This window comes from Oncorhynchus gorbuscha, linkage group LG23, assembly GCF_021184085.1.
Source record: "Oncorhynchus gorbuscha isolate QuinsamMale2020 ecotype Even-year linkage group LG23, OgorEven_v1.0, whole genome shotgun sequence".
Classification (NCBI taxonomy): domain Eukaryota; kingdom Metazoa; phylum Chordata; class Actinopteri; order Salmoniformes; family Salmonidae; genus Oncorhynchus; species Oncorhynchus gorbuscha.
This window is the reverse complement of record NC_060195.1, coordinates 34878089-34985588: the sequence shown is the minus strand read 5'-3', so window position 1 is coordinate 34985588 and position 107500 is coordinate 34878089. Positions and strand designations below refer to the sequence as shown.

Genomic DNA, 107500 nt, shown 5'->3' with positions numbered 1-107500 from the left:
TTGGTTCTTTGGGTGTAAAAATAAACACCGGTGTAAAGAAAGACCTATGTTCTCTGGGTGTAAAAATAAACACCAGTGTAAAGAAAGACCTTGGTTCTCTGGGTGTAAAAATAAACACCAGTGTAAAGAAAGATCTTGGTTCTCTGGGTGTAAAGATAAACACCAGTGTAAAGAAAGATCTTGGTTCTCTGGGTGTAAAAATAAACACCAGTGTAAAGAAAGACCTTGGTTCTCTGGGTGTAAAAATAAACACCAGTGTAAAGAAAGATCTTGGTTCTCTGTGTGTAAAAATAAACACCAGTGTAAAGAAAGATCTTGGTTCTCTGGGTGTAAAGATAAACACCAGTGTAAAGAAAGATCTTGGTTCTCTGGGTGTAAAAATAAACACCAGTGTAAAGAAAGATCTTGGTTCTCTTGGTGTAAAGATAAACACCATTGTAAAGAAAGATCTTGATTCTCTGGGTGTAAAAATAAACACCAGTGTAAAGAAAGATCTTGATTCTCTGGGTGTAAAAATAAACACCAGTGTAAAGAAAGATCTTGGTTCTCTGGGTGTAAAGATAAACACCAGTTTAAAGAAAGATCTTGATTCTTTTAAAAATAAAACCAGTGTAAAGAAAGAGAGTCTTGTCTTCACTTCTCAAAAACGAACATTTATTTCCCCAGATTTGTTTTTCTACAACCCTCTTGTCTTTTTCCTCAGAATTACTCTCCTTTCCCGGAGAGGGTGAGACCTAATGCATATATCATTTCAATTTGGAAAAATGATAAATGTCTATCTCCACCTCTATCTCTATAGATATATCTATTCCAGTAACAATCATCTGTGCCAGTAACAATCACAGACGTCCTAAAAACTATTGTTATACAACAGAAACTCTTACCAAGAAAGAACACTTCTCCCAGGTATCATGTTTATATAAGAAATACTTAGTAAGGTGAGCTACAAACTGTTCCCTTAAGTCAGATGGCCAGAGAGATTACAGTAGAATAGCCTACATACGGTTTGCTTTCCATCTGATGAGCAACCCATTCTCTCTGCTTTACTTACACTGTAGAAACTGCTGAGAGACACCTGTTGCCATGGGTGATGCCGAACCATTTGGCCCTTCATGGACATGATACATTTCAGTGTATGACTGCAGTTAATGTAACCAGCACGTAGGCTACAACTTGCTCTTTATCTACACGTTATGTGTTTGTTATGTAGGTGTGCATTATGCATGTCTTAGGGTGTTAATTAAGTGATAATGACCGAGAAGCTGGTGTTTGGATAGCACGGCAAACCATGCCAATATATCCTCCAAACACTGGCTTCGATGGCGTTATGACTTTTATACAATGGGTTTTTTATTACATTTTTTAAAACCTTCATTTAACTAGGCAAGTCAGGCAAGAACAAATTCTTATCTGCAAATATGGCTTACACCGGCCAAACCCGGACGACGCTGGGCTAATTGTGTGCCGCACTATGGGACTCCCAATCACGGCTGGTTGTGATACAGCCTGGAATCGAACCAGGGTGTCTGTAGTGACACCTTAAGCACTGAGATGCAGTGCCTTAGACCACTGCGCCACTCAGGTTACCAACATATTCAAATAATGATTGACATATTTTCATTAAAGACATTATTTTGATTCATTTATTCATACTATTTCATCCTTCCACAAGATATAGTCTCGACACAAATCTAGGGTTGCTACCCAAGCCGGCTGGTCTTTTCGTTCTATCCGTTCGGTTGCCAGAGATGCGACCAAGTCGTTCAGTCTTTTTTTTCTGTATCTATGTACACAACCCAGTCGTTCATTCTAAATGCTCCATTGCCATATTGGCTTGGCAACGTTCTTATCCCTTGCTTGCTAGCTAGCCAACTACGGCTAACTTACGGTCACGTCAAAAAAGTGCAGCCAGAATAACTGCAAAGTAGCTGCATTTGCATTTGTCTAAGCTGTTTTCTAGAGACATTTATTTGGATACATTCATAACAATGAGCTAATGAGGTGCGATTTCACCTGGTATAGAAAATGTGCTCTTTCGTCAGGACAATGTTGTTCAGAGGAGCTAGACAACAACACAGCTAACAAACGGAAGGTGGAAAGACTGCAAACTAGCTGCACTTGGTTTCGTTTGACCTTTTTTTAAATGTACATTTATTTGTATATATCCGTAAAGATGATGCCAGCTGATTCATGATTTCGACAGGCTGAGAAACGCTGCCTGCCTGTCTGTCTCGTCCAGACTCCCGACACTTTCATTACTATTGGACAGCTGGAGATCCGAATTTGATTATTGAAATGTCGGAGAGACAGACAGCAACACAACAAATATTGCTTTGTGCTTGTCTCCACCCCCCTCCAGGTGTCACCCATCTTCCCCTGTGCATTTATACCTGCGTTCTCTGTTTGTCTGTTGCCAGTTTGTCTTGTCTCATCAAGCCTCTACCTGCGTGTTTTTTGTACTCCTGTTTTCTTCAGCCCCTGTTTTCTAGTTATCCCGATTTTGATAATTCTGCCTGCCCTGACCCCGAACCTGCCGTTCTGTACCTGTTGACACTGCCCTGGATTACTGACCTCTGCCTGCCCTGACCCTGAACCTGCCGTTCTGTACCTGTTGACACTGCCCTGGATTTACTGACCTCTGCCTGCCTTGACCCTGAGCCTGCCTGCCACTCTGTACATTACGGACTCTGCCTTGGATTAACGACCTCTGCCTGCCTTGACCAGTCGTTTGCCTGCCCCTGTTTTATAAATAAATGTCTGTTATTTGAACTGTCTGCGTTTGGGTCTTACCCTAAGTCGTGATTATGTCTAGATGCTTTTCAGTGGCGATTTTAGAATGTAAATCATGGTGGGGCACAACACTAAACAATACATGAATTGCACTGTAATGGTGACAAACGGTGCCCACAAATTGTTAAGGCCTATGTAAAGTCCCAACAGCAGTCCCAACACCTTACCACTGCAACACCTGGCTTTCAGTGAGCCTTGTCTGGCAGCAAAAAAGTTAATTCAGCCATTTACTACCATTTTTAAAAAACAAAGCTGATATGGCTGACTTGCTTAAACACATGTGGTTTCTACTAACAATTGAGATGTACAAACTATGGTATAAGGGGAAGGCAAGCAGATAAGAGGTAATCCGTAATTTTGGTTAAGAATGAATGAGCGAGCGACGACAGACGTTGTCAATATAACTATTTGTTCAGCACTTCTGAAATGTACAGTGACAGAATTCAGAACATGGGCCGTTCTTACAGTGTACTCCCTGTACAACAAGTTGGAACCATAGGATAAATAAAGGGGGCATTAAAACAGACAATGAAAGCTCTTACAATATTTGATGATTACATGTCTCTAAAACAGGATATAGCCTACATGTGCACCACCAAGTTAGAACAGTAGGCGCATTTAAGAGGTGAAAATAGACCACATTATTAGGGTGAGGCACATTGAACGCCGATTGGGTCTTTACGTCATATAATACTATTTGACTCGTTAAATTAGCTTACAATTTGACACATCAAATAACACAATTATATTATCGAATGTTGTGTGTGCTGAATTTGCACGTGCTAGCCAAACGCGCTACTATCAGTAGCACAGTCAAAGCTGTACAAACAAAGTTTGCAAACAAGCACACACCGACCACAAACAATGTGTTTACAAAACCATGTTGGTGAAAATAGAAGGAATTATTTGGGTGAGGTGTAACCGATGTGAAATGGCTAGCTAGTTAGCGGTGGTGCGCACTAATAGCGTTTCAATCGGTGACGTCACTCGCTTTGAGACCTTGAAGTAGTGGTTCCCCTTGTTCTGCAAGGGCAGTGGCTTTTGTGGAGCGATAGTGTTTTGTGTGTGTCAGTTGTTGATGTGTGCAGAGGGTCCCTGGTTCGAGCCCGGGTATGGGCGAGGGGATGGACTAAAGTTATACTGTTACAGAGGCACATGGGTTACTAATAGCTTACTACTCAACATACACTTAGTATTACTTTCTTAGCTACAGTATACATATCTCCCTGGCGTATTACATCACTTATGCAGCATCATACAATACATTTTTGGACTCACCTTGTAAAGGTGGCGTGGCGGTCCTTTGTGGGCAAATTTTGTCATCAAAGTCTGGCATTCTCTGGATTTATGGTGGGAACACACAGCCACTCCATGAATAGCAGGCTAACATTAGTGGTTGCTTTGCAATGCTTGCAGTTAGCCACTGATTCCTTACAAACCACTCATTTTTGAATTTGCGATTTCCAACTTCTTTAATCTTTATGTCCAATGAGCAGACACTTCTCAAGTCCTCATCTAGCAGCTTCATGAAATAGTACCCGCAAAACAACATTCTCAATGTCAACAGTGAAGAGGCGAGTCCGGGATGCTGGCCTTCTGGGCAGAGTTGCAAAGATTTAAAAAAAAAGATATATATGAGTAATATATATATATATATACATAGAGAGAGAGAGAGAGAGAAAGAGAGAGAGAGAGAGCGGGTGAACAGGCCCAACCCCCACTCTTACACTCGCCCAAGCCAATGGCATGTACAAGATGCTCAGCAGGCTCTGCTCACACTTACTGGCCTGAGGCCATACCACGACCAACAACATTGGACACTTTATGGAACAAAAAGCCTTCACTATATCATCCTGGAATATCCAAAGCCTGAGGTCATCTGCCTTTGGCCTAAAGAGCAGGAACCCGGACTTCACCAAAGAAATCGGTAATACAGACATTGTCATCATGCAAGAAACCTGGTATAGAGGAGACGGACCCACTGGTTGCCCTCTAGGTTACAGAGAGCTGGTAGTCCCATCCACCAAACTACCAGGTGTTAAACAGGGAAGGGACTCAGGGGGTATGCTAATTTGGTATAGAGCAGACCTAACTTACTCCATTAAATTAATCAAAACAGGAACATTTTACATTTGGCTAGAAATTCAAAAGGAAATGATCTTAACAGAGAAAAATGTTCTCCTGTGTGCTACCTATATCCCCCCACTAGAATCCCCATACTTTAATGAAGACAGCTTATCCATCCTGGAGGGGGAAATCAATCAGTTCCAGGCCCAGGGACATGTACTAGTCTGTGGCGACCTAAATGCCAGAACCGGACAAGAACCTGACACCCTCATCACACAGGGGGACAAACACCTGCCTGCAGGTGACAGCATTCCCTCCCACATATGCCCCCCTAGGCACAACTATGACAACACAACCAACAAAAACGGGTCACAACTCCTGCAGGTCTGTCGCTGGGTATGTACATAGTCAATGGTAGGCTTCGAGGGGACTCCTATGGTAGGTACACCTATAGCTCATCTCTTGGCAGTAGTACTGTAGACTACTTTATCACTGACCTCAACCCAGAGTCTCTCAGAGCGTTCTCAGTCAGCCCACTGACACCCCTATCAGACCACAGCAAAATCACAGTCTACTTGAACAGAGCAATACCCAATCACAAGGCATCAAAGCCAAAGGAACTGAGAAACATTAAGAAATGCTATAGATGGAAGGAATGCAGTTTGGAAACCTACCAAAAAACAATTAGGCAACAACAAATTCAATCCCTTCTAGACAATTTCCTGGGTAAAATGTATCACTACAATCTTAATAGTATATTTGACCTTTCAGCTTCCCTATCAAATCTAAAAATCTCAAATAGAAAACCGAAGAAAATGAACAACAATGACAAAGGGTTTGATGAAGAATGCAAAAATCGAAGAAAGAAATTGAGAAACCTGTCCAACAAAAACATAAAGACCCGGAAAACCTGAGCCTACGCCTTCACTATGGTGAATCACTAAAACAATACAGAAATACACTATGGAAAAAGAAGGAACAGCACGTCAGAAATCAGCTCAATTTAATTGAAGAATCCATACACTCTAACCACTTCTGGGAAAATTGGAAAACACTAAACAAACAACAACACGAAGAATTATCTATCCAAAATGGAGATGTATGGGTAAACCACTTCTCCAATCCTTTTGGCTCTATAACAAAGAATAAAGAGCAAACACATATACATGATCAAATACAAATATTAGAATCAACTATTAAAGACTACAAGAACCCACTGGATTCTCCAATTAACTTGAACGAGTTACAGGACAAAATAAAAACCCTCCAACCCAAAAAGGCCTGTGGTGTTGATGGTATCCTTAATGAAATGATCAAATATACAGACAACAAATTCCAATTGGCTATACTAAAACTCTTTAACATCATCCTTAGCTCTGGCATCTTCCCCAATATTTGAAACCAAGGACTGATCACCCCAATCCACAAAAGTGGAGACAAATTTGACCCCAATAACTACCGTGGAATATGCGTCAACAGTAACCTTGGGAAAATCCTCTGCATTATCATTAACAGCAGACTCGTACATTTCCTCCATGAACAATGTACTGAGCAAATGTCAAATTGGCTTTTTACCAAATTACCGTACAACAGACCATGTATTCACCCTGCACACCCTAATTGACAACCAAACATAAGCCTTCAACTCAATTTGGCATGAGGGTCTGCTATACAAATTGATGGAAAGTGGTGTTGGGGGTAAAACATACAACATTATAAAATCCATGTACACAAACAACAAGTGTGCGGTTAAAATTGGCAAAAAACACACACATTTCTTCACACAGAGTCGTGGGGTGAGACAGGGATGCAGCTTAAGCCCCACCCTCTTCAACAAATATATCAACGAATTGGCGCGGGCACTAGAAAAGTCTGCAGCACCCGGCCTCACCCTGCTAGAATCTGAAGTCAAATGTCTACTGTTTGCTGATGATCTGGTGCTTCTGTCACCAACCAAGGAGGGCCTACAGCAGCACCTAGATGTTCTGCACAGATTCTGTCAGACCTGGGCCCTCACAGTAAATCTCAGTAAGACCAAAATAATGGTGTTCTATGCCATCAGAAGGAACATAAATTTCAACATACCAATTAGGATCTGGCAAAAATAGTTGATTCAGTCATAGAGCCCATTGCCCTTTGCGGTTGTGAGGTCTGGGCCAAGACTTCACAAAATGGGACAAACACCAAATTGAGACTCTGCACACAGAATTCTGCAAAAATATCCTCTGTGTACAACGAAGAACACCAAATAATGCATGCAGAGCAGAATTAGGCCAATACCCACTAATTATCAAAATCCAGAAAAGAGCTGTTAAATTCTACAACCACCTAAAAGGAAGCGATTCCCAAACCTTCCATAACAAAGCCATCACCTACAGAGAGATGAACCTGGAGAAGAGTCCCCTATGCAAGCTGGTCCTGGGGTTCTGTTCACAAACACAAACACACCCCACAGAGCCCCAGGACAGCAGCACAATTAGACCCGAACAAATCATTAGAAAACAAAAAGATAATTACTTGACACATTGAAAAGAATTAACAAAAAAAACAGAGCAAACTAGAATGCTATTTGGCCCTAAACAGAGAGTACACAGTGGCAGAATACCTGTCCACTGTGACTGACCCAAACTTAAGGAAAGCTTTGACTATATACAGACTTAGTGAGCATAGCCTTGCTATTGAGAAAGGCCGCCGTAGACAGACCTGGCTCTCAAGAGAAGACAGGCTATGTGCACACTGCCCACAAAATGAGGTGGGAACTGAGCTGCACTTCCTAACCTCCTGTCCAACGTATGACCATATTAGAGATACATATTTCCCTCAGATTACACAGATCCACAAAGAATTCAAAAACAAATCCAATTTTGATAAACTCATATCTACTGGGGGAAATTCCACAGTGTGCCATCACAGCAGCAAGATTCGTGACCTGTTGCCACAAGAAAAGGGCAACCAGTGAAGAACAAACACCATTGTAAATACAACCCATATTTATGCTCATTTATTTTCCCTTGTGTTCTTTAACCATTTGTACATTGTTACAACACTATCTATATGTATAATATGACATTTGTAATGTCTTTATTGTTTAGAAATTTCTGTATGTGTAATGTTTACTGTTAATATGTATTGTTTATTTCACTTTTGTATATTATCTACCTCACTTGCTTTGGCAATGTTAATACGTTTCCCATGCCAATAAAGCCCCTTGAATTGAATTGAATTGAGAGAGAGATTTTTTTTGCTCAAAATGTGGAGCTCAAAACAGGTGGGTACTGATTCTTTTTATAGTGGATATTAAGTTTATAAAGCGCTTGGCTGGGCTGATCAGACAGTGGATTGCGCAGTCTGATGGAACAGAGTAAATAGGCATTTTAACATCATAGATTTAGCCGGTGGTAACTTGTGAAATAGACACCAGCTGGAATGCGGTTTTAACCAATCAGTATTCACGATTAGACCCACCCGTTGTATAATGTCATTGAGCCATTAGACAGCCTTATTGGATTCATTGAAGTCCTCTCAATTAGACAGGCTACTCATCCCTGCGACCCTCTTACCATTTCACATGCCTGCCCATAATGACTTCCATTATCATGACAAGCACAACAAAGGAAGTGATGGCAATTTGTCCAGGCCACTGCTGCGTCGACACAGTGTGTAGGACACGATGTGCTTCTGAAACTGCCAGGCGAAAAAATAAAGATGCATACTATTTTTGGTGAAATATGGGATAGAAATAGCTATGAAGTGTTTTGAATAATCGTGATCCGAAAATGATCTGATATTGGAGTAAAAACACACAGTAACCTACCAACAAGCATCAGACCAGAGCATAGATTCCTTAAACATCTCTGGATGCCAGACATCTGGCAATAGGCCTACACTGTAACAAATTGCTGTAGTTTTTACAGTAAAAACGCACAGTAATGCCATGGTTTATCCGTTAACAATATAATGATGTAGACTGCAATGCTGTACATTTCGGTGTTCCTCAAGGTTCTGTTTTAGGACCACTATTGTTTTCACTATATATTTTACCTCTTGGGGATGTTATTCGAAAACATAATGTAAACTTTCACTGCTATGCGGATGACACACAGCTGTACATTTCAATGAAACATGGTGAAGCACCAAAATTGCCCTCGCTAGAAGCATCTGTTTCAGACATAAGGAAGTGGATGGCTGCAAACTTTCTACTATTAAACTCGGACAAAACAGAGATGCTTGTTCTAGGTCCCAAGAAACAAAGAGATCTTCTGTTGAATCTGACAATTAATCTTAATGGTTGTACAGTCGTCTCAAATAAAACTGTGAAGGACCTCGGCGTTACTCTGGACCCTGATCTCTCTTTTGAAGAACATATCAAGACCATTTCGAGGACAGCTTTTTTCCATCTACGTAACATTGCAAAAATCAGAAACTTTCTGTCCAAAAATGATGCAGAAAAATTAATCCATGCTTTTGTCACTTCTAGGTTAGACTACTGCAATGCTCTATTTTCCGGCTACCCGGATAAAGCACTAAATAAACTTCAGTTAGTGCTAAATACGGCTGCTAGAATCCTGACTAGAACCAAAAAATTTGATCATATTACTCCAGTGCTAGCCTCTCTACACTGGCTTCCTGTCAAAGCAAGGGCTGATTTCAAGGTTTTACTGCTAACCTACAAAGCATTACATGGGCTTGCTCCTACCTACCTCTCTGATTTGGTCCTGCCGTACATACCTACACGTACGCTACGGTCACAAGACGCAGGCCTCCTAATTGTCCCTAGAATTTCTAAGCAAACAGCTGGAGGCAGGGCTTTCTCCTATAGAGCTCCATTTTTATGGAACGGTCTGCCTACCCATGTCAGAGACGCAAACTCGGTCTCAACCTTTAAGTCTTTACTGAAGACTCATCTCTTCAGTGGGTCATATGATTGAGTGTAGTCTGGCCCAGGAGTGGGAAGGTGAACGGAAAGGCTCTGGAGCAACGAACCGCCCTTGCTGTCTCTGCCTGGCCGGTTCCCCTTTTTCCACTGGGATTCTCTGCCTCTAACCCTGTTACGGGGCTGAGTCACTGGCTTGCTGGGGCTCTCTCGTGCCGTCCCTGGGGGGTGCGTCACCTGGGTGGGTTGATTCACTGTTGTGGTCGGCCTGTCTGGGTTTCCTCCCCCCCCTTGGGTTGTACCGTGTCGGAGATCTTTGTGGGCTATACTCGGCCTTGTCTCAGGGTGGTAAGTTGGTGGTTGAAGATTTCCCTCTAGTGGTGTGGGGGCTGTGCTTTGGCAAAGTGGGTGGGGTTATATCCTTCCTGTTTGGCCCTGTCCGGGGTGTCCTCGGATGGGGCCACAGTGTCTCCTGACCCCTCCTGTCTCAGCCTCCAGTATTTATGCTGCAGTAGTTTATGTGTCGGGGGCTAGGGTCAGTTTGTTTATCTGGAGTACTTCTCCTGTCCTACTCGGTGTCCTGTGTAAATCTAAGTGTGCGTTCTCTAATTCTCTCCTTCTCTCTTTCTTTCTCTCTCTCGGAGGACCTGAGCCCTAGGACCATGCCCCAGGACTACCTGACATGATGACTCCTTGCTGTCCCCAGTCCACCTGGCCATGCTGCTGCTCCAGTTTCAACTGGCCTGGGCCCTAGGACCATGTCCCAGGACTACCTGACATGAGGACTCCTTGCTGTCCCCAGTCCACCTGGCCATGCTCCTGCTCCAGTTTCAACTGTTCTGCCTTACTATTATTCAACCATGCTGGTCATTTATGAACATTTGAACATCTTGGCCACGTTCTGTTATAATCTCCACCCGGCACAGCCAGAAGAGGACTGGCCACCCCACATATGCTCTCTCTAATTCTCTCTTTCTTTCTCTCTCTCGGAGGACCTGAGCCCTAGGACCGTGCCCCAGGACTACCTGACATGATGGCTCCTTGCTGTCCCCAGTCCACCTGACTGTGCTGCTGCTCCAGTTTCAACTGTTCTGCCTTATTATTATTTGACCATGCTGGTCATTTATGAACATTTGAACATCTTGGTCATGTTCTGTTATAATCTCTACCCGGCACAGCCAGAAGAGGACTGGCCACCCCACATAGCCCGGTTCCTCTCTAGGTTTCTTCCTAGGTTCTGGCCTTTCTAGGGAGTTTTTCCTAGCCACCGTGCTTTTACACCTGCATTGTTTGCTGTTTGGGGTTTTAGGCTGGGTTTCTGTACAGCACTTTGAGATATCAGCTGATGTACGAAGGGCTATATAAATAAATTTGATTTGATTTGATTTGAATGCATCTTGGGTTGCCATACAGGCATGAAGATGAACAGCAATAACGGTTAGTTCTAGGCCCATCGGATTATGGCATTGCGCGGTCTTTTCTGGTGAATTATTGTACAGACCTGTAGACTGAAGCAGCCATCAAGTAGGTTAAATCATATTTACATTAATCAGCCATACAATGACAAGACCATTTCTCACTAGGTTACGGCTCCCAATGTAAAATAGCCAATATAATCACATAGTCTATGGTAAATAATTGGCCATTTGGGCAAGTAGGCTACATTAAATTTGTTGAATTTTCAAATAACATTTAGCATCGGGAGCTCATGAATCGGTTTGAAAACGCCAAGTGCGAGCCTTCAGTCTAAAACTATTATTATTAATAGCATATTCCAAGTTCTGTTTCCCCCAAATATTTGTGTACGTGAGATAACAGGTAGGTGTACCCTCCCTTAGCTAAATATTGGAACATTGCTTGAATCAAGATGCAATAGATTCCAGATGTATTTTCGTTATGTCCGTTATGGCTTGATGGTTCGAATGTGTAATCAATCGGTCTATTTGTTGGCGAGCTAGCTGCATTACAGCTGTCATTTCAGGTGAATTTAGGTAAACAACTCTCAGCCACAAACGTTAGTTTGCTATTCTGAATTGAACTGTTTATATAACTTCTAATTTTGGGATTTGGATTATAGAAATAAATACAGGCTACTGCAGCTTGAACTGAGACAGTTTATTTGTTTCATTTTTTAAAATTATTATCCAGAATAAACCTTACACAGTTCAAATGTTTCAGTGCAAATCGTGTATGTATGAATCTAATACAGTAGTGTCATAAGTACAGCACATGAAACTTCATAGAAATGGACTAAATTGCTCTTTTAATTGTGGCATGCCCAAATGTTCAGGCAATTTACTGCCTTTAAATCTCACTTACACAGAGACCACAAGGGATATCAAAGGTCTGTGAAAAGCGCTCAATTTCAAACAGCAGACAAAATGGTGATTTGCCCAATAGACATTTGTCCGTTCATATGTTAACATTTGACAGATTTTTTTTTTCATTTGAAGGATCATTTGCAAGAGGGCAGAGAAATGAGTTGCCCTTTTATGGGATGTGAAAAAACATGCTGTTAAATCTACATGCGTCTCATACAGTACCAATTCAAAAGTTTGGACACACATACTCATTCAAGGGTTTTTCTTAATTTTTTAAAACCATTTTCTACATTGTAGAATAATAGTGATGACATCAGCACTGTGAAATAACACATGGAATCATGTAGTAACCAAAAAAGTGTAAAACAAATCAAAATATATTTAATATTTTATATTCTTCTTTTTATATTCTTCTTTGCCTTGATGACAGCTTTGCACACTCTTGGCATTCTCTCAACCAGCTTCACCTGGAATGCTTTTCCAACAGTTTTGAAGAAGTTCCCACATATGCTGAGCACTTGTTGGCTGCTTTTCCTTCACTCTGTGGTCCAACTCACCCCAAACCATCTCATTACACAGCCTGGAGGTGTGAAAAACAAATGATAGTCCCACTAAGCGCAAACCAGATGGGATGGCGTTTCGCTGCAGAATGCTGTGGCAGTCATGCTGGTTAAGTGTGCCTTGAATTCTAAATAAATCACTGACAGTGTCACCAGCAAAGCACCCCAACAACATCACAGCTCCTCCTCCATGTTTCACGGTGGGAACCACACATGCAGAGATCATCCGTTCCCCTACTGTGCGTCTCACAAAGACATGGCGGTTGGAACCAAAAATCTCAAATTTGGACTCATCAGACCAAAGGACAGATTACCACTGGTCTAATCTCCATTGCTCGTATTTGTTGACCCAAGCAAGTCTCTTCTTATTATTGGTGTCCTTTAGTAGTGGTTTCTTTGCAGCAATTTGACCATGAAGGCCTGATTCATACAGTCTCCTCTGAACTTGATGTTGAAATGTGTCTGTTATTTGAACTATGTGAAGCATTTATTTAGGCTGCAATCTGAGGTGCAAATTGGTGAAGTGAAATGAAAAAAAAACTTATTTCAACATTTTTAATTTAAATAAAAAAACAGAAAAGTGGTGTGTGCATATGTATTCACCTTCTTTGCTATGAAGCCCCTAAATAAGATCTGGTGCAACCAATCACCTTCAGAAGTCACATAATTAGTTAGATTGCACACAGGTGGATTTTATTTAAGTGTCACATGATCTCAGTATATATACACCTGTTCTGAAAGGCCCCAGAATCTGCAACACCACTAAGCAAAGGGCGCCACTGTCACGGTCTTCCTCCTCTTCATCTGAAGAGGAGAGGCGAGAAAGATCAGAGGACCAAAATGCGGTCTTCATAGTGAATTTTAATAAAGAGAACACTGAACACTGCAACACTATATAAAAGAGTAACAAAAACAATGACAACCGTGACGCTACAAATTAGACCTGTGCTGACACAAGCCACTAACATAGACAATCACCCACAAACAAACAGTGCAACCCAGGCTACCTAAGTATGATTCTCAATCAGAGACAACTATTGACACCTGCCTCTGATTGAGAACCATACTAGGCCGAAACATAGAAATCCCAAATCATAGAAAATCAAACATAGACTGCCAACTCACGCCCTGACCATACTAAATAAATACAAAACAAAGGAAATAAAGGTCAGAACGTGACAGCCACCAAGCAAGCAGCACCATGAAGACCATGGAGCTCTCCAAACAGGTCAGGGACAAAGTTGTGGAGTACAGATCAGGGTTGGGTTATGTCTGGCGCAAACTTAACACCTCTCATCAACCCAAGAACACCATCCCCACAGTGAAGCATGGTGGTGGCAGCATCATGCTGTGGGGATGTTTTTCATCGGCAGGGACTGGGAAACCAGTTTCAGTCAGAATTGAAGGAATGATGGATGGCGCTAAATACAGGGAAATTCTTGAGGGAAACCTGTGTCAGTCGTCCAGAGATTTGAGACTGGGATGGAGGTTCACCTTCCAGCAGGACAATGACCCTAAGCATACTGCTAAAGCAACACTCGGGAGGTTTAAGGGGAAACATTTAACATTTGGAATGGCCTAGTCAAAGCCCAGACCTCAATCCAATTGAGAATCTGCGGTATGACTTAAAGATTGCCGTGCACCAGTGGAACCCATCCAAATTGAAGGAGCTGGAGCAGTTTTGCCTTGAAGAATGGGCAAAAGTCCCAGTGGCTAGATGTGCCAAGCTTATAGAGACATACCCCCAGAGACTTGCAGCTGTAATTGCTGCAAAATGTGGCTCTACAAAGTATTGACTTTGGGTGGCTGAATAGTAATGCACACTCAAGTTTTCAGTTTTTTTCCTTATTTCTTTATGATTCACAAAAACCTATATTTAGCATTTTCAAGGTGGTAGGCATGTTGTGTTGGGGGGGGGGGGGTGACTACTTCCACAAGCCACTGTATGAGTCAGTGTTGGAAAGACAAAGTGAAAATGTTACTGAGACCCCTGGTGTGTCTACAGAGAATGACTTTAAAGAGGACCTAGAGGCAGGCGGCCCCTTGGGCAGTGTTGATGAAGCTCTCTTTATTTAAAAAAACTTACACTGTTTTATTATTAACAGCTTCAGTCAAAGTTATTGTTTTCTGTCTCTGTCATTCAGTCTGCTGTTGAAGAATTTCAAGATTTTCATTTCCTTGGTCAATCACATTTTCTTTCAAAGCTCAAGGAGAAGGTGGGTGTACTTGGCATTCTTGAGAATGATTTAAAACAATGTAATTGAAGAGCTGAAAAAGGAGGATCTTCTTAAGGCCTGTAATGGTTCTTTACGAACAAATCAGCATCAAAGACTATCTTTAAAAACACTTTCAATTATGTTGAACCTGTGCCCTTGTATTTATGCACTAATGAATCTGGGAAAGAGTGCTTTGCCCAGTATGTCCCTATGAATAAAACACTTGGTGCCCTTTTTGAGTCAGACATTCAAGACACAGTATGAGAAAGCACTGATAAGGAAATCTTTGGGATGGACAGAATATTGCAGACAATGCTTTATTTAAAACAGAAGCATCATTTTTAGCCTTAATATTTATCGAGATGCATCTGAGGTTGCAAATCCTTTGGGATCAGGGAAAAAGAAACACAAGGTGCTTGCTTTCTATGTTACTCTAGGTGACATGTTGCCTTAGAACAGGTCAAATATTGATCACATGCAACTAGTCCTTCTGTGCAGAGAGCAATATTTTAAGCATTTTGGACAGGAATTAGTTCTTAACCCATTGCAAAGAGATCTTTAAGGAGCTAGAGGATGGTGGTATTGTTTTAGCAGATGGATGTGTTTTGAGAGGTGCTTTAGGTGCCATCCTGGAGATAATCTGGGATCTTACAGTATTGGGGGCTCTGTGGAAAATTTCAGCCAGGGGAACATATTTTTGGCGATATTGTGACATTGACAGAGCAACATTTGAGTCTAATCCACTGTCAACTGGAACTGCCCAGTCCTATAAACAAGGTACTGTACTGCACATAGAAGATACTGTATATACATGTACTGTACATAGAAGCTAATGACAGTGGATGGGGTGTCACATTTGATTCTCTATTTATGAGCTTAGGTACTTCCATGTTTGCCAGCCTGGACTGCCTCCTTGCCTTGGTCGTGACCTCTTCAAGGGCATTGTCTCTTTTGACCTTGCACTGTTCATTAATCATTTGGTCAATCAAGAGAAACTTTTTACATATTTAGAATTGAGCAGATGCATCAGCCAATTGAAATACCTTGTGAGTGATGATAGTGACAGACCTCCTGAGATAAGCCCTGACAGTGAGAAGCTAAGTGGTGTCTGTTGAGAGTGCTCCCCCTCTCAGTTGGAGATTGGATCAAAAAATCAACCAGATATTGGTGTATGGTAGTTGATTTTGCTCCTAAGACATATATATGTGCATCAGCCATGACTGCTGACCAGGTGGCATATCTTGAAGTCCTTATTGATAAATATATCAATTTCAGAACTGAGAATTTTCCTGACAAACCCCTCAAGCCAAAGCACCATTACCCCGAGCTTGTCATTAGGTTCAAGCCACTTATTCGTCTCTGGACGTTGAGGTTCGGAAGTAAGCATACTTACTTCAACCAGTGTGCACGGAAATGGCACAACTTTAAGAATCTATGTGGGACTCTAGCAGAGAGACACCAACTGTTCCAAGCCTATTGAAGTGCTGGCAGTTTATTTCTGCCTCTCATTCAGGTAGAAAAGGGAACTGACTTTTATCCCAGTGATTACAACAAGAAGATTTGAGCATTCAGTCGCTGCATTTCACTTCAAATCTGACAACACAGTTATTTTAAATTATATCACTGTCAAAGGCACAAAGTACATCAGACTAGGATTGCACATTTTGGGGAATACCCAGAGGTGGAAAATGTCAGTGGGAATTAACAGGAGTATATGGGAATTAACGGGAATATATGGGAATTAACGGAAATATATGCACATTGATATTAATACCATTTAAATGTAGATGTTTTTTGCATTGGATATATTTACCATATGGAGACAGAAAGAGACAGACTCCTTCCCCTCCAGGAGACTGTTGCTGGGCAGCTTCCATGTGGTGCTCTTATTCTTCTCACTTTGCTTAGTGAGGTAAATTGCTGTTATAACTTGATGACCCTTCACATACCTAACCATTTCCTTGGCTCTCTTGTAGAGTGTATCCATTGTTTTCAGTGCCATGATGTCCTTGAGAAGCATATTCAATGCATGAGCAGCACAGCCAATGGGTGTGAAGTGAGGGTAGGACTCCTCCACTTTAGACCAAGCAGCCTTCATGTTCGCACTATTGTCTGTCACCAGTGCAAATACTTTCTGTGGTCCAAGGTCATTGATGACTGCCTTCAGCTCATCTGCAATGTAGAGACCGGTGTGTCTGTTGTCCCTTGTGTCTGTGCTCTTGTAGAATACTGGTTGAAGGGGAGAATGTAGTTAATTATTCCTTGCCCACGAACATTTGACCACCCACCAGAGATGATTGCAACACAGTCTGCTTTCTCTGTGATTTGCTTGACCTTGACTTGAACTCTGTTGAACTCTCCATCCAGCAAATGAGTAGATAAAGCATGTCCGGTTTGAGGGGTGTATGTTGGGTGAAGAACATTCAGAAATCTCTTCTAATACACATTGCCTGTGAGCCTCAGCGGTTAACCAGTTGTGTACAAAGCTCGAGCAAGACATTCATTAGAATTTCTCTGACTACGTTCCTCCATTGAGTCAAACAAACTTCTGATTCCAGGAGGACCATGAGCTGGTGCTATCGATAAGGTGTCTGATTCATCATTTTTACCTCGAATAGAAGTAGAGGGACTTTTGTCAGAGGTTGCTTGTTGTGAGCGCTGTGGGAACTTTATGCACTTGGCCAGATGATTCTGCATCTTTGTTGCATTCTTCACATATGATTTGGCACAGTATTTGTTAATGTACACAGCTTTTCCTTTTACATTAGCTGCAGTGAAATGCCTCCACACATCAGATAGTGCCTGTGGCATTTTCCTGTAAAGATTAGAAAATAATGAGTAAAAAAACAACAAATACAATTCCCTGTACAGATAAATAGTTAAGGATTTAGATTAAACAACTCCTTTGTAAGATATATATTTTTTAAATGAAACATGTATGGAAACAGGTGAATTAACACTCCTAAGGTAGCAGGCTCAAGCGAGCTAAAACCCACATGGTAGCATAAACTAACTAGCAGAAATTGTTAACAAGTTAGAAATGATTTGAACACAGTTTGCTGTAGGCTACTATTTACTAGTTAACAAAACATATTGTATGTCATATAAAATATACTCACCCCACCCAGTATTGTAATCAAAACTTACCAGAAAGCATGTACATGTAGTCCTTGGCTCAGACAGTGTAGTAGTGTGGGCTCAATAGTATTTTATTAATGTGCAAGATCTTGAGAATCATCTGTACATGTGATGGGAGAATGCACTGTGCATGCAGAGGGTTGCAATTCCATTGAATAGTTTTGGGGATAGTTTAACCAAAATATACCACAAGAGCTAGAATTGCTTTATTTTTATCCCACAAAAAAAGGTTCACTGTTAAAAGCTAACTTTTTGATGAATTTATGCAATATTACCCAAATTCCAGGGCCTAACTTACCATGGAAAATTTCCGGAAGAATTCCAGATATTTACCAGAAAGTTTCCAACCCTTGGCAACAAATACAATGGTGTAAGCTGCTAAATGCATGGAGATTTGAAGGTATTACATTTTGCTAAAAGATTTACAAGTAATTTACAGTTGAGAGGGAATTATTGGAATTTTATTAGTTGAGCAACTAAACTCATAAAAAATAAACATCCTTTCACTGTCAACTGCGTTTATTTTCAGCAAACTTAAGATGTGTAAATGTTTGTATGAACATAACAAGACTCAACAACTGAGACATAAACTGAACAAGTTCCACAGACATGTGACTAACAGAAATGGAATAATGTGTCCCTGAACAAGGGGGGGGGGGGTCAAAATCAAAAGTAACAGTCAGTATCTGGTGTGGCCACCAGCTGCATTAACATGATATTTATTCGGGACGTTGATCTATTTTGAAGATTGATACATTTGAAAACATTTTGTTGTCTTGTTACAAACTATCATTATTTGTTATGTCACATACAAGCTAGAATGTAAGTAAACATACATTTGTAAAGGAAGATGCTTCTCAGTTGTGTAGATGGGGTGGTTGCATCCATCCTAACTAATGCTATTATGGAAACCCTTGATTTGGTGAAGTTAAGTCAAACCAGGACTGTTACGATTAACAATTGTATTCTGTTCTGATTAATCATTTTCAGATGTACACTGTTTGATAGGTGCTAGGGGGAAAGGTTTGTAATTTAAGTGTTTGTGATGAAGCCCATTTGGCTACAGTTTATTGGCATTTCCTACCGAGCAACGGCGAAGTTGTACTATTGGAGCTTATAGAATGTGTTGTCACTTTTCTTTCTTTACATTAAACCATGCTTAATAACATTTGGTTTACTTGTTTTGGTAATGAAAATGTTTTAGAAGTTTACAGTACTGTTGGCATATTTTATCTGTAAATGTCATATGTTACTGTAAAAGCACATACAACAGATACATTACAGTAATTTAACAGCAATTCAAGTTGCCAAGTAAATCCTGTACATTTCGTCGATGCAAGTAATTATTGTAAAATAGAAGTACAATAATATATCGTAATTAGAACGGTGTACCGGTACTGTAATAATACAGAAAATTGCTGTTATTTATAAACAGTAAGACATCTACAGCAACATGTTGTAATTATAATTTACAGTAAATCACTGTTGTTTTACAGTACTTTTACTGGCAACTTTTTTTTGCCATTCGTTTCATGTCATTTCTACAGTCAATTTTTACAGTGTACCTCCCTGACAACTTATGTGGGAGAAAATGCCCTTTTCACTCTACCCAGTGCTGAACATAGTGGTTGTAGCTCTCTTCATTCAAAAACTGTCTGTAATTTTATCCACAAAACGAGAACACAGGTCAACAGTCAGTAAAGTATGAATATAGAAGAAAGACCAATGATGCAGGCTAATGCAGATCCATTTGATCGTTCATGTACAGTATGCCATGTGGGAAGCTGTTCATATGCATTTGCGAAAAGGGCAAACTTCTTTAAGTTGATTCCAATTGTGGGAAGCTGTTTATACTGCTCTGTCTCAACACGTTATCCATTGTTACTGTACCTTTCTGCATATGCGGAAAGCAACATTTGATGAACGCCATCACCCTATGTGACAATTATTGTGTAGGTATACATAAAGAGGAACATGCAGGTGTTTTGTTTGATGTTGAGGCGTAATAAACGCTCCTAGAGAGCGATGCAGCGCTACCGAGAGCTGAAACGTCTATGTAGCTGTCCATGGTGCTGAAATATATTGCGGCCGCTCTAAAATAAAGCATTTGCGGGGAAAGGGAAGGTCCGTGAAATCGAAGTTTGTGAACATGCAACATATATTTTGAGCCTTAAAAAAACCCATCTGTCTAAAAATAGGGACAATTGGAGATAGAAGCGGGGGTGCGGCACTGAATGAATGTGTCAGTTACGGGTGAGAGCTATTTATAGAAACCAGGAGATTCATCTCTGTGCTCGTGCTCTGTTTGCAACAGGTGGTGTGTGTGTGTGTGTGTGTGTGTGTGTGTGTGTGTGTGTGTGTGTGTGTGTGTGTGTGTGTGTGTGTGTGTGTGTGTGTGTGTGTGTGTGTGTGTGTGTGTGTGTGTGTGTGTGTGTGTGTGTGTGTGTGTGTGTGTGTGTGTGTGTGTGTGTGTGTGTGTGTGTGTGTGTTTAGGCCAATATACTTTGAGTATCCTATAAAATATATACAATTCTACAAAACTGTTTGTATGCTTCAAATATCACTTGGACTATTTACTACACTTTAAGACGCAGTAAGAACACCATGACAACATTGTTGCAACATACTTTCATACAGTTCCTTTCAAATAATTTCACAAAACATCACATTTCATCTCAAATTGAGCTTCCACAATTCACTGGATCCGACTGTCTTCTCACAGGTTTTTACACATCAGTGGTAGATGTAGATACGAATGACTGCTGCAAAGCCTCCATCCCCAAGCCTTCAAAGAATTTAGGCAACGTTTTATATGATAGTTTGATTGAAGAGAATGTATTTCGGGCAAGAACAAACTCTGGTCTTATCTGTTCAGCCCATAGAGAAAGGGTTGGGCTATGATCATGTTGTTTGGAACAATGTTTTTCGACAAAGCGAAAAAAACACAATTTGCAAATATTAACACCGGTGCTTATAAAAAAGATGCAACTGTAACCTGTGAAAATGGTTACAAGGCTTTCCCAAATAATTCCCCGTTTGGATGCAATCCACGCCTAAGGTTTTCAACCAGAAGAACCAGCCAGGTTTCAATGCATAGACTAAACATAGCTCAGCATCACCCTTAGCTACATTCCGTTCAAATGACCTTATAAGGAAGGATGTTGCAGTTTATGTAACATATAGGCTATACAGCGCGATTAGGCTGTCTCTCCTCTTCCTTTGCGCGTTAGCCCCGAAGGCACTGCGCTGCCTGACAACTGAATTTCAGTCAGAATGGTGGATTCCATTCACAAAAAGCGACTGAATTTGGTGATGTAACACTGCCCCACTGTCCCGCGTTTCTCCCTGAAGCAGACTTCCACCAATGCTAGAATAACTTTTTGCTGGAATATTGTTAATATATAACCTTGGCATGCATCTGCATGCGTTACCCTAGAGGTCGACGGTGGACGGTTTTAAAGAAGGCATCGCATCGTTCATAATCATAACATTAAACATGTTATGAGCTCGCCTGGCGAGGCATAGATTCATTTGCATAATTTAGGCTACTAATATAACCTAGCCTGATAACCTAGCCTACACTATATTAGGAATGATACATTTTCAGAGAGGATTAATCGTTCCTCGGGTGTCAGACATAAAAACAAATCTTCTCAGTTTCACTGCCCCCCCCTCTCTCTCTCTCTCTCCCTCTCCCTTTCCCCTCCCTTACACCGGAGTCCGGTGACTCCGTCTACGTTTTACGTTTGTCTCCGCCCATTCCTCGGTTTTGTCCAAATCGGGCTTTTTGCGTCGCCGGAGCTCCCGATATCAAGCCAACGTCATCATTGGGTAGATGGAAGAGCTGACGTCAGAAAAGAGTCACCAAAAGGAGAGGGTAGGAGCAGTAGGGGGAGCGGGCAGAGGGAGAGAATTTCACCATTGCTAACATTGAATCCCCCTCGGCCCCCCTTCTCTCTAGCCCCCCTCTTCCTACAACGTCGATGTTGGCGCGTTGGGAGCCCCCCTTCGTCACCGGAATCCCAGCCTATATAACTTACTCGAGAGCAGAGTCCCTCCACCAGATTTACGGGATCCGGATATCTGGGCGAGAGACGGCTACTACAGCCGCCGAATCACTCACACTCTGAACCGGTGGAAAGCCATCCAGCGGCTAGCCAGCAACCTTACTGGACGCTGTGGCGGAACCGAAGAGGAAAAAAGAACGGATAGGAGAAGGTCTGAAGCCTTACTCTGGAACAAGCTGAGATGACATTCCAATAGTAAAACGACAAGGTTATTACTACTAGCCTTTCTCTGACACCTCATCTTGGGAGAAAGAGACTCAGACCTCATCTGACGCAACGGTCAATATTCAGTTGAGTTTCCCCTTCAAGTCCAGGGAATTTAGTCAACCACTATAACAGGCTACAATGTATCGATCAACGAAGGGCGCGTCGAAGGCTCGAAGGGACCAAATCAACGCGGAGATTCGGAACCTGAAGGACTTGCTTCCCATCTCCGATGCGGAAAAGGCACGGCTCTCATACTTACATATCATGTCCCTTGCCAGCATGTACACCAGAAAATCGGTCTTCTTCTCTCAAGGTAAGCGCGACTTAGCTTATAACAGACAAGTTCAAATACACCCAGTGTATAACCCATAGCCTGTTGATTCATAACTAAGAAATGCTTGTGAATGAAACATACACTGACAAACTGTTGCTTCCATCCGTCTGAGCTAGTTGCATGCTACCTTTGGCTTTCCGCTTGAATCAACAGGTGCCATATTTCTTGTCGAAAGAAACAGTTGATGAATTTAATGTCTACATGTGAATTGTGTTGTTTAGGAATATATATAAGGAAATATTATAGTGCTTTGTTTGAGTTTATGGCGTGAAAAACTATTTTAGAGCCGAGTGTCGCTATCTAGTGCTGAAACGCTTCTATCGCTGTCCATGGCACTGAAATCTAATGCGGCCGTTCTATAGCTACTGCAGGGAGCATAAACGTCATCTTTGTGGTATAACGACATCCATTAGCTAGACGAAAACATCATTTAAAAAACATTTAAAATCATATTTTCTTTTTAGAATCGGGATCCGCTGGCAGTCTCGAGGAAAGCGCGAGGTTCCTGTCTTTCCACGAGCTGTCAGAGCTGGTGCAGGAGCTACCAGGGTTCCTGCTCCTGCTGACTGGGGAAGGCAAGCTGCTCTACCTGTCAGACAGCGTCTCCGAGCACCTCGGCCACTCCATGGTGAGTTCACGGGAGACCGTATCATGTCTAAATAGCAAACTAGTAAATTAGCTGAAATTTAGATTTTGCCTCAGGGATTTCATGAATATGCTAAATAAAAACGACTCTTTCTCGATGTTTCAGGTGGATCTGGTTGCCCAGGGTGACAGCGTATATGATATCATTGACCCTACTGACCACTTCATCATGAGGACCAACCTAGCCCCTCCTACATCACCTAACACAGGTAAGATGCGCCTTCCTATTTCCAATGGTACAGAAACGTGTTACAAATGGCTCGCATTTATATCACTCAGATCATTTCTGATATTCACAATTTCTCCTTTCCTCTTCTTCCTCTCAGATCGTCTATTCCGTTGTCATTTCAACACTTCCAAGTCGGTGCGCAGGCAGAGTGCTGGGAACAAGCTGGTTCTGGTCCGGGCACGCTGCCCTTTCCCACCCTCCTCTTCTACCACCCCTAGCTCCTACTGGACATCCAATCCCGTCTGGATGTGCTTCTGTTCGCCTCTGGAGGCCGTCCCCACCCGCTCTGGTCCTGGGGGGGACCAAGTTCCAGCTCTGATCCCTCCTGCTGCTGAGAACAACTTCTTCCTAGCCTCGTTCCAATCTCAACACAGCCGAGACATGAGGCTCCAGAATGCACAGGACAGGTGAGGTCACACCCATTGACCAGGCAACGCCACCTGTTGCTTTAGATCGTCTGAGTGATGGCATGACGTGTACGCTTTATAGTTAGAAGTATGTTGAAGACATAGACTTACCATGTCTTCTCTCCATCTTCCCTGTAGTGTCAGTGTTTACCTTGGCCTTGATGTGTCAGCCCTGAGGTCTCGCTCCTGGTACAGCCTCCTCCACCCACAGGACCTGTCACACGCCTCCACTCAGCACTGCAGCCTGTGTAAGTACCAATTCAGTTCACCACACAAGAATCACACACAGACGCACCAACACAAATGTGAACTCAATTATACTGCATCCACCATTATATGGAGCAAACTTCACTACAAACCCACCATTAAAGTTCTGTGATGTGATCAGTTGTAGAACACTGTCTGATGTCGATGTTCTCTATTTGTTCCCCCACAGTGAGAGAGGGAGGAGAGGGTAGATCTGAGATGGTGGTACGGGTGGAGTCTGCAGACCACTCCTGGGTCTGGCTCTACATGGTACTGCAGCTGGAGGCAGGAGACAGCCCTATCAGCAGCAACAACTACATCATCAGGTACTACCTCTACCCTATGACAGATCATCATAACACATTTTCAATAGTTATAAAGGAGATTGCAAAGAGCACAAGAGAATCTTACTAACCATTTCCATCTTTTTATCTTCCTGTTTCTCTCTCAGTGAGGCGGAGGCGTGGTCAGTGAGACAGCAGCTGAGCACAGAGCAGACCCAGCTGACCCTGGTACTGAGTACCAGTACCTCCCGCCAGGACAGCCTGAGCCTGTCCAGCCCAGACCAAGTTTTCACCCCAGGCAGCAGTGGCCTCTCAGCTCAGTCCTTCGACTTCAGCATGACTGTGTCCAGCAGTGTGGGCTCCTCAGACGAGACAGGGGGCGCCACCACTGAGCCCATGCAGGTGGAGGGCGACCCTCGCTCTAGTATTTCCTCTATTGAGGAGGAGAGCTTCTTCCAGCAGCAGCAGATGCCTGCCCCTGTCCAAACCCGCTCTGCTGCCTCCTCCCCCACCCCAGTTACCGTTGCCACGGTAGCAGACCTGGACTTCCTCACTCAGAACATTCTCCTGCCCCCCCTCCTTCCAGCTCGAGCCCCCGCTGCCCGCCCTCCCCCTTCCACTCCCCCCAGTGCCCACCTCTCAGGAGCAGCAGACCAAAGAGTTTGTGTGTACGCCCCCCTACACACCCCAGCTGGGCGGGGGCAGCTTCCTGTTCGGCGAGCCCCTCTTTAGCTTCGACCCAACAGGCACCACCACACCCCCTCCCTCCACCACCACAGCTACAGCCACCACCTCCATCGCCCCCTCCCTCTCCCCCTCTGCCCCACCCACCACAGCCTCCAGCCCTGCTCCCCCCTCCTCCCTGTGCCTCACTGGCCCCTCCACCGACCTGTTCTTCCCTGCCGATCCCTGCAGTGGCTCTATTTATGAGAAGCTACCCCCCACCCCTGACAGCCCTCGGGATGGGGACTGCACAGTGATGACCTTGCCTGAGGTTCGGGGACCCCTGTATGTAGATGTCCCTTTAGGGCCCTTTCACTACCCCCTCGAGGGCCTCCTCACCCCAGAGGCCTCCCCCGGTAAACAGCCTGGTCTCTCTTTCTTCTCCCTGGGAGAGAGAGAGGGATAAGGAGAGAGCAGAGATCTCCCTCTTAGCTCAGCACATCAGCTCCTTAGCAGAGGGATTCTACCTGGATCCTCTCTTATCCAAACTATCCCCTCCTTCCATGTCCCCCTCCTCCTCCCCTCCCCCCCCGACCCTCTCACCATCCGTAGCCACTGCTGATGTTGACTCTATCCACATGCTGGGAGAGTTTTACCCCGTCAAAGTGTGGAGAGGCCTGGACTTCCCCGTATTCCAAGATGATGATGACTCTCTGTTTGAAGAGAGCATCTTAGAAGCCCTGCTCCAGGACTTCTCCACCACTCCACCCCTCTCCCCTTCCATCCCCCCCGCCATCTCCCCCCAACCCAGTGTGCTGGCACTCACCCTCCCACATTGAGGGGGTCAGCCACTTCTGTAGCGTCCAATCGGCGCACTGTTACCCCACGGCAAGGTGCGGGGCGACATTGGCCAGCGAGGCCGGGGCGATGGCAGAATGGGAGGGGCTTGGGGAGGAGCCTATGGAGATTGAGGTGGCGTCATCACCTCTGTCTTCCTGTTCCTCCATCCCAGCATCCCCTCCCCAGCGACTCACTGCCTCCCCCACCTCCGCCCCCTCCACACCCGTCGCCCCCAACACGCCCGCCGTGCCTTGCGCCCAGTCCCTCCTGGAGGAGCTGGCCGCCCTGGAACCCATGTTTGGGGCAGGTGCCTCGATCGCCCCCGGCTTGGGGCAGCAACCTGAGTTGTATCAACTCCAGTGTCACCAGCCGCCACAGTGCTTCCACAAAGGTGAGAATCATTCAGTTAACTTGTTCTACTGTCTTTCTCTGTTTGATAAATGGATTAAGATGTTTTAAACCTGAACATACCAGACTAATGTGCCCTTCCTCTTTGTCTCTTGTGTTTTTCAGATGGGAGTGGAAGTGTTCCCCCCGTTCTAAATAAGTCTGTGACTTACTTCATTAAGTATGGCATATTGTCATATTTCGTGGAGCTATTTTACTGAAAAGTAAAGATGATTTAAGTGTATAAATATATACATAATGTATACTACTAAAGGACTTTATTTCCTACATGTCTACTGAGAACAAATATTGCCTTCATATTTTTGTTAATTTATTTATTCATTCATGTATTTTTCTTTTTCTTTTTTTAAATCAAACAATTTCACATTTACTTTCAACATTGACATAATGGTGCAACATTTACCAACTGAATGTACCCATGACTGACTGAGTTTTGGGTCCATTTGGTGCCACAGCTTTTCTGTAACATGAGCTTCAGATTGGATCAGTCAGAGACGTAACAAAACCTCTGACCTTGTAAAGCGCCGTTTAACTTCCAGACCGCATTTGTATTCACTCATAGTGAAAAACCTGTTGCGAACCAAAAAAAAAACGAGAATACCTTCTTTGATATTTCAATAGAAAAATGACTTCGAGCATTATTGCTTGTAATGCAGCAACGCAAACCCAAATCACAAATGTGGTGAAAGTCTATGTTTACAAAAATCTCTACTGACCTGGTACAACCACTGACAGTAGCTGACAAAAGGGGACCAGATTCCCTCTCTCACATCCTCAATATTCAGTTTCCAGAGAGACACATAGTTCTACTCGGACCTTATTGTATTCCTCTCTTGTCATAGCTTGAAAGGCCAAGTCTAAACATGTGAATACTGTAGTCAAACTAACCTAATACTTTGAGCTTTGAGTTTGCGGCTGAACATTTTAAAACATTTGACTTCATGTTTTCATTTCTCCATTACGAACTTGTGTATCAATGTGATGGTGTGCAAAAAAAAAAAAACAATACAAAATGTGCGAAGACATAGGTCTTGGAATGTCCACACGCAAGAACGCATGACGGAGGTTTCTGGCCTTTACCAGAAGGTGTTGCCGAATGGAAATCGTCTGGAAGTTACTCAACAACTGTGTGTGGTTCTGTTGTGTACAGGACCAGCACATTGTACAATAGACTCTGAATGTGGGCTCTTTAGGTCACCGTTCTCTTGGGCTTGGCTTCAAGGGCAGCTCTGCTGGATTTTCTTGCAGCATCAATATTTGCAATGCTGGCAGTTTATAGCGGCTCCTGTGTGCCTGGCATGGCCATGTCCTGCTGAACTCTGAACTCTATCTGAACTCTTTCTCCATGTCCATGAACCAATGGGCTGACAGTCACATCGTAGCTCTACTTGAGTTATGGTGTTGTGGGGCACAATACAGCTATGTGAATGACAATATGATTCTTCTTTTTTGAGAGGGGTTAGACAAGAATGGAAGTTTTGTTTTAAAAAATGACCTGAAAATAGTGTGATGGGTTACTATTTCTATTCAGTTCCTCCTAAGCGACACGGGTTGAGAATGGTACTATTCCCATGGTGTCGACGTGCTAACGTAGAGTTGTCTACGGTCAAGTAAAGGATTGATTCCTACGTTCTAGCTATTAAACGCTACGTTTAACATATGTGTAAGTATTGTATTGTATGTGTTGAATTGACCAAGAAGAAACTGCTGATGCTCAATGCATAATGCATTATGTCTGTGGATGTAGGCACATGCAATTTTTTTGAAGGGTTGTACACATTTGTACATTTGTATAAATACATCAGTCTGTACATATCAGAGACATTTCTATTGTTTAAGATGGACTGTATACATGATTATATATTGAAGAAAGGACATTGTGGATCAGTGTTCTCTTGTGTTGCAGAAAAGTGTATTTGGTTGTCAAACAAATGCATTTATATTAAAGTGCACTTAAAGCGGTTGGATCTCTTTGTGTCGTCACTTCCTGTCCACCTCCTCCTCCTTCTACCTACTCTCATCATCATCCCCTCATCCCTCCCTCCCTCCTCTCTTCTCCCTCCCTCGCTCTCTCCTCCGTTTCTTCCCCTGGAGCGAGCTCCGCTCAGCAACAGCACTGACGCAACGATCTGACTCAGACTGACGCACACGCTCCACACTGAGGCTCTCACACACACAGGCACACACCACACACACACAGTTGGCCTCCTACTCAAGCAGGCATGTTCACTTTGACACACACATTCACACAGGGGCGGACTGGGACCAAAGATCGGCTCTGGCATTTCTAACACGCCAGCTGTTTTTCCACCTGACCACCCCCCCAAGCCACCAGATATTTTGCGAAAAAATAAAAAAAATAGTTAGACAGGCCCACAAGGCAAAACATTGACCAGCCCATCTGACATTTGTCTGAAATACCAGATGGCCAGCCCGCCCCTGCACACACACCCAATAGGAGCCCCTCCATCTTTACAAATAGCAGCAGATCACACTCACTCAATGTACCTGCTACTCTGAGAGCGTGCTGTGATGGTGTCAGACTCCATATATAGGCATTCCTGTGTCGAAGCTCTGATTCAAGCAGCCCCCTCTTTCCTCAGCCTCCGATTCAGATGGGAGGGGGGACTGGGGGAGCCAGAGAGAGAGAGAGAAAGAGAGAGAGAAGGGAGAGAGGGGGGAGAAAAAGAGAGCAAGAGAAGAGAGGAAGCCAAAACCAGAGAGAAAGAGGGACAGTCATGATGAATGTACTATCAATCACTGACTAGTACCCAGTGAAAGCTCTGTGCTCTACACATCATGGAGGGCACATTTTTGTCAAATCATTAACGTTACATGAGTGATGGGCATTGCCATGTTACTGTGTAAATGCATCCTGCCACCTCCCCAGGTCCCTCAAATCTAATTTCAAAAGCAGATCTGCAGGATAGGGTACAAATGTGAGGCCTTTAATATCTTATGTACTAAACCTTATATACTAAACCTGCCATACCAACATTTAGTTTCAGCACCAGTCACTGCAGTGAGCCGCCTGGAGATGAGAGAAGCAGAGATGGAATAGATTGCAGCTCTCTCCTGTCATCTTGTGGCGAAGCAAAAGTAGTGCATATTCAAACACTGGTACTCATTGGGAAAAAAAGAAACGTCCTCTCACTGTCAACTGCGTTTATTTTCAGCAAACTTAACATGTGTAAATATTTGTATGAACATAACAAGATTCAACAACTGAGACATGAACTGAACAAGTTCCACAGACATGTGACTAACAGAAATGGAATAATGTGTCCCTGAACAAAGGGTGGGTCAAAATCAAAAGTAACAGTCAGTATCTGGTGTGGCCACCAGCTGCATTAAGTACTGCAGTGCATCTCCTCCTCATGGACTGCACCAGATTTGTCAGTTCTTGCTGTGAGATGTTACCCCACTCTTCCACCAAGGCACCTGCAAGTTCCTGGACATTTCTGTGGGGGGAATGACCCTAGCCCTCACTCTCCAATCCAACAGGTCCCAGACGTGCTCAATGGGATTGAGATCCGAGCTCTTCCCTGGCCATGGCAGAACACTGACACTCCTGACTTGCAGGAAATCATGCATAGAATGAGCAGTATGGCTGATGGCATTGTCATGCTGGAGGGTCTTGTCAGGACGAGCCTGCAGGAAGGGTACCACATGAGGGAGGTCTGCCACAGCGAGGATGATCAGCTGTCCATCCTGTCTCCCTGTAGCACTGGCTTAGGCGTCTCACAGTACGGACATTGCAATTTATTGCCCTGGCCACATCTGCAGACCTCATGTCTCCTTGCAGCATGCCTTAGGCACGTTCACGCAGATGAGCAAGGACCCTGGGCATCTTTCTTTTGGTGTTTTTCAAAGTCAGTAGAAAGACCTCTTTCGTGTCCTAAGTTTTCATAACTGTGACCTTAATTGCTTACCGTCTGTAAGCTGTTAGTGTCTTAACGACCGTTCCACAGGTGCTTGTTCATTAATTGTTTATGGTTCATTGAACAAGCGTGGGAAATAGTGTTTAAACCCTTCACAATGAATATCTGTGAAGTTATTGGGATTTTTACAAATTCTGGAAAAGGGACGTTTCTTTTCTTGCTTTGTTTACTTCCATGGGGCAGAGGAAAAAAAACATTTATAAAGCTAATTCCTGCAATTCTACACACTTTTCCATGACTTATACCATGCTCATATTTGGTATCTTTAATAGGATTCCCTTTATCTGTTGTGAAAGCAGCAGCTACTTTTCCTGGGGTCCAACACAAAACATGAAACATGACATAATACAGAACATTAACAGATAAGAACAGCTCAAGGACTGAACGACATATATTTAAAATCGACGCATATAGCCTACATGTCAATACATACACACAAAATATTTAGGTCAAATAAGAGAGAGCTATTGTTGCTTTAACTGTTTGTTTAACTCAGGTTTGCTGTTCTTTTGAGAAACATGAAATGGAAGATAGTTTCATGCAGTAATGGCTCTATATTTGTAATGCTCCGGGTGTCATGGGTGTGGAGTCAAATGCAGGAGACAGAGTTCAATGCTGTGCGTCTTTACTAGCACCAACGCACCACAGGGTGCTCACAAAAGTAACGTTCCCAAACACAGGGGAAAAAGTACAATAGAAAAAATCACGACTAGGCACTAAGCACGTACCTCTACAACAGAGCCGAAGGTTTACAATGAAATAATCCCGCACAACAACCAGGCGGGCCGGCTGTCTAATAAAGACAAACTAATTAAACATGAACAGGTGCTACCACTAAACATACAAGGAGGGGGAGGAAAAACAATCAGTGGCAGCTAATAGGCCGGTGATGACGACCGCCGAGCGCCACCCGCCCGGGAAGGGGAAACACCCTCGGTCGGACTCGTGACAATATTATACTGTACACTTTCTTGAATTTGCTCTGGATTTGGGGACTGTGAAAAGACCCCTGGTGGCATGTCTAGTGTCAGAACATATCAATGGTTGTCATAAAAAGAGAAGTAATACAGTCAGACTCTCCTCAACTCTTAGCCAAGAGAGACTGGCATGAATAGTACTTATATTAGCCCTCTGATTACAATGACGAGCAAGACGTACTGCTCTGTTCTGGGCCAGTTGCAGCTTAACTAGATCTTTCTTTGCAGGACATGACCACATGACTGGACAATAATCAAGATTAGACCAAACTAGAGCCTGCAGGACTTGCTTTGTGGAGTGTGGTGTCAAAAAAGCAGAGCATCTCTTTATTATGGACAGACCTCTTGAATCTACAACCATTGAATCTACAGTGCTGCGAGAAAGTATTTGCCTCCTTCCTGATTTCGTATTTTTTTGCACATTTGTCACACTTAAGTGTTTCAGATCATCAAACAAATGTAAATATTACACAAAGATTACCCAAGTAAACACAAAATGCAGTGAAGTGATGATTTTATTTATTAAGGGAAAAAAGCTATCCGAACCTTCATGGCCCTATGTGAAAAAGTAATTGCCCCCTAAACCTAATAACTGGGTGTGCCACCCTCAGCAGCAACAACTGCAATCAACTTGCAAATGAGTCTGACATAATGTGTCTCACCACCACTAATGAGATTGGTGTGCCGGATGCATGTTGCATCAGAGCTTCTCAAAGCGCCGGGGGCGTTGTGGACAGTGTGCACCTCATCTCTGCTGTCACAACCAACCTCAAATCAAATCAAATCAAATGTTATTTGTCACATACACATGGTAATCAGATGTTAGTGCGAGTGTAGCGAAATGCTTGTGCTTCTAGTTCCGACAATGCAGTAATAACCAACAAGTAATCTAGCTAACAATTCCAAAACTACTACCTTATAGACACAAGTGTAAGGGGATAAAGAATATGTACATAAAGATATATGAATGAGTGATGGTACAGAGCGGCATAGGCAAGATACAGTAGATGGTATTGAGTGCAGTATATACATATGAGATGAGTATGTAAACAAAGTGGCATAGTTAAAGTGGCTAGTGATACATGTATTACATAAGGATGCAGTAGATGATATAGAGTACAGTATATACGTATACATATGAGATGAATAATGTAGGGTATGTAAACATTATATTAGGTAGTATTGTTTAAAGTGGCTAGTGATATATTTTAGATAATTTCCCATCAATTCCCATTATTAAAGTGGCTGGAGTTGAGTCAGTGTGTTGGCAGCAGCCACTCAATGTTAGTGGTGGCTGTTTAACAGTCTGATGGCCTTGAGATAGAAGCTGTTTTTCAGTCTCTCGGTCCCAGATTGGATCCATATTTGGTATTAATACAGACGAGAGCACTGGATCCAGCTTCACACTGTTTTGCCATGACGATGGGTACAATGAGTTTCATAGTGCTTTCAAGACAACGGGGAATTCTGAAAAATACAAGGTCAAATCATGACGTCAGTGATCTTCTGGTCGGAAAGTCTGAGCTCCAGAAAGAGGCCCGAGTTGGATGACCGTTCAAAATGATTTGGGAAGTAGGATTGGGAAGTACTGTAGGTCCCAAAGTGCTCTTCCAAGTGTTGGAGGTGAGCAGTCATCACTCGTGTGTTACACTTACAGATGCTGTTTTCTGTGATAAACATGCACAGCTGAGGGAAGGGGGTATGATTCGCTTGATGATCTTTATGGCTTTCCTGCAACATCGGGTGGTGTAGGTGTCCTGGAGGGCAGGTAGTTTGCCCCCGGTGATGCGTTGATGCGTTGTGCAGACCTCACTACCCTCTGGAGAGCCTTACGGTTCGTACCAGGCGGTGATACAGTCCGCCAGGATGCTCTCGATTGTGCATCTGTAGAAGTTTGTGAGTGCTTTTGGTGACAAGCCGAATTTCTTCAGCCTCCTGAGGTTGTAGAGGCGCTGCTGCGCCTTCTTCACGATGCTGTCTGTGTGATTGGACCAATTCAGTTTGTCTGTGATGTGTATGCCGAGGAACTTAAAACTTACTACCCTCTCCACTACTGTTCCATCGATGTGGATAGGGGGGTGTTCCCTCTGCTGTTTCCTACTATGGAGGGTTCATGCTCAGGAATCGTGAGACAGAACAATATGTCCTCGTGAATAGCTTCCCCTGACATATTAAGAGAACAAAGGTCAATGCGTGGGCATCTCGGCCCTCACAGCTAACGTCCGTTTGGAGCGAATAAGCTGGGGAGAGTCGTTCAATCTGAGTTTCCTCTTGATTGCTAGCAATAGCCTAAATTCTTTGTTGAACAGTGTTACCTGACAAAGTTATTGATGTGGATTTCTGTGCCCCTGCCTCCCCACACATTGTTTTCACCATATCAATTGTGACTGGTAATATCAAAATCTCTGCAGTAGTGTGTGGTTTTCTAGCGTAGCGGCCCTAGCCATTCACCGTGGGCATCACTCGCTCTTAGGCTGAATTTGATCTTTCAGATTTGAATAATTTGAATTTAGATTAAGGCTAACCACATTACAATGGTTTTCAGATACAAAGATTATATTGTAATATATAAAACATTTGTAGTACTCATCGAACCTGTTCACTCTATTGTTGTCAGTACTCTATTGTTGTCAGTCTACTCAAAAGCACAACTGTAGGTGCTCATACACAACAATACACGACTAGACTGTCTACAACTCAAACCCATCTCAATCGCCCATTATTGCCTCTGAGTGTAACAAAACGCATACCAGTCTACTGTACCCTTTGTTGTTTACAGATGAACATGAGTTGTACGATTTACACATCCACATGCTCAGTCTTCATGTTTTACACATCCACATGATCAGTCTTTATGATTTACACATCCACATGATCAGTCTTCATGTTTTACACATCCACATGCTCAGTCTTCATGTTTTACACATCCACATGATCAGTCTTCATGTTTTACACATCCACATGCTCATTCTTCATGTTTTACACATCCACATGATCAGTCTTCATGTTTTACACATCCACATGATCAGTCTTCATGTTTTACACATCCTCATGCTCAGTCTTCATGTTTTACACATCCACATGTTCAGTCTTCATGTTTTACACATCCACATGTTCAGTCTTCATGTTTTACACATCCACATGTTCAGTCTTCATGTTTTACACATCCACATGATCAGTCTTCATGTTTTACACATCCACATGTTCAGTCTTCATGTTTTACACATCCACATGCTCAGTCTTCATGTTTTACACATCCACATGTTCAGTCTTCATGTTTTACACATCCACATGCTCAGTCTTCATGTTTTACACATCCACATGCTCAGTCTTCATGTTTTACACATCCACATGTTCAGTCTTCATGATTTACACATCCACATGATCAGTCTTCATGTTTTACACATCCACATGATCAGTCTTCATGTTTTACACATCCACATGTTCAGTCTTCATGTTTTACACATCCACATGCTCAGTCTTCATGTTTTACACATCCACATGTTCAGTCTTCATGTTCTAATATATAATATAATAATATATGCCACTTAGCAGACGCTTTTATCCAAAGCGACTTACAGTCACGTGTGCATACATTCTACGTATGGGTGGTCCCGGGGATCGAACCCACTAACCTGGCGTTACAAGCGCCATGCTCTACCAACTGAGCTACACATCCACATGTTCAGTCTTCATGTTTTACACATCCACATGATCAGTCTTCATGTTTTACACATCCACATGTTCAGTCTTCATGTTTTACACATCCACATGATCAGTCTTCATGTTCTACACATCCACATGTTCAGTCTTCATGTTTTACACATCCACATGCTCAGTCTTCATGTTTTACACATCCTCATGATCAATCTTCATGTTTTACACATCCACATGCTCAGTCTTCATGTTTTACACATCCTCATGATCAGTCTTCATGTTTTACACATCCTCATGATCAGTCTTCATGTTTTACACATCCTCATCTCTTCATGTTTTACACATCCAAATGCTCAGTCTTCATGTTTTACACATCCTCATGTTCAGTCTTCATGTTTTACACATCCACATGCTCAGTCTTCATGTTTTACACATCCACATGTTCAGTCTTCATGTTTTACACATCCTCATCTCTTCATGTTTTACACATCCACATGCTCAGTCTTCATGTTTTACACATCCTCATGCTCAGTCTTCATGTTTTACACATCCACATGCTCAGTCTTCTTGTTTTACACATCCACATGCTCAGTCTTCATGTTTTACACATCCACATGCTCAGTCTTCATGTTTTACACATCCTCATGCTCAGTCTTCATGTTTTACACATCCACATGCTCAGTCTTCATGTTTTACACATCCACATGCTCAGTCTTCATGTTTTACACATCCACATGCTCAGTCTTCATGTTTTACACATCCACATCCTCATCTCTTCATGTTTTACACATCCTCATGTCTTCATGTTTTACACATCCTCACCTCTTCATGTTTTACACATCCACATGCTCAGTCTTCATGTTTTACACATCCACATGATCAGTCTTCATGTTTTACACATCCACATGCTCAGTCTTCATGTTTTACACATCCACATGATCAGTCTACATGTTTTACACATCCACATGCTCAGTCTTCATGTTTTACACATCCACATGTTCAGTCTTCATGTTCTAATATATAATATAATAATATATGCCACTTAGCAGACGCTTTTATCCAAAGCGACTTACAGTCATGTGTGCATACATTCTACGTATGGGTGGTCCCGGGGATCGAACCCACTAACCTGGCGTTACAAGCGCCATGCTCTACCAACTGAGCTACACATCCACATGTTCAGTCTTCATGTTCTACACATCCACATGTTCAGTCTTCATGTTTTACACATCCACATGTTCAGTCTTCATGTTTTACACATCCACATGCTCAGTCTTCATGTTTTACACATCCACATGCTCAGTCTTCATGTTTTACACATCCACATGCTCAGTCTTCATGTTTTACACATCCACATGCTCAGTCTTCATGTTTTACACATCCTCATGATCAATCTTTATGTTTTACACATCCACATGCTCAGTCTTCATGTTTTACACATCCTCATGATCAGTCTTCATGTTTTACACATCCACATGCTCAGTCTTCATGTTTTACACATCCTCATGATAAGTCTTCATGTTCTACACATCCTCATGTCTTCATGTTTTACACATCCTCATGATCAGTCTTCATGTTCTACACATCCTCATGTCTTCATGTTCTACACATCCTCATGCTCAGTCTTCATGTTTTACACATCCTCATGTCTTCATGTTTTACACATCCACATGTCTTCATGTTTTACACATCCTCATGTCTTCATGTTTTACACATCCTCATGTCTTCATTTTTTACACATCCACATTATCAGTCTTTATGATTAACACATCCTTGTGTCTTCGTGTTTTACACATCCTCGTGTCTTTATGATTTACACATCCTCATGTCTTCATGTTTTACACATCCTCATGATCAGTCTTTATGATTTACACATCCTCATGTCTTCATGTTTTACACATCCACATGATCAGTCTTTATGATTTACACATCCTCATGTCTTCATGTTTCACACATCCTCATGATCAGTCTTTATGATTTACACATCCTCATGTCTTCATGTTTTACACATCCTCATGATCAGTCTTGATGATTTACACATCCTCATGTCTTCATGTTTTACACATCCACATGATCAGTCTTCATGTTTTATACATCCTCATGATCAGTCTTCAGGTTTTACACATCCTCATGATCAGTCTTCATGTTTTACACATCCGCATGCTCAGTCTTCATGTTTTACACATCCTCATGATCAGTCTTCATGTTTTACACATTCGCATGTCTTCATGTTTTACACATCCACATGCTCAGTCTTCATGTTTTACACATCCACATGCTCAGTCTTCATGTTTTACACATCCACATGCTCAGTCTTCATGTTTTACACATCCTCATGATCAGTCTTCATGTTTTACACATTCGCATGTCTTCATTTGATTTGATTCATGTTTTACACATCCACATGCTCAGTCTTCATGTTTTACACATCCACATGCTCAGTCTTCATGTTTTACACATCCACATGCTCAGTCTTCATGTTTTACACATCCTCATGATAAGTCTTCATGTTTTACACATCCTCATGATCAGTCTTCATGTTTTACACATCCTCATGATCAGTCTTCATGTTCTACACATCCTCATGATCAGTCTTTATGATTTACACATCCTCATGATCAGTCTTCATGTTTTACACATCCTCATGATCAGTCTTCATGTTCTACACATCCTCATGATCAGTCGTCATGATTTACACATCCTCATGATCAGTCTTCATGTTTTACACATCCTCATGATCAGTCTTCATGTTTTACACATCCTCATGATCAGTCTTCATGTTCTACACATCCTCATGATCAGTCTTCATGATTTACACATCCTCATGATCAGTCTTCATGTTTTACACATCCTCATTATCAGTCTTCATTGATGAGTCTTTATGTCTTTCTAAGAGACGTGCAGTACCAACCAATATACCCGCTGTCAAAGCAGAGGGTAGTGAAGAACATCACCAAAGGCTGCTAAACCAGCTGCCATTACCCAAAACAACAAGTTCACCAGATGAAGATCATTCTGGAACATTCAAACAACATCCATATTCAGTTAGACTGATGTTGTAGTATAATGCCAAGAATGCCAAGTATGCTCACAACTGCATTGTGGTCTAGATATTGCTAGCTGTCGTACATATGTATATCATTGTTTCAAATATTTTTTACTAGTGTACTGACAAGTGACTAAATTATTCCAGCTGCATGGAGTTGGTGTATAATTTAAACTTGAATTTGTTGGCAAGTAAACATGTTTCAATAAAACAGTAGATTAGTCTGTCAATATAGCAAATAAATAGACATGGCTTGTATTCAAGACAACGTTTAATTGCTCTGAAGACCGAGGTGAATTTACACAGCAGTACGGAGGAACAGTTATGGCACTGAATATACCAAACATTAGGAATATTAAGTTGCACCCCCCGTCCCCCTCTTGTTGGAGTGAACATTATGGCCTGTGTTGACTCCAATGCTTCTGTTGGAGGCTGAAAAACTCTGCAGCATTGCAGTTCTTGACACAAACCGGTGCGCTTGGCACCTACTACCATGTCCCATTCAAAGGCACGTCAGTCTTCTGTCTTGCCCATTCACCCTCTGAATGGCACACATACCCAATCCATGTCTCTTAAAAATCCTTCTTTAACCTGTCTCCTCCCCTTCATCTACACTGATTGAAGTGTATTTTACAAGTGACATCAATAAGGGATCATAGCTTTCACCTGGTCAGTCTATGTCATGGAAAGAGCAGGTGTTCTTCATGTTTTGCATACTCAAGTGTATATACAGTAGAATCTAAATATACTACTAACACTTATAATAAATACTAGAGCTCTACAAAGGGAATTCTTGAGACTGGTGTGTTTGGGTGGTGCAGTGAAGTGTTCAGAGTCACTTTGATACAAGAGGGGATTGTTTTGGGACCTTTCACATCTCCTCTTGAGATTCATCAACTTCTTTGTATCCAAGCGGTATTGTCCAAGGCTAATATGAGTCATAAAGTCAGTCATTCCTTTACCCTCAGCCATCATCATCATCAATACTTGCTATATTGTATTTACTTTGCCACCATGGCCTTTTTTGCCTTTACCTCCCTTCTCACCTCATTTGCTCACATTGTATATAGACTTGTTTATACTGTATTATTGACTGTATGTTTGTTGTACTCCATGTGTAACTCTGTGTCGTTGTATCTGTCGAACTGCTTTGCTTTATCTTGGCCAGGTCGCAATTGTAAATGAGAACTTGTTCTCAACTTGCCTACCTGGTTAAATAAAGGTGAAAAAAAAGGGAAAAAAAACACTTCTCCAGTTTTGCTCCTAATGAGAGACACAGAGGCTAGCTAACTAACTAGCTATAATGTTAGATTATAGTCACCGGAGGCTGCTGAGGGGAGGACAGCTCATAATAATGGCTGGAATGGAGTGAATGGAATGGTATTAACCACATGGATAACATGTTTGATGTGTTTGATACCATTCCATTGATTCCGCTCCAGCCATTACTAAAAGCTCGTCCACCCCAATTAAAGTGCCACCTGCCGCCTGTGATTAGAGTACATTTTAGGTATAGCAAACACAGCTACCTAGCTAACTTGCTAGATTGGTTTGTAGTACTAGCAAGCAGGTAGGATGAAAACCGCTACGTTGACCATGATCCTTTGCTAGTTACAGCCACTTTCGTCATGATCCTTAGCGATTTATGGTGCTATTCAGCCAACGAGGTATATAAATCCTGGATCGCTGATGCTATTTTTTGGCCAATGAGAGGTCGGTCATATTGGCACTCCTCAGAAAAGCAGTCCTCCATAAGAATGAATGGAATTATACAGTATTTCATTTAAATGTTTCAAGGACAAAATTACATGTATTTAAGTATTTAGGTTTGTAGTGGGGACAGTAACGTTAGAACTTTCTAAAACTTATACTTTAAGGAAAATATTTGTATATATTTTTTCATGTTTCTGTTTAGCTCAAATAATTTAATTTAAAAGTATGCTTTAAGGTGTCTGTAAGAGATTAAACATGGTAAAAAAAAGAGTAAGTGCATTTCTATAGTCGGCGCTATAGAAAGAGGCCCGAGTTCCCAAGTTGGAATTCCGAGTAGGATGACTGTTCAAATATTTTTTTTCCACCAGTCAAAGCTGTTTATTTTCCCAAGACCCAGTTGTTTTGAATGCACTGAGGTCGGAAGTCTGAGATTTCCGAGTACCCAGTTGTTTAGAATGCGGCATCTATAGCGTCTGTGACAGCATGAGCAGCCATTGAGGCTCTCTCTTTTGAAGTAGTACATTTTATTCTTCATGACTGGCTGATCCCTCCTGATAATCCGGTTGGACATGACTCCAACAGGGTCATCAGGAGGGATCAACCAATACAGTTGGAAGTCCCACCCATTTGACTACATTAAAATGGTGGAAGCCCTCAATGGCCTTGCCCATGCTAATATGACCTTTTTGGCCACTAGAGGCCTCTAATCATTCTCTATGGCCCTTCACTTGTATCAGGCAAATTACATTTATAAGGGTGGAATCATAAAGTAAATGTGTAAAGTTATAAAAACGAATTTAACTAGTTTTGCAATATATTTTACAGTAAAAGGATAAGTAGTAAATATTTGTTAATAAGAATTTTGCTAGGACTGTCTGGTAGTGAAGGGTGAGCCTAATGGGAGGGATATGCAACCTGAAAACTAGCTGTTTTGAAACTCTTTGTTATTGGTCTATTAACTTATACCACCTGGTGATGTCACCAGGAAGGCCAAAACTTCAATCCCCAAAACTAAATATTTTCTAACAGCCATAACACTAAAATGTAATTATCATTTTCACATTATTATTCCAACCTCATTGTGTGGGAATATACACAAGAGTATACAAAACATTACAAACACCTGCTCTTTCCATGACAGACTGACCAGGTGAAAGCTATGATCCCTTATTGATGTCACTTGTAAAATCCACTTCAATCAGTGTAGATGAAGGGGAGAAAACAGGTGTCATGACATTGGCCTGGGAGGTAGGTTTATGACAGTCATAAATACCTCTTCCCCCCGTTTCCTCTCTCTACCCTACTGATGTGAAATTTGAAAAACCCTTGGTTAACATAGAGATTCTGGGAACATCAGAAGGTGGGGGGAAATTAACTATATTCTGGTAATCCGACCAATTGAACATATGGTACTTAATGAATATGTCAGTTCGGTTGTCAGAGACATTCTCATCAATGATAAGATGACAAACTCTACAGTGGAAAGTCTGCACATTGTAGTTATGGGATTCACATGGAATTGTTCAATTTATATGTTTGAATATAAATTATTGGTGAAGAGATTAAATGTATTTGAATTCCTAATGAGATATTTGGGTTTTCATAAGGTTAGGGCTCTGCTCAATCAGTGGACTGCCCCTGTGAAGGGACATGGGTTATAAAACTTTTCAAACACGCCATCCTCTCCCTTCCTATATAAAGCATTGACAACAATATAACCTTCTGTTCCGAGGATGTGAGGACGACGGTCCGATGTCAGAATGATTCAGATAATAACTAGAGAATGAAGCCAACATCAGCGTAAGCTTTGGTTGCGAATGGTATGAACTTTGAACTCTTATTTACTACAGAAGTGATACCTCCTAGCAGTTGAGTTAGCAACAGCAGCTGCAAACGAGGGTTAGGAAGGAACAGAGAGTATCCCGTCTATCACACAACGTTACTACAACGTATCCAATTGACCACCAGAGACATTCTTCAAAGGACAAAGGACTCGGTTTGGCAACACGGCCTCCCATCTACCACCAACCTACCGAAACGCAGCTCAGAGTAAATATTTATTGCATTTTCCTTTTCAAAATGGGCGGTAATTTAGAATGCATAAGATAATGTATTTACAATAGCACAGCTGTGTGTAACAAGCTGTCATATCTGTCTGTCCGCTAGGGACGTTTTCCTTTATGACGTAATTTGTAATCAAGTTATGATTAATTATGTGTAATTCTGTGTGATTAGTTAGGTATTTAGTAAATAAATAATTAAACCCAATTTTGTATTGCTGATTCAACTTGTTAGCCAGGGTTCGTGAAGATAACCAAGAAATTACAACTTTCAGATGAGACTAAATTAAGGTGACTATTAATATTGACTGCTATTGATGTAAAATATTACTAGGTTTTTTGAGAGTTTATTCAGAAGATAACAGCTCTATAAATATTATTTTGTAGTGCCCTGACTCTCTAGTTAATTACATTCACATTATTAGCTCAATCAGGTAATATTAATTACAGATAAATTATTTTATAGAATAGCACGTCATATCACTTAATCGGGCAAAGCCAAAGACACAACACAGGTTAAAGAAGTACTTTTAAGCCTTAAGTGCCTTTGAACAGAGTATGGTAGTATGTGCCAGGCGCACCGGTTTGTGTCAACAACTGCAAACCTGCTGTTTTTTTTCATGCTCAACAGTTTCCTTTTGTATCAAGAATGGCCCACCACCCAAAGGACATCTAGCCAACTTGACAACTGTGGGAAGCACTGGAGACATGGGCCATGTAACTCAATATTAAGGTGTTCTTAATGTTTGGTATACTTAAGTGTATATAAAGAACAGGAAAACCACTTTTCCTGGACCATTCAACCATTTTTTAATTTGATAGATGGTAAATGAAAGAAGATGCAGCAATTTTTATAACACATTCCTTTAATACAGCTTGGTTTGATGCCAATATTGAGAGATGAGATACATTCATTAAATCATCTTCTGCACATTGTTTGTATTTAATAAACTCTAGAGAAAACATGAATCTCGTTGAGAAAATTGGCATAAAAACACACTCAACTACACTTAAAATCATACAAGTTTATTTTGCTAAGAAATACAGATCTACTGTAAATGACAGTTATGACAGAACGTGTGTATGTGATTGTGTACAGTACAGGGTCAGTATAAATGCATATGTAGGATATGGGGTGGTCCTCATTTCTTCACTGACTCTGCTTCAGCTGCAGCCTCGGCTCTCAGCCTCTCCTTCAGGAAAGTGTTCGACTCCTCTGCCGATAAACTGAAGGAGGGATGAGAGGGAGGAAGGTAAGGCGAGACAGGGTGAGAGACAGAGAGAGAGAGAGAGAGAGAGAGAGAGAGGAAAATAAGACAAAAAGTGAATAAAGTGGCACAACTATTTTTTATCAACGATACAGTGGTCCTAACTGAATAGTGGTGCGTCACGACAGTACCATTTGCCAATGATGAGAATGGCACTTCATTCCAGTCCGTCAACACATACACAACCATTCAAAAGTTTGGGGTCACTTAGAAATGTCCTCGTTTTCCATGAAAACATACATGAATAGGAATAGGAAATAGTGAAAATGAATAGGAAATAGTCAAGACGTTGACAAGGTTATAAATAATGATTTTTCATTTAAATAATAATTGTGTCTTTTAAACTTCGCTTTCGTCAAAGAATACTCCATTTCTAGCAATTACAGCCTTGCAGACCTCCGGCATTCTAGTTGTCAATTTGTTGAGGTAATCTTGAAAGATGCCCCATGCTTCCTGAAGCACCTCTCAGATCCGGTGACTGTGCTGGCCACTACGTTATAGACAGAATACCAGCTGACTGCTTCTTCCCTAAATAGACTTTGCATAGTTTGGAGCTGTGCTTTGTGTCATTGTCCTGTTGGAGGAGGAAATTGGCACCAATTAAGCACCGTCCACAGGTTATGGCATGGCGTTGCAAAATGGAGTGATAGCCTTCCTTCTTCAAGATAATATAATAATAATAAATATATGCCATTTAGCAGACGCTTTTATCCAAAGCGACTTACAGTCATGTGTGCATACATTCTACGTATGGGTGGTCCCGGGGATTGAACCCACTACCCTGGCGTTACAAGCGCCATGCTCTACCAACTGAGCTACAGAAAGATCCCCTTTACCCTGTACAAATCTCCCACTTTACCACCAAAGCACTGTATTACCACCAAGCACTGCACCCCCAGACCATCACATTGACTCCACCATTCTTGACAGATGGTGTCAAGCACTCCTCCAGCATCTTTTCATTTTTTCTGCGTCTCACGAATGTTCTTTGTGATCCGAACACCTCAAACTTAGATTTGTCTGTCCATAACACTTTTTTCCAATCTTCCTCTGTCCAATGTCTGTGTTCTTTTGCCCATCTTAATCTTTTATTGGCCAGTCTGAGATATGGCTTTTTCTTTGCAACTATGCCTAGAAGGCCAGCATCCCAGAGTTGCTTCTTCACTGTTGACGTTGAGACTGGTGTTTTGCGTGTACTATTTAACGAAGCTGCCAGTTGAGGACTTGTGAGGAGTCTGTTTTTCAAACTAGACACTAATGTACTTGTCCTTTTACTCAGTTGTGCACCGGGGCCTCTTTCTATTCTGGTTAGAGCCCGTTTGCGCTGTTCTGTGAAGGAGTAGTTAACACCACGCTGTATGAGATCTTCAGTTTCTTGCCAATTTCTAGCATGGAAAAGACTAATTTCTCAGAACAAGAATAGACTGACGAGTTTCAGAAGAAAGGTCTTTGTTTCTGGTCATTTTGAGCCTGTAATCGAACCCACAAATGCTGATTCTCCAGATACTCAACTAGTCTAAAGGCGGCCAATATTATTGCTTCTTTAAAATCAGCAGAACAGTTTTCAGCTGTGCTAACATAATTGCAAAAGGGTTTTCTAATGACCTTTTAAAATGATCAACTTGGATTAGCTTACACAACGTGCCATTGGAACACATTTTTTATTTTATTTTTATTTCACCTTTATTTAACCAGGTAGGCTAGTTGAGAACAGGTTCTCATTTGCAACTGCGACCTGGCCAAGATAAAGCATAGCAGTGTGAACAGACAACACAGAGTTACACATGGAGTAAACAATTAACAAGTCAATAACACAGTAGAGAAAATAAGGGGAGTCTATATACAATGTGTGCAAAAGGCATGAGGAGGTAGGCGAATAATTACAATATTGCAGATTAACATTGGAGTGATAAATGATCAGATGATCATGTACAGGTAGAGATATTGGTGTGCAAAAGAGCAGAAAAGTAAATAAATAAAAACTGTGGGGATGAGGTAGGTGAAAATGGGTGGGCTATTTACCAATAGATTATGTACAGCTGCAGCGATCGGTTAGCTGCTCAGATAGCTGATGTTTGAAGTTGGTGAGGGAGATAAAAGTCTCCAACTTCAGCGATTTTTGCAATTCGTTCCAGTCACAGGCAGCAGAGTACTGGAATGAAAGGCGGCCGAATGAGGTGTTGGCTTTAGGGATGATCAATGAGATGAGTGATGGTTGCTGATAATGGGCCTATGTAGATATTCCATTTTTTTTAAGCAGTTTCCAGCTACAATAGTAATTTACAACATTAACAATGTCTACACTGTATTTCTGATCAATTAAGTTATTTTAATGGACAAATGTTTTTATTTTTATTTCAAAAAACAAGGACATTTCTAAGAGACCCCAAACGTTTGAACGGTAGTGTACCTGGGAGTACAACAGAGAATGAGTTTTTCAATGCCAAGTATTGTTCCAATGTTAATGACACTGGGCACTTTGAGACAAGAGTCTTACTCGTTGATGATCTCAACGCCCAACGAGCGAGCCAAGCCGATGATGCTCTTGACGACCGTCTCTAAGGAAGCATTCTGCATCTTGAAGGCCTCGTCCTGTGCCTTGACCTGAGCGATCTCATACACAGCTCTCCACAGACACCCTCCCGGCTGTCTCATAGCCTAGAGATGGAGAAAGAGATAAGAGTCCAAAGTGGAAAGAGGATGAAGAAACCGAGGGGAGAGAAGGGTGGAAGAAAGTGAAAGGGTAAGGACCAAAAAGGAGGGCAGAGTGTGGAGGAAAAAAACGAGGAAGTGATCAAAGGGAGGAGAAGGCACAGAAGGAGGAAATCCATAATTCTCTTTCCTTAGCCCACCACTTTTCATACTACCTTCCTCCTGCCTGTAATTGCCTGGCTTAAAGCCCCCCCCCCCCCCCCCCCCGGATCATAAATATATCATCAATCAAAGAAGTCCAATCTCCACCTCAACGCCCTGTGTGAGACGTCTGAGTCTGCCCGTCCGGTACGGGCCTGGCCTCAGACAGCCGGCTACAGAGATGGAGTGAGGGGGGGAAACCAGCCAACAATGTCCAAACCTTGCCAGTTTTACTGGCCCCCTTTCTGGATGCCAGCCCCCTGCTTGAGGAAGTAAGACACTGTGGGTTGGCCGATCTTCAGGTCATACATCCTGTCAGGCTGCAGTGAGAAAGAGTAAGACATGAAAGAGAGCTAGATCAAGAGAGTAGGGAAGAGGGTTCATTTAAGATGCGTTTTAATCCATCAATCAAAGTGTGATCAAAGTGGAACGGAAGCTGTATGAAGTGGAAGTTGCTCTCACAGCCTCTGTTCTGCATTAGCTTGTCAATGGAATTATCTATCATCAGTGACCTCACAATGAAATGACACCATTTTTCTTTTATGAAATAGCCATTCACTGGGATGGCCTAAATCTCCTGGCATCGATCTGGCGGACAATAGCAACATCTGAGAATTACTCTTGATTTGCTACTGCTCCTACCTTTTTGTTGAACAGGATGAGTCAGAGACAGGGGGAAAGAAATGAAGGAACAATGAACACAAGACTGATCGAGGTTCCAACAGCCCTGTGGCATGCCAGTGAGAGAGACACTTGCACTATACTAGCTAAACCAAGTCTGGGCAATTAGGCCTGGCTTGCAGTTGGCGTTCCAAATCATCCCAAAGGTGTTTGATGGGGTTGAGGCCAGGACAAGTATTGTCATGCTGAAACAGGAAAGGGCCTTCCCCAAACTGATGCCACAAAGTTGGAAGCACAGAATTGTATAGAATGTCATTGGATGCTGTAGCGTTAAGATTTCCCTTTACTGGAACTAAGGGACCTAGCCCAAACCATGAAAAACAGCCCAAGACCATCCTCCACCAAACTTTACAGTTGGCACTATGTATTGGGGCAAATAGTGTTCTCCTGGCATCCGCCAAACCCAGATTTGTCAGTCAGACTAGACTGCCAGATGGTAAAGCATGATTCATCACACTAGAGAACGCGTTTCCACTGCTCCAGAGTCCATTGGCGGTGAGCTTTACACCATTCCTGCCGACGCTTGGCATTGCACATGGTGATCTTTGCCTTGTGCTCAGCCATGGATATCCATTTCATGAAGCTCCCGATGAACAGTTTTTGTGCTGACGTTGCTTCCAGAGGTAGTTTGGAACTCTGTAGTGAGAGTTCCAACCGAGGACAGACGGAGGTCCCGTTCTGTGAGCTTGTGTGGCCTACCACTCCGCGGCTGAGCCGTTGCTGCTCCTAGATGAACTGACTTGTTGGAAAGGTGGCATCCTATAACAGTGCCACGTTGAAAGTCACTGAGCTCTTCAGTAAGGCCATTCTACTGCCTATGTTTGTCTACGGAGATTGCATGGCTGTGTGCTTGATTTTATACAACTATCAGCAATGGGTGAAACTGAAATATCCAAATACTAATTTGAAGAGGTGTCCAAATACTGGTGTATATATAGTGTATTATATAAAGCATGACAAACAATACTCAGTAGATCGACACGGCAAGGGAAATTCTACGAGCATTGGGTTAGTAACCAAACGGTTGGTGGATCGAATCCCCGAGCTGACAAGGTAAAAACCTGTCGTTCTGCCCCTGATCAAGGCAGTTAATCCACTGTTCCCCGGGCGCCGAAGACGTGGATGTGGATTAAGGCAGCCCTCCGCACCTCTCTGATTTAAAGGGGTTAAGGCAGCCCTCCGCACCTCTCTGATTTAAAGGGGTTAAGGCAGCCCTCCGCACCTCTCTGATTTAAAGGGGTTAAGGCAGCCCTCCGCACCTCTCTGATTTAAAGGGGTTAAGGCAGCCCTCCGCACCTCTCTGATTTAAAGGGGTTAAGGCAGCCCTCCGCACCTCTCTGATTTAAAGGGGTTAAGGCAGCCCTCCGCACCTCTCTGATTTAAAGGGGTTAAGGCAGCCCTCCGCACCTCTCTGATTTAAAGGGGTTAAGGCAGCCCTCCGCACCTCTCTGATTTAAAGGGGTTAAGGCAGCCCTCCGCACCTCTCTGATTTAAAGGGGTTGGGTTAAATGCGTTAAAACACATTTTAGTTGAATGCAGTCGGTTGTACAGCCGACAAGGTATCCCCCTTTATATACACAAAAGGACATTTGGGTAGTGAGGAGATGCTTGTAGTGACCAGCAGATGGAGCCCGTGAGTAAGAGCGAGGCTGCAGGTGGGTTGGACAAAGTTCTGAGTCTTTCTGTCAAAGTCAATGCCTATGGGGTTTACAAGGCTTAATCTGTTCCCTCATTAGATATTCCACATATGCACTGACATCAATGCATGTATAATTGGATAGAGGACTTTGAAAATGATTAACAAAAAACACTGCTGTATGAGATATGAAAAATTAATACCATATGGGAAAAAAATCATAAAAGACACTTTACGATGATTCTATCCTCTTTACGATGATTCTATCCTCTTATACACGCGATATTCTTGGAGATTTTTACGTCCCCCCGGAAAACGCTAGATTAATGAATGCAAACGGAAAAGCTTACTTCAGTGGAACAGTATGAATAATGGAGGTTCTTGGGTAATGGTATGCAGCCAGTGAAATCAGGCAGGATCTCTGAAAGGGTAAGCTGTAGGGGGCACGGCTGGGTACACTGAGTGAGTAGTATTTTTAACACACCTTAACATGAATCTGGATGGGCAGAGGGATTCCCTTCCTTGAGCTCTTCTGTCTTCTCATTGAAGTCGTAGCAGAACTGGCCAATAGGGATGCCCTTCTGATGGAGACAGAAGGAGAAAAGACAGAGAGACGGGTGAAATGTTTTAAAATGGATGAGGAGTCTGGACCTGCAAAAACATCCATCAGATTGTCACTCATAGTGGGTGCGGCTCACTGCTGGAATACCAATAACTGCTGGGGTCTGTCAATCAATCACAGGGCTTTTCAGAGTGGGCTGAGTGTATGTGCACGCATGACCGCCCTGGGGAGTGAGAGCATTTGCAGGTGTGGGTGGTTGTGTGTGTGTCGTTGTTTCTGTAGTGTGTGTGTGTGGTTGTTTATGTCCGTCTGTCTGTGTTAAAGTGCACACATGTGTGTGTGTGTGTCAGGGGGGTATGACAGAATCCATGTGCGTGGCCGCTGAGTGGGAGACCTGAGATGAATGAGCCTGGCGTTTCCAGTGCCTGCCAGGCCAACCAGAGCGGAAGCTAAATGGATGGGTGACATTAAGTCAACACGCGCCACTGGCATTCCCTTCTCTTGTCAAGCCTACCTCCACACACCCACAGCACAATAAGCCATTTCTCAGAGTTGCATTGGGAGGCAATGACTAATCAGCAATCTAATTACTGCCGTTTAAATTTCAACTGACCTTCAACAGCCATCTTTCCCCTAAGGCAACGGGCACGCTTTGATTGAAATGTTTCTCTCAGAATAAGCAAAGAGCGAGAAACAGATTTTTGACCACAGTCTAATGGTGCTATGAGCTGCTGTGCTGCCGTGATGGACCATGTTGAACACTGCCTGCAGTTCCTAATTATGTTACTAATGAAAAGCCATTCATCCCAGCAGACATTATTCAATGACAGGAGGATGAGGAGGACCTTTATTTGGGACTAATGGAGCAGAAAAGCTCTTTTAACATCTTAACTCTATGTGAGAAAAAAACTAATGAATGTGAATCGATCCATCCATTTATCTGTCAATCCCATCGATCTATCTTACTGCCTCTATCACAGGAGGCTGCTGAGAGGACGGCGGCTTATAATAATGGCTGGAACAGAGTCAATAGAATGGCAAACGCATGGAAACTCCGTGTTGGATGTATTTGATACCATTCCACAGATTCCGCTCCAGCCATTACCACGAGCCCGTCCTCCCCAATTAAGGTGCCACCAACCTCCTGTGCTCTCCATGTATCTCAGCATTTATAGAAACCCAACCTGACTGAAGTTACAACACACCGTGTGTCGTCAAGACTCATATTGTTTCAGAGCAGATGAGAACCATTTGAATGATAAAACCTCAGTAATGAAAAGCCATAAAGTCCCTGGAGCCCATCCCCCCCCATGTCCCTCAGCTGCTTATTAACAGTAATCCTATGTCAACCTCACTTCTGTCTACTGCCTTCCCTCCCCTCCTTCCCCTTCCTCCCATAAAACAACAGAGCTAAACAAACAAATGGGGAGGAGGGGAGGACAGAAAGAAAATGTCTAATTAAACAAGGCTTAATATAAAGGCTGTGCTCCCCGCACACAGATCCGGGCGGGCTCCCCTTCTCTCTTCCTCGTTCCTTCCGTTCTCCCCCATAGGATAATGATCTGTCGGAGACTCTACGGCCAATGAACAATGACACGAAAAGCCACACAGACTAGCAGACTAGAGGAGATGGGTCTAATGCCGTTATAAAGTGCTTAAGCATAGACAGAGGGACATGTATGCAGTCAGACAAACGGACGGCCAATTATGCTAAAGAGAGGATGACATGAAAGGACCACAGACCAGTGGAGATGTTGTCCCATGGTGTTAGAAACAGATTAAAGGAACAGAGAGCAAGATGCAGAGAGAGAGTGAGCAAGATGCAGAGAGAGATGGAGAGAGAGAGAGATGCAGAGAGAGAGAGAGAGCGAGATGAGAGAGAGAGAGAGAGAGAGAGAGAGAGAGAGAGAGAGAGAGAGAGAGAGATGCAGAGAGAGAGAGATGCAGAGAGAGAGAGAGATGCAGAGAGAGATGGAGAGATATGGAGAGAGAGAGAGCACGAGATGGAGAGAGAGAGAGAGCAAGAGAGAGAGCAAGAGAGAGAGCAAGAGAGAGATGCAGAGAGAGAGAGAGAGAGAGAGGCAGAGAGAGAGGCAGAGAGAGAGACAGAGAGAGAGACAGAGAGAGAGGCAGAGAGAGAGGCAGAGAGAGAGAGAGCAAGAGAGAAAGAGAGCAAGAGAGAAAGAGAGCAAGAGAGATGCAGAGAGCGAGAGATGCAGAGAGAGAGCAAGAGAGAGATGCAGAGAGAGAGAGCAAGAGAGAGATGCAGAGAGAGAGAGCAAGAGAGAGATGCAGAGAGAGAGAGCAAGAGAGAGATGCAGAGAGAGAGAGAGCGAGAGAGAGAGATGCAGAGAGAGAGAGATGCAGAGAGTTTGGGGATTTTATGACACCTCACGTCAATCGTAAATTATAATGCAGCAGACCAACTCCATCCTGGTCTCTAGTTTGGGCGAATGGATTGTCACTTTGTTACAGAAGAGTTTGCCGCCCAAAACTTCAACATCTAACAATGGACACTGGGACAATATATTTCAACATCCAATTGTTGGGAATGATGAGAGATTGAATATGGAAAATGAATGCCTATTTTGTGATGTCATTAAAAGTTGTATGAAGACGTTATACAGAAAACATTGTAACTTAGAGCTTTTACACTGTGTCCATCTGGTTTACATCCTTTACGTTGTGTAGAAATATCAAGGATAAAGACAATGTTTTTGTGACGATAAGATTGTGATTTTAGTTCTCTAACGAGATCATAGTAAAAGATGATACCGTGCTTAGTAACTAGCCACGCTCCAGGGAGCCCAGGGATTGTGTCAGCATGACGTAGACACCCCTTTTTACAAGAGGGTATACAGGATCAAATTAAGAATAAATATATCGGACTAGACGGACCACAAGCTGCAGCTTGGTCCACATTAGTCACGACCCCGGAACGCAACACAAGGTTGAAGACAAAAGATCCTCTAACAATCCAATGCTACTGTTGAGTAGCTGTTCTAAGTACTGTATCTAAGACAGTGAATTTAAGTAGGACCATCCGGTTATTCTCTTCAAATCATCGTTGCCTACACTGCTCTCATCCCCACTCCGGGATCATCAACATGGCTGATTAGCCGTCCTCAGAAGACCACTCTTCCAGATGAGTGCAAGTAAACAGACAACTAAGAAGGATATTGTGACCTCGTGAACAATCAGAGACTTACACCTGAGAATGAAGGTGAGGGCCATCCGAAGAAATGGGGCCCAATCGAACCCTACTCACGAAGCGCAACCCTGCCCACAATGGCCTGAGCCCAACGAAGACCTCCAACACGTAAATACATACGTGACTTCTCACCCAAAGAGCAGCAATTCGGGGTAATGTATTAGCGCTACTGTAAGCATAGTTTCCAAATATATCCAAGTGTTGCTTCTCTTTTGAACTCTCCATATTGTGTAACAAGTGTCATATTGTGTTAATACGATGACAACAGGTCCCTAGCGGACTAAGTTACTAATCAATAACCTACTGCGTGTGTGGGTGTGGGTGTATCCTATGTTATCATTTAGTTAGTTTGTAAAATAATCAAATCAATGTGTGTGGTACGGAATGATCAGTGAGACTCAGGTTTGTGCAGATTCACGAAGTCTGTAACGTTCAGAATGAGACTGATATGAGGAAATTATTAATTAGTGACTGTTATATCTATATATTCTTGAGTTTAATTCGGGAGACGGTAACTGGTTTAACAACTTTTCCCGTGGTGCCCCAAATTCCTAATGAGTTAATTGTTACATGATTAATTTAATCTAATAACAATTAAAACGTAGTAGGTGAATTCGTGAATTATTCAATGAATAACAGTCATCACATTAATGATAGTCACGTCACGACAACCCAATAGAATCCCCATACTTTAACGATGACAACTTCTCCATCCTAGAGGAGGAGATCAACAATTTCCAGGCTCAAGGACAAGGATGCAAAAAGCGACCTCAAGCTGCATCCTTGTCTCATTGAGGTCGTCTGTGGCGACCTCAATGCCAGAACTGGACAAGAACCCGACAGACAACCTCAGCACACAGGTTGACAAACACCTACCTGGAGGTGACAGCATTCCCTTCCCAATATTTACATTTACATTTAAGTCATTTAGCAGACGCTCTTATCCAGAGCGACTTACAAATTGGTGCATATGCCACCCAGACACAATTACGACAACATTTTGAAACAATGAAACAATTCTGAGGCTATTCAACTCCGACACCGAAGGAGATGACTTCAGTGGTTTCAGTGCACAGGAGGAGGAAGATAGTGACCAATGACTTTCTTGGTAGGCTACTGTTGAATTTTTGTTACAAGCCGTGTTTCGTTTAAAGGCTGTGTAAAGTTAATTTGTTTCAATGTCCCGGTAGGCACCTGCAGCTTATAGACATGTGCAGCTTATTTATGTACAAAATACATTTTTAAATAATTCAGTGGGTGCGGTTTATATTCAGGTGCGCTTAAACTTGTTAGGGATTTGGTTCCGCTCTTTCAAGAGCGCCACCTATAGTTTTTGATAAAACTCAAACTTTCATTAAAATACACTCATTGTGAATCTAGCCACCAAGTTAGATTTGTAAAATGCTTTTCGGCGAAAGCATGAGAAGCTATTATCTGATAGCATGCACCCCCCAAAATACTGGAACGTCACCTAAAACAACAGATTTTGCAGTAGCCGGCGCTACCCAAAACGCAGAAATAAAATATAAAACATTCATTACCTTTGATGAGCTTCTTTCTTGGCACTCCTATATATCCCATAAATATCACAATTGGGTCTTTTTCCCGATTAAATCCGTCATTGTATAGCCAAAATGTCGTTTTCCTTAGACCGGTCTGATCCAGGAATATTCCATTTTCCAAGACGCAATGTCACTTTTTAAAATTGCAAAAGTTGCCTATAAACTTTTACAAATCACTTCAAACTACTTTTCTAAACCAACTTTAGGTATTAATAAACGTTAATAATCTATAAAATTGATCACGGGGCGATCTGTATTCGATAGCAGCAAGTCTTGAAATCATCGTCCATTGTTTACAATTTCACAACATCCTGTGGTGAGCCTAAAACAGGAAGGGCCAAAACGTCATCAAACCAAGGATAAAGCAAACTTTTAATGCCAGTACTGGCGACATCGTGTGGAAGCTGTAGGCGTTTACAGGGCATCCTCATTTATTTTCTGTTGCCTTAGACAATACATTGACTGGCGGATTGATATTTTTTTTGTGTTTTTGGCTAACAGTTTTTCGAGGGATTTTTACTCAAACACGTTATGTTATAGCCACAGACACGATTTAACCAGTTTTAGAGACTTCGGAGTGTTTTCTATACACACATACTTATCATATGCATATACTATATTCCTGGCATGAGTAGCAGGACTTTGAAATGTTGCACGATTTTTAACAAAAAGCAGCGAAAATTCGCATGATCCCTAACAGGTTTTAATAGTCCAGCAATTACGGTAAACTAAAAAGTGTTAAACCAATCAAAACATTTGCGATTTTTCAAAGTAGCCACCCATTGCCTTGATGACCGTTTTTCACACTCTTAGCCAGCTCTCAATCAAGCTTCATGAGGAATGCATTTCAATTAACCAATGTGCCTTGTTAAAAGTTAAATAATGGAATTTCTTTCCTTCTTAATGCGTTTGAGCCAAACAGTTGTGTTGTGACAAGGTAGGGGTGGTATACAGAAGATAGTCCTATTTGGTAAAAGACCAAGTCCATGTTATGGCAAGAACAGCTCAAATAAGCAAAGCGAAACGACAGTCCATCATCACTTTAAGACATGAAGTTTCATGAACTTTCAAAGTTTCTTTAAGTGCAGTCGCAGAAACCATCAAGCGCTATGATGAAACTGGCTCTCAGTTACCTCTGCTGCAGGGGATAAGTTCATTAGAGGTACCAGCATCAGCTATTGCAGCCCAAATAAATGCTTCACAGAGTTCAAGTAACAGACATCTCTACATCAACTGTTCAGAGGAGACTGCGTGAATCAGGCCTTCGTGGTTGAATTGCTGCAAAGAAACCACTACTAAAGGACACCAATTAGAAGAAGAGACTTGTTTAGGTAAAAAAACACGAGCAATGGACATTAGATCGTGGAAATCTGTCCTTTAATCAGGAGTCCAAATTGGAGATTTTTAGTTCCAGCCGCCGTGTTGGAACCATAAAGCAGCCAACAAGTGCTCAGCATATGTGGAAACTCCTCCAAGACTGTTGTAAAAGCATTCCAGGTGAAGCTGGTTGAGAGAATGCCAAGAGTGTGCAAAGCTGTCATCAAGGCAAAGGGTGGCTACTTTATAGAATCTAAAATGTATTTTTATTTGTTGAACACTTTTTGGGTTACTACATGATTCCATATGTGTTATTTCATAGTTGAGGTCTTCACTACTTTTTGACAATGTAGAAAATAGTGAAAAAATAAAGAAAAACCCTTGAATGAGTAGGTGTGTCCAAACTTTTAACAGGTACTGTATATAACAATGAATTGGTGAGGGCACTAGAACAGTCTGCAGCATTCGGCCTCACCATACTAGAATCAGAAGTCAAATGTCTACTTTTTGCTGATGATCTGGTGCTTCTGTCCCCAACCAAGGAGGCCCAACAGTACCACCTAGATCTTCTGCACAGATTCTGTCAGACCTGGGCCCTGACAGTGAATCTCAGTAAGACAAAAATAATGGTGTTCCAAAAAAGGTCCCATTGCTAGGACCACAAATTCCATCTAGAGTACACAAAAAACAATATATACCTCAGCCTAAACATCAGCGCCACAGGTAACCTCGACAAAGCTGTGAATGATCTGAGAGACAAGGGCCTTCTATGCCATAAAAATTAACACAAAATTTGACACACCAATTAGGATCAGGCAAAAAATTATTGAATGAGTTATAGAACCCATTGCCCTTTATGGTTGTGAGGTCTGGGGTCCGCTCACCAACTAAGAATTCTCCAAATGGGACACTGAATTCTGTAAAAATACAACGTAAAACACCAAATAATGCATGCAGAGCAGAATTAGGCCGATACCCGCTAATGATCAAAATCCAGAAAAGAGCCGTTAAATTCTACAACCACCTAAAAGGAAGCTATTCCCAAACCTCCATAACAAAGCCATCACCTCCAGAGAAATAAACCTGGAGAAGAACCCCCTAAGCAAGCTGGTCCTGGGGCTCTGTTCACAAACACAGACAGACCCCACAGAGCCCCAGGACAGCAAAACAATTTGACCCAACCAAATCATGAGAAAACAAAAAGATAATTACTTGACACGTTGGAAAGAATTAGCCAAAAAACAGAACAAACTAGAATGCTATTTTGGTCCTAAACAGAGAGTACACAGTGGCAGAATACCTGACCACTGTGACTGACCCAAAATTAAGGAAATTTTCGACTATGTAAAGACTCAGTGAGCATAGCCTTGCTATTGAGAAAGGCCGCCGAAGGCAGACCAGGCTCTCAAGATTAGACCTGCTATGTGCACACTGCTCACAAAATGAGGTGGAAACTGAGCTGCAATTCCTAACCTCCTGCTAGATGTATGACCACAGAGACGCACACAGTTGAAGTAAGAAGTTTACATACACGTAACTTAAGGTTGAACTCATTAAAACTCATTTTTCAACCACTCCACAAATTTCTTGTTAACAAACTATAGTTTTGGCAAGTCAGTTAGGACTAGAGGTCGACCGATTAATTGTAATGGCAGATTAATTAGGGCTGATTTCAAGTTTTCATAACAATCGGTATTTTTGGACACTGATTTTGCAGATTTTTTCAAATATATTTTTTACACCTGTATTTAATCTTTATTTAACTAGGCAAGTCAGTTAAGAACACATTCTTATTTTCAATGACGGCCTAGGAACGGTGGGTTAATAACTGCCTCGTTCAGGGGCAGAATGACAGATTTTCACCTTGTCAGCTCGGGGGATCCAATCTTACAGTTAACTAGTCCAACGCAATAACGACCTGCCTCTCTCTCGTTGCACTACACAAGGAGACTGCCTGTTACGCAGACTGCCTGTTAAATCGGCATCGACTTTTCAGGTCCTCCAATAATCGGTATCGGTATTGAAAAATCATATCGGTCGACCTCTAGTTAGGACATCTACTTCGTGCATGACAAGTCATTTTTCCAACAATTGATTATTTCACTTATAATTCACTGTATCACAATTCCAGTGGGTCAGAAGTTTACATACACTAAGTTGACTGTGCCTTTAAACAGCTTGGAAAATTCCAGAAAATTATGTCATGGCTTTAGAAGCTTCTGATAGGCTAATTGTTCATTTTAGTCAATTGGATGTGTACCTGTGGATGCATCCTTGGGAGCAATTTCCAAACACCTGAAGGTACCACGTTCATCTGTACAAACAATAGTACGCAAGTATAAACACCATGGGACCACGCAGCCGTCATACCGCTCAGGAAGGAGACGCGTTGTGTCTCCTATAGATGAACATACTGTGGTGCGAAAAGTACAAATCAATCCTAGAACAGCAGCAAAGGACCATGTGAAGATGCTGGAGGAAACAGGTACAAAAGTATCTATATCCACACTAAAACGAGTCCTATATCGACATAACTTGAAAGGCCGCTCAGCAAGGAAGAAGCCACTGCTCCAAAACCGCCATAAAAAAGCCAGACTACGGTTTGCAACTGCACATAGGGACAAAGATCGTACTTTTTGGAGAAATGTCTTCTGGTCTGATAAAACAAAAATAGAACTGTTTGGCCATAAAGACCATCGTTATGTTTGGAGGAAAAAGGAGGAGGCTTGCAAGCCAAAGAACACCATCCCAACTATGAAGCACGAGGGTGGCAGCATCATGTTGTGGGGGTGCTTTGCTGCAGGAGGGACTGGTGCACTTTACAATAGATGGCATCATGAGGTAGGAAAACGATGTGGATATATTGAAGCAACATCTCAAGACATCAGTTAACAAGTTAAAGCTTGGTTGCAAGTGGCTATTCCCAATGGACAAATGACCCCAAGCATACTTCCAAGTTGTGGCAAAATGGCTAAAGGACAACAAAGTCAAGGTATTGGAGTGTCCATCACAAAGTCCTGACCTCAAAATCCTATTGAAAATTTGAGGGCAGAACTGAAAAAGCGCATGGAGGCCAAAATGAGGAATGGGCCAAAATCCACCCAACTTATTGTGGGAAGCTTGTGGAAGGCTACCCGAAGGCAACGCTACCAAATACTAATTGAGTGTATGTAAACTTCTGACCCACTGGGAATGTGATGAAATAAATAAAAGCTGAAATAAATCAATCATTCTCTCTACTATTATTCTGACATTTCACATTCTTAAAATACAGTGGTGATCCTAACTGACCTAGGACAGGGAATTTTAACTAGAATTAAATGTCAGGAATCGTTAAAAACAGAGTTTAAATGTATTTGGCTAAGGTGTATGGAAACTTCCGACTTCAACTGTATTTCCCTCAGATTACACAGACCCACAAAGAATTTGCAAACAAATCCAATTTTGATAAACTCCCATATCTATTGGGTGAAATACCACAGTACGCCATTATAGCAGCAGGATTTGTGACCTGTCGCCACGAGAAAAAGGGCAACCAGTGAAGAACAAACACCATTGTAACTACAACGTATATGTATGTTTTGTACTTGAACTATTTGCACATCATTACAACACTATATAGACAATGACATTTGAAATGTCTTTATTCTTTTGGAACTTGTGTGTATACATTTTACTGTTCGTTTTTTATTTAACTTTTGTTTGTTATCTATTTCACTTGCTTTGGCAATGTAAAACATGTTTGCCATGCCAATAAAGCCCTTTGAACTGAATTTTGAGAGCGCACAAGAGATGCAGAGCGAGAGCGCGAGTTGCAGAGAGAGAGTGCGAGATGCAGAGCAGTGAACAGACAATGACATGCCAGACAGTGAACGTGGGCACAAAGAAAAAACAACCTATATCAGGCAAACAGACTAGTCCCCATCGTTTTAATTAAAACATTACCTGAGGGTGCCAGTCATTGGGGCGTTTGAAGATGACAGGGTGAGTCTCCTTGTCACCCCGGCCCTTTTTAATAGCCTAATTGAAGTCATTATTTGGATTGAGCCGTGTTGGTAATTGTAAATGAGACTCTTTAAACTGGCAGTGGAGGCTGGCATGCCATGAAAGCAAGGTTAACTCGGCTCCCTGACTTCCCAGGACATTTACAGCAGAGAGTGAGAGCGAGCGACACTGAGCATTTGCACCCTGGCCAAATAGTCAACCCTGCTCCACGCTCCCTCTCCATCTGAACATTCAAATCATCCCACAGTCCGAGATGAGTGGCCGGCTCTCTCTCTCTCCTCCTGTACCATGACTGATTAGACTCCAGAGCGCAAAATGGCTGGAACCCATCACCCAAGGCGGGCCTACACATTGTCGAGTGAAGGGGATATTTAACTCCCTCATCTTCAAAGAGTTTCTCTGAGATCCTGTCTGTGCATCAGGATTAAGTGCTAATCTTTGGCGATATTTTAGCTGTCAGACGCCACAGCAACAGTAGTGAGTAATTGCTCCAATTTATTTCCAAATCCGAGGGTTATTATATATAATAATTAAGAGCGCAATTAGGCATATGCAATTAAAATCTTGGAAGTGTCCGCCTGACTTGACCCTCACACCATATTCTCTCCACTGTGCTTGTCACTCCTCATGTTAATGTGATTGGCCTTTCAGCTTCACTAACTCTTTTTAACAAGATATAGCGAACACTGACATGGGCGAGAGAGAAAGGGTAACTGCGAATGTGTATGGACAGAGAATGAAAGAAGAGAGAAAGCGAAGAGGGAGAGATAACCGGGAGGTAGATTTGAGTGTTCAGTGTGAACCGTGATCATCAGGATTCATATTTGAACAACGGAAAGGTTCACTTGACCTCATTTGAGGTGGGGTTTCAGGTGTCTCCGGAAGGTGGTGATAGACTCCCTCACGACGCCAGGACAGCGGAGTCAATCACCACCTTCCGGAGACACCTGAAACCCCACCTCTTTAAGGAATACCTAGGATAGGATAAGTAATCCTTCTCACCCCCCCCCCCCTTTAAGATTTAGATGCACTATTGTAAAGTGACTGTTCTACTGGATGTCATAAGGTGAATGCACCAATTTGTAAGTCGCTCTGGATAAGAGCGTCTGCTAAATGACTTAAATGTAAATGTAATTTGACCAAGGTGAACAAGGGGAGAAAACAGAAGTACAGAGAGGCACCACAGGAGATCCTCAATCAAGTGTGTGCAAGAAAACACACATTTAAGTCTGACAAGAATGTCAGATGGAGATAGAATATGGAAACATGTTTTCTTTCAGAAACAAAACGTTGACATGAAAAGATACTGAGGAGTGAGGTTCTGCGGGGTGTGTGTGTTCTGTCTCCCCTCTCTCTTTGTTACGGGGTAGACCAGCTTTAATACTGCAGATAGATTGTTGTTTCCATCAATATAATTGCTGCATCATTTCCAATTCCCCATATATATATATATTTAAAAAAATATATATAATTAGAAATGTTCCCCTAACACTACCACCCCCTAATTGGAGTAAAATAATGGACAACAATACTTAGGCTTTTACTTCCAGCTTATACACACACATTTTACAGTTATCCTTTATACATTTATTTGGTTTTTAGTCCCACCCATGAGCTACCCTCAACCCTTCCCATCTATCACTGCAAACATTCAGTTTTGATAATTGCCATATATTTTTCAACTCTGCTGTATTTTTTCACAAAAGTTCTGAATCTTTCTATTCTCATTGTTTCTACAGATTGTAATTTAAAGAAACATTTTTACAAAAATTATGATTACATTATTGATCGATTGACGAATGCTTTTCAAGAGTTAGCTCCAGGTAAATGGTGCAATCATCAGCCATTCCTGAACCTGCGACTAAAAACAAGCAACACATGGGCAGTACCAAAACAAGTGATCTAATGATTTGGTCTCCTCGTGGCAAAATCTGCAAAGCTAGGATGGTTGTCCCCCCCCCATATACAGTGGCAAGAAAAAGTATGTGAACCCTTTGGAATTACCTGGATTTATGCATAAATAGCCCATCCAACCAACTACCTACCTCATCCCATATTTGCTTTTCTGCTCTTTTACACACCAGTATTTCTACTTGCACATCTTCATCTGCACATCTATTACTCCAGTGTTAATTGATAAATTGTAATTACTTTACCACTACGGCCTATTTATTGCCTTACCTCCTTACTTCATTCGCACACACTGTATATAGATTTTTCTATTGAGTTATTGACTGTACGTTTGTTTATCCTATGTGTAACTCTGTTGTTTTTGTCGCACTGCTTTGATTTCTCTTGACCAGTTCGCAGTAGTAAATGAGAACTTATTCTTAACTGGCCTACCTGGTTAAATAAAGCTAGCATTTAAAAAATTAATTGGTCATAAACTTTGATCTGATCTTCATCTAAGTCACAACAATAGACAACAGTCTGCTTAAACTAATAACAAATAATTATACATTTTCAAGACTTTATTGAACACCGTGTAAAAATTGACAGTTTAGGGTGGGAACCATTTGGATTTAATAACTGGTTGACCCCTCCTTTAGCAGAAATAACCTCAACCAAACGTTTTCTGCAGTTGCGGATCAGACCTGCACAACGGTCAGGAGGAATTTTTGACCATTCATCTTCACAAAACTGTTTCAGTTCAGCAATATTCTTAGGAGGTCTGGTGTGAACTGCTTTCGAAGTCGTGCCACAGCATTTTAAAATCGGGTTGAGGTCAGGACTCCTGAAGGCGTATTTTCTTCTGTTGTAGCCATTTTGTTGTTGATTTACTTCTGTGTTTTGGGTTGTTGTCCTGTTGCATCCCCCAACTGATGTTGAGCTTCAATTGGCAGACAGATAGCTTTACATTCTCCTGGAAAAAGTTTTGATAAACTTGGTAATTCATTTTTCCGTCAATGATAGCAAGCTGTCCAGGCCCTGAGGCAGCAAAGCAGCCCCAAACCATGATGCTCCTTTCACCATATTTTACAGATGGGATGAGGTTGATGTGCTGTGTCTTTTTTTCTCCACATAGTGAGTGTTGTGTGTTTATTCCAAACAACTCAACTGTAGTTTCATCTGTCCACAGAATATATTGCCAGAAGCGCTGTGGAACATCCAGGTGCTCTTTTGCGAACTTCAGAAGTGCAGCAATTTTGTTTTGGACAGCAGTGGACTCTTCCGTGGAGTCCTCCATGAACATCATTCTTGTTTAGTGTTTTACGTATCGTAGACTCGTCAACAGAGATGTTAGCATGTTCCAGAGATTTCTGTAAGTCTTTAGCTGACACTCCAGGATTCTTCTTAACCTCATTGAGCATTCTGCGCTGTGCTCTTGCAGTCATCTTTGCAGGACGCCCACTCCTAGGGAGAGTAGCAACAGTGCTGAACATTCTCCATAGACAATTTGTCTTACCGTGGACTGATGAACATCAAGGCTTTTAGAGATACTTTTGTAACCCTTTCCAGCTTTATGCAAGTCAACATTTCTTTATATTAGGTCTTCTGAGATCTCTTTTGTTCGAGACATGGTTCACATCAGGCAACGGTTCTTGTGAATAGCAAATGCTGTGAGTTTTTTATAGCGCAGGGCAGCTCTAACCAACATCTCCAATCTCTTCTCATTTATTGGACTCCAGGTTAGCTGACTCCTGACTCCAATTAGCTTTTGGAGAAGTCATTAGCCTAGGCGTTCACATACTTTTTCCAACCTACACTGTGAATGTTTAAATTGTGTATTCAATATATTCAAGAAAAATACAATAATTTGTGTGTTATTAGTTTAAGCACACTGTGTGTCTATTGTTGTAACTAAGATGAAGATCAGATCAAATGTTATGACTAATTTAAGCAGAAATCCAGGTAATTCCAAAGGGTTTACATACTTGTTTTTGCCACTGTACATAACATTCAATTGGTGGCAAGAATTTTGTATAATAATTTGAACTGAAAAACAAAGTTCTGAATTTCACCGTTGTTTTGTGCATCAGTTCAGTTGAAGTCGGAAGTTTACATAAATTAGTTTTAATGACTCCACACTAAGTGTTTCAACTACTGCCCAAATTTCTTGTTAAAAAAACTATACTTTTGGCAAGTCAGTTAAGACATCTACTTTGTGCATGGCACAAGTCATTTTTCCAACAATTGTTTACAGACAGATTATTTCACTGTATCACAATTCCAGTGGGTCAGAAGTTCACAAAACAGAGAAGCTTGTTCCAGGTCCCAAGAAACAAAGAGATCTTCTTTTGAATCTGACAATTATCTTGATGGTTGTACAGTCGTCTCAAATAAAACTGAAGGACCTCGGGCGTTTCTCTGGACCCTGATCTCTCTTTTGACGAGCATATCAAGACTGTTTCAAGGACCGCTTTTTTCCCCATTTATGTAACATTGCAAAAATCAGAAACTTTGTCCAAAAAGGATGCAGAAAAAGTAATCCATGCTTTTGTCACTTCTAGGTTAGACTACTACAATGCTCTACTTTCCGTCTACCCGGATAAAGTACGAAATAAACTTCAGTTAGTGCTAAACTTGGCTGCGAGAATCTTGACTTGAACTCCAAACTTTGATCAATATTACTCCAGTGCTAGCCTCTCTACACTGTTAAGGCTGGGGCTGATGTCAAGGTTTTACTGCTAACCTATAAAACCGCCATAAAACAAAGCCAGACTACAGGTTGCAACTGCACATGGGGACAAATATCATACTTTTTGGAGAATTGTTCTCTGGTCTGATGAAGCAAAAATAGATATGTTTGGCCATTATGACCATCGTACTGTTTGGAGGAAAAAATGGTGAGGCTTGAAAGCCGAAGAACACCATCCCAACCGTGAAACACGAGGGTGGCAGCATCATGTTGTGGGGATGCTTTGCTGCAGGAGGGACTGGTGCACTTCACAAAATAGATGGCATCACGAGGGAGGAAAATTATGTGGATATATTGAAGCAATATCTCAAGACATCAGTCAGGAAGTTAAAGCTTGGTCGCAAATGGGTCTTCCAAAATGGACAATGACCCCAAGCATACTTCCAAAGTTGTGGCAAAATGGCTTAAGGACAACAAAGTCAAGTTATTGGAGTGGCCATCACAAAGCCCTAACCTCAATCATATAGAAAATTTGAGAGCAGAACTGAAAAAGAGTCTGCCTACAAACTTGACTCTGTTACACCAGCTCTGTCAGGAGGAATGGGGCAAAATCCACCCAACTTATTGTGGGAAGCTTGTGGAAGGCTACCCGAAACGTTTGACCCAAGTTATGGCTGCAGGGGCAGTATTGAGTAGCTTGGATGAAAAGGTGCCCATATCAAAACGGCCTACACCTCAGTCATAGTCGCTAATATTTGCATATTATTATTAGTATTGGAAAGAAAACAATCTGAAGATTCTAAAACTGTTTGAATGATGTCTGTGAGTATAACAGAACTCATATTGGCAGGCAAAATCCTGAGTTGAAATCAAAACAGGAAGTCAGAAATCTGAGCTTGTATGCATTCACCAGAGTCCCCAATGAAATCCCCTTGAGATATGAATGATGTTGCACTGCCTAGGGGTTCCACTAGACGTCAACCATCAATAGAAATTATAATGAGGCTTCTATGTTGTTGTGGGAGTGAATGAGAGCAGAATATATCAGCTGTCCATCAATCAGCCATTTTGTGATCCCACTTTTTCCTCATGGTAGTCACTTGCTTTCCATTGCTCACGAAGACAAGAAGGAGTACTCCGGTTGGAACTTTATTGAAGCTATATGTTAAAAACATCCTAATGATTGATTCTGTACTTAGTTTGAAATGTTTCTTTGACCGGTAAGATCACTTTGAAGTTTTTGTCCGATATAACGCTGACCAGAATTAGCGTTTGGATATGTATAGCAAACGCTCTAACAAAAGAAGGTATTTGGACATAAATAACGGACATTTTTGAACAAAACAAACATTTATTGTGGACCTGGGATTTTTGGAATGCTTTCTGATGTAGAAGGGAATATTTATCATGTAGACGCCATCTTTGCGGCTGTGGTGTTTTTAAATTGAGCGCCGTCTCAGATTATTGCAGGCATTTCTTTTTCCGTAAAGTTTTTTAAAAATCTGACACCGCGGTTGCATTAAGGAGAGGTATATCTATAATTCCATGTGTATAACTATATTATCATCTACATTTATGATGAGTATTTCTGTTGAATGATGTGGCTATGCAAAATCACTTGATGTTTTTGGAACTAGTGAATCTAACGCGCAAATATAAACTCAGATTTTTTAAATATAAATATGTTCTTTATCAAACAAAACATGCATGTATTGTGTAACATGAAGTCCTATGAGTGTCATCTGATGAAGATAAAATTAATCACTAACCTTGAATTATCTTTATTTCTGTTTTTTGTGAAGGCTATATTTTGCTGGAAAATGGCTGTGCTTATTGTGGTTTGGTGGATAACTAACAATCGTTTGTAGTGCTTTTGCTGAAAAGCCTATTTGAAAATCAGACACTTTGGTGGGATTAACAACGAAAGGAGATTTAAAATGATATAAGACATGTATGTTTTAGGAATTTCTGTGGTATGAATTTTTGCGCCCTCTATTTTCACTGGTAGTTGTCATATCGATCCCGGTATCGGGATTGCAGCCATAACAGGTTACAATTTAAAGGCAATGCTACCAAATACTAATTGAGTGCATGTAAACTTCTGACCCACTGGGAATGTGACGAAAGAAATAAAAGCAGAAATCACTCTACTATCATTCTGACATTTCACTTTCTTTTTTTTTTCAATTGAAAGTTTTATTAAGTTTCTGTTTTTCAATCAACCAACAAAACACATTCCACATGCACAGATGTGACAGGCTTACAAAAAAAAAAGTAAAAAAATAATAATACATTTGAAAAAATAAAAACACAACCAAAATGAATGACAAAGTCAAACAAAAGCACCCATTTTTCTTAATCTATATATTTTCCTTGGCACATATATATACCTACACACACGCGCGCACACACACACACACACACACACACACACACACACACACACACACACACACACACACACACACACACACACACACACACACACACACACACACACACACACACACACACACACACACACACACACACACACACACACACACACACACACACACACACACACACACACACACACAAACTAAATTAAAATGAAAACACACAAAAAAAAAACCATAACACTTGCAGCAGCACTATCAAGGTTCTTATCAGCTATTTCAAGCATTCGCTGAGACGACGGGCCAATAATTCGTTTTTAGGTTTTACAGTACCTTACACAAAATGTATCTGCGCATTTCCCTAGTCACCCCGTTCACTCTGTCCAGTTTGAAATATAGTTGAATAGTGGGGACCAGAGTCTATCAAACTTGGGCTGTCTCTTGTAGAGGTCATAAGTGAGTTTTCAAGAGGAAGAAAGTCAACAATCTGGTCAATCCACATTTTAAATGTAGGGGGGGTATTAGAGGCCCACAATAGAATAATACATTTCTTAGCAAAGTATGTAATAGTCATAAGCAAATTTTCTCTGTCAGGATCAAGAACAAAGTCCTGCTGGGCATTAAGAAGATAGATACATGGGGTCATATCAAACTGTACCTCTAGTATTTTCTGTGCAGCAGTATGTACAGATTGCCAGAATCTGGCAATCTCCCTACAGCTCCAAAATACATGCATATAGGTTCCACATTCAGAGGTACATCTTTTACAGTTAGGAGACATATCTGTTTTCATTCTATGGAGTCTCAAAGGAGTATAATAAAATTTGTACAAAAATTTGTAATTAGATTCTTTCATTTTTACACTGGTAGAGGAGCAGTATACCCTGTCGCAAACCTCCGCCCATAACTCATCACTAATAGTCAGACCAAGGTCCTTTTCCCAGATTACTCCTTTGAAAACAAAGGAGGGGCTTCCTTTCTCAGAAAGGAGTCTATAGATGTAAGATATTTTGCCTTTAATGGATTGTGCTGTGACAAGAAGGGTTTCAACTTTGAGTTCTACACCTCCTCTTGGAGGTAAATGAGGAAATTACATGTCTAATTTGAAGATATTTTAAAAAAAATGGGATCTTGGCACATCGAATTCACTGCAGAGCTCTTGAAAGGATTTCAGTGTAGTGGTTTTCTGATGAAATAGGCCTGAAAAGGTCCTGATTCCTAGAGTATGCCAAAGATTAAAGTTGGCATCCCTCAGGGCTTTTGGCAAGTCTGAGTTGCCTACTATAGGCGAGTGAGAACATATTTGGGAGGAAATGCCCAGGTATTTCTTACAGTCCCTCCACGCTAGTAGGGTGCTGTAAATCGCAAAGGTTTTGGCTGTTGCCCACTTCACTAAAGTTATTAATGAATATAATTGACCTTAAGGGCAATGAACCACAGGATTGGGCTTCTATCTGAATCCACGTTGACTCTTGTCTGTTTGTGATCCATGTTAGAATGTTGCGGATTTGGGCAGACCAGTAGTACAATTGAAGGGAGGGAAGGGCAAGACCACCTTTAGATTCAGGTTTTGATAAAGTGGAAAACTTGATCCTAGGTTTTTTATTCCCCCATATAAATTTGGTGATGCTTTGGTTAGTTGTTTTGAAGAAGGAAACTGGGAGATAGCATGGGAGCATCTGAAATAAGTAGTTCAGTCTAGGGAGGACGTTCATACGGATTACATTAATTCTTCCTACTAAGATAATTGGGAGGGAGATCCAGGTTTGGAGATTGTTCTTGATTCGATCCAGGAGTGGAAGATAATTTTCCTTAAAAAGGCTATTCAGATCTGGTGTTATGAAGATCCCGAGGTATTGAAACCCCTGTGTTTTCCATTGGAAAGGACAAAGTGTCTTCATAGAGCTGGTGAGTGTAATATTGAGAGGGCAGACAGTGGATTTGTTAAAATTGATCTTATAACCTGAAAACTTGCCATACTGAGCAATTGTGTCTAAAATGAGAGGGAGGGATTTCTCAGGGTTGGATATGTAGAGCAAGACATCATCCGCGTAAAGCGAAATCTTGTGCTGCAGGCCGCCTGCAGAAACACCCATAATACTTGGATTGCTCCTTATCAGCTCTGCCAGAGGCTCCGCCCCCAACAAGTAGAGCAGCGGGGACAGCGAGCACCCTTGTCTTGTGCCCCGTTCCAGAGGGAATCTGTCAGAGTTCAGTCCATTAGTAGTCACCATGGCATTTGGATGAGAGTATAGTGATTTGATCCATTTAATAAAATTTGGTCCCATATTGAACTTTTCTAAGACTGAAAACAAAAAGCTCCACTCCATCCTGTCAAACGCCTTCTCAGCATCCAGTGAAGCCAGCAGGACAGGGGTCTTTTGTGTGTTTACTTGATCAATAATATCAAAAAGACGGCGAATGTTATCAGAAGAGTATCTGTCTCTAATAAATCCAGTTTGGTCTGCTTTTATTATTTTGGGAAGAAGAGTGTTTAGTCTTTTGGCGAGCAATTTGGTAATTATTTTATAGTCAAAATCCAACAAGCTTATGGGCCGGAAGGACGAGCAGGATAGGGGGTCCTTGTCCTTTTTTAGCAACACTGTAATGCGAGCTGTGTGCATTGAGTCTGGGAGAACTCCGTTTTTGCAAAAATCCTCCAGCATTGGCATGAAGATAGGGCTGAACTGGGGCCAAAAAGCTTTGTAGAACTCTCTGGGGAATCCATCTGGGCCTGGGGACTTATTAGGTGGCATTGCCTCCAGGATCTCCTCAGGAGTGAAGGGGGAGTTGAGATCTTCCTGGTCGGTCTCTGATAGTTTAGGTAGCGAGATTCCCTCTAGGAAAGAGTAGAGTTCTGCCTCTGTGTGTTTTCTCTCAGAGGTATATAGTTTGCAGTAAAAATCATGAAAAGTTAAATTGATCTTTTTTGGGTCATATGTGACCTCGTCCTCTGCTGTTCGGATAGCCATGATTGTACGCTCTGACTGCTCCTTTTTTAATTGGTAAGCAAGCAATCTACTGGGCCTATTGCTATACTCATGGTATTTCTGTTTAGTAAAGAAACCTTTTTTTTTATCTCCCGAGTGTAGTCCAAATTCAGTTTGGCTTTGGCTGCTTTAAGATGACTCCAGGAGGTGCTGTCTAGGGATTGTTTATGTATTTTTTCACAGCATTCCAGCTCCCTCTCAAGATCTAGCCTGTGTGCTTCCATTGCTTTTTTCTTAGAGGAAGCATATGCAATTAGATGACCTCTTAGTGTGGCTTTAGCAGCGTCCCACATTGTGGCCGGAGAAACAGGGGAATCTTTATTGTCTTGTGTGTAGTTGTCTATCCATGTAGTTACCAATGTATGGAACTCGTCATTTGATAGCATGGAGGTGTTGAATTTCCAGCTCTTTGACCTCGGGATGTTTTTGCAGAGGTCAAAGCGGAGGTGGACAAAGGCGTGATCTGAAAGTGCTATGGGTCCGATTGTACAAGTGGCTGAATTTATGAAACTCTTTGGGATAAAAATGTAATCTATACGAGAGTAGGTGTTATGGACATTAGAGTAGTATGTATAGTCCATAGATTAGCTATTATTCTCTCTCCAGATATCTATCAGCCCCATCTCTTTAGTAAGAGAGTTCAACATCTTTGCAGATCTAGGATTTGTGGTGGGGACTTGAGATGATTTGTCTAGGGTTGGGTTAAGGGTACAATTAAAATCTCCGGCCACCACGCCAAAGGAGACACAATGCTCATTGAACAGGGTTATAATTTTTGACATGAAGGCAGGAGTATCTGTGTTAGGGGTGTATATGTTTAATATAGTAATTGGTTGACCATATAGTGACCCAGTTATCAAAATAAATCTCCCCTCCGGATCAGATATGTTTTTGTCTATTATGAATGGAACATTCTTATGGATAAGTATGGCTGTGCCTCTACTGTTTGATTTGAAAGATGAGAAATACACCTGTCCCACCCAAGCTCTGCGGAGTTTGGCATGTTCAGCATCACAGAGGTGTGTCTCTTGTAATAGCGCAATGTCTGCTTTTTCCTTTTTTAGAGCACATAGTATCTTTTTTCGTTTTATTGCATGCCCTAGACCATGGCAGTTCCATGTCAATAGATTTAAGGTACTAGTCATCGTCATCGAGCAGTAATCGAACTTTAGTGCAAGTCATCGCTGGGTAAAAGTGGATAGTAATTACAGCTGCGTTCACATAAAAGCAAAATAAATGGTTTACATAAAATAATAATCTCTGAACACCCCAGCCGAGTTCCCAAACAACGACACATCCCGTTGGATCTATTACCCCCCCCCCGCTCAGTCTCAATTCTGTGTTCCGAATAAAACAAAAACCGGGAACAGTTAGCAACGCACGTCGTCTCCCTCTCCCCACCAAAGAAATGCCTCATCCTCTCCACCCCGCATTGAGTAAATAACACAGTTGCCCTCGTCCAGACCTCAGTAAAAGAGGGGAGAAAAATAAAATCACTAGCCCAGCCTGCATATACCTCCCCCAAGGGACATAGGGAACCCCAGGTAATAATAGCAACAACAAAAAAACAGGGAAATAAAAGTAGGCTGAAACATTAGTAGGCCTAGGTTAGGCTATACAGCCCATCCCTCTCAGTTAAAGGAAAATAAATATAAATTGGATGGCTATAATGACATTTAGGGGGTGGGTCTCTGGATATCGGCTATATGTCGTCTTACCTCCTTTAGTAATGGCATTAATCGCATTTAGTCATTGGTCTGTTTCTCATTGGCCAGGATTGTCTTTCAAAAAACATTTTGCCTCTTCGGAAGTTTTGAAGTGTCGCAAGGCTCCTTGGTGAAGAATCCTGAGCTCGTTTGGGTATTTGAATCCCCTGAAGATGCCTCGGTCAATGGAGTATTTCTTCACTTCGTCAAATTCTCGGCGCTTTCGGCGTATTCCAGCTGACAGGTCCTGGTGTAAAGAGAGTTTGGCGTTTCCCACTGTGATGGTGGTGTTTTTCGCCGCCTGTAGGACTCGTTCCTTGTCGGTGAATCTCAGGAAACGTATGGTGATTGGGCGCGGTGGTTGTCTGGCTGCTGGTGGGGGCCTCAGTGCTCGGTGAGCTCTCTCGAGTTCTATGGGCCTGTCGGTGGGCAGGTGGAGCCACTCGGGAAGTTTGTCTTGCAGGTAGCGGATCAGTGGCATGTTTCCCTCTTCTTTTTCGCCCAGATTGAATAGAACACAATTATTCCTTCGCCCCCTGTTTTCCAGGTCCTCTGTTTTCTCTTCCAGATGCTCAATTTTCTTTTTAGCATATGCTATTGTTTCCATGGCATCTGTCAATTAGTTTTCCATGGATAGGATTCGCCCCTCTGCCTCGTCCAGGCGCCCCGCGTTTATGGTTATCTTGTTGTTGATGTCAGGCAATGCGTTTTCCAGGATTGTCACCTTGCCCCCTATCGCACTGAGCTGAGAGTTAATGGCATCTAATTTGGTGTTTAGTTCTGTACGTTGGGATCTCAACTCAGAAAGGATGTCTTCGACAGAGTGCGAGGTTGGCATTCGTTGTGCCTCGTGGGGGAGCGGGTTCTCTTGCTCCTGGCTAATGGCACTAGTTTTTTCTGAAGCTAGCTTCTTCTTGGAGGCTTTTTCCGTCGCTAATACTCGAGTCCGGGTAAAAATGTCACCTGTAGTGTCGCCTTTTGTAGCCGCCATGACTTTTTCTTACTAAAGCTAAAGGAGTGTGAACTTGGAGTGGAGGTAAGATTAGGAATTGGAAACTACTTGTGCGGAGCTCTTAGTTCACGCGGCCATCTCGTTCAAGGGTCACGTGATCCCTCCCACATTTCACTTTCTTAAAATAAAGTGGTGATCCTAATTTACCTAGGACAGGGAATCTTTACTGGGATTAAATGTCAGGAATTGTGAAAAACTGAGATTAAATGTATTTGGCTAAGGTGTATGTAAAATTCCGACTTCAACTGTATGTGCTGTAGAATCGGCACATCAAAAATCTCCTAAACTATTTTGTAACCTGAATGGTGCAGCTGCCAATTTTTGGGTCCTTAAAACCGGTAGCGTCCCACCTCGCTAACAGCCAGTGAAATTGCATGGCGCAAAATTCAAAACAACAGAAATACCATAATTAAAATTCCTCAAACATACAAGTATTTTACACCATTTTAATGATAAACTTCTTGTAAAACCGGCTACAGTGTCCGATTTCAAATTGGCATTACGGCAAAAGCACACCAAATGATTATGTTAGGTCAGCACCTAGTCACAGGAAATCATACAGCCATTTTACAGCCATTTTCCAGCCAAGGAGAGGGCTCACAAAAATCAGAAATAGCGATTAAATTAATCACTAACCTTTGATCTTCATCAGATGGCACTCACAGGACTTCATGTTACACAATATATGTGTGTTTTGTTCGATAAAGTTAATCTTTACATCCAAAAACTTCATTTGAAATTGGTGTGTTATGATCAGACATGCATTGTCTCAAACAAACATCCGGTGAAAGTGCAGAGAGCCACATCAAATTACAGAAATACTCATGATAAAAACTTTGATAAAAGATACAAGTGTTATGCATGGAAATATAAACAAACTTCTCCTAACTGCAACCGCTGTGTCAGATTTAAAAAACGCTTTACGGCGAAAGCACACCTTGCGATTATGTTAGGTCAGCGCTAGTCACAGAAAAACATCCAGCCATTTTCCAAAGAAGGAGAAGTGTCAGAAAGGTCAGAAATAGCGTTAGAAATATTCACTTACCTTTGATGATCTTGATCGGAATGCACTCCCAGGAATCCCAGTTCCACAATAGATGTTTGTTTTGTTCGATTAAGTCCATCATTTATGTCCAAATACCTCCTTTTTGTTTGTGCGTTCAGCCCAGTAATCCAAATGCACGATCAGTTGTTCAAACGAAATGTCAAAGAAGTTATATTACAGTTCAAAGAAACATGTCAAACGATGTATAGAATCTATCTTATGATGTTTTTATCATAAATCTTCAATAATGTTCCAACTGGAGAATTCCTGCATCTTTAGAAATGCAATGGAACGCAGCTACCTCTCACGGGCGCTCGCGTGATCAGCTCATGGCACTCTGCCAGACCTCTGGCTCAAACAGCTGTCATTCTCTCCTCCTTCACAGTAGAAGCCTGAAACAAGGTTCTAAAGCAGAGGTGGGCAAACTTTTTTTTTTTTGACTCGCGGGCCACAATGGGTTCTAAAATTTGACAGAGGGGCCGGGCCAGGAGCATTTGGAGGGAGTGTTTGGGCCGGATATACTAAAGCATTAAATGTAGTGTGTGCAAACCTCATAGCACAGTAAGAACACTACAACCCAATTTATTAACCGTCTTTCAAATGTGAAAAATAGCCCTTATCAGTTAATAAATTTGTCTCAAGGAATATGCAAGATATGGCATTTACATACTATTTCGCAGATACTGGGAGGAGGAAATGTAAATAGATTAAAATAACATACGCACTGTTATTTATCAAGATTGCGTCTGTTTTTAATACATTTCAATCGAAGGTGCAAAGTTAAAGAAATCAACATTTATTGAAAAATGGAATCACTTTCAACATTCAAAACATATTATTACACAACGAAATACTCAAGCTCAATAATATCTACTTGTGTTAAACTCCGCAAAATCATGGATGGATTGTCCTGACCGCGCGCTCTACAAACTCGCCACGGACGCCCTCGCCTTCACGCGCAAACAGTACACGTGTATCGTTGCCAAGCACACAGACATAGGCTGTATTAAATATCCTACCTGCAGCTGAAAATTTACATTTAAATTTAGAGCGATGTGCGGCGTGTTAATTAAGCTACTGTACTGCTGCTGTGCGTAAATGCGCATTACTCTTAATTAAAAGACGCACTTCCAAACTTTCCATATGCATTTTTTCATAACACAGCAGAAAAACTCACCATTTCAGTGGGAACAGTGTTGTTGGTCTCCCTTTTTTGCCAGTGCATCAAAGTCTGGAGTTAGTTTTGTTGTGGCAATTCTCAGGACAGATCTGAGGTGTTGGTCAGTTGCCCATCACAGATCCAAGTTTTTGTTGATTTTCATGACGCTAAACGTCTGCTCACACACATAGGTCGAGCCAAACAACACCAGCATCTTCCGTCCTCCGGAGGTTTGGAAACGCGGTCTCGTTAAGTGAAGCGTAAAAGTCATTCAGTTTAAGAGATTTGAACTTCTCCTTTGAGACGGAGTCAGACTGAAGATCGATCAGTTCCAATTGCAGCTCCTGCGGTGCTGATTCGGGGTCTTGTGACAGGGGACAGGACACCAGTTGAAGTGACTTGTCAATTTTTTCAAAATCACAGAACCGACGGCAAAATTCTCTGTACAGATCGTCCAGTGATTTGCAGTATTTCTTCACATTTCGGGCGGCCTCTTTCTGCACGGCTAGTGTGGGGAAATGTGCGAAAGATTTGTTTGACAATTGCCTGGAGAATAAAACCAGCTTGGATTTGAAGGCTCTCACATTTGTGTACATGTCGTGCGCAAACTGATCTTTCCCCTGTAGCTTCACGTTCAGCTCATTCATGTGTGAAAATATGTCCACAGCAAACGCAAAGTCACAAAGCCAGTTTGTGTCGCTCAGCTCGGGGAATTCTTCGGATTTCCCCATTAAATTAAAAAATGAGCGAATCTCGTCTTTGAGCTCCCAGACTCGTTGAAACACTTTCCCCAAACTTAACCAGCGGACGCGAGAGTGGTAAAGTAGGTCCTGGTGATCCGCATTAGTTTCTTCCAGGAACGTAATGAACTGACGATGATTAAGTCCCCTTGCTCGTATGAAGTTAACAAGTTTTACAACTGGATCCACGACGTGATTAAGCTGCAATACAGACTTACACAGAGACTCCTGATGAATGATGCAGTGAAGTAAAATAACATCCTGGTCAGGGTTTTCTTCTTTCACTTTATCCTGGATTCTTTTCAGCAGCCCGATGTTTTTTCCAGTTAAATTTGGCGATCCATCCGTGGTGACATTGGCAAGTTTACTCCAAGGTAGCTTCATTCTCTCGATGACAGCAGACACCTGTTCATATAAGTCCTCTCCTCGCGTTTTCCCTTTCAGTGATTCCATGCTCAAAAGCTCCTCCGTTATCTCAAAACTGTCGTTAATCCCTCGGATAAAAATTAGGAGCTGAGCAGTGTCTTTTATGTCGTTACTTTCATCCAGTGCTAGTGAATATAACTTAAAGGACTCCGCCTTTTTGTTTAACTCGCTGACTATATCTTCGTCAATCAGTTCCACGCGGCGAGTCACTGTCCTGCGTGCTAAACTGATTTTTTCAAACTTGGCTTTGCTCTCCGGACACAAGAGACCTGCTGTCTCTACCATGCACTCTTACAAAAACTCGCCTTCGGAGAAAGGCTTGCTAGCCTTTGCTAATTTGAATGCCAGCAAATAACTTGCCTTGGTACTTGACTCTTGAATTGCAGTTTGTCGGTGAAAAAAGTTCTGTTGACTCTGTAAATTAGCTGCCAACCTCTGAGCAGTAGCCGCCCGTTCTTGTGTTGACTGCTTGCTAGCATAGTTTGCATGCTTCGTGGCAAAGTGACGGCTGATATTGTACTCTTTGAAAACCGCAACAGCTTCTTGGCATATCAGACATACAGCCGTTGATCGGACTTCAGTGAAGAAGTATTTTGTTGTCCACTCCTTATTAAACACTCGGCATTCGCTGTCCACTTTCCTTCTCTTTGGTCCGCTCATTTTCACAGAAGGGCTTAATGGTGACGTGAAACGAAGTGAAAATTAAAGTGAAATAAAGAGAAATACGCGCCACTCCAACAACGGTCAATGTGTTTTGAGTGCGCCATCTATTGGGGAAACGTGGGCATTGCAGGGAAAGGGGAAAAAAGAGGTTTTTACTATAATTTGGACAAGTTCGGCGGGCCGGATTAAAAAGCCTAACGGGCCGTATGTGGCCCGCGGGCCGTAGTTTGCCCATGTCTGTTCTAAAGACTGTTTACATCTAGTGGAAGCCTTAGGAAGTGCAATATGACCCCATAGACACTGTATATTCGATAGGCAATGAGTTGAAAAACTACAAACCTCAGATTTCCCACTTCCTGGTTGGATTTTTTCTCAGGCTTTTGCCTACCATATGAGTTATGTTATACTCACAGACATCATTCAAACAGTTTTAGAAACTTCAGTGTTTTCTATCCAAATCTACTAATTGTATGCATATTCTAGCTTTTGGGCCTGAGTAGTAGGCAGTTTACTCTGGGCACCTTTTTATCCAAGCTACTCAATACTGCCCCCAGTCCCAAAGAAGTTAAATAAAACAAGTAGTATACTGGTTTAATTTATAATAATTTTTCTTTAACCAATTTTGGTATTTAATGTAGGTCCAACATAAGTTCCTTACTTTTTCCCCCTTTCACTTGCCTTTTCCATTCTTTATAGAGTAGACATTTCCATATAGTTTTGTTAGCTGCATGTGTGACAAATCCCCCCGTCCCATTTATGATAGATGGTGCCGACAGGGATGGTCTCCTCGCTTCATGTTCTTAGGAAACTATGCTTGAGACGCAATCACTGGACACGTTAATAAATGGATCACCAGTCACTTTAAACAATGCCACTAATCTCACTGAGCACGGAACCCGCTAGCGGGCTGAAATTCCACAACATTTAATTAAAATATATATATTTTTTAATTTACCTTTATTTTACTAGGCAAGTCAGTTAAGAACAAATTCTTATTTTCAATGATGGCCTAGGAACAGTGGGTTAACTGCCTGTTCAGGGGCAGAACGACAGATTTGTACCTTGTCAGCTCGGGGATTCGAACTTGCAACCTTTCGGTTACTAGTCCAACGCTCTAACCTCTAGGCTACCCTGCCGCCCCGGTGATCGCTACATAAATAGTCATATTAAACATTCATGAAAATACAAGTGTCTCACATGTATCGAAAGCCTAGAATCTTGCTAATCCAACTGCGTTGTCAGATTTAAAAAAGGATTTACTGCGAAAGAATACGATGCGATTATCTGAGCATATAGCCCCATAAAAAACAACTATTTCAACAAGCACAGGCGTAACATAATCACAAACTGACGCTCTTCGTCTGTTTGCAATTCCAATGCTCATTGTTACACAATGAATGATCTTTTGTTTGATAAAATCCGTTTTATAGCCTAACACAAAACATTTTGTGAACAGCTTGTGTCGTGAATTCCGTCTCATTCCATTTGACGACACATTCCAGGTAAATAACCCACACAGAACGTGACTGTTCCAGTCATGTCTGGTTTCACTGCAATCAACTGGTTTGTTTGTAACACAATCAAACCTGATGGGTCATTTCGCAGGACGTATTGACCGAAAGAAACCGATTTGAAGACAACAAGTCATGACATCATTGTGCACCAATGATTAGCACGCTGTTTCGTTGATTGACTGTATTTTAACCTTATGACCACTGATCGACTTGAAATATAGTTGGGTAGATAGCCAATGAGCTGAGGTAAACGGCAATAGGTCATGTTTATGTGTTGCAAGACCAACCCATATAGTAAGCTCTAGCGTAAAAAGAGTAATTCGCTATTGAAGTTTCATACCGGAAGGAGAAACATATTACGCACTGCATTGTTTGGTAAATGCGCAGATTCAGCTGTTTATATATCAATCATTATGGCAGGGAAAGCTAAATCTAAGTCTAGATATACAGATTCACACACAATTTTAGAATACATTGATTGGGAAAGTGAGACAGATTGTTGTAGGACGATTCATTTAGCGATTGTGGAGGAATATTTTTTGAACAGGAGAGGACATTGTTTTGGACGGGTAAATTCTTATCATGCTAATGGCCTTGTTTGAAATTAATAATATAAAATATTATTAGATTTTTTTTAATTTTAGAAGCAATATATAAACATGCATCTCACATTTCATGACATTACTTGTGTCTGCCGCCCCACCCCAACCCACATGAAATAGCCTATTTGAGGCTGTTGAGGGGAGGGCAGGCCCACAACAATGGCCAAAGTGAAATGGAGACAGTAGATACAGATGGTCTGTTGTAATATAATAAAGACAGTAGATCTAGCAGGTCATAATAATATATTCAACCTCATGTTCCCTGTACTCGTGTGTGTGTATGTGTGTATGTGTGCATGTGTGCATGTGTGCATGTGTGCATGTGTGCATGTGTGCATGTGTGCATGTGTGCATGTGTGCATGTGTGCATGTGTGCATGTGTGCATGTGTGCATGTGTGCATGTATGTATGTATGTATGTATGTATGTATGTATGTATGTATGTATGTATGTATGTATGTATGTATGTATGTATGTATGTATGTATGTATGTATGTATGTATGTATGTATGTATGTATGTTTATAATACCTGTTGATACAGGGCTCATATGTGAAACTATTCTAACTGAACATTTTCTTTCACAGTGACACTGACTCCGAAAGGCAGCCCCAGGACCAAGGTTTCCATCCCCCACTGAAGCTGGTTCATCCAGCTCCTGCCACAAGTGGTGTTCATCTGCCCAAATGTATTTCTGCAGGCATGGATGTGCCTCGGGCCAAAAGGGCACAGCATGGAGGCGTCACTGTGTTCTTTGCTAAATTAAGTCCCCCATCACCTGCGCCACATGCTTGGTGACCCTCTGCTTTACAGCAGAAAGAGACTGCTATGGCACCTGGCATCAGCAGCACAATATTGTGTAGAGCTTTGGCAAAGGGGGTGTGGTCATATCCTTTCTGTTTGGCCCTGTCCGGGGCTCTCATTGGATGGGGCCACAGTGTCTCCTGACCCCTCCTGTCTCAGCCTCCAGTATTTATGCTGCAGTAGTTTGTGTCGGGGGGCTAGGGTCAGTTTGTTATATCTGGAGTACTTCTTCTGTCTTATCCGGTGTCCTGTGTGAATTTAAGTATGCTCTCTAATTCTCTCTCTCGGAGGAGGAGGACCTGAGCCCTAGGACCATGCGTCAGGACTACCTGGCATGATGATTTGATAGAGGACGGAGGAGGGACTTCCAAATATTGAAATTGTGTAAATAGTTACCCATGTTATTTTGTAAATGTATATACACTGCTCAAAAAATAAAGGGAACACTTAAACAACACAATGTAACTCCAAATCAATCACACTTCTGTGAAATCAAACTGTCCACTTAGGAAGCAACACTGATTGACAATAAATGTCACATGCTGTTGTGCAAATGGAATAGACAACAGGTGGAAATTATAGGCAATTAGCAAGACACCCCCAATAAAGGAGTGGTTCTGCAGGTGGTGACCACAGGCCACTTCTCAGTTCCTATGCTTCCTGGCTGATGTTTTGGTCACTTTTGAATGCTGGCGGTACCTTCACTCTAGTGGTAGCATGAGACGGAGTCTACAACCCACACAAGTGGCTCAGGTAGTGCAGCTCATCCAGGATGGCACATCAATGCGAGCTGTGGCAAGAAGGTTTGCTGTGTCTGTCAGCGTAGTGTCCAGAGCATGGAGGCGCTACCAGGAGACAGGCCAGTACATCAGGAGACGTGGAGGAGGCCGTAGGAGGGCAACAACCCAGCAGCAGGGCCACTACCTCTGCCTTTGTGCAAGGAGGAGCCCTGCAAAATGACCTCCAGCAGGCCACAAATGTGCATGTGTCTACTCAAACGGTCAGAAACAGAATCCATGAGGGTGGTGAGGGCCCGACGTCCACAGGTGGGGGTTGTGCTTACAGCCCAACACCGTGCAGGATGTTTGGCAGAACACCAAGATTGGCAAATTCGCCACTGGCGCCCTGTGCTCTTCACAGATGAAAGCAGGTTCACACTGAGCACATGTGACAGACGTGACAGAGTCTGGAGACGCCGTGGAGAACATTCTGCTGCCTGCAACATCCTCCAGCATGACCGGTTTGGCCTCATGTGGCTGGAGTGTGTCAGCAGTTCCTGCAAGAGGAAGGCATTGATGCCATGGACTGGCCCGCTCGTTCCCCAGACCTGAATCCAATTGAGCACATCTGGGACATCATGTCTCGCTCCATCCACCAACGCCACGTTGCACCACAGACTGTCCAGGAGTTGGAGGATGCTTTAGTCCAGGTCTGGGAGGAGATCCCTCAGGAGACCAACCGCCACCTCATCAGGAGCATGCCCAGGTGTTGTAGGGAGGTCATACAGGCCACACACACTACTGAGCCTCATTTGGACTTGTTTTAAGGACATTACATCAAAGTTGGATCAGCCTGTAGTGTGGTTTTTCACTTTAATTTTGAGTGTGACTCCAAATCCAGACCTCCATGGGTTGATACATTTAATTTCCATTAATAATTTGTGTGATTTTGTTGTCAGCACATTCAACTATGTAAAGAAAAAAGTATTTAATAAGAATATTTCATTCATTCAGATCTAGGATGTGTTATTTTAGTGTTCCCTTTATTTTTTTGAGCAGTGTATATATATTTTTATCAATAATATTTTTTTTCCCATGGGGGTGTTAGAATACCATTTTGGTATTTTGTATATAGTTATTTGTTTCAAAAGTTATACCTTGGGTACATTTGGGCTACTTGTGTGGGACACCTGGGTGATTTCATGATAAATGTCATGTAGCACACTCATTTTGGAAGTTATCATTCTGAAACATTGCACAAGTACTGTTGCCACTTATATTTTTCACTAAAATTGTCCCCATCATTCTATCTGAATGTTTGTTTTATCTTGTTCATTTTAAAGATGATACAAAAAGAAAAACAAAAAATGTATGTTTTTTTTCCATTGTTTTATCTAAACCAGATCTATTGTGTGTTATTCTCCTACATTCAATTCACATTTACACAAACTTCAGTGTGTTTTCTTTCAAATGGTACCAAGAATATGCATATCCTTGGTTCTGTGCCTGAGCTACAGGCTGTTAGATTTGGGTATGTCTTCATTGCACAAAGTAGGGGGTAGCTCTAATTAATAATGTTTACATGTCTTACATTACTCATATTACATAGTGAATTTTATATCATGTACTGCACCTTGCCTATGCCGCTTGGCCATCGCTCATCCATATACTTATATGTACATATTCTCATTCACCCCTTTAGATGTGTGTATTCGGTAGTTGTTGGGGAATTGTTAGATTAATTGTTAGATATTACTGCACTGTTGCAACTAGAAGCGCAAGCATTTCGCTACACTCGCATTAACATCTGCTAACCATGTGTATATGTGACTAATAAAATTTGATTTGATGGGCCTCCCGGGTGGCGCAGTGGTCTAGGGCACTATACGTTTCTAATTTTGGTCAGAAAGTTATTGCAAGTTAAAGCGTACTGTTAGCTTGTGTATAATAGTATTTGTATCTCAGTGGCTCTGCATTGCTAGTTGGTTAGCTTGAGCTACCTGTAGATTCATGCAGGGTATTAAAGTTATGAATTGGGATTATGGAAGGCTGGACAATAGAATGAGTCAAAATTAAACCAAGGCTGAAAAATGGCAAAAGAACGTTGCCTAAGCTGGAACACTAGCACGAGCCCATAGCAAATTAATGGAATCAAACCTTCGCAAAGCCTGTTTTGACTGGAGTGACGCTTAGAATTCCATTTAGCCTTCATGGCACCAACATTTTGTATCCCTTTCTTTTTACCACTACCATCTGTTCTTAGGACGAAACTGAAAAATAACTTGTGTTGGAAGTAAAACATCCGTACCTCAATGGTGCCAAGTGTGCTTATGTCTGCATAACAAGGAAGTAGGGGAAAAAAAGTCCAGAAATAGTCAGAAGTTGACTAGAGTTTGATGACAATGGAATACACTGCCCAGCCTTACATAATTAGAAAGAGGAGATTCTCATGATTAAAAATGGTGTCCGACTAAATTACACATTGTGAGATATTTGGCGAAATAGACAGACATACACTACCGTTCAAGTTTGGGGTCACTTAGAAATGTCCTTGCATTTGAAATCATTTTTATTTTTTTGTCCATTAAAATAACATCAAATTGGTCAAATACAGTGTAGACATCGTTAATGTTGTAAATGACTATTGTGGCTGGAAACAGCTGATTTTTTAAATGGAATATCTACATAGGCAGCAACCATCACTCCTGTGTTCCAATGGCACATTGTATTACCTAATCCAAGTTTATAATTTTCAAAAGGCTAATGTACCATTAGAAAACCCTTTTGCAATTTTGTTAGCATGGCTGAAAACGGTTGTCCTGATTAAAGAAGCAATCAAAAAAAAATGTCCTTCTTTGGACTAGTTGAGTATCTGGAGCACCAGCATTTATGGGTTCGATTACAGGCTCAAAATGGTCAGAAACAAAGACCTTTCTTCTGAAACTCTTCAGTCTATTCTTGTTCTGAGAAATGAAGGCAGTTTCTCACATGGAATAGCCAAAAAACTGAAGATCTCGTACAATGCTGTGTACTACTCTAAACAGTTGAGGTTAAAATACACCAGCGATGCTGGTATCATGCAGCCTGTAGTTGTGTTTATACTTTTTCATATCAACTTGTCATAACAACAATGACAAGTTTGATGTCGGACGACAATAGAATGCTGTGACATCATGAACAACAACTGTCTACAGACATGTCGATAGACGTAGTATAAACCAGCTTTTAATCTTTGGTTGTTTAATACACTACTGTACTCATTCTGTTTAGCACATGGCCTCACATGTGACTCCTTAAAAAGAGATGGGTGGGACTAAGGCTTAAGAGGGTGTGAACAATGCTGAACGTGTACAAAACGCTGTTAAGTATTTGTAGTTAACCGTTATCAGTAATGTTAGTTCATCATATCTGAGATGTAGCTCCGCCCACTGGTGAAGTGGAGCAGAGCATGCTGGGGGATCTCTAGCTCAGAGAAGATCAACGCTAGAGAAGTCAAGTGAGAGAAAGCTCCAGCCACTTGTGTTTTCCCACCAGTTAGCTTTCATTGTGTTAGCCAAGGCCAGTGTGAGTCCTAATTACATATTTCATATCTTTCAGGTGTTTGTCTCTGCGACAATGTCCTATTTATGGTTACACTAATTAGTCGTTTCTACTGCGAGCTAGCTACTGTGAGCTGGCAAGCTCTGTTATGGTGGTTAGAGCATTGCGCCAGTAACTGAAAGGTTGCTGGATCGAATCCCCGAGCTGACAAGGTAAAAATCTGTCATTCTGCCCCTGAGCAAGGCAGATAACCCACTGTTCCCCGGGCCCCCGAAGATGCGGATGTCGATTATGGCAGCCCTTCGGACCTCTGATTCAGAGGGGTTGGGTTAAATGCGGAAGACACATTTCAGTTGAAGGCATTCAGTTGTACAACTAACTAGATATCCCCCTTTCCCCCATATAATTTTGGACATTTAACCCTGTATTTGTATAGGATAATGTCCCCAAGTGCGTTGTTTATATGCCCTGTAATTGTATACGTGTAGGGTAAATAATTATATGGGTATAACATTGCATTTCACTGTTTAGAGGTATTCAAGTTCATTGTAGCCCTGTACTGAAGATGGTCCTATGCTTTGTAGTACACGTGCGGCAGCACCCTTTTGATCTTAAATTAATACACTTATGTGTTTATTTGCGCTGTATGTTATTGCCATGCATATTGTTTATAAGAGATTGTATTCTGTCATTCACCATCTTTATTTCTCTCTTTACACACACACACACACACACACACACACACACACACACACACACACACACACACACACACACACACACACACACACACACACACACACACACACACACACACACACACACACACACACACACACACACACACGTTAAAGCAAGTTGCCAGACCACTAAGTACCTTAGCAGATCCATACTATATACACTGTGCAATGCTGTTCCGTGCCTGTGCATCTTCAGCATTATTAAACCACCTCAATTTGAATCCTACCTGTCTGTCATCTGTGCTTTTACCAGCACATGGGAGCGAACACAAAGTAAAAGCCTAACCTAAAGAATATACAGTCCACCAAGTCCTCACTTACAGAATGGGTGTAGACAAAGAAGAGCTCTCCAGTAGGTGTACCAAAACATTCAAGAGCCAAAAGCGGGGTTACAAGTTTATCAACTTTCAAAGCAGAATTACTTTCCCATTTTTCTGCAATTGTAGTATATCATATCATAGCTCAGAGTCTATACATTCATCCAATATAAAAAACACAATTTCAAGATTTGTTACATAATACCAAATCGAGCCGGTCGGTCGCATTTCATTTTCAAATAACTTAAAGTGAAAGGTTGATTTCCAGCCCCTTGATGTTATTGTTGAAGCTCATTTTAATAGCTATTTGTTATGTCGATGACCATAACAGATAGATATGCCGATAGTGGACAACATCGTTTTACTCCGACAGTTGAAGACTTTCTGAGAAGTATTCATTATTTACCACACAACTTTAACCCACTGTATAAATTAAAATAGTCCAGGCATTCATTCATTTATTATATATATAAATTCTAGTCATACTTTATCGAATGCCTTTTTCAAAATCAGCTATGAATACCAGGCCTGGTTTCCCAGATTCTTCATAGTGTTCTATTGTTTCTAATACTTGTCTTCTATTATCTCTTACATATCTTCCATTTAAAAAACCTGTCTGATTAGGATGAATAATATCCGACGATAACTTTTCAATTCTATGCAGATTGCTAAAATGTTTGATAATTGAAGTGCAAGGGTCCTCCAGTTCACAGGTGTCTTAGAAGCATGTGTGCGTGAGAGAGCGAGACAGCAAGAAAAAGAGAATAATAATAATAATATATGCCATTTAGCAGACGCTTTTATCCAAAGCGACTTACAGTCATGTGTGCATACATTCTACGTATGGGTGGTCCCGGGGATCGAACCCACTACCCTGGCGTTACAAGCGCCATGCTCTACCAACTGAGCTACAGAAGGCTTTTATATTAAAAAGAGAATGTGTGTAAGCAAGTGTGGCAGACATGCAGGTAGAGGACACAGACATAGGAGGGGGCCTTGGGGCAGGATTAATTGCCCCGGGCACACAAGAAGGACAGGGGATAAATTGCTCTGGCAGGCAGTGTGGTGGTTGGGTGGGATAGGGAGAAGGGAGGAGTTACAGAGGGGTGTGTGCCATGAGAGGGGGGGATGCGGCTGGGGTTAATTAAACCCATTCGTTATCGTGTTCATTTAATCTGCTGCCATGTTGCCGTTTTATCACTCATCCCTATCAGGACGTCATTCAGCTGATTGGGTTGACCCGTCTTACCCCTGCATGGCACGCCTAGAGAGGGGGTAGGTACACGGCAGTCTGCCACAGAGAATAGCAGGTCAGCTCAGGTCCTCTAAGCCCACAGTCAACTCTCACATATTGTACTGAAATAAGTGTACTTCAAGCACATTTTCCAAATGACCGGGATGATGACGACGGACAGTGACGGCCAAACTCCCAAAGAACTCCTTTCTATAACAAGCGAAACGGGTGAGCAACAACCAGCAGCACAGCTCTGCTCCAAGGGCGTATACCGGCTCCATCTGAGTCTACACAGCAGAGAACCTGCCCAATCAGATCAGCAAGCAGGGCAGGAAAACAAGTGATTACACCATATCAAAGAAAACATGGTATTTTCGACTCCATTAAGTTCCCTTCACACTGTCGACAGTGTTGTGCTTCATGATTAATCATGTGTAGAGGCAGCAGCAGCTGAATGGCCTACTGGAGGCATCAACAAGATGCCTCAGGAACTCTGGTAGAGCTAGTGGGAGAGCCAGGAACTGTATCACATGGGTATTGATTTGGTAGTGTTGCATTGGAGTTCATCAGTAGTAGTCGTAGCAGCTGTAGTAGCAGCAACAGAAAAGTAGTGAGGTATTATGGTTGTGAAAGGTTCTGTCATTTAATTTCAAATCAAATTTTATTAGTCACATGTGCCGAATAAAAACAGGTGCAGACCTTACAGTGAAATGCTGAATAAAACAGGTGTAGACCTTACAGTGAAATGCTGAATAAAACAGGTGTAGACCTTACAGTGAAATGCTGAATAAAACAGGTGTAGACCTTACAGTGAAATGCTGAATAAAACAGGTGTAGACCTTAGTGAAATGCTGAATAAAACAGGTGTAGACCTTAGTGAAATGCTGAATAAAACAGTGAAATGCTGAATAAAAGAGGTGTAGACCTTACAGTGAAATGTTGAATAAAACAGGTGTAGACCTTACAGTGAAATGCTGAATAAAACAGGTGTAGACCTTAGTGAAATGCTGAATAAAACAGTGAAATGCTGAATAAAAGAGGTGTAGACCTTACAGTGAAATGCTTACTTACGAGACCCAAACCAACAGTGCAGTTTAAAAACAATACAGATAAGAATAAGAGATAAAGTAGCAAGTAATTAAAGAGCAGCAGTAAAAAAATAACAATATATACAGGGGTGTGCCGGTACAGAGTCAATGTGAGGGGGCACCGGTTAGTTGTATGTACATGTAGTTAGAGTTAAAGTGACTTTCTCATTTGTGCAATTTAGAAAGCATTCCAATTGCCACATTAAACTAAATTATTCAGTGTGGTAGGTAAAGCAGTGCATGAATAGCAGCAGAGGGTAGAGCTCTGATACATGTGACGGAAAGGAGACTAGTGAGAGCAGATGGTGGAGAGGAGATTGCTATTCTATTCTGGCTCTGTGGTGGTTGGCCTCTGCCACTGGTGGACATCAGATTGGAACCAATCAGTCCTTAGCATTCTTGGACGGTCTCTTACCCCACGTCCTTCCAAACTTCCTCATGTTTAGGAGGGAAAGCGATGACTATGCACTGCTGTGGACAGTCTGCCTTCCCTTTCTCCCTCCCTCTGTCCCCCTCTCTCTCCCCCGCTATGTCTGCTCCCCCTTTTCATGCTGAAAGAGAGCCAGTGCAGAGTGACCTTCAACCACACCCACAGGGAACCAAAGGAAAAAGGCAGAAGAGAGACAGAGAGAATGAAACTGGAAGGCATGAGAATGGAGAGAAAGAGGAGAGCTGAGAGAAAAACAAACAAATTGAACCAAGGGAATGGAAAACCTCTGGAAGCCAGTGGAGCGAGAAGCTGATTGTGACAAGAATGATGACTCTCCTTCCCCTGTCTCACACACAGAGACGAGATAATAAAAAGGGAGATGGTTAAATGAGAAAGCCTTTGAGTTTAGATGTGATGCTGAGAAGGTGGAGATTGATATGCATATGCATTTCACTTAACGGAACACACAATGACATGGTGAAGCAATGCATGCTCCTTGACTATCAAAATCATCCATTCCTAAACCCTTTAGGCCATAAGGAAGCCAGCTGGGACTGTTTTAAATCTACAGTACAACAAGAAACGGGATGGTTTTGTTGTGTAACTAAAGACGGTAAGAAACAGAAGGGGTCTAATTAAAGTAGTAACATCTGCGTTTTGAGATGTGTCCATAGGCTACAGGCATCTCTCGCTCTACTTGGCTCCGTATATCTGAGTGCGTTCCGTATAAATTTCATTAGGGTACGGCACTGGCAGGGCAATCAAGGCTGTAACCTACTTCCATCTAATACCAATCCATTACGCTAGTTTTCATCAAAGTGGCATAATGATAATTACCATAACCGATGGACATAACTGTGGGCAACTACATTTATGCAGCGGTACCCTCGGTGTGTTAAGATTTCACTTAAGGACCAATGGAATGGTCTAACAAAAAAAAATATATATATATATATATATTTTTTTTTTAAACTCCGCCTACCCGGGGCACTGGGCGATGCAAAACGAACTCACCCAGTGAGAGAGAACGAGGCGGGGAGCCGAGAGTATGTAACCTGCCTACAAATTAACACCGCAATCATAAACTCTAGCGGCGAGTTTCCTCATGTTTCTCTCGCGTGTCCTCGAGGTTTGCTTTACTGTCGATACTTATCTGGCCGTCTATTCCTGATCATTATTCCGCGTCAAGCAGCCGTCTACTTCTGAGCGACTTCGATAGCTCACAGAATACGGAGCCCGGCGAACAAGCCCGCACAGCTCTTTCCCGAATAACTGGATCTTCGGTTGCCAGACCAGAGAGCCAAGGTGTCAAATTCAATACGGACATACCAAGAGATGGATAATTCTGCGCCCACGATGACTGTGGGATAACTGTGCAAAATGACACGTTTATCTGATGACCGAAAAAGCAAAAGCGGCTTGGCGTTTTAAATCTTACAAACTCGAAGATGGACAATTACTTTTCCCCTATTTTATCAGTAAGATAAAATCGTCATAGCAGAGTGTGAGTTTGTTCAAATATTCCCGACAGACACACAGCATTATAGGACTAACATCAAGCAACCGATGTAAAGACTAATTTAGGAATCACAGATTATCATTTTTGACCTTTAATGTTTATCCAGGGACCGTTCTAGTACGACTAATAGGCGACGTGGATCTCAATCAAGCCAAGAGGAGCAGCGAAGAACGCATGCTTTGGGTAACTAGCTATCCACTACTTTGAAAGAGTTGAATTATGTATGCACGTATTACTAAAGAGTGATTATGTAACAGGTGGTGCATCATTAAAATGTACCATAAATACATGAGTGACTAGGTGTTAAGTGTGTGGCTCCAACATAATGGTAGACAAAATCGCCCATATAGAAGGCATTTAAACAGATTTCTGTTGAAATGATTATTTGGGGTACATGCTCCAATACCTATAACCCCTACACATGTAATAGCTGTTCCCATAGGCGTACAAATGCCTCATGAGACATCAATGTTACTGCTGGATGGCAACTCAGTCACCTGGATGAGACACGATTTGCCAATACTATTCCATTAGTTGGATGTTTTTTTTCCCCTCCACAAATTAATTTAGTTTAATTGAAGAGAAATCCCTTTTCCTCTCTAACAAGCAAGCCCCTCAGGCTTTCACATAGCCCCATATACCCCTTCCTTGTACAACTTAGGCTAGACTGAGCTATCTCCCCTCCTGCTGGGTAAGATAACATTGGATTTAGTTTGTAGTAAGACAAATATCCTGGGGGTGTTTTTATATGAATTATAAGTCTAGAGCAATTAATCTTCCTTTTACCTGCCTCCCAGCGCACCTGGCAGACCACCAATATTAGAGAGGAAAACAGACGAGGTATGTGTGTGTGTGTGTCTCCATGTGTGTAGGGGAGCTCATTTGAAAACCATAACAGATTACCTGGGTGATTGGCAAAAACACTCCTTTCTTCACAATACACACGACACGCATAACAAACAAGAAGGAAGTCTTTCTGTCCTTGTACACCGTCGGCTGAAAAATCACAAACAAAATGTTTACCTGTCCACCTTTACAGGCCCCATTCCTTACACTTGCAGCGGAATAGCCTGAATCAGCCTGTCAGTTACAGTACGGCTTTCTAATGATGGGGATGATGAATCTGGTCATTATTGATGAGCAGAGTGGACACACGGCAGTCATCTGGGCCGCTCACTCAGAACAAAATCAATGTGCGTTGACAAGCCGTCACGACACAAAACACAGGCTGACAGAGGAATGCCAGGGTTCCAGGGTACAATTTAAGACGCACTTAGAATTGCCAACAGGCGTGTTGGGAATGAGAAAGGCAAACACACTGTTTGGGGTGGCAGACTACCTTTCTCCTTCCACTGACTGCAGTTTGGGGGGGGTTTGTTCAGATAAAACACAATTTTTCTATTCCAATATTCTCAGTCAGCGGCTTGGTACACTAGAATCCATTCAATTCCAGCACTGATAATCAGGACGCAGTGAAACAAAAAAAGCCCTGTATGATATGATATTAGTGAAGCTGACATTTGTGCCCCTCCTCTTCGTTTCCTCACCATGCCCCTAGGAGGATTAGTCAGTCAGTCTAGGTCTTTTTCTCACCCATTACATTTTTCACTCCTCTGTTCCAGATATTAAAGTGTTTAATTTCTTCTGATCCCTGGCGATGAATACATTTAAATCTATTCATACACAGAGCAGGCGTAAGATGCCATGTCTCCTTTAGCTGCCTGCGTCAACATCTTTATGTCTGCAGCTTCCTCTTCATCACTTTTGGCTTTCATCTCATCTCCCCTCCAACTCTCTCCAAGCAGACTTAATTTATGAACTATTACCATCATGCAGTAATACTTTATTAGGCATGTAGACAGCCAAGAGCATATATCTTACTTTCAATCCCCACTCACAAGTCTCTCCTGCAGACCCTTTGACAGTCCCTCTCGCTCAGTGGATGACAGGGCTCAGATGAGCGGTGCATTGAAAAGATTGATGCCTGTCGTCAGTCAGAAGCAGACATAAACACACATTATCAGTGCTGTTCATTTGTTCCCTTATGGCCGCGGAGCCCACAATCGTTTCGCTCGATCACACACTCAAATGTTGCCATTATGGGATATATGAGGTGGTAATGATTTCATATTGAAATGCCAGATCTCATGGCGGTGTTGACACCCTCGACGGTGCTAGTCAGATGGCCGACAACCCTCCTCAGCTCTCCTGGCTCCTCAATACAATAAAGGAGAGGAGTGTTTGCACTGTAAAGTCTGACAATTTCACACTCCCAATCAATACTGAGGTTTTATACTGTTCACTGCTGAAATATGGCACAAAATTAGCCAATTAGAATGACACACACACACACACACACACACACACACACACACACACACACACACACACACAAGCAATTACCGTCAAAAACATCTCAGAACAAATATTAGAGACGTTATTAATATTCAGCCCAAATGAGAAGGCAATTTTCTGCCAATTTAAGACTGCGGCAGGCAGCAACAATGAGAATCAAACAGGCCGAGTAAACAGGAAGGAGAAAAAAGAGATTTACTGCACTTTAACACAATTAATTAATAATGAATAAGGTAAGACCACCCAAGTAAAACACCATGGAAGGAAACCTGTGTCATACTCAAAAGTTTTAGCCAAGGCGCCGGGAGGGGTTGAAACTTTCACCGCCGAAGAGACCCATTTAAATTAAAAAGTCGCAGAGGAGTGAGAACTAACACCCCTCCTCAGGATGTATGACCAGGGAAGAACAGTCTCTGACCCAAAGCTCACTGCTGAACTGGCATTAAAATTATCTTTATCCATAGCAACAAGCAAAAAAGAATGACTAACATCACTTAAGTAGACAAGAGTCGTGAAGAAAGCTTTTGTCTATCATGCAAGGGAAATTCACTTTGGCAAATAAATGAGGTCAGAGTCTAGACGGGAACAAAACAGTTCCTCTATTTTGTATTATTTGCCTTCTCTCAGCTTTGTCATGTTTCTGTGTTCCTCTCCCAGGCATGGTGCCTACGCCCCAGGTGTGCGTATCAACCCTGGTCACGGTGAGCACCATGGCAGTGGTCGACCTCTACCTGCTGGAGCAGAGCATGCTGGGAGCCCGTGGCAAGGCCGGGCCCGGCGTGTGGCCGTGCGCCGCTGTGTTGCTAGGTGACCTGGGCTTCCTGCTGGCTCTGCGTTTCGTGTCGGCGGGAGTGGTGTCTGAAGCGCACTCGCCTCGCCGAGGCTTTGCCAACGCACTCTGGTTCCTCTTCCTGTCCCTGCTCCAGCTCAAACTCTTCTTCGTCTGCCAGAACTACCGAATGGAACGCCGACCGCCCGACCCCCTGGCCAGGAAGACGCTCACCTTGCTGCTGTCAGTCTGCCTGCCCTCCCTGTTCCTCATCCTGACTGGGGCTGACAACATGACGCCCCTGCGAAGGAAACAGGAAGTGCGGGGGAGGCTGCTCTGGGTGGTGGTGGACCTGCTGGATGTTCTGGACCTGCAGGCAGGGCTGTGGGAAGCCCACACAGGGGCCACTGACCTGGGGGTACCCCTGTGGGCCGAAGGCCTGGTGTTCTTCTATTGCTACGCCCTGCTGCTGCTGCTTCCCTGCGTGGCCCTCACAGAGCTGGGGGCCGCAGCCCTGCCGGGACAGAGGGGGCCCCGCAAGGAGGCCCTGTACCCCTGGCTTAGCCTGGTCACCATCAACGTGTTCACAATGGCCCTCAGGGGCACAGGCATGCTGTGGTACAGGGACCCCCGGGTCTCGACAGTGTTCCTGGGGAAGAATCTGCTGGCCCTGGCTGTGAAGCTGAGCTCTGCCTGGGAGAGGCACAAGCAAGGTGGGAGCAGGGGGACAGGGATGGGGGCCGGGGTGGGAGTAGAGTCAAGTATGGACTCCACCCTGGCAACCCAGAGCTCAGAGCAGACAGAAGTCCAAGCCCAAGGCAAAACCACCCCCAGGCCGCCCTCTCGCAACCACACAATGTCCCGCTCCCACAGCCACGGCCACTCCGTGTCACACATCAGTCTGGATCCCACAGAGACCTCTCTGGGCCCTTCCTTCATCTCCCATGAACTCTAGAAACTGTCCAGACAGACAGCCTAACAGCTGAAGCCGAGCTATCGGAACTCCCCAGTTAGGGAAGCATTTAGCACTGAAGAATGAAGACAGTTGGCCTCACACAGACCAACAAACTAAAAACAACACGTACAACCCATGCTCTGTGGACCAGCCAAGGCAATCACATCAGTAACTCATTCAATTAGCTCACTTTGGTTAAAGGGATGATTTATCCACCCCTGGGTCCTGGCAGCCTGTAGTATTTGGTTATCCGAGGGAGAGAGAAGGCTCAGGGCTGGGGCAGAGTGAGATGTACAGCGAAGAAGTGCCTCGCTTTTCAAGGAGCTACAATCCTCAGTACTGGTTCCACACAGACATGATTTGCGTCATATGGGACTCAGACATAATACCATGGTGTGAATCAGTGTGTGTACTGTGAAAGCTCTTCCACAGCTCTTCCAGGACAGCTTCTAAACTGTAATAAAGTGTTTCATACTCACAGGCTCGGACACTTTATTGGCCATGTGTGGGAGGGTATTGGCAGCCTGTCACCACAACATTGGAGAAGACAGGATCAGAGGCTGACCATTCACAGTTAGAGGGCCTCAGGGGTATACTAGATGTCACTAACTCTCAAAACATCCACTGCATCAAAGCAAATGTGTTTACCCTTTACATATTCAGTGAAAACTTCAGCATTTCTTTGTTGAAGATACAGGCCGATGTTATGGATCGGGAGCTGCTGGGGTGAAGCCCTCCACACATCTGAGGCAGGCAGTGCAATGTGCGAAGAGAGAGTGACAGACAGTGGAACAGCTATCATTTATCACAATTAGACCAGCAGCACCAGCCTGATAGGCATGCAGTGATCCTTCAACCAGCCGTCTGGCTGCTGTTCCGGCTTTAAGGTTTCAACAGTAGAGCCTGTAGATGTGCTAAAGTTTGTGTGTGTGTGTGCTGAGCGATTAATCATCATTTGATTTTTTTCAATTATTAAACAACTAATTGAACGATGTCGGTTCAATTACTTGAATTCCATTTATTTTTTGTGTGAGCCCAACACGCTGTTTCTCAAATCATTCACGAAGGAAATCAAGTCAAGAACTATGTGGAATGCTAGGCTGAAGGGTGTTGTAGTGTTCACTAAGCAAATATTCAACTTAATTACCACATTTCTGTGCTGAATTAACTACAATGACCATAATCCATTGCGCCAGCTTTTTCACTCGCCAAAAATCAGCCCAATGCATTTCTATGGGCTTATTTTGAAGCTAAACTTGCAACCTGCCTTCCCGCCTTTGGGACAACACCCCTTGTTAGGGCAACGACATGAGCATATCAACATTATATACAGATCTCTGGACGGATACAATTTTACACCTGCTATGTTAGGTTTAGATATACACAGACCGTATGAGAGAGGAATGTACACAACGAGGGACAGAGACAGTTCTGGAAAGTATGCCTCATCTACTTTGAAGAAGTAGTCAAATGATTGACAGGCACCTCTACAGCATACTTAGGCAGGGAAGCTAAATAGGATGACTACAGACAGTCCAGTATGAGGAGAACATAACAGATGGCCTGGCTGACTGCTATTGCCTGAGCAGAGATTAAAAATGAAAGGAATTAAAAAGAATAAAGCAGTCAAATAAAAAAGTAATATAAACTGAAATATTGAATGTCATAGTAATATCATATTGAGGTCTACCTGATCAGAGACAATAGAATATTTTGAATGCTCACCATTTGGGGCTTTGGAAGTTCCATTAATTAATAAACTCTGAAATCATAGTAACGTCATTATTTCGTAATGCATTTCATGTTTTTTTAAAATATTTTTTTTAAATGATCGAACCGAAACCGACCTCAAAAAGCACTAATCGCTCAGCACTAGTGAGAGAGAGAGAGGAAGTGCTGTTTTTAGGATAGGAAAGGGTCTATTCAATCTCCATCAGTGGTTCCTAATGCACGCCGCACCGCTTCTGCCTCCCCTCTAACCATTAATGCTCCTATTCACTGAAATTGGGACCCATTTGTCTAAATGCTAAGAGCTTATACACACAGCTTTATGCTTGATTTACAGGATGCGCTAAGAGACTGAACACACACACACAGTTACCAGTAAAGCCATTCCTCCAGGGAGTTTCTCTGTAGTTTTGAGAGAGACGGGGAAACGTCTGAGATGTGTTCAGTTCAGTAGACCGGGAGTCCGCTTCGCTCTCTCTCTCTTTCATCTCTCGCTCCCTTACTCTCTCTCCATTTCTAAACTACGCATTCTGGATGCACTCCCAGTTGGCCAAGTCTCTCATATTTCTGATATAAAAAGCAGTAACTGCATCGGAAACAGCTGCAGAAAATGACTACTTCCTTGAATTTGTTACACCTGTTAAGCCCCATGTACAATCCTCAGCATCTTCCTGAGGTCCTGAAGAGATATTAGTGGTCGCGCTCTTTTCCCTCCCTCGAGTGTGCTAATTTCACTATGGACTGTAATTATTCTCCCCCACCAAAGCTGTCAGTTCTTCCCTTTTGTATCTTGCGTCCCCTTTTATTTCTCTCGTTTGTTTAAATTTGCCCCGCAGCCGACAGCCTACCTCTCTGCGCTTCCCCTGTCAGGGGTGGTTAGTCAGAAGGGCAGGGGAAGAGGAGAGAGGGAAATTTAAGGGCCAAGGCCGGTGCCTAAAGCCTAGTGGCTGCCGACTGGCACTCATTTACCGTTTACCACACACACACACACACACACACACACACACACACACACACACACACACACACACACACACACACACACACACACACACACACACACACACACACACACACACACACACACACACACACACACACACACACACACACACACACACACACACACACACACACACACCGCTTGATGGAGCAAGGGAGCAAGAAAAACACTGGCATGGCATGCCGCAACACTGACATATGGCATACGAAACCACTAAGAGAGTACCTTTAGACAGACATACGGCTCAGCTTTGCCTGGATGCAACTCATCCCACCTCATTACAGCTCTCTCTACCACACAAAGGCATATTTTCCTGAGCTCTCCAACCCCCACAGTGTGGGAGAGGGAGAAACTTAACAGAAGGAAGTCTAAATCATTCATCATAGCTCAACCCTCAAAAGGACCCAACACTTTCTTTTTGGCAGGAACTTCCAAAGTATATTTCAAGAGCAACCACCAACTGATGCACAAGAGCCTGACACTCCAAGACATTCAAGAGAAGACATGTTAAGGATCTGACACAGAGTTTCTTTTCTTGTTTGAAGGGAAATAGAATAGGTGAGACAGGAAGTGGAGTCTGAGCAGTAAGTTTACCTGTCCCAGGACAGGACCCAGGAGGAGGTCCGGGAGCCGCCTGTCCTAACCTCACGATGGCCCGGATCACGCCCTCCATGTCCACCTTCTTCACGGCCTTGGAGATCTTGGACATCCTGTTCTGTATGGAATGCCGTCTATCCGTCCGTCTGTAAGGAGAGAGAAACTACAGTGTAAGAAATTTGAGCAGACAAAAGCTATTAACTTCAAAAGGCATCACCTTAAAACAACTAATTTACAAACATGATGGGCTCATTAAAATATCACACAGTCTAATCGATAGAAGACAACCCGGGTTTAGCCCGAGGGTTTCTATTTCATAGCAGTCTAGTAATTTAAAAAGGAATTTGCCTTCGATCTCTCTGCAAGTCACCTGGAGGGCGTTGTGTGGATCAGTGTGTCTAGGTGAAAAGCAAGGCCTTGGGAGAAGGACCCTTAGTACTCGCTGGATTGAGGGATTCTGAGATTAAACATGGGTTGCAGTCCAAATGTCTCCACTGTATCTAATCTGATACCATCACCGAACCAGTACAGAACCATAGTAAGCTGTAGGACTCAGTTCCATCATATGTCTCTGTACTGACCCCATCAGCAGAGGTAAAGGGGTCATTTGGAACCTAGCCAAGGCAAGGTCAGGTGGATAAGCATTGTCACTCTACAGTAAGGGCAGATAGGGGTCTTTATTTTCATTCCACCTTCAAATGCATTTACCAAATTACCAGTCAATTAGCGGAGTGGGGAGAGTGGGCTGAACTCTTTGCCCTGCTCCGCAGAAAGAGCCAGAACACATAAATAGCAAGCCTGTAGACTGTAATGCCCACTTGGAAAAGACCACAGGTGTAAAACCCAAAGATCAATGGGTGTACACAAGAGACAAGTAGGGAGCTAAGGTTTAGCCGGGTGGAATTGGGTGAGACCTGCATTCAATAAAAGTTAGAACATCGAAGGAGTGGAGAGGAGACGTAAAAACAATTCCGTTTGTGTCTGCTCTTGTTGATCTAATTTTTTGCCCAACCTAAAAGGACACAGCGGAGCACTTTTTGGTGATCCAAAGAAGAAGTTACCAATGTGAAGTTGTTGTTCTATATACTGCAGCTGGGTTTGTTTAAGGGCAATTTCAGCGTTATGGACTTCACATTTGCACGCAAAATCTAAACTTTAATGTCTCACGGAATGGTTAAGCAAAATAGAAATTAAAACTGATGTGTGTCGATAGTACCCCTTGGGGGAATTGTACCGTGCCTTCAGGAAGTATTCACACCTTTTGACTTTTTCCACATTCTGTTGTTACAAAGTGGGATTAAAATGGATTTAATTGTCTTCTTGTCAACGATCTATACAAAATACTCTAATGTCAAAGTGGAAGAAAAAAATTCTAAACATTTGATAAAAAGAAAAACACTAATATACACTACATGACCAAGAGTATGTGGACACCTGCTCATAGAACATCTCATTCCAAAATCATGGGTAATAATATGAAGTTGAACCCTCCCCTTTGCTGCTATAACAGCCTCCATCCACTCTTCTGGGAGGCTTTCCACTAATGTTGGAAGTGTTGCAGGGATTCGCTTCCATTCAGCCACACGAGAATTAGGCCTGGCTCGCAGTCGACATTCCAATTCATCCCAAAGGTGTTTGATGGGGTTGAGGTCAGGGCTCTGTGCAGGCCAGTCAAGTTCTTCCACACCGATTCCGACAAACCATGTCTGTATGGACCTCGCTTTGTGCACGGGAGCATTGTCATGCTGAAACAGGAATGGGCCTTCCCCAAACAGTTGCCACAATTTTGGAAGCACAGAATCGTATGGAATGTAAATATGATTGTATGCTATAGCGTGAAGATTTCCCTTCACTGGAACTAAGGGGCCTTGCCCAAAACATGAAAAAACAGCCCCAAACCATTATTCCTCCTCCACCAAACTTTACAGTTTGCACTATGCATTCGGGCAGGTAGCGTTCTCCTGGCATCCACCAATCCAAGATTTGTCTGTAGGACTGCCAGAGGGTGAAGCGTGATTCGTCACTCCAGAGAACGTGTTTCCACTGCTCCAGAGTCCAATGGCGGTGAGCTGTACACCACTCTAACCAATGTTGGCATTGGCATTGGGATTTTAGGCTTGTGTGTGGCTGCTCGGCCATGGAAACCTATTTCATGAAGCTCCCGACAAACAGTTATTGTGCTAACGTTGCTTCCAGAGGTAATTTGGAACTTCGTAGTGAGTGTTGCAACAGAGGACAGACATACCTATTTTTACACACACACAATAATATATTTTTTTTACACATCTACCAATAGGTGACCTTCTTTGCGAGGTATTGGAAAACCTTCCTGGTCTTTATAATTGAATCTGTGTTGGAATTTCAATGCTGAACTGAAGGACCTTACAGATAATTGTGTGTGTGTGGTACAGAGATGAGGTAGACATTCAAAAATCATGTCAAACACTTATTGCACACTGTGTGTCCATGTAACTTATTATGAGACTTGTTATGCACGTAATTACTCCTGAACTTGACTCAAGATATTTAAACTTTTCATTGTTTATTCATCTGTAAAAACTTCAAAACGACATAATGCCACTTTGTCATGGAGTATTGTGTGTAGGCCGGGCACATTTTTTTGTTACTTGATCCATTTTTAATTCAGGCTGTAAGACAACCAAATGTGGAAAATGTCAAGGCGTGTGAATTCTTTCTGAAGGCACTGTGTACAGTATACCCAAATAAGCAGACTTCTAAATATTTGAGAAATTAAGCAAATAAGAAGTGTTATGGACGTTACATGAAACGGACAAGCTTTTTGGGGAGACTGAACACATTAGCAAACGTCTGAGGTTGTAAGTCTTAGATCAAATCATGGATAGCAATTTTAGAAGGAATGGACATTCAAATGTCTTGGTCAAAATATATCATAACACATTTGTCATTTGGAAGGTTTTTAAAAATGTCAGCAGATGGTATAGTACCTAGAATTGCATAATAACAGGCAGCCGGAATAGTATACAAGGCCATACACCACACCCTTACAAGTATTTATTTTTCTATCTTTATACATATAAAAATTAACCTTTACCAGTTGAAGCTAGACACAAAATACAACTTTTTTGCATGACGATTTTTCTGAAATATTGTAACAAATTACCCAAATTAGACAATATAGTGGGATCCTAAATTATTCACACCAGTGATAAAGATGAGCAATAATGACTGTATAAAATAATTCAAATACTGAGAAATATTTTCCCATTCCTTTCATACTAAAACAATTGCTCAGAGTAAGAGATTTTGTTGAACAAGTAATACTTTTCCTCAAAAATGTAGGGGTCACCCCTGAAAGATTCTTAGAAAATAAGAAAATGTTTAGTATTTGGTCCCATATTCAGACAGTAACGTGCAAGGACAACATCAAGCGTGTGACTGCAAACTTGCTGGAAGCATTTGCAGCTTGTTTTGGTTGCATTTCAGATCATTTGTGCCCAATAGAATTGAAAAATAATGTAATGTCTTTTTGGAATGACTTATTATAAACAGGCTATTTCTAAACACCTCTACATTAATATGGATTCTACCATGATTACAGATGAGTGAGAAAGTTAGAGGCTCAAAAGGTCATACCCCCCAAAACATGCTAACCTCTCACCATCACCAATAACAGGGGAGATTAGCATCTTTGACCCTCTGTATGGATGTAGTCATTGCGTTACAGGAATATGGGGCCAAATAGTAAACTTGACTACTTTTCAACTTTTAGGGGTGTTAATCATTTTGACCCCTACCTTTGAGGAAAAAAAGTATTACTTGTTAAACAAAATTTCTTTGAGCAATTTTATTAGCATAACAACATAATTTCCCCAAAATGTTGACCATACAATATAGCTCAGTATTGGAATCATTTATTTTATACAATCATTATTGCGCATCTTTGTTAAGGGTATCCCCAATTTCAACCCACTATACATGTGCCTACTGTACACTACCAATTCACTTTTCTGGACACTGGATGAAGTCAGTATATTTTGGGGAGCTTTCAGTTGAAAAAGACACTCCAAGACTATTCACAAATGGTTGATAAACACTCATCTAGTACTGCCACGTATGAGAAGTTCATTTCAGCATACATTTTCCAAAATAACGTTATCAGTTGCGTCAGTAAAAGCCTGATGAATACATTTCAGAACAAGCACACAAAATGTGGTGAATTTTTTAGGAAGAGAGAGAAAACAATTATAGACCATATTAAAACATTGATGAAAGCCAGCTTTACATAGAAAGTTTCAAGATGATTGAAAGTAAGGAGCACATAAAAAAATAAAAGAATAATATATATCCTCCAAAACATTATGGATGTTAGACTGCCTGTCCCAGTCACCAATACTGTAAAAAACAAAAAACTGAAGCGCCTCTGAGACTTGGCATCCTAATCCTTAACAGTCAAAATCCATAAAATGTCCTATTTAAACATTTAAAATAAAGCCTGAACTCTAACTGTACCTTAAGGACAATTATGAACGTGGTATCATTTGGAAAATGCTAACCTTATTTGGGGATGCCTAGGTTGACTTTTCCACAGAATCGTCCTTAAATTAAAAGCAATTTTGAGGCTCAGTAAGAATGTTAATGGAATTCAAACTGGGTCGCTAAGTGTGGGGCAACACAAATATTATTTTGGTTTTAAGAACTCTACTCTAGCCCTTGAAAATGTTACTCAGGTCAGCCACTACATTTTGGCAGTCAATTTCATGCTACTCACATAACGTGTAATTCCACTGTAAAATAATCATGTAGCGGTTCAAATTGATTAGGGAGCGAGTCAGAAAGAGATGAGCAGGGTAATCTGCCCAATTTCAGGTGGGGGAAAAAGCAACGATAAAAGAAAAAGTACAGAGAAATTAAAATAAATTAACAAAAAACTGAGGAAACTGACAAACTGCCTTAGGAGTTCAATTCCTTTTTTCCCCCTCTTTTTGTATATATAAATGGACCATCATCCTAACACAAACACAGACATGCAAGGCAAGATGTGGAATTATGGTAAAATACACTAGACAATCATTTGAAATGGCAGCAAATGTGGAGTTAGTACTCCAAATATGGGAGTTCGGGAATGACATTTGCAGAGTGAGGAAGTGACCGTGTCATGCTTTAATGCACCACGACACAAGCCCGAGTATGAATAATGAAAACAGCAGTTCCCGCTAAAAATTAAATTGTTCATCAGAAGGCCAAGCACAGGGTGCTCGTGAAGTACTGACCTAGATAACAGCAACAACTGACAACATTTCACAATACTGCATTTTGCATTCCTAAATCATACCGCTCTTTGTAACTTAATATTTCTCTAGGAGACATGTAGCTGATACATTATTAGAAGGTGATATGTGTATTGCCATTTCTGCACCTGCTGTGCTTCTAGAGCCAACCTACCATTGATGAGCATGCTAAAACACTTGAGACTGGATAATCAATAACAAATTAGGAATCGACTTTCTTTTCCTAGCCAAACATTGATCACAAAAGAAAGCATCAACCTCTTATTGAACAACAGTCAAATTGGGACATAATTTGAAGATATTTCTGCAAACACACAGAGGCTTGGGGCCTTGTACCCTCAGCCTTCGTAATCAGTCAAGGGACACAGGCCTTACATGTCCTCTGTCAAACATTGTGATGTTACGCACAGCAAAGAATTGTCACCAAAGTCAATAGAACCCCAATGAATCACACCATAGGTTTCAATGAGATTAATATAGTTTAGCCTGTCAATCAAATGCAAAGGAGGTCTTGAAGTTCTGATCAATACTGATAGGAACATAGATAAGATGAAGAACAAAGCTAAACAGGTCAATTAAAGCAGACACGTTCACAGAGAAAATTTGACTTACAAATTCCCCTTTTCAAACTGAAAGACTATGGCCAGAGCTTACCCATGAGGTTGCACAACGGTTTAAATCAACGATTCTTCGTTTTAGTCAAAGTATGATATATTTGGGCATGAAGTGAGAAATCCAAACTGCTCACTTCATGCAAATCCGTGTGTATGCAGTGTCTTTTCCTATGATACGGCATACAAATTATTTTTCTGCCTAAATTTTGTTTCAGGGCTGGGTTTTAGCTTAAACTTTACCACACACCAGCATGTTTATTAATCAGAAACAGCTGCAAAGTTATTACTCTACGCGACTGAGATGAGCCAAAGCCTTGTGTTCACTTGGCTGCCTGGAGAAAATTTAAAACGGGGGTGAAACTTGTGTTTCTGCACCTCCACTTATTCTTTTTTTACCCAAACATTTGTCAATGTTGACTTATTATTTTTTGCTAGTCTATTTTTATTTATATAATGTACACACACACACACACACACACACACACACACACACACACACACACACACACACACACACACACACACACACAGACACACGGCTCAGCTGTCAAAGGTACTGTATCTCAGTGCTTGAGGCGTCACTACAGACCTTGGTTCGATTCCTAGCTGTATCACAACCGGCCGTGATTAGGAGTCCCATAGGGCGGTGCACAATTGGCCCAGCATAGTCCGGGTCAGGCCGGGGTAGGCAGTCATTGTAAATAAAAATGTGTTCTTACCTGACTTGCCTAGCTAAAACTTCTAAAGGCCGGGTGAGTTCCCTGCGGAACGGTTGAGCTAATGTAGGCTAATGCAATTAGTATGAGGTTGTAAGTAACAAGAACATTTCCCAGGACATATCTGATATTGGAAGAAAACTGAAATTATTGTTAATTGCACTGTCCAATTTACAGTAGCTATTACAGTGAAAGAATAGCATGCTATTGTTTGAGGAGAGTGCACAGTTTTGAACATGAAAAGTTATTAATAAACAAATTAGGCACATTTGTGAAGTATTGATACAACATTTTGATCAGAAATGCAATGCTTCATTGGATCAGTCTTAAACTTTGCACATACACTGCTGCAATCTAGAGGACAAAATCTAAACTGCACCTGGGCTGGCATACCACCCTGCATACCACTGCTGGCTGGCTTCTGAAGCTAAGCAGGGTTGGTCCTGGTCAGTCCCTGGGTGGGAGACCAGATGCTACTGGAAGTGGTGTTGGAGGGCCAGTAGGAGGCACTCTTTCCTCTGGTCTAAAAAAATATCCCAATGCCCCAGGGGGATTGGGGACACTGCCCTGTGTAGGGTGCAGTCTTTCGGATGGGACGTTAAACGGGTGTCCTGACTCGCTGAGGTCATTAAAGATCCCATGGCACTTATTGTAAGAGTAGGGGTGTTAACCCCGGTGTCCTGGCTAAATTCCCAATCTGGCTCTCAAACCATCACGGTCACCCCAGTTTACAATTGGCTCATTCATCTCCCTCTCCACTGTAACTATTCCCCAGGTTGTTGTCAACTTACCTGGTAAAATAACAGCTAAATAAAAATAAAATACATTATGGCCTTTCTCTTGCATTTCAAAGATGGTACAAAAAAAATACAAACAGCTGTTTTTTTCTTTGTACCAGACCAGATCTAATGTGTTATATTCTCCTACATTGATTTCACATTTTTTGAAAAACTTCAAAGTGTTTAGTTTCAAATGGTATCAAGAATATGCATATCTTTGCTTCAGGGCCTGAGCTATAGGCAGTTAGATTTGGGTATGTCATTTTAGGCAAACATTTAAAAGGGGGCCTATCCTTAAGAGAAATTATTTAAAAAATACATTTTAAAAAACTCAAGTGGCCAGTTTATTAAGTACAACCATCGAGTACTGTGTCGAACACCCATGTAGCCATGAAGGGATGCACCTGGTCAGCAACAACTTTGATACGGTGTGGAATTCAGACGTTGCTAAATTGGTATTAAGGGACCCTAACGTGTGCCATTACGCCACCAGCTGAAACAATTGACATCACGCAGGATGGGGCCATGGGCTCATGCTGTTTACACCAAATCCTGACTTTGCCATCATCATGACACAACAGGAACTGGGATTCGTGGGATGTGGCAATGTTTTTCAAAACTTCAAATGACAATTGATGGCGAAGTCCAAGATAATCCTGATAGGTATCAGTCTGGTGTTTACTGTAATTACCTTAGTGATCACTGTTTTACAGCCTGTGTTCGTAATGGCTGCTCAGTGAAACTACCTGTCCTGATTTGTCATAGACGCTTGCTAAAAAACTTTCATGAGCATGCCTTCCTTCATGAACTGGCTATCGTTCAGGCAAATGAGAAATAAGTGCACTAAGGCTATATAGGAGGCCAAAGTTAGTTACTTTAAGGAGCAGTTCTCGCTCTGTGGATCTAACCCCAAGAAGTTCTGGAAAACGGTTAAAGACCTGGAGAATAAACCCTCTTCCTCACAGCTGCCCATGTCCCTTAATGTTGATGATGTGATTGTTACTGACAAGAAGCATATGGCTGAGCTCTTTAAATCACAACTTCATTAAGTCAGGATTCCTATTTGACTCAGCCATGCCTCCTTGCACGTCCAACATTTCCTCATCTCCCACCCCTTCTAATGCGACTATCCCCGATGCTTCTCACCCTGCCCCGCTACAAAGTTTCTCCCTGCAGGCAGTCACTGAGTCCGAGGTGCTAAAGGAGCTCCTTAAACTTGACCCAAAAAAATCCATCTGGGTCAGATGGTTTAGACCCTTTCTTCTTTAAGGTTGCCGCCCCTATCAACGCCAAGCCTCCCTCTCCTTTCTGTGGAGGTTCCCATTGCTTGGAAGGCAGCCACAGTTCAACCCTTATTTAAAGGGGGAGATCAAGCTGATCCTAACTGTTATAGGCCTATTTCTAGTTTGCCCTGTTTATCAAGAGTTGGAAAAAACTTGTCAAAAAACAACTGACTGGCTTTCTTGATGTCTATAGTATTCTCCAGAGGTTGGACTAGAGTCCCAAATATGATGACTTGCAACTAGACTAACACCAATGACTCGTGACTTGACTTGGACTTGAGCCTTATGACTCGACCTGACTTGATACCCTCCCCAAGCCCAAATATAAAACATGATGCCGTAATAAAAAAAATTAAAGGAGGGGAAAAAAAGTGTGCAGTGTATCAACTCTTCATTTAATGGATTTTAGTTTGAATCGGACAGCAGCCAATCAAATTGTGCCAGCGGAGAAAAAGTTGTGCGTGGCAGTGCAGAGGAACGTCAGCGGGTCAATTCAGATTGAGCCATTAGAAAGATTATACGAAAATAATAATTTTGGCTATCAACAGACTACGCTGTAGTCAACAAAACACGGATTGCAACTTGCAAAACATGCGGGAAGAAAATTAGAGTGAGGCGCAACAACTTCCAGCTTTGTTTGACATTTGATGCTGCATAAAGAACGCTGCAAAGAAAAGAAGAAGTCGTGGCTAATATAGCCAACAGCTATATCTAACTTTGCTAGTATAGCATGTAGGCTAACATAACATTAAATCAATGAGCCTCCACAGTCAGCCAGTGCAGGAACGTGATCATTACACCCAAGATTGTGCTACTGCCCCGCTACACTTTTTGTTATGCTTCCAGATTTGAACAAAACCAGATGAACAAACATGTCACAAGTGAACCAACAGTCTCCAATCTCACAGTTCATGGAGACCCGTGTAGGGCAGTACAGCATGAATCATGAACAGCAGAAAGCTTTCAACAATGCAATAATGTCCAACCTGGTTATCGATTGCAATTTGCCTCTGTCTATTGTGGAAAACAAGAGTTTGTCACTTTCTGTCAATGGTTGACAGTAAGCATAGCCCAGTATGTCGTAGAACATTGACATCAAAAAATAGATAACCTCGCTACAGAGAGATGTTCAAAACTGGACACCGACCATGTTTCAGTGACAGTGGACATTTGGTCCGACCGAAAGACGAGAGGGTTCCTTGGTGTCACTGAACTGTATGTAGAAAGATGGAGAGAGGATACAGCTCAAGTTCAATCGCTTGGCCTGTGACTGCTTCCTGTGACCACACAAGGCCAAAAGAATCTGTGAGAAATTTGAGGCCATATGTGGTGAGAAAAGCATTCACGTTGTGCTTCCCCATTGAACAAGAAGATGAAGTACATGACGAAGGTCACCTTGATGACCCAGAGCTCTGGAATGACCCAAACATGGAAGACCAGCAAACAGTTGATGCTGCTATTGCAAAAAAAAAACTGTGCTTGCAGTGTTTAGCCCACACTCTCCAGCTGGTGGTGGGAGACGACAAAAGTGATGACTCTCTCTTTCAAAGTTATCAAAAATCAGCTCACTGCTACATACAAGTACAACATTCAAAGAGGTGTTTGAGGCTGAATTTGGGGAAAGAGGCATCCCTGCTGCTGTCAACACAAGATGGAACTCAACACAGACATGTGACCATCAAAAGCTCAGTCGTGTTCTAGAAAAGGCTGGGGACACAGAGTTGTTGTTCCCAGTACGGGAGTGGAATAAGGTGAAGGAGTTGGTGGACATCCTGAGGCCATTTGGAGAAGCAACAGATATGACACAGGGGGAGAAGATAGTCACAATCAGTTCTGTTGTTCCCTCGGTCCTGTCCCTGAATCACCACCTGGAGCAGCGGAAGCCTCAAGTCCATTTCCTGAGTTGCCTGGTCAGAAGTCTCCAGGCATCCCTGAACAAAATATTTCTTGGAATCTTCAATGTGAAAAAGGCTAGGACACAAGATGGAATCACTGCCCCCTTTTCAGATCCAGTCTACCTCAAAGCAGCTGCCTTGGATCTGGCTTTTTCTCTGATGTGGGTGGACCACCATGTGCTGGTCAAGGAGGAGGTGGCACAAAGAGTGAAAGGTAAATATTGAGTTTAATGTAACTTCTCATAATTTAATCCAATTGAATGCAACAATAATACTTTTTCAGTTTAACCCACTGCATCGCCAATACCGGCCTTTTTGTTTCTGCTTTTACATGTTTTGCCAGAACTGATTCTGCAAGATGCTACAGGGACTGAGCAAGCTGTGCCTCTTGTTGATGAGGAAGAGCGAGAGGACTATAGTCTTAGACAAGAAGAAGGGCCGTTTGCAGCATACTGTAAGAGGCAGAAGGAAACTGTTGGGATAACTCCAGCACTACAGTTAAGTCACTACCTTGACATATGCGAAGGACAGAATGTCCTCTTTTTCTGGGCAATGAACAGGAAGGCTCTTCCTTCACTGTCCCGAGTGGCCATCAGGGTCTTGGCAGTGCCTCCAGTGCTCCGGTGGAGCGTGTCTGCAGCCATGGTGGCATCATACCGCGGCCTCATCGTGCACAAATGACTGACAGACTTTTATCGAATTTGGTCTTTTGCAAATGCAATGCATCATAGGGCCCGGAGATAAGAGAAAAAAAATGAAACTGTTTATGCATTACACACACACACGTCGTCTCCATGTTCAGGTTTTATCTCCCATCTTTGGGATCTGTATTTTTTTCTCAGACATTCAGGCCAGTGTTCAAATTGTAGGCCTACTTGAGGTTCAGTATCAGTTGTTTAGATGTACCTTTTAGTAAATGAGTGTAACTTTACGGCAGGATTATTTTAAGTGTCCAGAGTATATCTGGAGAGTGACCTACAATATTTTGTTTTATCTTCTCATGGCTACCCATGTATTTCCATGGAAATAATGTTTTTGGGAAGTAATACATATTTATAAAAGCATTCATGATTTGCATAAATGTAATATACTATTACTCTTGTTAAATAAGAAATGGTATTACATTTGGTGAAGAGCACATTATGACTTGTTTAGGACTTGAGATGACTCGGACATGCCTGTCTTGACTTGAGTGCTAAGACTTGAGACTTACTTGTGACTTGAAAAACATTGACTTGGTCCCACCTCTGGTAATCTCTCTGGTATGCAATCTGGTTCCCGCTCAGGTTGTGGATGTGTCACTGCAACCTTAAAGGTCGTCAATGATGTCACCATTGCCCTTCTAGGCAATATTGTGCAGCTATTTTTATGGACTTGGCCAAAGCTTTTGATACGATAGACTATTCCATGCTTGTGGGCCGGTGAAGGAGTATTGGTGTCTCTGAGGGGTCTTTGGCCTGGTTTGCTAACTACCTCTCTCAAAGAGTGCAGTGTATAAAGTCAGAACATCTGTTGTCTCAGTCACTGCCTGCCTGCTTTGCAACAAAGC

The 107500-nt window shown here is 42.2% G+C and overlaps 2 protein-coding genes and 1 pseudogene across 3 annotated transcripts; 2 read left to right on the top strand and 1 right to left on the bottom strand.

Moving 5' to 3' along the window:
• Positions 1-22040: 22040 nt before the first annotated feature.
• Positions 22041-28242, top strand: LOC124011422 (neuronal PAS domain-containing protein 4A-like). Its single transcript, XM_046324785.1, is given in 11 exon segments — positions 22041-22552; positions 23038-23201; positions 23325-23427; positions 23545-23854; positions 23993-24102; positions 24291-24426; positions 24552-24954; positions 24956-25495; positions 25497-25828; positions 25830-26278; positions 26401-28242. Coding segments are annotated over 11 exon segments (2817 nt in total). The 5' UTR covers positions 22041-22377; the 3' UTR covers positions 26496-28242.
• Positions 28243-42535: 14293 nt separating this feature from the next.
• Positions 42536-106619, bottom strand: LOC124010669 (annotated as a pseudogene).
• On the top strand, positions 87476-93833 carry LOC124010559 (transmembrane protein 121-like). 2 transcript variants are annotated; one of them, XM_046323134.1, is made up of 3 exons: positions 87476-87972; positions 88094-88170; positions 91000-93833. In XM_046323134.1, the coding sequence occupies exon 3, from the start codon at positions 91002-91004 to the stop codon at positions 92064-92066; it is 1065 nt and encodes a 354-aa protein (XP_046179090.1). In that variant the 5' UTR covers positions 87476-87972; positions 88094-88170; positions 91000-91001; the 3' UTR covers positions 92067-93833. The 2 variants fall into 2 exon arrangements, with proteins under 2 accessions (XP_046179090.1, XP_046179091.1); XM_046323135.1 differs by having other exon boundaries at positions 87476-88170.
• Positions 106620-107500: the final 881 nt, after the last annotated feature.

Bases quoted from the DNA above. Each gene is read 5' to 3' on its own strand.
- LOC124010559 (XM_046323134.1), top strand. From the start codon at position 91,002: ATGGTGCCTACGCCCCAGGTGTGCGTATCAACCCTGGTCACGGTGAGC.